Below are 144,179 nucleotides of genomic sequence, written 5' to 3'. Positions count from 1 at the left end.
TCACTACACCCTCACCCTATAGAAATGTAACTTTATTTGGAGGGTGGTGCCTGGTTTAAGAAAAGACACCCTTGGGAAAAATAAGTTTTTGGTTATCAGGAAGAAAGGATCATAAAATCCCTAAGACCTTTTTATGTGAACCACCTGATTTTGATAAAGGTCAGGACTGCTGACCCCTGCGTGACTCTGTATTCATCCCTATATGTAACAAAAGGTATATAAGCAAACCCCCCAAAAAAGAAATCAGATCAGTTTTAAAAAGACTGATTCCCTCATGTCGTGCTTTCTTGCTCCTCATTTTTCTGGCTGAATTCCCATCTGGAGCAAAGATGCTATTCCACGTAATCTAAGCCTCTTTTCTCCACTAATCTTCCTACTGCACTATCCATTTCTAATCTCTCTATATATCTGTGATTAAATATGTGTTTTTCTAAGGACGCTGACTCCGTCTCCACCTTCGAATCACCCTGGATCCACCGGGGCTGGACCCCAGCACTGCTGGGTATTCTGTTACCTCTTCTTTGATAGTTCTTCATAATCCTCTACCTGGTAGGTATCCTGTCTCATCTCCTGTGGATCTTTCGGATGCCCTATCAGCTGGATATCCTGCCACGTTTTTGTCTGTGTCATCTCAGGCCCCTCACCTCCTGGGTATTCTGCCACATCTTCTTCAGTGGAGCCTCGGACTCCTCTAACTGCTAGGTATCCTATTGTTCCTTCTTCTCTGGAGACTCAGTCTCTACTTCCCACTGTGTATATTGCTGACTCTTCTGTAGAGCCCCATCTTCCCCTACCCAGTATATAGCCTGTTGACTATACTTCTATGGAGCCTCAGACTCTTCTACCTGCTATGTATCTGCCCTTCCTCTTCAGCAAAGCCTCAGACTCCTGTAGCTGCTGAGAATCTCACTGCCTCTTCTGTGGAGCCTCAGCCTTTTCTACCTACTGGATATCATATCTCCTCTCCTTCTGTGAATCTGTAGGGTTTTCTACTTGCTGAGTATCCCACTACCTCTTCGATTTTCTGGCTCGTGGGTATACTTCCGGGTATGCTCTCCCCTCTTCTTCTGTTGAACCTCAGAGTAATCTGTCTGGTCAGTACCTTGCTGACCCTGCTTCTGTGATGCCTCAAGCTCGTCTACCTGCTGGGTATCCTGCTGTCTCTCTTCTGTGGCTCCTCAGGCTCCTCTACCCAATGGGTATTCTGCTGACTACTACAGAGCTTAAGGTTTTCTACTCATTGAGCCAACTGTTGACTCCACTTTCTCATGTGGAGCTTCAGGCTTCTCTCTAATAGTTGATATCCTGTCACCTCTTATTCTGTGTACATTCATACTTTTCTTTTATCCAGGTATCCTGCCCCCACTTCTTTTGTGTCACCTCAGTCTTCTCTTTGGATATCCTCTGGATAGTCCTCATTGGACAGTCCTCAGTGGATATCCTTTTCTTCTTTCTTTCTATGGAGATGCAGGCTTCTCTATTCAGTTCAGTCACTCAGACGTGTCTGACTTTTTGTGACCCCATGGACTGGAGCACTCCAGCCTTCCCTGTCTTAACTAACTCCTGGAGCTTACTCAAACTCATGTCCATTGAGTCAATGATGACATCCACCATCATATCCTTTATCATCCCCTTCTCATCCTGCCTTCAACCTTTCCCAGCATCAGGGGATTTTCCAACAACTCAGTTCTACTGATCAGGTGGCCAAAGTATTGGAACTTAACTTCAGCATCAGTTCTTCCAAAGAATATTCAGGAGAGATCTCCTTAGTATTGACTGCTTTGATCTCCCTGCAGTCCAAGGGAATCTCAAGAGTCTTCTCTAACACCACAGTTCAAAAGCACCTATTCTTTCGCACTCAGCTTTCTTTATAGTCAAAATCTCATCCATACATGACTACTGGAAAAACCATAGCTTTGACTATATGGACTTGTGTTGGCAAAGTAATGTCTCTGCTTTTTAACATGCTGTGTAAGTGGTGAAAGTGATGTACTCAATATGCCAGCAAATTTGGAAAACCCAGCAGTGGCCACACAGCTGGAAAAGATCAGTTTTCATTCCAATACCAAAGAAAGGCAATACCAAAGAATGCTCAAACTACCGCACAATTGCACTCATCTCACACTCTAGTAATATAATGCTCAAAATTCCCCAAGCCAGGCTTCAGCAATATGTAAACTGTGAACTTCCAGGTGTTCAAGCTGGTTTTAGAAAAGGCAGAGGAACCAGAGATCAAATTGCCATCATCCACTGGATCATCGAAAAAGCAAGAGAGTTCCAGAAAAACCTATTTCTGCTTTACTGACTATGCCAAAGCCTTTGACTGTGTGGATCACAATAAACTGTGGAAAATTCTGAAAGAAATGGGAATACCAGACCACCTGACCTGCCTCTTGAGAAATCTGTATGCAGATCAGGAAGCAACAGTTAGAACTGGATGTGGAACAACAGACTAGTTCCAAAAAGGAGAAGGAGTATGTCAAGGCTGTATATTGTCACCCTGCTTATTTAACTTATATGCAGAGTACATCATGAGAAATGCTGGGCTGGAGGAAGCACAAGCTGGAATCAAGATTGCTGGGAGAAATGTCAATAACCTTGGATATGTAGATGACACCACCATTATGGCAGAAAGTGATGAGGAACTAAAAAGCCTCTTGAGGAAAGTGAAAGAGAAGAGCGAAAAAGTTGGCTTAAAGCTCAACATTCTGAAAATGAAGAGCATGGCATCTGGTCCCATCACTTCATGGGAAATAGATGGGGAAACAGTGGAAACAGTGTCAGACTTTATTTTTTGGGCTCCAAAATCACTGCAGATGGTGACTGCAGCCATGAAATTAAAAGACGCTTACACCTTGGAAGGAAAGTTATGACCAAGCTGGACAGTGTATTAAAAAGCAGAGACATTACTTTGTCAGCAAAGGTCCATCTGGTCAAGGCTATGATTTTTCCAGTAGTCATGTATGGATGTGAGAGTTGGACTATAAAGAAAGCTGAGCACTGAAGAATTGATGCTTTTGGATTGTGGTGTTGGAGAAGACTCTTGAGAGTCCCTTGGACTGCAAGGAGATCCAACCAGTCCATCCTAAACGAGATCGGTCCTGGTTGTTCATTGGAAGGACTGACACCTAATGCAAAGAGGTGACTCATTTGAAAAGACCCTGACGCCGGGAAGATTGAGGGCAGGAGGAGAAGGAGACAATAGAAGATTATATTGTTGGATGGCATCACCAACTCATTGGACATGAGTTTGTATAGGCTCTGGCAGTTAGTGATGGACAGGGAAGCCTGATGTGCTGCAGTTCATGGGGTCACAAAGAGTTGGACATGACTGAGCAACTGAACTGAACTGAACTAGGTTGGTCATAGCTTTTCTTTTAAGGAACAAGCATCTTTTAGTATCATGGCTGCAATCACCATCTGCAGAGATTTTGGAGCCCCCAAAATAATGTCTCTCATTGTTTCTATTATTTTTCCATCTGTTTGCCATGGATTGATGGGACCAGATGCCATGATCTTTGTTTTCTGAATGTTGAGCTTTAAGCCAACTTTTTCACTGTCCTCTTTCACTTTCATCAAGAGGCTCCATAGTTCATCTTCACTTTCTGCCATAAGCGTGGTGCCATTTGAATATCTGAGGTTATTGATATTTCTCCCGGCAATCTTGATTCCAGCTTGTGCTTCCTCCAGCCAGCATTTCTCATGACATACTGTGCATAGAAGTTAAATAAACAGGGTGGCAATATACAAATTGATGAAGTTCTATTACTTCTTGACCTGCATATAGATTTCTCAGGAGGCAGGTAGCGTGCTGTGGTATTCCCCTCTCTTAAAGAATTTTCCAGTTTGTTTTGATCCACACAGTCAAATGTTTGGTATAGTCAATAAAGCAAAATATATGTTTTTCTGAAACACTCTTGCTATTTCAATGGTCCAAGGGTTTTTGGCAATATGATCTCAGGTTCCTCTGCCTTTTCTGAAACTGGGTTGAACATTTGGAAGTTCCTCATTCATAAACTTACTTAATGAAGCTTGGCTTGGATAATTTTGAGCACTACTTTGCTAGCTAGTGAGATGAGTGTAACTGTATGGTAGTTTCAACATTCATTGGCATTGCCTTTCTTTGGGATTGGAATAAAAATTGGACTTTTCCAGTCGTGTGGCCATTACTGAATTTTCCAAACTTGCTGGCCTATTGAGTGCAGCACTTTAACAGAATCATCTTTTAGGACTTGAAATAGTTCAGCTAGAATTCCATCACTTCCACTAGCTTTGTTTGCATGATGTTTCCTAAGGCCCACTCATTCTCATTCCAGGATGTCTGGCTCTGGATGAGTGATCACGCCATCATGGTTATCTGGGTCATGAAGATCTTTTCCATATAGTTCTTCTGTGTATTGTTTCCACGTGTTCTTAATATCTTCCTCTTCTGTTATGTCCATGCCATTTCTGCCCTTTATTGTGCCCATATTTGCATGAAACATTCCCTTGGTATCTCTAATTTTCTTGAAGAGATCTCTAGATCTCTTCTACTGTTTTCCTCTATTTCTTTGCATTGATCACTGAGGAAGGCTTTCTTATCACTCCTTGCTAGTTTCGTAACTCTGCATTCAAATTGGTATATCTTTCCTTTTCTTCTTTGCCTTTTGCTTCTCTTCTTTTCTCAGCCATTTGTAAGGCCTCTTCAGACAATCATTTTGCCTTTTTGCAATTCTTGTTCTTGGGTATGGTCTTGATCACTGACTCCTGTAAAATGTCACAAACCTCCGTCCATAATTCTTCAGGCACTGCCTATCAGATCTAATCCCTGAATCTGTTTATCACTTCCAGCGTATAATCGTAAGGATTTTACTTAGGAACCTGAATGGTGTAGTAGTTTCCCCTACTTTCTTCAAGTTAAGTCTGAATATGTCAACAAGAAGTTCATGATCAGCCATAGTCAGTTCCCAGTCTTGTTTTTTGCTGACTGTATAGAACTTCATCTTCGACTGCAAAGAATATAATCAATCTGATTTTGATATTGATCATCTGGTGATGTCCACGAGTAGAGTCATCTCTTGTGTTGTTGAAAGAGGGTGTTTGTTATGACCAGTTCATTGTCTTGGCAAAACAGTTTGCCTTTGCCCTGCTTCATTTTGTTCTCCAAGACAAAACTTGCCTGTTACTCCAGGCATCACTTGACTTCCTACTTTTGCACTCCAGTCCCCTATTTTGACTCCTCTACCTTCTAGGTATTTCATCACCTCTTCTTCTGTGAAGCCTCAGGATCCTCTATGCAGTTTATTCTGCCACCTCTTCCTTTTGGAACACCAGTCCCCTCTCTCTGGTGGGTATCGTGCTGGCTCATCTTCCATGGAACCTCAGGATCCTCCACCTTCTGGGTAGGATCCTCCATCCTATCATTACTTCTTATGTGGAGTATAAGAGTATCCTGGAGCTTCTTCTTCCATGGAGCCTCAGGCTCTGCTGTTTATCATGCAACCACTTTTTTCTTTGTTCCCTCAAACTCCTTTACTTGCTGGGTATCCTGCCACCCTCTTTGCCTGTGGAGCCCCAGATTCCTCCATCTGTTTTTTATCCTGCCCCCATTTTTCCTTTGTTGCCTCAGGCTTCTCTACCTGCTGTGTATCTTGCCCACCTACTATGCTATCTCAGACCCCTCTACATGCTGGATACCCTGCTGACCTTTCCTTTGTGCATTTTCAGGCTCCTCTGCCTTCTGGGTATCCTGTTGACTATTCTGGGGAGCCTAAGATTCCCCTCCCTGCTGAGTTTCCTTATGAATTGACTGCTGTGATGTGTCAGGCTCCTCGACCTTGGGGACACCATGTTGCCTCTGCTTCCAAAGAGTTTCAGACTCCTGTACCTGCTGAGTATCTTGTCAACTCTGCTTCTGTGGAGACTCAAACTTCTCTACCTGCTGGATATCCAGCTGCCTCTTATTCTGTGAAGTTTCAGACTCTTCTTTTCACTGGGTGTATTGTTGTCTCTACTTGTTTAATTCCTACTTCCCTCTCTGCTATATATCCTGTTGCCTCTTCTTCTGGGGGCTTCCATCATGGCTCATCTGGTGAAGAATCTGTCTGCAATGCAGGAGACCTCGGTTCAATCTCTGGGTTGGGAAGACACCCTGGAGAAGGGAAAGGCTACCCAATCTAGTATTCTGACTGGAAAATTCCATGTATTGTATAGTCCAAGGGATTGCAAAGAGTCGGACATGTCTGAGTGACTTTCACTCACTCACTCTTCTTTTGTTGCACTTCAGGATTTTCTACCCCCTGGATATCCTACTGCCTCTACTTATGTGGTTCTCAGAATCCTATACCTTCTAGGTATTCTGCAGCCTCTTCTATGTTGCTGTAGTGCTCTATCAGCTCAGCTCAGTTCAGTCTCTCAGTTGTGTCCAATTATTTGTGATCCTATGGACTGCGGCGTGCCAGACCTCCCTATCCATTACCAAATCCTGGAGCTTGCTCAAACTCAGGTCCATTGAGTCAATGATGCCATCCACCATCTCATCCTCTGTCATCCCTTTCTCCTCCTGCCTTCAATCTTTCCAAGCACTAGGGTTTTCCCCAGTGATTCAGTTCTTTGCATCAGGTGGCCAAAATATTAGACCTGCAGCTTTAGCATCAGTCCTCCAATGAATTGAGTTCCTTTAGAATTGGCTGGTTTGATCTTCTTGCAGTCCAGGGGATTCTCAAGAGTCTTCTCCAACTCAGTTCAAAAGCACCAGTTCTTCAGTACTCAGTTTTCTTTATGATCCCACTCTCACATCCATACATGACTACTGGAAAAACCGTAACTTTGATTAGACAGACTTTTGTTGGCAAAGAAGCACCTTTGCTTTTTAATATGCTGTCTAGGTTAGTCATAGCTTTTCTTCCAAAGAGCAAGTGACTTTTAATTCCATGGCTGAAGTTATCATCTGCAGTGATTTTGGAGCCCAGAAAATAAAGTCTGTCACTGTTTCCGTTGTTTTCTCACCTATTGGCCATGAAGTGATGGGACCAGATGCTGTGATCTTTGTTTTTTGAATGTTGAATCTCTTGATGAGAGTGAAAGAGGAGAGTGAAAAAGTTGGCTTAAAGCTCAACATTCACTTGACTAGCCGGACCTTTGTTGTTTCTCCTTAGTCTCCTATTTTGAGTAACCTTAGTCTATCTTTCTTGATAGACTATCTTTCTTTCTTTCTCCAGTCTATTCTCGTGAGTCTCCTGTCCAGGGTCTTTTCTGCAAAGATTCCAGGGTCTCCTGTCCTGGTTCTCCATGATTTAAATTCCAGATTCTTGTCTCCTAGTCCCCAAGGTTTCATCTCCAGGGTCTTATTTCCTGAGACTGCAGGGTCCAGTCTCCTGAGACTCTGGGGTCTCATATGACTGTTCTCCCAAGTTTTAGGCTCTCCTCTCCTGGGTAGGCTAAGTTTCATCTCCTTTCCTGTGAATCCTTTCCTGAGTCTCCTAAGTCACCTCCCCTGAGTCTCCTGTACAGATTATTGGTTCCTAAGACTCAAGGGACTTTTCTCCTGAGTTTGCAGGTTCTTGTTCCCTCAGTCTCTATGGTCTCATCTCCTGAGTCTTCAGGGTCTCATCTCCTGAGTTGCCAGGGTCTCATCTCAGAGTCTCGTCTCCTGATTCCCCATGTTCTCATCTCCTGAGTCCTCTGGGTCTTGTCTCCTTAGTCCCCAGGGCTTCTTCTCAAAGATACCATCTTCTCAGTCCCCAAGGTCTCATCTCCTTTGTCTTTCCTATTGAGAATCTGGGATCTGAGAAAGTGAGATCCCAGGGTTTCCTCTTCTTTGTCTCTGCTTTCTTGTCTCTTGAATCTCCAAAGTCTTCTCTCCTGAGTAGCCTAATCTCATTTGGTCTCCTGAATTCACTAAGTCTCCTTTCCTCAGTCTACTCTCCTGAGTCTTCAGAGTACCCTTTTCACAGTCTCACCTCCTGAGTCCAGAGTTTCATCTCCAAGGTCTCATCTACTGAGACGTTGTGATCTCCTCTCCTGAGTCTCAGGAGTCTCATCTCCTGAAACTCCCTGGTCTCATTTCCTGAGTAACCTAAGCCTCATATCCTCTTCTGAGTCTCCCTTCCTGAGACTACTATCTGGAGTCTCCAGAGTCTCCTGTACAGGATTTAATTCCCAGTCTCCAAACTCTCAATTCTTGAGATTCCAGAATCTCTTCTCCAAAGTCTCCTGGGTATTATCTCCTAAGCTCCAGATTCTTGTCTCCAGGATTTCATCTCCTGAGTCCAGGGTTTTGTCCCCTGATTCACCAGGGTCTCATCTCCAAGGTTTCAGTGACTGAAACCCTTGAGATTTTCTCCTGAGTCTTTGGAGTTTTGTCTTTAGAGACTCCAAAATCTCATTTCTTGAGTATCAGTGGTATTGTCTTGAGTCTCTGGGGTCTCGTCTCCTGAGACTCCAGTGTCTCTTATAGTCTCCATGATCTTATCCTTAGTGTTGCATCTCCTGAGATTCTGGGGTCTGGTTTCCTGAGACTCCTGGGCTTTGTCTCTTCAGATTCAGGGGTTTCATCTACTCAGATTATAAGGTGTGGTCTTCAGAGACCCCAGGGTCTCATGTGTTGAGACTCCTTAGACTTGTTTCCTGAACCTCCAGGGTCTTGTGTCACTGACATGTGTTTCTTTTCCGGAGTCTCTGTGGTCTCATATCTTGAATCTCAACTATATTGTCTCCTAAGTCTCCACCTAAGCTCCAAATTCTCATCTCCAGAGTCTCCAGGATTTCATCTGTCTCAGAGTCCCATGTCCTGATTATACAGAGCCTCATCTCTATGGTCTAGTTGCCTGAGACTATGGCCTAAGCTCCAGATTTTAATCTCCAGTGTCTCTAGGGTTTCATCTCCTGAGTATCTAGAGTCCTGTGTCCTGTGTCCTGATTCTTAAGGGTCTCATCTCTATGGTTTAATTGCCTGAGAACTTCCAGATGTTCGAGCTCATTTTAGAAAAGGCAGAGGAACCAGAGATCAAATCAAATCCAACATCTGCTGGATCATCAAAAAATCAAGAGAGTTCCAGAAAAACATCTATTTCTGCTTTATTGACTATGCCAAAGCCTTTGACTGTGAGGATCACAATAAACTGTGGAAAAGTCTGAAAGTGATGGGAATACCAGACCACTTGACCTGCCTCTTGAGAAACCTATATGCAAGTCAGGAAGCAACAGTTAGAACTGGACATGGAACAACATGCTGGTTCCAGACTGGTTCCAAATAGGAAAAGGAGTACGTCAAGGCTGTATATGGTCACCCTGCTTATTTAACTTCTATGCACAGTACATCATGAGAAACGCTGGATTGGAAGAAGCACACGCTGGAATCAACATTGCTGGGAGAAATATCAATAACCTCAGATATGCACATGACACCACACTTGCCGGAAGCCAGTGTGAGGAATCCCACCTGTGACAAGGTCATGAGGAAGGAAACTGACATACGCAAAGCGTGCTCAGACTTCAGGGGCCCCTCTGGAAATTCCTAAGCATGTACCCCAGCCAAAATCTGCTGGTTTTTGTGCTCTGCTTTTCCACTCTTCTGACATTCTCTGGAAAAAGTCAATTCAGGGCTTTAGTCTTCTGCATTTGAAAGAGTGTTTCAATCCAAAAACCCCTCCGATGGCTTTCTAGCCTGCCTGCAGGACTCGTACAGCTGCGCGTGTGATTGTTTGAGGCCTCCTGACCGCAGGAGGCACGGAAAGCTTAAAACATCCTAGGAATGTAGGGGCTTCCGAGGAGTCAAAATCATTAGAATAGGACTGATTAAAGGTTTCATTTATTGAGCCAATGCTTGCTGCCAAATTTTCATATCCTTTATTTTTAGATATAGTTGGTATATAGAAAAACAAGTAGTAGACCTGGTATTAACAATGTTAGATCTTTGAGTTAAGTACCTTCTTTGTTATAACCCACTGCACCTTTGTTCTATAGAGATGTAACTTTAATGTTTTAAGGAGATGCAGATTAAAGAAAAACACTTCAGGGGAAATGAAATTAACATTCATTAAGGAAGAGAGCCAAAAAGTGTTAACAAGCCTCTTGGCCAGAAGATAGTGTAAATCACCTGAGACAGTTTGTATACAAAAAGGTATACAGAAAGAGTCTGGGCTTCGAACACTACATAATTTTGTGTTACCCATTGATCTCCATGTTTTATCAAAAGTATAAAAGGCCTTCTGAACAATAAAGGATTGGACCCGTTTCTCGGACTAGTCTCTCGGCCTGGTTTCTTGGGAGTCTGGCTCCCCCCGTGTCTCTCTCTCTCTCCTTTTCCCTCCCTCTGCTCCTTACTTTAATTTCAGGCTGAATTTCCATCTGGGGCTTGGAGGCTCGCCAGATCTACTTACTTGCCCTGGCTGTTAAGACCTGCACGAAAGGGAGCCTAAGGCGAGGCACCCTTAGATATTCAAGCAAGCAGCGGTGGCCCAACGTAGATGGTGCGAATTCCTTGTCTGGAATTTTATTGGTCTTCCGTGTAATCTAAGCTATTCAGCCCTCTTCCTCCACTTAATTCTCCCACTACACTATTTCATCCTAATCTAATCTTATATCAATCAATAAATAAGTTTTTCTCACGCCAACACCATCCACACGTCGAATTCCCTGGATCCACCGGGGCTGGACCCCGGCACACCCTTATGGCAGAAAATGATGAGGAACTAAAAAGCCTCTTGATGAAAGTGAAAGTGGAGAGTGAAAAAGTTGGCTTAAAGCTCAACGTTCAGAAAACGAAGATCATGGCATCTGGTCCCATCACTTCATGGGAAATAGATGGGGAAACAGTGGAAACAGTGTCAGACTTTATTTTTGTGGGCTCCAAAATCACTGCAGCCATGAAATTAGAAGACACTTACTCCTTGGAAGAAAAGTTATGACCAACCTAGATAGCATATTGAAAAGCAGAGACATTGCTTTGCCAACAAAGGTCCGTCTAGTCAAGGCTTGGACTGCAAGGAGATCTAATCAGTCCATTGTGAAGGAGATCAGCTCTGGGATTTCTTTGGAAGGAATGATGCTAAAGCTGAAACTCCAGTACTCTGGCCACCTCATGCGAAGAGCTGACTCATTGGAAAAGACTCTGATGCTGGGAGGGGCTTGGCGGCAGGAGCAGAAAGGGACAACAGAGGATGAGATGGCTGGATGGCAACACCGACTCGATGGATGTGAGTGTGAGTGTTGGTGAACTCCGGGAGTTGGTGATGGATAGGGAGGCCTGGTGTGCTGCGATTCATGGGGTCACAAAGAGTCGGACACAACTGAGGGAGTGAACTGAACTGAACTGAACTGAAACACAGCAAACTACTTTTGGCATAAATATTTCCCTCACAAACAGGTCTCAGAAAACAATCCTTCCCAAGGCCTCAAGCTGTGGCCTATATGCTCATCCTGGGACATTCTTTGTAAAGATTCTTGAACAAATGTCAATGGTTACTTCATTTTTTTTTTTTAATTTTTATTTTTACTTTAGTTTACTTAACAAAATTGTATTGGTTTTGCCATATATTGACATGAATCCGCCACGGTTGTACCTGAGTTCCCAATCCTGAACCCCCTTTCCACCTTCCACCCCATATCATCTTCTCTGGATCATCCCCGTGCACCAGCCCCAAGCATCCTGTATCCTGTATCAAACATAGACTGGCGATTCGTTTCTTACATGATAGTATACATGTTTCAATGCCATTCTCCCAATTCATCCCACCCTCTCCCTCTCCATCAGAGTCCAAAAGTCCATTCTATGTATCTGTGTCTCTTTTGCTGTCTCGCATACAGGGTTATCCTTACCATTTTTCTAAATTTCATATATATGTGTTAGTATACTGTCTTGGTGTTTTTCTTTCTGGCTTACTTCACTCTTTATAATCGGCTCCAGTTTCATCCATCTCATTAGAACTGATTCAAACATATTCTTTTTAATGGCTGAGTAATACTCCATTGTGTAAATATACCACTGCTTTCTTATCCATTCATCTGCTGATGGACATCTAGGTTGTTTCCATGTCCTGGCTATTATAAACAGTGCTGCAAGGAGCATTGGGGTACATGTGTCTCTTTCAATTCTGTTTCCTCAGAGTGTATGCCCAGTAGTGGAATTGCTGGGTCATAAGGCAGTTCTATTTGCAATTTTTAAAGGAATCTCCACACTGTTCTCTATAGTGGCTGTACTAGTTTGCATTCCCACCAACAGTGTAAGAGGGTTCCCTTTTCTCCACACCCTCTCCAGCATTTATTGCTTGTAGACTTTTGGATCGCAGCCATTCTGACTGGTGTGAAATGGTACCTCTAATGGTTAGTTTTTAGATTATTTTCTGGGCACAGCTAAAGAAGGCTTTGTTCTTTCTCTCAAGCACCTTAATATTCTTTCCAGCCAACCTAACTGAAGAAAGGAAAGAACAAGTCAGAATCACAAGGCCTAACTCCTTCATCCTGGGCCGTGCCTGCAAGATGAGGAGAGGGGATTGGGGCCGTGCTTCCATTTTGTCAATAATGCCTAACGTACCTGTAGGAGATTTCTGGAGATTACGAGTGAAATGACATAAAACATACAAGACATACAAAAGACAGACAGGACACCACTCTGGCCAGAGGAACAACTGGGCAAACTAATTGCCATTTATTATCATAAAGCCCCCTAGGCAGAATTCCAAACTGTCTGAATTAAGCCTTTTCAGTACAATGCAGGCGCATACATGTTATCATACAGCAAAGGGGAGTGAAATCCCTGTCTACCGCAGTCAGTCCAGAGCCCTATCACAAGAAGAAAAGATTCCCTTGTTAGCAAGGAACCATTAATCTCAAGGCTATGTCCATCTCCTTAGCAGAACATCTTGTTTGTAAGCAGCACATCTCCACTTTCCCTATTGTGGCCGCATTAACCCTTCAGTACCTCCCGACAAGAAACAGCTAGAACTGGACATGGAACAACAGACCTGTTCCAAATAGGAAAAGGAGTATGTTGAGGCTGTATATTGTCACTCTGCTTATTTAACTTATATGCAGAGTACACCATGAGAAACTCTGGCCTGGAAGAAGCACAAGCTGGAATCAAGATTGCCTGAAGAAAATATCAATGACCAAGATATGCAGATGCCACCACCCTTATGGCAGAAGGTGAAGAAGATCTAAAGAGCCTCTTGATGAAAGTGAAATAGGAGAATGAAATGTTGGCTTAAAGCTCCATGTTCAGAAAACTGAGATCATGGCATCCAGTCTCATCATTCATGACAAATAGATGGGGAACAGTGGAAGCAGTGGCTAACTGTATTTTTGAGGGGTCCAAAATCACTTCAGACGGTGACTGCTGCCATGAAATGAAAAGACACTTACTCCTTCAAAGAAAACTTATGACCAACCTTGACAGCATATTAAAAAGCAGAGACATTACTTTATCAATTAAGGTCCTTCTAGTCAGGCTATGGTGTTTCCAGTAGTCATGTATGGATGTGACAGTTGGACTGTGAAGAAAGCTGAGCTCAAAAGTATCAATGCTTTAGAACTGTGGTGTTGGAGAAGACTTTTCAGAGTCCTTTGTACTGCAAGGAGATCCAGCCAGTCCATCCTAAAGGAGATCAGTCCTGAATATTCATTGGAAGGACCAATGTTGAAGCTGAAACTCCAATCCTTTGGCCACCTGATGCGAAGAGCTGACTCATTTGAAAAGGCTCTGATCCTGGGAAACATTGAAGGCAGGAGGAGAAGGGGCTATTAGAGGATAAGATGGTTGGATGGCACCACTGACTCAATGGATAAGAGTTTGAGTAAACTCCGAGGGTAGATGATGGACTAGGAAGCCTGGCATCTGTGGTTCATGGGGTTGCAAAGAGTTGGACATGACTGAGTGACTGAACTGAACTGAACTGAACTGATTGCTTCATGGTTACGTCCACATCTCTTTCACACACATTTGCACAAACAGACACACTGAGTTAGTAAAGAAAAAAAATCTGTTTATCAGGAGGAGAAAAATATCTAGAGCTCTGTGCATTGTTACCTTCTCCTGAAGAATGTGGGTGAGTCCCCAGGATAAAAGATTACAGCTGCCAGTATACAATGTTCAGAGTCATGGCCTCCAGGGGTAGAAACTTGATATGGGCTTGATTACTCTGAGCTTTTGTAGAGCGGAGTTTTATTAAACTATTAAAAGAGCCAAATAATGCTTCAGACATAGACATCAGAAGGGGACAGAAAAGAAAGAGTGCCCCTTGCTAGTTTTTAGTAAGGCTTTATATATCTATTTACAAACTGCTACTCATATTGAGGTCATGGGCGGCGGCCCAGAGCAGCAACCCCACTTCCAAGGAGCAGTGGCTGTGTGGGCACAGGAGGGCCGAGAGGAGCCACTCCACGTTCAAGGTCAGGAGGGGTGGCAATGAGCAGATACCCCTCGTCCAGGTAAGGAGCAGTGGCTGCCCTTTGCTGGAGCAGCTGTGAAGAGATACCCCACGTCCAAGGTAAAAGAAACCCAAATAAGACAGTAAGTGTTGCAAGAGGGCATCAGAGGGCAGACACACTGAAACCATACTCACAGAAAACTAGGGAATCTAATCACATGGACCACAGCCTGGTCTAACTCAATGAAACTAAGCCATGCCCTGTGGGGCCACCTAAGAAGGATGGGTCATGGTGGAGAGGTCTGACAGAATGTGGTCCACTGAAGAAGGGAATGGCAAACCACTTTAGTATTCTTACCTTGAGAACCCCATGAACAGTATGAAAAGGCAAAATGATAGGATACTAGAAGAGGAAGTCCACAGGTCAGCAGGGGCCCAATATGCTACTGGAGATCAGTGGAGAAATAACTCAGAAAGAATGAAGGGATGGAGCCAAAGCAAAAACAAAACCCAGTTGTGGTTGTGACTGGTGATAGAAGGAAGGTCTGATGCTGTAAAGAGCAATATTGCATAGGAACCTGGAATGTTAGGTCCACGAAACAAGGAAAATTGGAAGTGGTCAAACAGGAGATGGCAAGAGTGAACGTCAACATTCTAGGAATCAGCGAACTAATATGGACTGGAATTAGTGAATTTAACTCAGATGACCATTCCTACCGCGGGCAGGAATCCCTTAGAAGAAATGGAGTAGCCATCATAGTCAATAAAAGAGTCTGAAATGGAGTACTTGGATGCAACCTCAAAAATAACAGAATGATCTCTGTTCATCTCCAGGGCAAACATTCAATTTCACAGTTATCCAAGTCAATAATGCTGAAGAAACTGAAGCTGAACAGTTCTATGAAGGTCTACAAGACCTTTTAGAGCTAACACCCAAAAAAGATGTCCTTTTCATTATAGGGGACTGGAATGCAAAAGTAGGAAGTCAAGAAACACCTGGAGTAACAGGCAAATTTGGCCTTGGAATACAGAATGAAGCAGGGCAAAGGCTAATAGAGTTTTGACAAGAGAACGCACTGGTCATAGCAAACACCCTCTTCCAACAACACAAGAGAAGACTCTACACATGGACATCACCAGATGCTCAACACCGAAATCAGGTTGATTATATTCTTTGCAACCAAAGATGGAGAAACTCTGTACAGTCAGCAAAGACAAGACTGGGAGCTGACTGTGGCTCAGATCATGAACTCCTTATTACCAAATTCAGACTTATTGAAGGAAGTAGGGAAAACCACTAGACCATTCAGGTATGACTAAATCAAATCCCTTATGATTATACAGTGGAAGTGAGAAATAGATTTAAGGGACAGATCTGATAGAGTGCCTGATGAACTATGGACGGAGGTTCGTGACATTGTACAGAAGACAGGAATCAAGACCATCCCCATGGAAAAGAAATGCAAAAAAGCAAAATGGTTGTCTGGGGAGGCCTTACAAATAGCTGTGAAAAGAAGAGAAGTGAAAGCAAAGGAGAAAGGAAAGATATAAGCATCCTAATTCAGAGTTCCAAAACATAGCAAGAAGAGATAAGAAAGCCTTCCTCAGTGTTCAATGCAAAGCAATAGAGGAAAACAACAGAATGGGAAAGACTAGCGATCTCTTCAAGAGAATTAGAGATACCAAGGGAACATTTCATGAAAAGATGGGCTTGATAAAGGACTGAAATGGTATGGACCTAACAGAAACAGAAGATATTAAGAAGAGGTGGTAAGAATACATAGCAGAACTGTACAAAAAAGATCTTCATGACCCAGATAATCATGATGGTGTGATCACTCACCTAGAGCCAAACATCCTGGAATGTGAAGTCAAATGGGCCTTAGAAAGCATCACTATGAACAAAGCTAGTGGAGGTGATGGAATTCCAGTTGAGCTATTTCAAATCCTGAAAGATGATGCTGTGAAAAGTGCTGCACTCAATATGCCAGCAAATTTGGAAAACTCAGCAGTGGCCACAGGACTGGAAAAGGTCAGTTTTCATTCCAATTCCAAAGAAAGGCAATGCCAAAGAATGCTCAAACTACCACACAATTGCACTCATCTCACATGCTAGTAAAACAATGCTCAAAATGCTCCAAGCCAAGCTTCAGCAATACGTGAACCGTGAATTTCTTGATGTTCAAGCTAGTTTTAGAAAAGGCAGAGGAACCAGAGATCAACTTGCCAGTATCTGCTGGATCATGGAAAAAGCAAGAGAGTTCCAGAAAAACATCTATTTCTGCTTTATTGACTATGTTAAAGGCTTTGACTGCATGAATCACAATAAACTGTGGAAAATTCTGAAAATAGGAATACAAGACCACCTGACCTGCCTCTTCAGAAGTTTGCATGCAGATCAGGAAGCAACAGGTAGAACTGGATATGAAACAACAAACTGGTTCCAAATAGGAAAAGGACCAAGCCAAGGCTGTATATTGTCACCCTGCTTATTTAACTTATATGCAGAGTACATCATGAGAAATGCTGGGCTGGAAGAAGCACAACCTGGCATTAAGATTGCCAGGAGAAATATCAATAACCTCAGATATGCAGATAACACCACCCTTATGGCAGAAAGTGAAGAGGAACTAAAAAGCCTCTTGATGAAGCTGAAAGTGGAGAGTGAAAAAGTTGGCTTAAAGCTTAACATTCAGAAAACAAAGATCATGGCATCATTTCATGGGAAATAGATGGGGAAACAGTGGAAACAGTGTCAGACTTTATTTTGGGGGGCTCCAAAATCACTGCAGATGGTGATTGCAGCCATGAAATTAAAAGACACTCTTTGGAAGAAAAGTTATGACCAACCTAGATAGTATATTCAAAAGCAGAGACATTACTTTTCCAACTAAGGTCCATCTAGTCAAGGGTGTGGTTTTTCCATTGGTCACGTATGGATGTGAGAGTTGGACTGTGAAGAAGTCTGAGCGCCAAAGAATTGATGCTTTTGAACTGTGGTGTTGGAGAAGACTCTTGAGAGTCCCTTGGACTGCAAGGAGATCCGATCAGTCCATTCTGAAGGAGATCAGCCCTGGGATTTGTTTGGAAGGAATGGAGCTAAAGCTGAAGCTCCAGTACTTTGGCCACCTCATGTGAAGAGTTGACTCATTGGAAAAGACCCTGATGCTGAGAGGGATTGGGGGCAGGAGGAGAAAGGGATGACAGAGGATGAAATGGCTGGATGGCATCACTGACTCAATGGACGTGAGTTTGAGTGAACTCCGGGAGTTGCTGGTGGACAGGGAGGCCTGGTATGTTGCAATTCATGGGGTTGCAAAGAAGTGGACACGACTGAGCAACTGAACTGACCTGAACTCATATTGCAGTTAAAACAAATACCTCAAGACTGAGAGAGTTGCAATAGGCCCCTCTCCCACAATAAGAATTTTGAAAAAGCATTGACAGAAAGTGAGTTTTCCATGGCCATAAATCAACTGACATGAGTCTTGAAGAAAGGCACGTATTCAAGCAAAGCATAGTTTCATGAACATAGATTAAGAAAAACATTTCCATTAGAAAACTGCATTGGTTTGCTAAACCATTAGCAGGTTTAAGTTGGTGTCGGGAGGAGCTAAGTGTTGCCATGGTGATACAGCCTTAAAAGAAATCTCCTTTAATTTTGTGTAGAGAAAGAAAAAACAATCTGTCACTTGCAGTTTATTTCCTACTGCTACTTGGGAACATCTGGCCTCCCTATCAAGTCTGTTAACCTCTTCAGAGTCTCAGAAGATGAGACCATGGAGATGTGACCTAGACTCATGAGCCAAGACTCTGGAAAGTATACTCTGGTGGTAGTAGACTAAGGAGATGAGACATATGAGACTCAGAAGAAGAGGAGAGACAGGCTACTCAGGAGAAGAGACTTCAGAAACTTGGGAAACAAGACAGTGGAGACTCAAGGGATGGTACAGAGGCAGCAGAGAGCTCAAGAGATGAGATCCTGGAGTCTCAGTAGATGCAACCCTGTAATATGAGACTGGAGGCTCAGGTGAAGAGACTCTGGAAAGTTATAGTATGACACTCTGGAGACTCAGGAGACATGGTTCTGGAAATGAGTCCATGGACTCAAAAGAAAAGACTCTGGAGACTTGGGAGACAAGACTCTGGAGACTCATGAGATGACACAGTGGACATACAGGAGATTAGACCCTGAACTCTGTGGAGACAAGACTCTTCAGATTTATGAGACAAGACCAAAGTCTCAAGAGATGAGACCTTGTAGATGGGACCCTGGAGAAGTGGGAGATGAGATCCTGGGGACTCTGCAGATGAAATCCTGGACATGAGAACCTAGAGCTAAGGAGATGACAATATCCAGGACACTCTGGAGATGAGACCTAGGAACCTCAGGAGATGAGAGTCTGGAGACTCAGAAACTGGACAGGAGACTCTAGGACACCAGATACTAGATTCAGGAAAGGAGATTTAGGGGAACAGGGGAAGAGACAAGACTTAGGAGGCTACTCAGGAGATGAGAACTGGAAGTTTCATGAGATGAGACTCCTGAGATTCAGGAGATGAGACAACAGAGTCTCAGGAGACAAGATCCTGGAGACTCACGAAAAGAGATCCTAGAGACTCAGGATATGACATGCTGAAAATGAGACCCTGGAGACACAGGAGAAGAGAGCCCTAAGAATCAGGAGACTAGACCTCAGAGACTCAGGAGATGAGATTAAAGAATATTAGGAGATGAAACCCAGGAGTCTCGGGAGATGATATCTTGGAAATGAAACCCTGGAAACTCAGGAGTAGAGATCCTGGAGATGAGATCCTGGAGACTTGTAGATGAGACCCCAGAGAATCCGGAGATGAGACCCAGGAGTTTTAGGAGTCAAGCCCTAGGTGTCTTCAGGAGATAAGACTCCAGAATCTCAGGAAATGAGACCCAAAAGTCTCAGGAGGTGAGATCCAAGAGATTTAAGAGTCAAGACTCAGGAAATAAGACCGTGGAGACTCAGAAGAGACCATGCTGATGAGACCACGAAGAATTGGAGACAAGACTCCAGAGACTAGACAGATGAGACCCCAGAGTATAAAAGGATCAGTTCAGTTCAGTTCAGTCGCTCAGTCGTGTCCGACTCTTTGCGACCCCATGAATCGCAGCATGCCAAGCCTCCCTGTCCATCACCATCTCCTGGAGTTCACTCAGACTCACGTTCATTGAGTCCATGATGCCATCCAGCCATCTCATCCTTGGTCATCACCTTCTCCTCCTGCCCCCAATCCCTTCCAGCATGAGTCTTTTCCAATGTGTCAACTCTTCGCAGGAGGTGTCCAAAGTACTGGAGCTTCAGCTTTAGCATCATTCCTTCCAAAGATATCCCAGGGTTGATCTCCGTCAGAATGGACTGATTGGATCTCCTTGCAGTCCAAGGGACTCTCAAGAGTCTTCTCCAACACCACAGTTCAAAAGCATCAATTCTTCGGCGCTCAGCCTTCTTCACAGTCCAACTCTCACATCCGTGCATGACCACAGGAAAAACCACACCATTGACTAGATGGACCTTAGTTGGCAAAGTAATGTCTCTGCTTTTGAATATACCATCTATGTTGGTCATAACCTTTCTTCCAAGGAGTAAGTGTCTTTTAGTTTCATGGCAGCAGTCACCATCTGCAGTGATTTTGGAGCCCCCCCCCCAAATAATCTCTGACACTGTTTCTACTGTTTCCCCATCTATTTCCCATGAAGTGATGGGACCGGATGCCATGATCTTCATTTTCTGATTGTTGAGCTTTAAGCCAAATTTTTCGCTCTCCTCTTTGACTTTGATCAAGAGGCTTTTTAGTTCCTCTTCACTTTCTGTCATAAGGGTGGTGTCATCTGAATATCTGAAGTTATTGATATTTCTCCCAGGAATCTTGATTCCAGCTTGTGTTTCTTCCAGTCCAGCGTTTCTCATGATGTGCTCTGCATATAAGTTAAATAAGCAGGGTGACAATATACAGCTTTGATGTACTCCTTTTCCTATTTGGAACCAGTCTGTTCTTCCATGTCCAGTTCTAACTGTTGCTTTCTGGCCTGCATACAGATTTCTCAAGAGGCAGGTTAGGTGGTCTGGTATTCCCATCTCTTTCAGAATTTTCCACAGTTTACTGTGATCCACATGGTCCAAGGCTTTGGCATAGTCAATAAAGCAGAAATAGATGTTTTTCTGGAACTCTCTTGCTTTTTCCATGATCCAGCGACTGTTGGCAATTTGATCTCTTGTTCCTCTGCCTTTTCTAAAACCAGCTTGAACATCAGGGAGTTCACAGTTCACGTATTGCTGGATAAGACTCTGGAAATGAGACCCTAGAGGTTCAAGTGAAGGGACCCTGGAGACTCAGTAGATAAGAAACTGCAGATATGTCCGTGGAGACTCAGGAGATGAGACCTTGCAAAATCAGGGCATGAGATGATGGAGACTCAGGAGATGAGTACTTGGAGATGATCTCCTGGAGACTCAGGAGACTAGATCCTAAAGACACAGAAGACTATACTGTGGGGACTCAGGTGATGAGACCCAGGAAAGGATACTCTGGAGACCTGGGAAAGGGGACTTATGAGAGTAAACTTAGGGGACTTGGAAGAGAAAATGAGAGTTAGAATTCTCAGGAGAATAGAGTCCAGAGACTCAGAAGATGAAACAGTGGACACTCAAGATATGAGACCCCAGGGTCTTGGTGTTCTAGACCCAGGAAATAAGACTTAGTAGATAAGAACACGCTGATGTGTTCCTGGAAACTCAGGAGACTATATCTTGGAGAATCAGAGGGTGAGATGCTGGAGACTCAGAAAACAAGTAGCAGGAGATGAGATCCTGGACACTCAGGAGACTAGACTCTAAAGTTTCAGGAGATGAGTTCTCAGAGGGTCAGGGTACAAGAACTAAGAGTCTCATGAGTCAAAACCTTGGAGACGAGACTCTGCAGACCCATCAAACCTTCAGGAGATGAGAGCCTGAGACCACAGAGATGAGAACCTTGAGACTCAGGAGAAGAGACCCTGGATATGAGATTGTGGAGATTCAGGAGACAAGACCCTGAAGACTCAGAAAATGAGAACATGGAGGTTCATGGAACAAGAACCTGAAGACTCAGGAGACTAGTCTCTGCACAGGAAACTCAGGAGAGGAGACATAGGAGATTCAATAGATGAGACCACAGTGTCTCAGAGGACAAGACCCTGGAACTGAGAACATAAAGACTCGGGAGAAGAGACCTTAAAGACTCGGGAGAAGCGACCTTAAAGATTCAGGAGAGAGACCCTGTAGATGAGTCCCTGAAGACTCAGGAGATCAGACCCTGGAGAATCAGGAGATGAGATCATGGAAACTCAGGAAATGAGAACCTGGAAATTCAGAGGATGACTCCATGGAGATATAAGAGATGAGGCCCTGGATAGGAGACTCAGGAGAGGAGAGCCTGGAGACTGTGGACACTTGGGGAATGAGATCCCAAGGTCTCATGGGAACAGACATTGGTGTGTCATGAGACTAGACCCATGGATTCTCAGGGAACAAGACCCTGGAGATGAGATGCTGGAGACCCAGGATACGAGATCCTGGAGATGATATATTGGAGACTCGGGAGTGGAGACACGGGAATATTTGGAGTCTGATGAAAGTAAAAGAGGAGAGTGAAAAAGTTGGCTTAAAGCTTCACATTCAGAAAACGAAGATTATGGCATCTGGTCCCATCACTTCATGGGAAATAGATGGGGAAACAGTAGAAACAGTGTCAGAGATTATTTTGGGGGGCTCCAAAATCACTGCAGATGGTGACTGCTGCCATGAAACTAAAAGACACTTACTCCTTGGAAGAAAAGTTATGACCAACATAGATGGTATATTCAAAAGCAGAGATATTACTTTGCCAACAAAGGTCTGACTAGTCAAGGCTATGGTTTTTCCAGTAGTCATGTATGGATGTGAGAGTTGGACTGTGAAGAAGGCTGAGCGCTGAAGAATTGATGCTTTTGAACTGTGGTGTTGGAGAACACTCTTGAGAGTCCCCTGGACTGCAAGGAGATCCAACCAGTCCATTCTGAAGGAGATCAGCCCTGGGATTTCTTTGGAAGGAATGATGCTAAAGCTGAAGCTCCAGTACTTTGGACACCTCCTGTGAAGAGTTGACTCATTGGAAAAGACTGTGATGCTGGGAGGGATTGGGGGCAGGAGGAGAAGGCGATGACCAAGGATAAGATGGCTGGATGGCATCACTGGCTCGATGGACGCGAGTCTGAGTGAACTCCGGGAGTTGGTGATGGACAGGGAGGCTTGGTGTGCTGCGATTCATGGGGTCGCAAAGAGTTGGACATGACTGAGAGACTGAACTGAACTGAATTGACAGGAGACTCAGAAGAGATGAGATTAAGGTGAGTCAATATAAAAGACTCAGGATATGAGACCATGGAAACTCAAGAGAAGAGACAGTGGAGAATCAGGAGTTGAGATCCCGGAGACTCAGGAAACGGGACCCTGGTTTGAGGAAATGAATCCCTGGAGGTTAGAAGACACGACCTTGGAACATTTGGAAACCAAAACATGGAGTCTGAGGAAACAGGACTCCTGAGTCTGAATAGACGAGATTCTGGAGTTTCAGGCGACCAGACACCAGAGTGTCAGGAGATAAGACACTGGATTAAGATGAGATTCTGGAGGCTCAAGTTATGAGACCCCAGAGTCTCAAGAGATGCTTTGGTTACAGTTTTTAAGTTTGGTTTTGACATTCACTTAATTTTTCCATGCTAAATATGCAGTTGTATACTTACTCAAAATGAACACTGATTACATGTTCTGGCCTTTGGGGTAACTGTATTTGTCCACAGAGAAGATCTTTACATTCCAAAATAACTACACAGTGTGTTTCTGAACTTATGCCTTCATTTTTATTTTTTATTTATTTTAAAAACTAAATTATTTTAATTGGAGGCTAATTACTTTATAGTACTGTGGTGGTTTTTGCCATACATTGACATGAATCAGCCATAAGGGTACATGTGTACCACCATCCTGAGGCCCCCTACCACCTCCCTCCCCACCCCATCCTTTTGGGTTGTCAGAGCACCAGCTTTTGGTGCCCTGCTTCATGTACTGAATTTGCACTAGTCACATATGTTACATATGGTAATATACATGTTTCAATGCTATTCTCTCATATCATCCCACCCTCACCTTCTCCCGCTTAGCCCCAAAGTCTGTTCTTCACATCTGTTTCTCTTTTGCTGTCTTGCATATACAGTCGTTGTTAATATACTGTATTGGTATTTCTATTTCTGACTTACCTCACTCTTTATAATAGGCTCCAGTTTCATCCACCTTATTAGTACTGACTCAAATGCATTCATTTTTTAGACTTGACTGATATTCCATTGGGTATATGTACCAGAACTTCCTTATCCATTCGTCTGCTGATAGATATCTAGGTTGCTTTCCCAGGAAGCTACTTTCCAGGACATAGCTATCCCATGTTCTAGATATTGTAAACAGTGCTGCAATGAACATTGGGGGTACACATGTCTCTTTCAGTTCTGGTTTCTTCAGTGTGTATGCCCAGCAGTGGGACTGCTGGGTTGTACGGCACATGGACATCACCATATGGTCAACACCGAAATCAGATTGATTATATTCTTTGCGGTGAAAGATGGAGAAACACTATATGTTCAGCAAAAACAAGAGAGGGAGCTGACTGTAGCTCAGATCATGAACTCCTTACAGCCAAATTCATACTTAATTGAAGAAAGTAGGGAAAACCACTAGACCACTCAGGTATGACCTAAATAAAATCCCTTACAATTATACAGTGGAAGTGAGAAATAGATTTAAAGTACTAGATCTGATACACAGAGTACCTAATGAACTGTGGACGGAGGTTTGTGACAGTGTACAGGAGACAGGGATCAAAACCATCTCCAAGAAAAAGAAATGAAAAAAAAGCAAAACGGCTGTCTAAGGAGGCCTTACAAATAGCTCTGGAAAGAACAGAAGTGAAAAGCAGGGAGAAAAGGAAAGATATACCCATTTGAATGCAGAGTTCCAAAGAATAGCAAGAAGAGATAAGAAAGCCTTCCTCAGTGATCAGTGCAAGGAAATAGAGGAAAACAATAGAATGGGAAAGACTAGCAATCTCTTTAAGAAAATTAGAGGTACCAAGGGAATATTTCATGCAAAGATGGGTTCAATAATGGACAGAAATGGTATGGACCTAACAGAAGCAGAAGATATTAAGAAGAAGTGGCAAGATTATACAGAAGAACTGTACAAAAAGACCTTCATGACCCAGATAATCATGATGGTGTGATCACTCACCTAGAGTGAGACATCCTGGAATGTGAAGTCAAGTGGGCCTTAGGAAGCATCACTACGAACAAAACTAGTGGAGGTGATGGAATTCCAGTGAGCTATCTCAAATCCTAAAAGATGATGCTATGAAAGTGCTGCACTCAATATGTCAACAAATTTGGAAAACAGCAGTGGCCACAGAAAAGGAAAAAGGTCAGTTTTCATTCCAATACCGAAGAAAGGCAATGCCAAAGAATGCTCAAACTACCGGAAATTGCACTCATCTCACATGATAGCAAAGTAATGCTCAAAATTCTCCAGGCCAGGCTTCAACAATACGTGAACTGTGAAATTCCAGATGTTCAAGTTGGTTTTAGAAAAGGCAGAGGAACCAGAGATCACATTGCCAACATCTGCTGGATCATGGAAAAAGCAAGAGAGTTTCAGAAAAACTTCTATTTCTGTTTTATTGACTATGCCAAAGTCTTTGAATGTGTGGATCACAACAAACTGTAAAATTCTGAAAGAGATGGAATTCCAGATCACCTGACCTGCCTCTTGAGAAATCTGTAGGCAGGCTGGGAAGCAACAGCTAGAACTGGACATGGATCAACAGACCTGTTCCAAATAGGAAAGGGAGTATGTCAAGGCAGTATATTGTCACCCTGCTTATTTAACTTCTCTGCAGAGTACATTATGAGAAAAGCTGGGCTGGATGAAGCCCAAGTTTGAATCAAGACAGCCAGAAGAAATATCAATAACCTCAAATGTGCAGATGACACCACCCTTATGGCAGAAAATGAAGAACTAAAGTGCCTCTGGATGAAAGTGAAAGAGGAGAGTGAAGAAGTTGGCTTAAAGCTCAACATTCAGAGAACTAAGAATATGGCATCTGGTCTCATCACTTCATGGGAAATAGATGGGGAAACAGTGGAAGCAGTGGCTGACTTTATTTCTTCAGTGTCCAAAATCAATGCAGATGGTGACTGCTGCCATGAAATTAAAGGATGGTTACTCCTTGGAAGAAAAGTTATGACCAACCTAGACAGCATATTAAATAGCAGAGACATTACTTTGCCAACAAAGGTCTGTCTGGTCAACGCTCTTTCCATTAGGCTCTTTCCAACGCTTTTTCCATTAGGCTTGTATGGATGTGAGAGTTGGATTTCTAAGAAAGCTGAGGGCCAAGAATTGATGCTGTTGCACTGTGGAATTGGAGAAGACTTTTGAGAGTCCCTTGGACTGCAAGGAGATCCAATCAGTCCATCCTAAAGGAGAACAGTCCTGAGTGTTCATTGGAAGGACTGATGTTGAAGCTGAAACTCCAATACTCTGGCCACCTGATGCGAATAACTGACTCATTGGAAAAGAGCCCGATGCTGGGAAAGATTGAGGGCAGGAGAAGAAGGAGGCGACAGAGGATGAGTTGGTTGGATGGCACTACTGACTCAGTCAAGATGAGTTTGAGTAAACTCCAGGAGTTGGTGATGGACGAGGACTGGTGTGCTGCGGTCCATGGGGTTGCAAAGATTCAGAATAGACTGAGACTGAATTGAACTGACTGAACTGATGGCAGTTCTAGTTCCAGATTTTTAAGGAATTGTTACACTGTTCTCAATAGTGGCTGTGCTAGGTTGCATTCACACCAGTCGTAAAAGAGTGTTCCCTTTTCTCCACACTCTCTCCAGTATTTGTTTGTAGACTTTTTTTATGGCAGCTTTTCTGACCAGCATGAGATGGTATCTCATTATGATCTTGATTTTCATTTCTCTGATAATTAGTTACGTTGAACATCTTTTCATGTGTTTGTTACCTATCTGTATGTCTTCTTCATAATAATGTCTAGTTAGTTCTTTGGCCCACTTTTTGATTGGGTCATTTCATTTACCAGTATTGAACTGCATGAGTTGCTTATATATTGTGGAGATTAATTCTTTGGCAGTTTTTTTCATTTGCTCTTATTTTATCCCATTCTGAAGGCTCTCTTTTTGCCTTGCTTATAGTTTCCTTCATTGTGCAAAAGCTTTTAAATTTAACTAGATCCTTTTTATTTTTGTTTTTTATTTCCATTACTCTGAGAGGTGGATCATACAGGATCTTGCTGTGATTAATGTCATGGAGTGTTCTGCCTATGATTTCCTCTAAAAGTTTTATAGTTTCTGGTCATATTTTAGATCTTCAATCCATTTTGAGTTTATCTTTGTGTATGGTGTTAGAAAATGTTAGTTTCACTCTTTTATAGGTGGTTAATCCATTTTCCCAGCACCACCTGTTAAAGAGATTGTCTTTTCTCCATTGTATATTTTTGCCTTCTTAGTCAAAGATAAGGTGTCCATCAGTGTGTAGATTTATCTTTGTGCCTTCTATTTTGTTCCATTGGCCTATCTTTCTGTCTGTGTCATATCATACTATCTTGATGACTGTACTTTTGTAGCATAGTCTGAAGTTAGGCAGGTTGATTCCTCCAGTTTCATCATTCTTCTCAAGATTGCTTTGGCTATTTGAGTATTTTTGTGTTTCCATACAAATTGTGGAATTAATTGTTCTAGTTCCGTGAAAAATATCATTGGTGGCTTGACAGGGATTGCATTGTATCTATAGATTGCTTTGGGTAGTATACTCATTTTCACTATAGTGATTCTTCTGATCCATGAACATGGTGTATTTCTCCATTTATTTGTGTCATCTTTGATTTCTTTCAGCAGTGTTTTATAGTTTTCTATACATAGGTCTTTTGTTGCTTTAGAGATATTTATTCCTAAGTATTTTATTCTATTCACTGTAATTGTGAATTGGGATTGTTTCCTTAATTTCTCTTTCTTCTTGTTCATTGTTAGTGTATAGGATTACAGGGGATTTTCTGTGTGTTAATTTTATATCTGCAACTTTACCATATTCATTGATTAGCTCTAGTCATTTTCTGTGGTGTCTTTAGGGTTTTCTGTGTAGAGGATCATGTTATCTGCAAACAGAGTTTTACTTCTTTTCCAATCTGGATTCCTTTTATTTCATTTTCTTCTCTGATTGCTGTGGCTAGGACTTCCAAAACTATGCTGAATAGCAGCTGTGAGAGTTGGCACCCTTCTTGTTTCTGATTTTAGAGGAAATGCTTTCAATTTCTTGTCAGTGAGGATACTGTTTGCCTTTTTTGATTTCCCTTTTGATTTATTCATTAACCTTCTGTTTATTTAGAAATGTATTTTTTTAATCTACACGTTTTTGTGATTTTTACCCCCACCCCGACCTTTTAATCGATATCTAGTCTCATATTATTGTGGTCAGAAAGGTGCTTGATATGATTTCAATATTCCTAAGTTTACTGAGATTTAATTTGTGACCCAAGATGTGGTCTATCCTGGAGAATGTTCCATGGACACGTGAGAAGATGTATTCTTTTGCATTTGGATGGAATGTCCTGAACGTATCAGTGAGATCTATCTCCTCTAATGTATGTTTTAAGACTCGTGTTTCCTTATTAATTTTCTGTTTTGATGATCTGTCCTTTTAATGTGTGTAGGGGTGTTAAGGTCTCTAACTATTATTGAGTTATTGTCAATCTCTCCTTTTATGTCTGTTAGGTTTTGTATTATGTATTGAGGTACTCCTATGTTCAGTGCATAGATATTTACAACTGTTTTGTCTTCCTCTCAGACTGATCCCTTGATCATTATGTCATGTCCTTCCTTCTCTCTTGTAATATTCTTTAAGGGCTATTTTGTCTGATATGAGGATTGCTACTCTAGCTTTCTTTAGATTTATATTTACTGGAATATATTTTTCCATTCTCTCACTTTCAGCCTACCTGTGTCTTTAGGTCTGAAGTGGGTAGGGAGTATATGTATGGGTCTTGTTTTTTAAATCCATTCAGCCAATCTGTGTTTTTTGGTTGGAGTATTTAACCTGTTTACATTTAAAATTATTGATATATATGTTCCTATTGCTAATTTCTTAATTGTTTGGGGTTTGATTTTATAGATCCTTTACTTCTCTTGTATTTCTTGACTGTATAAGTCCCTTTGACATTTGTTATAAAGCTGGTTTGGTGGTACTGAATTCACTTCACTTTTGTTTGTCTGAAAAGCTTTTGATTTCTCCATCAATTTTGAATGAGATCCTTGTGCATGCAGTAATCTTGGTGATAGCTTTTTCTCTTTCAGTACTTTCAAAATATCCTGACATTCTCTTTTGGTCTGCAGAGTTTCTGTTGAAAGATCAGCTGTTAAGCATATGAGGTTTCCTTTGTATGTTACTTATTGCTTCTCCTTGCTGCTTTTAATATTCTTTAAAAAATCTTTGTTAGCTTGATTAGTATATGTCCTGGCATACTTCTCCTTGGGTTTATCCTGTATTGGACTCTCTGCACCTCTTGGAATTGACTATGTCCTTTTCCATGTTGAGGAAAATTTCGATTATAATCTCTTCAAAATTTTTCTCATACCCTTTCTTTTTCTCTTCTTCTGGGACCCCTATAAGGCAAATGTTGGTATGTTTAATATTGTCCCAGATGTCTCTGAGACTATCCTTGGTTTTTTCTGTTCTTTTTACTTTATTCTGCTCTTCAGAAGTTATTTCCATTTTATCTTCCAGCTTGCTGATTCTTTCTTCTGCTTCAGAAATTCTGCTATTGATTACTTTGCATGTTTTTAATTTAGTAATTGTTTGTTTCTCTCTATATGCTTACTCTTTAATTCTTCTAGGTCTTCATTAATTGATACTTACATTTTCTCCATTCTGTTTTCAAGGTTTTTGATCACCTTTCCTATCATTATCCTGAATTCTTTTTCAGGTAGTTTGCCTATTTCCTCTTCATTATTCAGACTTCTGTGTTTCTAGTTTGTTCCTTCATTTGTACAGCATTTCTCTGCCTCATTATTTTTTTTAAAACTTACTATGTTTGAGGTCTTTTCCATCTTCAAGGTTTCTTCTTCCTTTTGGTTTCTCACCAATGGTTTGTGTAAGCTTCATATAGGGTGAGATTTATGCTAAGATTTTTTTCCCCCTCATAGGAAAAGGAGTTCGTCAAGGCTGTATATTGTCACCCTGCTTATTTAACTTATATGCAGAGGACATCATGAGAAATGCTGGACTGGAAGAAGCACAAGCTGGAATCAAGATTGCTGGGAGAAATATCAATAACCTCAGATATGCAGATAACACCACCCTTATGGCAGAAAGTGAAGAGGAGCTAAAAAGCCTCTTGATGAAAGTAAAAGAGAAGAGTGAAAAAGTTGGCTTAAAGCTCAACATTCAGAAAACTAAGATCATGGCATCTGGTCCCATCACTTCATGGGAAATAGATGGGGAAACAGTAGAAACAGTGTCAGACTTTAATTTTGGGGGCTCCAAAATCACTGCAGATGGTGACTGCAGCCCTGAAATTAAAAGACGCTTACTCCTTGGAAGAAAAATTATGAGCAACCTAGATAGTATATTCAAAAGCAGAGACATTACTTTGCCAACTAAAGTCCGTCTAGTCAAGGCTATGGTTTTTCCAGTAGTCATGTATGGATGTGAGAGTTGGACTGTGAAGAAGGCTGAGCGCCAAAGAATTGATGCGTTTGAGCTGTGGTGTTGTAGAAGACTCTTGAGAGTCCCTTGGACTGCAAGGAGATCCAACCAGTCCATTCTGAAGGAGATTAACCCTGGGATTTGTTTGGAAGGAATGATGCTAAAGCTGAAGCTCCAGTACTTTGGCCACCTCACATGAAGAGTTGACTCATTGGAAAAGACGGTGATGCTGGGAGGGATTGGGGGCAGGAGGAGAAGGGGACGACAGAGGATGAGATGGCTGGATGGCATCACTGACTCAATGGACTTGTGTCTGAGTGAACTCCGGGAGATGGTGGTAGACAGGGAGGCCTGGCGTGCTGTGATTCATGGGGTCGCAACGAGTCAGACACGACTGAGTGACTGAACTGAACTGAAATGATGTGAAAGGTTGAGTGAGGTGGTAATCCTGTCTGTTGATGATTGGGTTTGTATTTTTGTTTATTGAGGTGCTACTGGTGGTTGCGTGATGCCAGCTTTGTATCCAAGTGGTTTCCTTTGTGGGAGTCTCACTATTTGATATTCCCTATGATTAATTCTCTAGTAGTCTACATCTTGGAGTCAATTCTTCCACTCCAAAGGCTCAGGGCTTCCCCTCTGGTCAGGAACGAAGATTCCACAAGTGGTTTGTTATGGCATTAAGTGAGATTAAAACACATATCCAAAAATAAGAAACCAAAGAGGAACCCCACACAAATGGCAGTTACAAAATTGGGCAAATAATAATTAAAATAATGGAATACACATATATACATATATATCCTTAAGCAAAATCAAATAAGCCCAACAAAAGTATAGTACAATATGTTGACCCAACAAACAAAGGAAACCAAAAATTACATCTACCAGCTAAAAACAAAACTGACTAAAGCACAAACTGGAAAGAAATACTAAAGCAAGGTATCAAGTGAAGAATAAAGCAATGAAAACAAAACTAGCAAATACGCTGAGAGGAAAGGAAGGAAAGAAATAAAGAATAGATATGCAAATGAAGATTTATATACAGTAAAGATGAACTGCAAGGGGAAAGGAGAGTAGGACACAAACAAAGGAATAAATGTAGATTACATGATAATAGGCTTAAAAGTTAAAAATTTTTTTTAAAAAGGAAAGCTACACAAAACTACAAATCTCAACATAGAGACAGGTTTATTCCAAAAACGACAAGTGTGATTGAAAAAAAAAAAAACAAACCTCAAAAACTTAATTAGATTTCATAATGCCAATGAAATTGACAGCTACAAAAGTGGGGAGTTTCTTGAGTCACTGCTGTCTGGGATCTTTCTCTTGCTCAGAGTCACAGTTCAACTCATCTCCCTCAGTTCAGTCGCTCAGTCGTGTCTGACTGTTTGTGACCCCACGAACCACAGCATGCCAGGTCTTGCTGTCCATCAGCAACACCCGGAATCTACCCAAATCCATGTTCATTGAGTTGATGATGCCATCCAACCATCTCATCCTCGGTCAGTCCCTTCTCCTCCTGCCTTCAATCTTTCCCAGCATCAGGGTCTTTTCCAATGAGTCAACCCTTCACATCAGGTGGCCAAAGTACTGGAGTTTCAGCTTCAACATCAATCCTTCCAATGAACACCCAGGACTGATCTCCTTTAGGATGGACTGATTGGATCTCCTTGCAGTCCAAGGAACTCTCAAGAATCTTCTCCAACACCACACTTCAAAAGCATCAATTCTTTGGTGCTCAGCTTTCTTTATAGTTCAATTTTCACATCCACACATGACTACTGGAAAAACCATAGCCTTGACTAGACTGAACTTTGTGGACAAAGTAATGTCTCTGCTTTTTAATATGCTGTCTAGGTTGGTCATAACTTTCCTTCCAAGGAGTAAGCATTCACCATCTGCAGTGACTTTGGACACCCCCCCCCCCCGCCCCCCGCCCCCCCCCCCCCCCACTCCCCCTCCCCGCCCCCCCCCCCCCCCCCCCCCCCCCCCGGCGCCCAAGTAGTCAGCCACTGTTTCTCCACCTATTTGCCATGACATGATGGGACCAGATGCCATGATCTTAGTTTTCTAAATGTTGAGCTTTAAGCCAACTTTTTCACTCTTCTCTTTCACTTTCAACAAGAGGCTCTTTAGTTCTTCAGTTTCTGCCATAAGCGTGCTATCACTGGCATATCTGAGGTTATTGATATTTCTCCTGGCAATCTTGATTCCAGCTTGTGCTTCCTCCAGTCCAGCATTTCTCATGATGTACTCTGCATATAAGTTAAATAAGCAGGGTGACAGTATACAGCCTTGATATAGTCCTTTTCCTATATGGAACCAGTTTGTTGTTCCATGTCCAGTTCTGTATTATCTTGTCCTAAATGGTGGCATTTTTTCTAGCCAGTACAGGGTTAATTTGTTCTTGGGAGTGTGAAAAATCAAAGATTTTACTAAGGTAATTTTTTCAAAATGACTATTAGTATGAACAAAACAACAGAAAGTTTTTAGGAAAAAAATATACAAAGAGAGGTCAGTCAGGTTTGGTACAGAACACTGTTTTTCTAAACTGTCCCTCCATCTTCCTGTGGTGCTGTCTATACTTATATACTTAGCCACCTGGGGAGGACTTGAACAGACTCCATTTGGGGGGTCTTTGGGAGGAAGGAGAAGGCAGCCTGCAGGGGAGCCTGTCACATTTCACAGACTGTATTCATATGCAGGGGAGATGATGTGATCACCTGACATACTGCACAAAGAGATGACTTACTGTTGTTTAAACAGACTCTAACCTCATCTGCAGTATTAAGAATACTATTTAGAACTTAAGTTGAGTGACAAGACCAAAAAAAAGAAAGAAAGAAGGAAAGAAATGAAGCTACCTAACTCCACACTAGAAAACTGAAAGAACAAATATTCAGACAAGGGCTTTAAAAACAGAGGGCTTCTCTGGTGGCTCTGCTGGTAAAGAATCCACCTGCAATGTGGGAGACCTGGGTTCAATCCCTGGGTTGGGAAGACCTCCTGGTGAAGGGAAAGCGTACCTACTCCAGTATCTTGGCCTGGAGAATTCCATCGACTCTATAGTCCATAGGGTTTCAAACAGTTGGACAGGTCTGAGCAACTTTCACTTTGAAAAATAGAATGGTAGGGGAAGAGTAATGCTACAGTGTATTAAAAGTTATCTGAGGGCTGAGGACTAAGAGAGTGACATAGCAGGCTCCTGAACCTCCCCTTCTGCCATGGACACACTGCAAAGACCAAAACACATCAAGGTTTTTTTTGTTTTTGTTTTTTTGAAAGAAAAGACTGAGATACTCTTACACATCTAGTGGACAAGAGAATATCCACATTGAAACAAGCAGAGAAGGCTCAGATTTCCTAAAACCCTAACTCTGGCATAACACCCCAAAATCCAGTGGGCATGCCCACCTCCAGAGTTCACTCTGAAGAGGAAGGTGTTCAGACCCTATACTAGCACCCCATTTTTTATGACATCCACTTCTGGAGCAGACTGGGTCCCAGACACCCAGTTTTAGGACTTGGGTCCAAGAAATCCACAAGACTGTGACAGCCAGTTCTTACCCAGCCCTAGAGGATTCACCAACTCCCAGTCTTTCCCTGAAAAGGGTCTATATATATGTTAAAAGGCTACCTACAGTTACTCTTCTAATTTAGGACAGAGGGAACTGTCATCTTCCCAGGGCCCAAGGATCCTCTACATCCTTGCTTGGCCTGTTTCACTTGCCATTGTTTCCAGGGAGAAGCCGGTACACACATTTGTGCTCTAGAATCAGCACCTGCCACCCAGGGGAAACATCCCCAGACTGTCTGGCTCTGACAGCCACCAGGGCTGGCATTCACAAGGGCCTACAGGATGTAACAGCAATTCTCACCAGGCAATGGAGCACCCCTGTAGCTATACACCCAGGCCAAATGCAGAGGGAGCAGGCAAAACTCCTTAGCTCCCAGTTTATTCAAGGAAAGGGCCTGACTGCCCACTTTTCCAGCTGCCATCTGAGGGTTCAGTTTCTCAGTCAGCCTGTATCTACGTGTTGACTGTGGTCTTTCCTACTGCCATACTTCCATACAGTCTTGACAACAAACTCAACTACTAAGAAGCACCAAGAAGAAAGAAGGTAGCTTGTACTACCATGAAGGTTTGAGAAGCAACGAAAAGCTTGGGCTGGGCTGACTGAAAAAGTTCTTCTGCAGTAGACCTTCTGCAGAAGACCACTCTGTTGAGACTGGGAGACGTGGCGGTTTTATCTAATGTACAGAAACTAACACAGACAAGGAAACTGAAGAAACAACACACTATGTTTCAAATGACTCAAATTCCAGAAGTAGATTTTAATGATATGGAAGTAAGTGACTCACCTGAGAGTTCAGGGTAACAGGCATACAGGGGCTCACTGAAATCAGAAAAGTGATGCATGAACAAAGTGAGAATTTCAAAGAAAATATCTAAAAGCACCAAACAAATCACATAGCTGAAGAATAACAAAAATTCGAAAGAATGATTCAATAACACACTAGATCAAGCAAGTGGATAAGTAAATTTGAAGACAGGCTCATTGGAATTTATACAGTTAGAGGAGCAGAAAAAGAATAAAGAAAATTTAAGGGACTTACAAGACACCATCAGGTAAAACATTTATACACATTATAAAGGTTGATGAAGGAGACTAGAAAGGGGCAGAACATTTATTGAACAAATAATGGCTGAAAACTTCCCTAACATGGAGAAGGAAACAATTATCCAGATTCAGAAACTCCATGTATTTCCCCCCCCAAAATGAATCCCAAGACAGAAACACTGAGACAAAATATATTTTGTTCATTTGACTGCAGTGAAGTGCATGCAGGATCTTATTTCATGGAACAGGGATTGAATCCGCACTCTCTGAAGTAGAAGCATGGAATCTTAACCTCTGGACTTCCAGGGAAGTCACCAGTAATTTTGTATTGTCAAAACTACAGACCAGAGAATCTGAAAAGCACCAAGAGAAAACTTGGTATAGACAATGGAATTCCTATAAGATGATAGCAGAAACTGTACAAGTCAGAGGATACTGAAATGACATATCAAACTGTTCATAGAGAAAAACTTCCAAATCATGTCCTTTGAGTCGGTGATGCCATCCAGCCATCTCATCCTCTGTCGTCCTCTTCTCCTCCTGCCCTCAGTCTTTCCCAGCATCAGGGTCTTTTCCAATGAGTCAGCTCTTTGCATCAGGTGGCCAAAGTACTGGGGTTTCAGCTTCAATGTCAGTCCTTCCAGTGAACACCCAGGACTGATCTCTTTTAGGATGGACTGGTTGGATTTCCTTGCAGTCCAAGGGACTCTCAAAAGTCTTCTCCAACACCATACTTCAAATGCATCAATTCTTCTACACTCAGCTTTCTTTATAGCCTAACTCTCACATCCATATTTGACTACTGGAAAAACCATAGCCTTGATGAGACGGACCTTTGTTGGCAAAGTAATGTCTCTGCTTTTCAATATGCTGTCTAGGTTGGTCATAACTTTTCTTCTAAAGAATAAGTGTCTTTTAATTTCATGGCTGCAGTCACCATCTGCAGTGATTTTGGGGTGACCCAAAAGAAAGTCAGTCACTGTTTTCCCATCTATTTGCCATGAACTGATGGGACCGGATGCCATGATCTTAGTTTTCTGAATGTTGAGCATTAAGCCAACTTCTTTCTTCTTTCACCTTCATCGAGAGGTTCTTTAGTTCTTCTTCACTCTCTCCCGTAAGGGTGTTGTCATCGGCGTATCTGAGGTTATTGATGTTTCTCCCGGCAATCTTGATTCCAGATTGTGCCTCCTCCAGTCCAGCGTTTCTCATGATGTACCCTGCATAGAAGTTAAATAAGCATGGTGACCATATACAGCCTTGATGCACTCCTTTTCCTATATGGAACTGGTCTGTTTTTCCATGTTTAGTTCTAACTGTTGCTTCCTGACCTGCATACAGATTTCTCAAGAGACAGGTCAGGTGGTCTGGTATTACTCTCTCTTTCAGAACTGTCCACAGTATATTGTGATTTACACAATCAAAGGCTCTGACATAGTCAATAAAGCAGAAATAGATGTTTTTCTGGAACTCTCTTGCTTTTTCCATGATCCAGCAGATGTTGGCAACTTGATCTCTGGTTCCTCTGCCTTTTCTAAAGCCAACCTGAACATATGGAAGTTCACAGTTTACATATTGCTGAAGCCTGGCTTGGAGAGTTTTGAGCATTACTTTGCTAGTGTGTCAGATGAGTACAATTTCCGGTAGTTTGAACGGTCTTTGGCATTTCCTTTCTTTGGGATAGGAATGAAAACTTACCTTTTCCAGTCCTGTGGCCACTGGTGAGTCTTCCAAATTTGCTGGCATATTGAGTGCAGCACTTTCACAGCATCATCTTTAAGGATCTGAAATAGCTCAACTGGAATTCCATCACCTCCACTAGCTTTGTTGATAGTGATGCTAAGGCCCACTTGACTTCACATTCCAGGATGTCTGGCTCTAGGTGAGTGATCACATCATCATGATTATCTGGGTCGTGAAGATCTTTTTTTGTACAGTTCTTCTGTGTATTCCTGCCACCTCTTCTTAATATCTTCTGCTTCTGTTAGGTCCATACCATTTCTGTCCTTTATCAAGCCCATCTTTGCATGAAATGTTCCCTTGCTATTTCTAATTTGAAGAAATATCTAGTCTTTCCCATTCTATTATTTTCCTCTGTTTCTTTGCACTGATCACTGAGAAAGACTTTCTTATTTCTCCCTGCTATTCTTTGGAAAGCCCCCTAAATAACAGAGAGCTCTAAATGTGCTACCAAAATATGAGATGATGCTTTCTACAGTGATAGAAGGATGAAGAACAGGGAATGAAGAGGAAAAGTTAAAATTTTATCTCCTTTTCCTTCTGCCTCTGAAACTCAGCTTGCTCCTTGCAAAGTCCAGATCACATAGGTCTCAGAAAGTGGGGACTCACAATACTAGCAACGGGAGCTTATCTCACTCATCCTTGTCCTGCCCTTTGCATTTGCCCTAGCCCCTGCTAACCTGCTTAATCATGCCTGTCCATGTATAAAACCTGTGTAACTCCTTTGTTCGGGGCTCAGAGCTTGGAGTGTTAACTGCTCTGGGATCACCAGTGTTAATAAATCTGAGTTCTCCAACTCTCTGGGTGTGGTACTTGGTTTCTCAGTAGTGGTTTCTGCAACCTTACCACCAGCACCATCTGGGAGGCCCTAAACCATTTTATGAGAATATGTGTGTGCTAAGTCAACTCAGAAAGAATAATTAACACCCTGGAATATCCTTCCTGCTTTAGTATGAAGCTTAGTGACAAAACACACTTCACCAGCAAAAAGAACTAGCCCAATCTGAATGTGTAAAGGGAAATGAAACCTCTAGGGTTTCACTGGAAAGACAGAGCAGACCAATCCTGCCTGTGTTATGCTCTGGGTGACTTTCAGTTAGCACTGAAAGTCTAAAATAGAAAAACATGTGTTTGTATTTTCAGGGACAAACCATGAGGAGAGTGTCAAGGAAGATGGCCTCTTGTTTGACAGGTGTGAGCCCAGTCCTGAAGAGGAAGGAACACAATGGAAAGTTTAAAAAGGCAGGCCTTGGACTTGAGCAACGAGAGAAGTTTTCAAGTAGATATACCTAAGACAATAATGGAGATTAAAAACACACACACACACACACACACACACACACACACACACACAGCAGCTCCTTTCATTGTAATGAAAGGCCTAAGAATGAGAAACACTGAAGAGGTGTCACTTGACTATTTTTCATTTATACACTATTGAAAGGTTGCTGCTATGAGCTGAATGTTACACATGTGACCCCCAGAGGAGACGATTTCAATCTGGGGTCAGAGACAAGGCTTGACTACTTGGAGCTTTTTGTATAGCAAAATTTTATTAAAGATTAACAGAGACAGGGAAAGCTTCTGAGACAGACATCAGAAGGGGACAGAAAGAGTGCCCCCTTGCTAGTTTTTAGCAGGTGTTTTATGTCTGTTGAGTGAGTGAGTGAAAGTCGCTCAGTGGTGTCTGACTCTTTGTGACCCCATGGACTGTCCATGGAATTCTCTAGGCCAGAGTACTGGAGTGGATAGCCTTTCTCTTCTCCAGGGGATCTTCCCAACCCAGGGGTTGAACCCAGGTTCACTGCACTGCAGGCAGATTGTTTACCAGCTGAGCCACAAGAGAATACCAAAGCTATTAATCAGATAAGAGAGACACCTCAAGGATGAGGCAGTTTCACCAGCACCTTCTCTCACAATATGCATTTTTGAGATTGGATGGCACAAACTGTGTCATTTCCCGGCCATAAAACAATTGACAGTAATACTGGTTTGTTGAGCCTTTATCAGCCCAAGGTTTGAGAAAAGAAAAAAAGTTAGTCTTGGGGAACCACTTTGAAGAAAGGCAGATTCCAAAGCAAATACATAGTTTCATTAACACAGTTTAAGAAAAATGTTTCCATAAGAAAAATGCATTGGTTAGCTCAAGGCAGAAAAAGATAGTGTCAACATAGAATTAAAAGAAGTCTGTGTGCAAAAAAGGAAAAAAAGGTCCACCACTTGCAGTTTATTTCTGCCTTCCACCTGGGGACCTTTGGCCTTCCTATCTGTTACCCTCCCACTGTAGTAGCAAGTAGAAGTAGGAATAAAAATCACACTGGATTACATATGAATTTTTATTGAGTAGGTTTTCTCACTACAGAGAATTCACAGGCCACTATTTACAATCTCAGAGTAAGAAGCTGGGCAGCAAATGTGGTTACCAAATGTCATCTGGTTCTTCATGAGAAAAGCCCACAAAACTAAATTAGGGAAAGAGAAAAATTTTTTTAATCTGCTACATTCTTATCAAGTTTATTCTGTGATTTCTATCATGTTCTCATTCCTTTTCTGTGGGGTTTCTACCCTGCTCATGATTTTTATCAGTAATTTTACAGGTTAATAAAATGTACTAGTTTTTTTTTTTTTAAGTCAGTCATTTTGACTGTTTGTTATAGGCAGGCTCAAATATCTGAATGTTTCCCTGTTTGAGAATGAACTAGCAATATGCTAAATGGTTTGCATAAGAACACAAAATGCTGGGGACACCACACCTTTTGTCTTTGTCACTAGATGGCAGTATGTCCACTTCTGAGCTCTCTCTGATCACCTTTTTGGAACAATGACACAACACGGAGGTAGAGATGAGAATTTTGCAATTAGATTTGTATTCATTTTATTAAACACTTTATGATTTCTCTAGGAACTATTTTTGAAGTATGTGTGTAACTGAAGATTCTATAAAGGCAGTGACTTTTAAACATGATATTCTGCAAGCAGACCAGAATAAATTGCATGGAAAGCATTCTCAACATAGTATATTAGACTCAGATAAAATATTAGTCTTAGGACTAACACAGCTGTCATTTCATCATAGAGCTTCCAATATATTTAGTTCTTGTTCTTAAGTTATTAAGACACATCTCAACTTCTACAAACATTGACAAATCATTTACTCAAACAAAAGCCATGATTTGTCAGGAGTTACAGATATTGAGAAGGCTGGAGCTCTATGTGACCTTCAGATTTTCTATACTTCTCCCTTTGTCTCTAACAGAGAAGGCAGATCGTTATCCCCAGGTTTCAAGTAAACCACAGAAGCCCTCAGTACTCCCCACCCACAGACGCCTGTCCACAGCATCCACACCTTATCTGTAGTGTCCTGGTCTTGATTCTGTCGTAGGATTTTCATGTATTTCTCTAGAGGATTTTCACCACTAACAGACATAGATTTGTCTTTCATTTCCTGAACACTCATTTTGAAGTTTTTTTCGTTTCCAACTTCAATTAGCCTCTGAAATGGGGACCAAAACAGGAAGTATACATATTTTAGAACTTTTAAGTTGAAAACACACAGTAATATAACCCTGATCTTTTACCTACAACCCACATGAAAAGAATTGTTTTTTAATCGAAGTCATTGGTATCATTAAAGTGGGGACAAAAATGTGACATCTCAATGAAGAAAGGGATTAATATGCCTCAATTGGGATTCTCTGGTGGCTCAGACGGTAAAGAATTCACATGCAGTGCAGGAAACCTGGGTTCAATCCCTGGGTCAGGAAGATCCCCTGGAGAAGGAAATGGCAACCCACTCTAATATTCTTGCCTGGAGAATCCCATGGACAGAGGAGCCTGGCAGGCTAAAGTCCCCTGGGTAGCGAAGAGTCAGACATGACTGAGCAAACACACAGAGAGTGAGAAAATCAACCACAACAGAACGTCCTGTTTCATGAGCCTGTTTCGAGGACCAGATGAGGATGCATGGGAGCAAGCTGGCCTTGCTATCCTGAACCAGGAGATATGAGGCCTGTGTGCTCTGCAGCTGTCCTTAGGTCATCCAAGGCTGGTTCACTTCCCCACTCCTCCTAGGACTTGGAGACACAGGGGACTCCCTCTCCCACCACCATGATTACCCTTTCCCGATCCAGCATTTCAGGTTCTCCCCACTCCCTCTGCAGAGTTTCCTGCTGTTTGGTCTGCCTCTGCTCTTCTTCCTGCCTTTGTTGCTTGGCCTGCTGTTCCCAAAGTTTATCTTCTTTCTTCCATTCTTCAGGTGGTTTCTGGATGACATCTAATGGGATAGAAAATGAAGAACCAATAGTTTTCAGAAGCCAAGTTTTCAAACAGGGGATAGGTGTGCAGGGTGGAGGATGGGGGAGGAGGATTGCCAAGCCCCAGGTAGATAGTGTGATTCTCAGCTGCCACTGTGCACTTGCTTCAAGGGGCTGCTCTATCCTTACTGTCCTCAGAGCCTCTAAACCCACCCTGAGCAGCGCACCCTGCCCACTTCTTAACTGTGCCCCCCAGTCCCACCCTGATTGCAGAGGTGAGCCCTGCATTTGCACCCCTGCATTTGATTTCAAGCCTGCCGCATTCTTAGGATTCTTTTTTTTTTCTGTAGCTTGCACATCCAGATGTGTTTTGTCTTTATTTTTTTTAAATTTATTTTAATTGGAGGCTAAGTACTTTACAATATTGTAGTGGTTTTTGCCATACATTGACATGAATCCACCATGGATGTACATGTGTTCCACATCCTGAACCCCCTCCCACCTCCCTCCCCATCCTCATCCCATCCCTCAGAGTCATCCAAGTGCACCAGCCCTGAGCACACTAGGATTCTGACCCAATTATTTGTTGCCATTTATTCCCACAGCACTTTGGTCATTCCCCTCACCCTACTCCCACGAGGGCATGAGAATCTCCTGCCCAAAGGAGGACAAAATCACCACCCTCCCCTTCCTACTCAAGCTACCTGGCGAACACTCCATTCCTTCCAGGCAGATCCCTCCCTGGGGTTTGGGACTGCCTCTGTCCCCATCATTCCCCCATAATTCCTCTTGCCCCTCTCTCTCCTCTCTGGCTTCATATCAATGCTTCTATGGGGCAGTTCCCTGCCATCTGCATATGGCAATCTAACAACGGTGGTTTCCCTCTGGTCCCTGTGACCAAGTTCACGCTATGCTTTGTCTACCAACTCCCAGGGCTTCGGGCTCCCTCCTCCTCATCCTGCTGCTACAGTGAGGGTCCTGATCACCCTTCACCGACAGCACCAACACCACAGTCTCTGTGCTCCCTGACACCAATCTCTCAGCCTTCAAGTCAGCTTGCTTCCTTAGCACCTGTCACCTCCTGAAGAGAAGGAAGCACTGCGTGCTGTCTCTGCTCTGGTAGAGTCCAGACCACCACAGCCAAGGCCCTGTCAACCAGCCTTTTTAATTCCTCCACTTTTGCACATCTAACCTCCACCAGCACATTCACTGTCACTTGACTCCAGCTGCTCTTCTCTGCCACCTTTGCTCCCACAGTCTCCCTAATTGATGAGTTCCTTCCCCACCTCTCCCCACAAAACCACCTAGCCTGTAAACCCCACCTGTGTATACACCCAGTACCCCCCATAGGGATGGGGAACCTCTCCAGTGCCTGTTGTGGCCACAATCATGTGTTATCTACTTTCTGTTCCTTCAGGATGAATCTCAGGCTTCCTTTGCCCACTCCAGAGAGCCCACAGCATCTCATGGGTTGAATTACATTCCAAATCCGCTGCTTATGCTTTTCCCTCCAGTTTTGACTGAGAAACCTCAGTACCCACCCCCCAACAGTGCTGAAAAACAGACAAATTCACTGCTTCAACACAGGACTGTGAACCTCTATGCCAGGACCTGTTTCATATCACCAATGGAACTGAGCTTGTTCTCCTCACAGGAAGAGAGGCAACACAGGCTTGTCTTACCCTTGATCCTGGCTGTTAACCTGACTACCAGGAGGCAGGCTCTATTTATTTCCATGGGCAGAAAGGCAACCTTCTGCCTCCTTGCTGGGGATGAGGGTCACCCCTGAAGGGTGCAGCCACAGTTCTGAACGCTCATTTTAGAAGACATTATTCAGTTCAGCTCATTCAGTAGTGCATGCCTCTTTGCAACTGCATGGACTACAGCACTCCAGGTCTCCCTGTCTATCACCAACTCTTGGAGCCTCCCAAATTCATGTCCATTGAGTCGGTGATGCCATCTAACCCTCTCATCCTCTGTCATCCCCTTCTCCTGCCCTCAATCTTTCCCAGCATTAGGGTCTTTTCTAATGAGTCAGTTCTTTGTATCAGGTGGCCAAAATACTGAATTTTAGCTTCAGCATCAGGCCTTTCAATGAATATTCAGGACTGATTTCCTTTAGGACTGACTGGTTTGATCTTGCAGTCCAAGGGACTCTCAAGAGTCTTCTCCAGCACCACAGTTCAAAAGTATCAGTTCTTCCATGCTCAGTTTTCTTTATGGTGCAACTCTCACATCCACATTTGGTTACTGGAAAAATCATAGCTTTGACTAGACAGACCTCTGTTGGCAAAGTAATGCTCTGCTTTTATATACACTGTCTAGGTTTGTCACAGGTTTTCTTCCAAGGAGCAAGCATCTTTTAATTTTATGGTTGCAATTGCAATCTGCAGTGATTTTGGAGCCCCCCAAAATAATGTCTGTCACTGTTTCCATTGTTTCCCCATCTATTTGGGATGAAGTGATGGGTACCATGATCTCAGTTTTCTGAGTGTTGAGCTTTAAGCCAACTTTTTCACTCTCCTCTTTCACTTTCATGAAGATGTTCTTTAGTTTCTTTTCATTTTTTGCCATATGGGTGGTGTCATCTGCATATTGGAGGTTACTGATAATTCTCTCAGCAATCTTGATTTCAGCTTGTGTTTCATTTCTCATGATATACTCTGCATATAAGTTAAATAAGCAGGGTAACAATATACAGTCTTGACATATTCCTTTCCCAGTTTGGAAACAGTCCATTATTTCATGCCTGGTTCTAACCATGCCTGGTTGCTTCTTGACCTGCATACAGATTTCTCAGGAGGCAGGTGAGGTGGTCTGTTATTCCCATCTCTTTAAGAATTTTCCACAGTTTGTGTGATTCACACAAAGGTTTTGCTGTAGTCAATAAAGCAGAAGTAGATGTTTTTCTGAAACTCTCTTGCTTTTTTGATGGTCCAGTGGATGGTGGCCATTTGATCTCTAGTTCCTTTGCCTTTTTAAGATCCAGCTTGAATATCTGGAAGTTCATGGTTCATATATTGTTGAAGCCTCACTTGGAGAATTTTGAGCATTACTTGGCTAGCATGTGAGATAAGTGCAATCATCAAGTAATTTGAACAATCTTTGGCATTGTCTTTCTTTGGGATTAGAACAAAAACTGACGTTTTCTAGTCCTGTGGCCTCTGATGAGTTTTCCAAATTTGCTGGCATATTGAGTGCAGCACTTTCACAGCCTTTTAGGATTTGAAATAGCTCATCTAGAGTTCCATCACTTCCATTAGCTTTGTTCACAGTGATGATTTCTAAGACCCACTTTGACTTTGCATTCCAGGATGAGTGATCACACGATCATGATTATCAGTGTCATTAAGATGTTTTTTGTATAGTTCTGTGTATTTTTGCCAACTCTTCTTAATATCTTTTGCTTCTCTTAGGTCCATACTATTTCTGTCCTTTATTTTGCATGAAATGTTCTCTTGATGTTATTACAATGAATTATATAATGATATAATAATTATAATGAACATAATAGAAGACATTATTATAAGAATTATTACCTCTCACAGGTGGAACACTAATGTCCTCAGTTGGTTTCTTTTATTTTATTTCTATTCCCATCTCTGTCAGATGGCTCCCACCATTGCTACTGAGTATCCATCTGAATGGGGCTCCCTGGTGATGGGTTTCTGATCATACCTCACCCCCAACCCAGAAAAGCTCCACAAAGCAGGGACTGCTTGACTGCAAAATGCCCAGCCCCCAGCAAAGTCCCCAGCATAGAAAAGGCTCTGATCAAGCCACCCTAAATGAATGCTTTCCACAATGATTTACACTGGAATCAGCAAAATCATCCCTCTCACAATCTTCCTTCTGACAGCAATTCTTCCTGTTCCTGAGTACGGTGACTTCATACTGTCTATAAGAGTCTTTGCACAGCTTTGGGGGAGGATGTTTCCCCAATGTTTGGAAAACACCAGTAGAGGGTTTTACTTGAGGAAGGGCACTTTGGTCAAGGAAAAAAGGACCTGTCTACTGGGCAATGCATGGACAGCCTCTACATGGTGGTGAAGGAAGGGGGAGCCTACAGAAGAGAGAGAGAAAGGGGGCCACAGGAGGGATTTAATGACCACTATTCCTTCAATACCATCACTGTTCTGAAGACTGAAATGAAACAGATTAACTGTCCTAATTTTTAAAGCATGAAGGAAGCAAAGCAATAGAAAGAAAAATAATACTGAGGTTTATTACTGACATATCTCGTTAGTTAATGAGAGAAAAACTCATCCAGGTACTGAAAGGAGATGGGCCTGGCAGGCACACAGGCTGTGGCACTGTCCATGAGAGGCATGTCACCGGCTTGATGGATACTGTGTTTCTTGAACAGCCTTGGCACACTCCATCCACCATAAGAGGTACAAGAGAGTCTCCCCTAGCCCTCAGCAGCAGCAAGAGAAGGTGGGGATAACCGCTTGCTAAGCACTGAAGTTTTAGAAAAAGCAGCTGGGCCATCCTTTTCCTTACAGGGTTCCAGGAACTCACTGGAGCCACTCGCCAATGTATCTGCTTCTCCAAGCATTCTTAGGCAATTCATTTACAAATATTATTTGCTACCCAGTAGGGAAACTGGTCCAGAGACAGCAGAATTCATCTGACATGGTGAAAGCATCTGAATTCTATTTCAATAGCAGTGATTTAACAGTTAATGAAGTTGGTTCAAAGATTTCATAAACTATTCTAAGCTCTTTATTTCACCTGTTCAAAGTACTAGACATTTAGACTTGAGGATGAAGTTCTCAAGGCAAAGTAATAGGTTAACACACAAACACAAAGACTTTCTGGGGGATGGGATCAAGATGGTGCAGGAGTAGGTCATGGAGCTCACCTTCTCCCACAAACACATCTCAAAACATCTGCACATGGAACAATTCTCACAAAACATTACAGAACACTGGAAGACCACATGAGAGTTAACAAGAGGGCAACACAAGTCTAGGTAAGTAGGTAGGATGAAAGAAAAAAGAAAAACCAAAAAGAGAAAGGAACTGAGAGGGTATCTGCAACCATGGGAGGGGCCTGTGAAAAAGGAAAGGTTTCTTCACCCTGGGAGCTGAGGCTCAGGCTTTAGAAGTCAGAACCAGGGAGACAGCCTGAGAGGTTACAGTGTGCAGGAGTGTGGTAATAAGCCTGGACCAGCCAGGTAGTTCATGGGGTTGCAAAGAGTTGCATGTGACTTAGTGACTGAACAACAGCTGACAGATACTTAGGTTATTTTAAGTTTCTGGCTATTATGAATAAAGCTTATATAAAGGATATACCATACATAAAGAAACTCAGAGCTGGTTGACACTACATCTCTATTGTTTAGTGAAGTAGGCTCTGAGGTCAAAAATCTAAGGCAAGGTCAAAGCCAAGACAACAATTTCTAGTCTCTTAAGCTAATACTCTTAAATCTCCATTCTGTAACTAAGGAAGTGTTTTCTAAATCTGAGGCAATAATCCAAGAGTCACTTAACATTTTCACATTCTACAAAAGTGGGGGAAAAAAGCAAATTTTAAGAAGTCACTTATTTTAAATCTGAGGCAATCCTAACCTTCATAAATTAAAGATTCATTTTGGGGCTTAGCTCTGACTTTGCAGTTATTGTTGTTCAACAGTCACTAAGTAGTGTTCAATTCTTTGGGCCCCATGGACTATAGCACACCAGGCTTCTCTTTCCTTCACTATCTCCTTAAGTTTGCTCAAACTCATGTCCATTGAGTGGCAAGGTCATTCAACCATCTCATCCTCTGCTTCCCTCTTCTCTTCTGGCCTGGATCATTTCCTAAGTTTGAAACTAGTTATCCTGAAATTAAAAAAAAAAAAAGGAACTCAGAACTTGAAAAAATCTTTGTGAAAAAAAAAAAAAAATACAACCTGGCACTATATCTGTATCAGTGGCTTTATAAGAGAGCAAAACTGTGTTAATTTGTAGCTGCATCACTTTTTATAACAACTGGTATGTTTTGTCAAAACTGAATGTTCTATATTTTGAAACAAGTTCTACATATAAAAATAAGAATTAATATTTAAACTTACATTCAAAAGATGGTTTAAATTCCTCATTATCCTTAAAAGTTAGCTTGTGCGGATTTGAAAATTCACTTTTGTCTTGAAGCTCTGGTTGTCTCTGCTGAAGACTGGATGGGAAGAATAAAATACAAAAATGTGAAGCTTTAATAAAGTAAGAAAACAAGAGCAAAGGGTGATAAAGCCTTTTGTGACTCGAGAAAATGCTTTAGAAAATTAATTTTTTGTGGATTCACAGTGATTAGGAGCCGCCCTGCACTGGTTGCTTTCCATGCACCAGACATCATTTCAAACTGTTACTGCATATTAACTCAGTCACTCTTTCACGTTGCCTCATTCCATGAGGTGGGTATTAATAAAGAATATGCTGGCACTCTCAAAACTGTTCCGAGGAGGAATTTTTTAAAAAATTCTTTTATTTTAAAATTTATGTATTTAAATTGGAGGCTAATTACTTTACAATATTGTGGTGGTTTTTGCCATACACCAACATGAAGCAGCCATGGGTGCACATGTGTCTCCTATCCTGAAGCCCAACCCCACATCATTCCACACTCCATCCCTCTAGGTTTTCCCAGTGCATCAGCTTTGAGGGCCTTCCTTCATGCATTGAACTTGCACTGGTCATCTATTCTATATATGGTAATATATATATATCAAGATTGCCAGGAGAAATATCAATAACCTCAGATATGCAGATGACACCACCCTTAGGGCAGAAAGTGAAGAGGAACTAAAAAGCCTCTTGAGGAAAGTGAAAGTGGACAGTGGAAAGTTGGCTTAAAGCTCAACATTCAGAAAACAAACATCATGTCATCTGGTCCCATCACTTCATGGGAAATAGATGGGGAAACAGTGGAAACAGTGTCAGACTTTATTTTGGGGGGCTCCAAGATCACTGCAGATGGTGATTGCAGCCATGAAAAGACATTTACTCCTTGGAAGGAAAGTTATGACCAACCTAGACAGCATATTCAAAAGCAGAGACATTACTTTGCCAACTAAGGTCCGTCTAGTCAAGGCTACGGTTTTTCCAGTGGTCATGTATGGATGTGAGAATTGGACTATAAAGAAAGCTAAGCACCAAAGAATTGATGCTTTTGAATTGTGGTGTTGGAGAAGACTCTTGAGAGTCCCCTGGACTGCAAGGAGATCCAACCAGTCCATTCTGAAGGAGATGAGCCCTGGGATTTCTTTGGAAGGAACGATGCTAAAGCTGAAACTCCTGTACTACGGCCACCTCATGCAAAGAGTTGACTCATTGGAAAAGACTCTGATGTTGGAAGGAATTGGGGGCAGGAGGAGAAGGGGACAACAGAGGATGAGATGGCTGGATGGCATCACCGACTCAATGGATGTCAGCCTTGAGTGAACTCCAGGAGTTGGTGATGGACAGGGAGGCCTGGCATACTGCTATTCATGGGGTCACAAAGAGTCGGACACGACTGAGTGACTGAACTGAACTGAACTGAATATATGTTTCAGCTATTTTCTCAAATCATCCCACCTTGTCTTCTTCCACATAGTCCAAAAGTCCCTTCTTTACATCTGTGTCTCTTTGTGGTCTTGCATATAGGGTCATCATTATCATCTTTCTAATTCCATATATATGCATTAGTATACTGTATTGGCATTTCTCTTTATGACTTACTATGTATAACAGGCTCCAGTTTTATCCACCTCATTAGAACTGACTCAAACGCATTCTTTTTTATATTGATGAGTAATATTCCATTGTGTACATGTGCCACAACTTCCTTATCCATTTGTCTGCCAATGCACATCTAGGCTGCTTCCATGTCCTAGCTATTGTAAACACTGCTGTCATGAACACTGGGGCACATGTGTCTCTTTCAATTCTGGTTTCCTTGGTGTGTAGGCCCAGCAGTGGGATTGCTGGGTCATATGGCAGTTCTATTTCCAGTTTTTAAAGGAATCTCCACAGTTTTCCATAGTGGCTTAGGGTTTATTGTCTGTAGACTTTTTGATGGCAGTATCTCACTGTTGGATTTCTAAAATTAATTTATTTTTAATTGAAGAATAATTGAAGAATATTGTTGTTTCTGTCAAACCTCAACATGAATCAACCATCAGTTCAGTTCAGTTCAGTTGCTCAGTCGTGTCTGACTCTGCGATACCATGAATCATAGCATGCCAGGCCTCCCTGTCCATCACTGCCGGGGTCCAGCCCCGGTGGATCCAGGGAATTTGAAGGGGAGATGGAGTTGGCGAGGAGAGGTTTATTTATTTAGAAATATAAAGAGAGATTAGGAAAGAATAGTATAGTAGGAAAATTAGTGGAGAAAAGAGGCTGAATAACTTGGTTTACGCGGAGAACCAATAAAACTCCGAGACAAGGAGTTTGTACCGTCTACGTAGGCCATTGATGCCCGCTTGAATAGTGGAGTGTGCCCTGCCTTGGGCTCCCTCTTGCATGGGTCTTAAAAGCCAGGGCAAATAAGTAGACACGGTGAGCCTCCACACTCCAGATAGGAATTCAGCCAGAAAAGGGAGAAAAGAATGACATGGGGGAGCCAAGCATCGGTGCCAGACCCACAACTTTATTTTCAAAAGCAGCTTATATACCCTAAGTTGTACATAAAGAAATAATGGAATGTGCAGAGTTATGCAGGGGCAGCAGTCCTGACCCTTATTGAGATCAGGCTTTTTTGCATACCTTCCCATATGCATACCTTCCCATATGCAAAAGGTCTTAGGTTGTTTTACATCATCTTCTGGCCAGGGGGCCTGTTAACATTTTTATGGCTCTTTTCCTAGACAAATGTCTATCAAGCAAAAAACTCTTTTTCCCTTGAAGTGTTTTTACTTAATCTGCATCACCCTCAAAGTACTAAATAAAGTTACGTTCCTGCAGAACAAAGGTGCAGTGGGTTATAACAAAGAAAGTACTTAACTCAAAGATCTAATGTTGCTAATGCCAGGGCTACTACCTGTTTTTTCTACACACCAAGTATATCTAAAATAAAAGATATGAAAATTTGGCAGCAAGTATTGGCTCAACAAATGAAACTCTTAATCAGTCCTATTTTAATGATTTTGACTCCTCAGAAGCCCCTACATTCCTAGGATGTTTTAAGCTTCCTGTGCCTCTCGCGGTCGGGAGGCCTCAAACAATCACATGCGCAGGTGTACGAGTCCTGCAGGCAGGCTAGAAAGCAATCAGAGGGGTTTTTGGATTGAAACACTCTTATTATGCCCAGGAGATTTATTATCTAAAAGCTCTAAATTAACTTTTTCCAGAAAAAGGTGGTTGGGGGACAGCCCCCTGTTAATGTCAGAAGAGTTGGTGAAAGCATAATGCAGTAAGGTAGGCAGACTCTGGCTTTGGGGGTAGATGCTCGAGAATTTCCAGGGGGACCTGAGGCTCAATCCTGCCTTTGCATATGCCAAGGCTCCTTCCTCATGACCTTTGCCATGGGTGGGGTTCCTCACGCTGGCTCCCGGCACATCACCAACTCCCAGAGTTTACTCAAACTTGTGTCCATTGAATCAGTGATTCCATCCAGCCATCTCATCCTCTGTCGTCCCCTTCTTCTCCTGCCCCCAATCCTTCTCAGCATCAGGGTCTTTTCCAATGAGTCAGCTCTTCACATCAGGTGGCCAAAGTACTGGAGTTTCACCTTTAGCATCAGTTTTTCCAATGAACACTCAGAATTGATCTCCTTTAGGATGGACTGGTTGGACCTCCTGCAGTCCAAGGGACTCTCAAGAGTCTTCCCAAAACCACACTTCAAAAGCATCAATTCTTTGGTGTTTAGCTTTCTTCACAGTCCAACTCTCATATCCATACATGACCAGTGGAAAAACCAGAGCTTGACTAGATGTCTAGGTTGGCTATAACTTTCCTTCCAAGGAGTAAGTGTTAATTTCATGGCTGCAATCACCATCTGCAGTGATTCTGGAGCCCAAAAACATAAAGTCTGACACTGTTTCCACTGTTTCCCCATCTATTTCCCATGAAGTGATGGGACTGGATGCCATGATCTTCATTTTCTGAATGCTGAGCTTTAAGCCAACTTTTTCACTCTCCTCTTTCACTTTCATCAAGAGGCTTTTTAGTTCCTCTTCACTTTCTGCCCTAAGGGTGGTGTCATCTGCATATCTGAGGTTATTGATATTTATCCCGGCAATCTTAATTCCAGCTGGTGCTTCTTCCAGCCCAGCATTTCTCATGATGTACTCTGCATATAAGTTAAATAAGGAGGGTGACAATATGCAGCCTTTATGTACTCCTTTTCCTATTTGGAACCAATCTGTTGTTCCATGTCCACTTTAAATATTGCTTCCTGACGTGCATACATGTTTCTCAAGAAGCAGGTCAGGTGGTCTGGCATTCCCATCTCTTTCAGAATTAGGTATACACATATCCCCTCCCTCTTGAACCTCCCTCCCATTTCCCTCTCATCCCACCCCTCTAGCTGGATATAGAACTCCTGTTTGAGTTTACTGACACATACAGCAAATTACTGTTGTCTATCTATTTTACATATGACAATGTAAGTTTCCATGTTACTTTCTACACATATCTCAATCTCTCCTCTGCTCTTTTCATGTCCGTAAGTATGTTCTCTATGTCTGTTTCTCCATTCTGCTGCCCTACAAGCAAATTCTTCAGTACCATCTTTCTAGATTCTGCATATGTGCTTTAGTATATGATATCTATCCTTCTCTTTCTGAGTTACTACACTTATAATTGGCTCTAGGTTCATCTACCTCATTAGAACTGTCTCACATTATTTATGTGAGTAATTGCTGTTTACGGCTGAGTAATATTCCATTGTGTATATGTACTACAACTTCTTTATCCTTTCATCTGTCAGTGGACATCTAGGTTGCTTAAATGTTCTAACTATTGTAAACAGTGCTGCAATGAACAGTGGGATACATTTGTCTTTTTCAGTTTTGGTTTCCTCAGGGTATATGCCTAGAAGTGGGATTGCTAGGTCATTTAGTGGTTTTATTCCTAGTTTTTTAAAGAATCTCCATACTGTCTTACATGGTGGCTGTATGAATTTACATTCTCACCTTAACTGCAAGAGTGTTCCCTTCGCTCCACACTGCCTTCAGCATTTATTTGTAGACTTTTTGATGATGCCCATTATGACCAGTGTGAGGTGATAACTCATTGTAGTTTTGATTTGGTGTTTCTTTAATAATAAGTGGTGTTGAGCATCTTTTCAACCATAGTCGTCTGTATGTCATCTTTGGAAAAATGTCTGTTTAGGTCTTTTTCCCACTTTTTGATTGACTTCTTTGTTTTTCTGGCATTGGGTTATATGAGCTGTTTGTATATTTTGGAACTTAATTCTTTGTCAGTTGTTTCATTTGCTATTATTTTCTCCCATTCTGAGAACTGTCTCACCTTGGTTATAGTTTCCTTTGCCGTGCAAAAGCTTTTAAGTTTAAAAAACATGGAGTGATTCATGAATTTGCATGACATCCTTGTGTAGGGGCAATTAATCTTCTCTGTACCATTTCAATTTTAGCATATGTGCTGCTGAAGTGAGCACTGCATTTGCAAATTTAGTACAGCTGCTTTATCTTTAATACTAAGTCTATTCATGAAACTATGAAGATGCTTATTAATACCTGAGTACATACACTATACATCATGTTTAGCAAACAAAAAGGAATTATTCATTCACTAAAAGCAGTCTTTTTTTTCCTCCAGCCAATAATTCAGATGATTCTCAGAGATTACACATCCTATAATCTGACTGCATATTCTATCCTGCCAGGTGGTTATTAACATCATTTAAAAATGTGGAGCCAGCCATGGCTGAGAACAGAGGAAGCTAATCAGCTTTGGCAGAGGCTGGGCAGAGAATGAGGTACTTACCAGGCCTTCTGCTCTGGAGGGCTGGAGAGTGAGTGCACGGAAAGGCTGCACTTGGACTCAGCAAGTGATGGCTGTGACTTTCTGTCAGGACAGGGAGCAGCGACTGCGGACCGGCTCAGACCTATGGGGCAGAAGGATCCACGACAAGCATGTTACAGATTGCGTGGAGAAGATGGCAGTGCAACTTCTAAGGATTTCTACCACTTTGAAAGTGCATTCTATCATCCTTGCAAGAAGTGCAGTAAGTGAAAATCATCCACAGATGATTTTACAGGAAATTAGAACAATTCGGGCATGAAAATGGAAGTGCAGTGATAATAAGAGAACACATGAAACTAACCAACAGCCCAGAAAAAGCCACAGTCACTCTCTGAAAACCTCCATGTGCCAAGCAAAATGCCAGCACTTGACTCTCCATCCCACAGCCTCCACACCTCCTGTGACCTGGGGGAGATGACCTGCTCCCCAGTAGCCTGCAGTTCGGAGGCTCCCATGACTCCTCATACTTCCAGCTGCACTCTTATGCAGAGAGGGGGGACAAGGAGCAAAGTGACCCCTGTCCAGAGTATCCACAGGCCTGTGTCCATAGCTCACCTTCCAGGTACATTTCACTATCATGGCTTCTTGCACTGGGGAGTGGCGTGGAGGAGAGCCATCTGGAGACTGCACTCTTGCATGACCTTGAGGCAATACTGCTGGGCACCTCGGACACCACACTTTTGTCCCCTTCACATGTGCTTACCGGAGGCTGCTGAGAGGTGACTCTGTTGTCCACAAAAACACACCTCTCGGGAGCAGCTGCAGTGATGTTCTTGAGAGTCCCTGGCAGGTACAGGGTAGGTGGGCTTCTGACTGCCAACAGGCTCTTGGCAGGGCACCAACAGACCCTTTGATGGTAGTTCTGGAAAGCTTTTTCCAGGTTCTCTGCCTCCTGCTCCAGCTTTCTCACCCTATCCTTGGCACTGGCTACAAACTCAAGGTCAGAATCAGGGGAACTGACCTCTCTGCTGGCATTTGGGTAACTGGGGATCTGTGATGTAACTGGACCTGCTGTTGCCTCCTCTTTTTCCAGAGGGTTTTTCAAGAAATCTCCGTTGATGTTACTCTCATGAGCCCTGGTGCTCAGTAATGTGCTGATGGAGCAATTTTGAAGAGAGTGCTTCGGGTTGTAGCATACTTCATTCTCTAGTGCTGTGGATTACAAACAAATAGTGTGAGACAGGAGGGGGAAAAGTAGGGAACCAAACTGAAAGGTTTGGGAAATATTTTCATTGAAAAATCAATTAGCATGTTAAATAGTTTGTAGGAAGTGATCAAGATGGTGGAGTCATAAGACATGAACCCACTTCCACCCACAAATACATCAACAATACATCTCTGTGTGGAATGATTCTCACAGAATATCTACTGAACACTGGCAGAAGATCTCAGATCTCCAAAAGGGCAAAATAATCTCCATGAAACCAGGTTGGTTCCAAAATTGTACAACAAAAGAAAATGAAGAAGAATCTGGGACAGGATCTGTACCCTCAGGAAGGAGCTGTGAAAGAGGCAAGGTTCCTGCACTGCAGGAGATCAGTCAAGATGGGGGTGAGCTCCAGAGCCTTGGAGGAGAATGCAGACTCTGATGTGCAGCAGCTGGGAGAGAGACAGACCTGCACAAAAGGTCTGCCCTGTATTCCCCACCCAGAGACATGTGTCCACCCATGCAGACAGGAGCTGGGTGTTGAAGTTTACACTTTGGATATCAGACTCAGGGAGAGGGCTAGGGTGGGCTGTGTGGAAACAGCCTGAAGGGGCTGGAGTCTGGAGCAGTCACTTCTGAGGGTGTACATGGAGGAAGCTTGGGCCGCCTTAGAGGCTAGGTGCTATTGATGGTTGGGGTATGTGAGGGGAGTGGTGGGACACACCACTGCAGCCTTTTCTGCTGTGCATGCTGTCAGGCAGTATGACACAGCCTACAGAACCTCCAGGAGGGATCATGGGCATGGCAACCGCCATCTGCATGCCACAGGCTTCAGGTCGGTTCTGAGCCTCTGCTGCTCTCCACCCCAAGTTACAGAAGCAATCTCGACCTGCTGCCATTGCCACTCTCCCAGGCTCCAGGAGTGGTCTCAAGCTGCCTGTGATTCCATCACATGCTCTAGGGGGTGTGTATGAGATCCTCCACCAATGCCGAGAACCTCAAGACTGGGCACCAGCCACCACATCTGCATACCTGGATTATAAGGGTATAATGATCATGGCCAGCACACATTGAGCAAAGAGGCCACAGGCATTCAAACCAAAAACAGCCCTCATGACAAACAAACATTAAACCCACAGAAGCTACACAGGGACGCTTCCCCATATAAACAGTCCCCTGGGACCACAGTAGATATACTTCTTTGCTGTAAATTCAGGAGAGAAAATTAAGTAAAATGAAGCAGAGGAAGTACCCCTAGTTAAGGGTGATTAAACCAAGAAAACTCCTCTGAAAGAACAAACAATGAAACAGACCTCTTCAGTTTAACAGCACAGATTTCAAAAAAGGATGGAAATACTAAAGAAATTAAGAACAAGTTATCAGTATAAGTTCAAAGTACTATAAAAATGGACTAGAAACTATAAAGAGGAAGCAAGAAAATCACAAAACTCATTTGCTGAGATGAAAACCAAACTAAAGGCAATGAACAGGAATGAATAATGCAGAAAAACAGGCAATTCCCCAGTAGTGCAGTGGTTAGGACCCCATGCTTTCACTGACAAAGGTGTGGATTCAATCCCTGGTCAGGAAACGAAGATCTTGCAATTCATGTGGCGTGGCCAAAACAAAACAAATAATTCAGAAGAATCAGTAAGTGCCCCAGAAGATAGAATAATGAAGATCACTCATTCAAGACAATAAACAGAAAGCCAAATTAAAAAAAAAAAAAGAACTCTATATACAAGACCTATGGAACAATAAAAAGCATGCCAATCTATACATAATATGGATTCCAGGTGGGGAAGACAGAGAAAAGGTAAAAAAAGTATTTGAATAAATTATGGCTGAAAACTTCCCAAACCTGAAGATGTAAACAGATATCCAAGTGCAGGAAACAGAGGGTTCCACACAAGGCAAACCCAAAGAGACCTACATCAAGACATACTATAGAAATGGCAAAAGTTAAAGAGGGTGTGCTAACAGCAACAAGAGAAAGACAGAATTAATTATAAGAGAACCCCCATAAAGCAATCAGCTGATTTCCCTACAGAAATGTTGCAGCCCCAAACGGCTTGGCAAGAGATATTCAAAGCACTAAAAAGGAAAAATCTGCAACCCAGGATACTTGGCATGCATGCATGCTCAGTTGCTCAGTCAAATCTAATTCTTAGCCCTCATGGGTTGTAGCCTATGATCATTATACTAGACTCCTCTGTCCATGGAGTTTTCCAGGCAAGAATACTGGAGTGGGTTGTCATTTCCTCCTCCTGGGGATCTTCCCAAACCAGGGACTGAACCTATATCTCCTGCACTTCAGGCAGATTTTTTTTTTATTACTGAACCATCTGGGAAGCCCCAAATTAGCCAGTATAGATATTTTTTAAAAAATCTAAGAAAGTGATGATAATCACAATGAATGTCAGACAAATGAACATGAAGATATAAAAGAGGACATAAAAATCATAAAATTTGAGGGAAGAGAGTAAGAAAATGTAGATTGCCCCTACTTCCTAGAATTGTTTGAGTCTATATGGCTACCAGTCTAAGGCAAGTAGATAAAGGATGAAAACAGGGTAACTATAAAACAAAAAAACATACAACAGATTCACAAAAAACAAAAAGAAGACAATGTAACTATAATAAAAAAATTCATCAAGTCACACAAAGTAAAACAAAAAGAAATGGACAAAGAAATATAAAATCAATGGGAAAATATTTCTTAAAATGGCAATAAACTATTTCTTTTCAGTCTCCCAACTCTGTCCAACATTCTGTGACCCCCATGGACTGCAGCGCATCAAGCTTCCCTGCTGATCACCAACTCCTGGAGGTTGCTCAAATTCATGTCCATTGAGTCAGTGATGCCATCCAACTGACACTGTCTCTCGTCCTCTGTTGTTCCCTTCTCCTCCTGCCTTCAATTTTTCAAGCATCAGGCCTTTTCTAGGAAGTCAGCCATTCGCATTCAGTGACCAAAGTACTGAGCTTCAGCTTCAGTATCAGTCTTCCAATACATATGCAGGTTGATTTACTTTAGGAATGACTGCTTTGCTTTTCTTGCAAGGGACTCTCAAAAATCTTCTCCAACACCACAGTACAAAAGTCAATTCTTCAGCCTTCTTGATGGTTCAACTCTCACATTCATACATGACTAGTGGAAAAAACATAGCTTTGACTAGACAAATAGACCTTTGGTGGCAAAGTGCTGTCTCTGCTTTTATAAATGTTGTCTAGGTTTGTCATAGCTTTTCTTCCAAGGAGCAAGTGTTTTTTAATTTCATGGCTGTAGTCAAATCTACAGTGATTCTGGAGCCCAAGAAAATAAAGTGTCACTGTTTCCATTGTTTCCCCAACTATTTGCAATGAAGGATGGCACTGGATACCATGATCTTTGTTTTTTCAATGTTGAGCTTTAAGCCAGCTTTTTCATTCTCCTCTTTCACTTTCGACAAGAGATTCTTTAGCTCCTCTTTGCTTTCCACCATATGGGTCGTGTCATCTGTGTATCTGAGGTTACTGATATTTCTTCTAGCAATCTTGATTCCAGCTTGTGTTTCTTCCAGTCCAGCATTTCTCATGATATACTCTGCATACAAGTTAAATAAGCAGGGTAACAATATATAGTCTTGACATACTCCTTTCCAATTTGGAAACAGCTCATTGTTACATGCCTGGTTCTAACTGTTGCCCCTTGACCTGCATACAAATTTCTTGGGAGGCAGGTAGGGTGGTCTGTATTCCCATTTCTTTGAGAATTTTCCACAGTGTGTTCTGCTCCACAAAGTCAAAGGCTTTAGCACAGTCAGTCAGTTCAGTCGCTCAGCTGTGTCTGACTCTGCAACCCCATGAACCGCAGCACGCCAGGCCTTCCTGTCCATCACCAACTCCCGGAGTTCACTCAAACCCATGTCCGTTGAGTCGGCGATGCCATCCAACTATTTCATCCTCTGTGGTCCCCTTCTCCTTCTGCCCTCAATCTTTCCCAGAATCAGGTTCTTTTCAAATGAGTCAGCTGTTCACATCAGGTGGCCAAAGTATTGGAGTTTCAGCTTCAACATCAGTCCTTCCAATGAACACTCAGGACTGATCTCCTTTAGGATGGACTGGTTGGATCTCCTTGCCGTCCAAGGGACTCTCAAGAGTCTTCTCCAAGACCAACTTCAAAAGCATCAATTCTTCGGTGCTCAGCTTTCTTTACAGTCCAACTCTCACATCCATACATGGTGTAGTCAGTGAAGCAGAAATAGATGTTTTTCTGGAACTCTCTTGCTTTTTCAGTCATCTAGTGGATGCTGGCAATTTGATCTCTGGTTCCTCTGCCTTTTCTAAAACCAGCTTGAATATCTGGAAGTTCACAGTTCATGTATTACTGAAGGCTGGCTTGGAGAATTTTGAGCATTACTTTACTAGCGTGTGAGATGAGTGCAACTGTGTTTGAGCATTCTTTGGCATTGCCTTTCTTAGCGATTCAAATGAAAAATGACCTTTCCCAGTCCCATGGCCACTGCTGAGTTTTACAAATTTCCTGGCATATGAGTGCAACACTTTCACAGCATTATCTTTTAGGATGTGAAACAGCTTATCTGGAATTCCATCACCTCCACTAGCTTTGTTTGTAGTGATGTGTCCTAAGATGCACTTGACCTCTCATGCCAAGATATCTGGTTCAAATTAAGTCTGAATTTTGCAAAAAGGAGTTCACAATCTGAGCCACACTCAGCCGCAGGTCTTTTTTATGCTGATTATATAGAGCTTCTCCATCTTCGGCTGCGAAGAATATAATAATAGGATTTCAGTAATGACCATCTGCTTATGTCCACGTGTAGAGTCATCTCTTGTGTTGTTGGAACATGGTGTTTGCTATGACCAGTGCATTCTCTTGGCAGAACTCTGTTAGTCTTTCCTTTTCCTCATTTTGTACTCCAAGACCAACTTGCCTATTACTCCAAGTACCTCTTGACTTCCTATTTTTGCATTCTAGTCCCCTATGAGGAAAAGGACTTTTTTTTTTTGGTGTTAGTTCTAGAAAATCTTGTAGGTCTTCACAGAACTGTTCAACTTCAGCTTCTTTGGCATTAGTGATTGGGGCATAGATGGATTACTGTGGATTACAGTTGGATTACTGTGATATTGAACGGTTTGCCTTGGAAACGAGATGACATCACTTGGTCATTTTTGAGATTGTACCTATGTACTGCATTTCAGGCTCTTTCTGTTCACTATGAGAGCCATTCCATTTCTTCTAAGGGATTCTGGCCCACAGTAGTACATATAAAATGGACATCTGAATTAAATTTGCCCATTCCAATCCATTTTAGTTCACTGATTCATAAAATTTCGACGTTCACACTTGCCATCTTCTGTTCGACCACTTCCAATTACCTTGATTCATGGAGCTATCATTCCAAGTTCCTATGCAATACTGCTCTTTACAGCATTAGGCTTCACTTTAACCACTAGGCACATCCACAACTGGGCACTGTTTCCAAATTGGCTCAGACTCTTCATTCCTTTTGGAGCTATTACTCAGCTCTTCTCCAGTATCATACTGGGCACCAACCAAGCTGGGGGACTTTATTTTTCAGTATCATATCTTTTTGCATTTTCATACTGTTCATGGGTTCTAAGGCAAGACTGCTGAGTTTGTTTGCCATTCCCTTCTCCAGTGGACCCAGGACTCTCCACCATGACTCCTCCATCTTAGCCCTACATGGGATGGCTCATAGTGTCACTGAGTTAAACAACATTGTGATCCATGTCATCACGTTGGATTTGTTTTTGTGATTGTGGTTTCCATTCTGATAAAATCTAAACAACCAGTTCAATGCAGTTCAGTCACTCAGACTTCTGTCTGACTCTTTGCACCCCATGGATTACAGGATGCCATGCCTCCTTGTCCATCACCAACTCTGGGAGTTAACTCAAACTAATGCCCATTGAGTCAGTGATGCCATCCAACCGTCTCATCCTCGGTCAGGCCCTTCTCCTTTCACCTGCAACCTTTCCCAGCATCAGGGTCTTTACAAATGAGTCAGCCATTCACATCAAGTGACCAAAGTATTAGAATTTCAGTTTCAGCATCAGTCCTTCCAATAATATTCAGGACTTATTTCCTTTAGGATGGACTGGTTGGATCTCCTTGCTATCCAAGGGACTCTCATGAGTTTTCTCCAATACCACAGTTCAAAAGAATCATTTCTTTGGCACTCAGCTTTCTTTACAGTCCAACTCTCACATCCATACATGACTACTGGAAGAACCATACTCTTTTTTTAAATATAAATTTATTTTAATTGGAGGTTAATTACTTTACAGTGAGACAGACCTTTGTTGGCAAAGTAATGTCTCTGCTTTTTAATATGCTGTCTAGTTTAGTATTAACTTTTTATTCCAAGAAGTAAATGTCTTTTAATTTCATAGTTGCAGTCATCATACACAGTGTTTTGGAGCCCCCCAAAATAAAGTCTGCCACTGTTTCTACTATTTCTGCATCTATTTGCCATGAAGTGATGGGACTAGGTGCCATGATCTTTGCTTTCTGAATGTTGAGCTTTAAGCCAACATTTTCACTCTTCTCTTTCACTTTCATCCAGAGGGCTCTTTAGTTCTTCACTTTCTGCCATAAGAGTGGTGTCATCTGCATATCTGAGGTTATTGATATTTCTCCTGGCAATCTTGATTCCAGCTTGTGTTTCTTCCACTCCAGCGTTTCTCATGATGTACTCTGCATAGAAGTTAAATAAGCAGGGTGACCATATACAGCCTTGACGTACTCCTTTTCCTATTTGGAACTAGTCTGTTGTTCCATGTCCAGTTCTAACTGTTGCTTCCTGACCTGCATACAGGGTTCTCAAGAGGCAGGTCAGGTGGTCTGGTATTCCCATCTCTTTCAGAATTTTCCACAGTTTATTGTGATTCACACAGTCAAGGCTTTGGCATAGTCAATAAAGCAGAAATAGCTGTTTTTTCTGGAACTCTCTTGCTTTTTCCATGAGCCAGCAGATGTTGACAATTTGATCTCAGGTTCCTCTGCCTTTTCTAAACCCAGCTTGAACATCTGGAAGTTAACAGTTCATGTATTGGTGAAGCCTGACTTGGAGAATTTTGAGCATTACTTTACTAGCATGTGAGATGAGTGCAATTGTGCAGTAGTCTGAGCATTCTCTGGCATTGCCTTTCTTTGGGATTGGAATGAAAACCGACCTTTTCCAGTCCCGTGGCCACTGCTGAGTTTTCCAAATTTGCTGGCATATTGAGTGCAGCACTTTCACAGCATCATCTTTTAGGAAATGAAACAGCTCAACTAGAATTCCATCACCCTCACTGGCTTTGTTCATAGTGATGCTTCCTAAGGCCCACCTGACTTCAAATTCAAGGATGTCTGGCTCTAGGTGAGTGGTCATACCACCATCGTGATTATCTGGGTTGTGAAGATCTTTTTTGTACAACTTTTTCTCAATATCTTCTGCTTCTGTTAGGCCCATAGCATTTCTGTCCTTTATTGAGCCCATCTTTGCATGAAATATTCCCTTGGTATCTCTATTTTTTTGAAGAGATCTCAAGTTTTCCCATTCTATTGTTTTTCTCTATTTCTTTGCACTGATCACTGGGGAAGGCTTTATCTATCCTTGCTATTCTTTGGAACTCTGCATTTGAATGGGTATATCCTTCCTTTTCTCCTCCCTTTTTGCTTTTTCTTTTCATAGCTATTCGTAAGTCCTCCTCAGACAGCCCTTTTGCTTTTTTGCCTTTCTTTTTCTTGGGGATGGTCTTGCTCTCTGTTTCCTGTACACTGTAGAATCTAACAATAAAGACCTTTAATGTAAAAGGAATGAATGGTCCAAACAACAGACAGACAGTAGTAGATTGGATAAAAAAGAAAAAAAGAGCTTACAATATGCTGCTATTAGAGACCCACTTTAGGGCAAGGAACACAGACTGAAAATGGGGAGATACAAAAAAGCTATTTCATTCAAACAGAAATGACAAGAAAGTAGGGGGTCACAATACTTACATCAAACAACACATGCTTTAAAACAAATGTCAAAAAGAAAGGTCATGAATGACACTTTATAATGATAAAAGGATCAATACAAGCAGTGTATTTCACATCAGTTAAAATATATACACCTAATATACGAGCACCTAAGTATGTAAAACAAACACTAACAGATATAAAGAGAGAAAATCACAAGAATACAATAATGATAGGAGAGTTTAACACCCTAGTCCTATCAATTGACTGAACTTCTAGGCAAGAGAACAGTAAGGCAACAGATCTTAAATAGTACAATAGAACAGTTAGATCTAATTGGTATTTTCAGCACACTGTATCCAACCAACCAACCAACAACAAAAAACCAATAGACGTTTCTTTTAGCTGCAAATGGCACAGTCTCTACAACTGACCACATATTGGAGCACAAAACAAGCCTGAACAATGTAAGGATACAGAAATTATTTCACATATCTTTTCTGACTACAAAGGCAGGAAAAAAAGAAAACAACCACAGAAAAAGAAATGGGAAAAAAATGACCACATGCAGACTAAACAATATACTAATGGAAAACCAATGGATCCAGGAAACCAAAGAGGAAATTTAAAAATACCTTTAGACAAATGACAATGAAAACAGAACCATACAAAAAATTTATGGGATGTAGCAAAAGCAGTTCTTGGAGATTCACAATAATATACACTTTCATCAAAAAACAAGAAAAACCTTAATAAAAATGTAATATACCACTTAAAATAACCAGAAAAAGAACAAACAAAACCTAAAGTTAGCAGAAAGAAGGAATTAATAAAGATAATAGAAAATAAAGTAGAAATATAAAAAAAATAAGTCAATAAAACCAAGAGCTGAGTCTTTGAAAGAGTAACAAAATTGATAACCTCTGGTCAGGCTCACCAAGAAAAGAAACAGATTCAAATAAACAAAATAAGAAATGAAAAGGAGATATAAAAGCCAATTACAAATAAATAAAAAAAATCCTAAGAAAATACTATGAACAATTATACACCAACAAATTCAAAACCCAGAACAAATGGACAATTTTCTAAAAACACATAGCTCACCAAAACTGAATAAAAAAAGAAAAACAACTAAGTAATTTGAACAGACTGATCATTAGAAATGAAAAAGAATATGTAATAATAATCATAATGGGGGGCAGTCCTAAGATGGTAGAGAAATAGGATGGGGAGACCACTTTCTCCCCCAAAAATTCATTGAAAGATCATTTGAACTCTGAGCAAATTCCAAGAAACAACTTATGAACACTGGCAGAGGACACCAGGCACCCAAAGAGGCAGCCCATTGTCTTCAAAAGGAGGTAGGACAAAATATAAAAGATAAAAAGAAAGACAAATGAGTTAGAGACAGAGACCTGTCCCAGAGAGGGAGTAGTGAAAGAGGAGAAGTTTCCAAACACCAGGAAACCCTCTCACCAGCGGGTTTGTGGGGGAGTGTTGGAATCTCAGAGGGCAACATAACCAGCAGGAGAAAAAGTTAATAATAATAAACCCCACATATTATGTGCCTAACCGCAACTCCGAGTGGAGAAATAGCCCAGAAGCTTGCTTCTGCCACTACCAAGTGGAGGCAGAACAGGGAGGCGTGGGCTGCATTGCTTCGGGTAAGGACCAGGCCTGAATGCCCTGAAGACAATTTAAGGGAGCTAACCCAAGATAGCAACCCAAACTGTGGTATAGCCAGAGAGAGAGAGAGAGAGAGGACAAAAAAAAAAAAAAAAAAAAATAGAGAAAGAAAGAAAGAAAGAGAACTTTCCTATGAAAAGCTCTAACCTAGTCAGAGCCTGGCCTGCTCACAAAAGGAAGGACTGAGCAAATACCAGAGGAGAGCTAGCTAGTTGCAGACCAGCCCCTCCCCATGCCAGAGGCGATAGCCAGAGCCAGAAGCCAAGGAGAAAACTCGTCCCCAGAGACTGTATCCTCTACCAAACTGCGAGCAGGCTCCCAGTAGCTAACCAAAGGTTTCCTGAGATCCTGGACAGTTGACATCTGCCAGGAAGGTCATAGCCAGAGATCAGTTCCCCAGAGGATACATACAGCACACCTGAGATGGCATTCCCGCTGTGCATTCAGGAGACTGAGAGCCTGGGATGGGGGAGGTGATAAGATGCATCACCTGAGAAGAGTGTGCTCACCAAGCACCTGTTCGCCTGAGCTGCTTGGACCTGTGAAGGATACAAAACGCAGTCCCAACCAAGTCTGTGAAATAGATATTTTTCTGGAACTCTCTTGCTTTATCAATGATGTAGCAGATGGTGGCAATTCAATCTCTGGTTTCTCTGCCTTTTCTAAATCCAGCTTGAACATCTGGAAGTTCACGGTTCATGTACTGCTGAAGCCTGGCTTGGTGAATTTTGAGCATTACTTTATTAGTGTGTGAGATGAGTGCAATTGTGCAGTAGTCTGATCATTGTTTGGCATTGCCTCTGGGATTGGATGAAAACGCACTCTGTGATTGGGGACAACCCAGTTTGACCCAGACACTGCGAGCACTCCCCACACATGCCAGTGATATTTGTTTGCAGTGTTCCTCTCTCACCACAGCACAGCAACCCTAAATAAGTGACCACCTTCGCCCCCTTGTGTCAGCATGGAAATTAAGACACTGAAGAAGAGACTTGCAAACAGGAAGCTAAAATAAAGAGGGAACGGCTTTGGAAGTGACAGGTGCAACTGATTAAAACCCTGCGGTTAGCAACGACTACATTGGAAAAGGCCTATATACTGTCACCCTGCTTATTTAACTTATATGCAGAGTACATCATGAGAAATGCTGGACTAGAAGAAACACAAGCTGGAATCAAGATTGCTGCGAGAAATATCAATAATCTCAGATATGCAGATGACACCACCCTTATGGCAGAAAGTGAAGAGGAACGAAAAAGCCTCTTTATCAAAGTGAAAGAGGAGAGTGAAAAAGTTGGCTTAAAGCTCAACATTCAGAAAACGAAGATCATGGCTTCTGGTCCAATCACTTCATGGGAAATAGATGGGGAAACAGTGGAAACAGTGTCAGAATTTATATTTTTGGGCTCCAAAATCACTGGAGATGGTGACTGCAGCCATGAAATTAAGACACTTACTCCTTGGAAGGAAAGTTATGACGAACCTAGACAGCATATTAAAAAAAGCAGAGACATTACTTTATCCACAAGGGTCTGTCTAGTCAAAGCTATTAGTCATGTATGGATGTGAGAGTTGGACTATAAAGAAAGCTGAGTGCAGAATAATTGACGCTTTTGAACTGTGGTGTTGGAGAAGACTCTTGAGAGTCCCCTGGACTGCAAAGAGCTCCAACCAGTCCATCCTAAGGGAGATCAGTCCTGGATGTTCACTGGAAGGACTGATGCTGAAGCTGAAATTTTCAATACTTTGGCTACCTCATGAAAAGAGTTGACTCACTGGAAAAGACCCTGATGTTGGGAGGAATTGAGGGCAGGAGGAGAAGGGGATGACACTGGATGAGATGGCTGGATGGCATCACCAACTTGATGGACACGAGTCTGGGTAAACTCTGGGAGTTAGTGATGAACAAGGAGGCCTGGTGTGCTGCGATTCATGGGGTCGCAAAGAGTTGGACTCGACTGAGCAACTGAACTGATAGACCTAGAGAAGAAGTATAAGCTGGAACAGGAACTATCTGAAACTGAACTGACCACACGCTGTCCACAACAGCTCCAGAGAAATTCCTAGATATATTTTATATCATTTAAAAAATTTTTATTTTTTATTTTTAAGTCCTTTATTATTCCTTAATTTTCATTTTTATAACCTAGATTGCCTTGCAAAAAAAAAAGACCCTATATTTAACACAAATTTCACATATATTTTTAATGATTTTTGTTCTTTTTTTTGGCTTTTTAAAAAATATTCTATTTTTGAGAGTCTAACCTCTACTCTAGATTTTCAACCTTTGCTTTTTGGTATTTGTTATCAATTTTGTACCTTTAAGAATATAATCTTCAGTACCCATTTTTAATTAGGAGTGTCATGACTGGCTTGATTGCCTTCTTCCCCTTTTAACTCTCCTTTTCCTCCCCCAGTAACCTCTAACTCATCTCTCCCACTTCTCTTCTCTACCCAGCTCTGTGAATCTCTTTGGGTATTGTGGTGAACACATAGGGAACTGATTACTGGCTAGATCTGTCTCTCTCCTTTTGATTCCCCCTCTTCTCCTCCTGGTCACCTCTAGCTCCTGCCTCCCTCTTCTCTTGTGTAACTCTGTGACCTCTGTGGGTGTTTCAGGCTGTGGAGAGCGCACAGGGATTTGATTACTGGCTAGACTGCTCTCTCTCCTTTTGATTCCCTTTCTTTTCCTCCTAGTCACCTTTATCTCTCTCCTCCCTCTTCTCTTGTCCATGTAACTCAGCGAACCTCTCTGGGTGTCCCTTACTGTGGAGAATCTTTTCTCCAATAACCTAGATGTTTTATCATCAGTGCAGTACAGATGAAGTCTTGAGGCTACTGTAAGAATATGACTGAAAACCAGAGGCAGGAGGCTTAAATCCAAAACTTGAGAACAGAGAACTCCTGACTAGAAGGACATTAATCGACAAAAGCTCAACCAAAAGCCTCCATACCTACACTGAAGCCAAGCTCCACCCAAGAGCCAACAAGTTCCAGAGCAAGACACACCATGCAAATTCTCCAGAACTCAGGAACACAGCCCTGAGCATTAATATACAGGCTGCCCAAAGTCACACCAAAGTCACAGACACCTCAAAACTCACTACTAGACACTTCATTGCACTCCAGAGAGAAAAGATCCAGCTTTACCCCCAGAACACAGACATAAGCTTCCCTAACCAGGAAACCTTGACAAGCCACTCATCCAATCCCACCCTTGGGGAGGAACCTCCACAATAAAGAGAAACCAAAAACTTCCAGCATACAGAAATGTCACCCCAACCATAACAATCTAAACAAGATGAAAAGGCAGAGAAATATTCAACAGGAAAAGAAACATGATAAATGCTGACCAAACCAAACAAAAGAGGAGGAGATAGGGAGTATACCTGAAGAAGAATTCAGAATAATAATAGTAAAAATGATCCAAAATCTTGAAACCAAAATGAAGTTACAGATAAATAGTCTGGAGACAAGGATTGAGAAGATGCAAGAAATATTTAAAGAGGACCTAGAAGAAAGTCAGTTCAGTTCAGTTCAGTTGCTTAGTCGTATCCAACTTTTTGCGACCCCATGAATCGCAGCATGCCAGGCCTTCCTGTCCATCACCAACTCCCAGAGTTCACTCAAACTCACGTCCATCAAGTTGGTGATGCCATCCAGCCATCTCATTCTCTGTTGTCCCCTTCTCCTCCTGCCCCCAATCCCTTCCAGCATCAGAGTCTTTTCCAATGAGTCAACTCTTCGCATGAGGTGGCCAGAGTACTGGAGTTTCAGCTTTAGCATCATTCCTTCCAAAGAACACCCAGGACCGATCTCCTTTAGAATGGACTGGTTGGATCTCCTTGCAGTCCAAGGGATTCCCAAGAATCTTTTGCAATACCACAGTTCAAAAGCATCAGTTCTTCAGTGCTCAGCTTTCCTCACAGTCCAACTCTCAATGAGATCAAAACCACTCTGGAGTGAACCATAGTAGATTGAGGCAGAAGTTAGGATAAGTGAGGTGGAAGATAGAATGGTGTAAATAAATGAAGCAGAGAGGAAAAAGGAAAAAAGAATTAAAAGAAATGAGGACAATCTCAGAGACTTCTGGGAAAATATTAAACGCCCCAACATTGGAATCATAGGAGTCCCAGAAGAATAATATGAAAAGAAAGACTATGAGAAAATACTTGAGGAGAAAAAAAAGCCTCCATACCTACACTGAAGCGAGTATAGTTGAAAACGTCCCTAAAATGGGTTAGAGAATTCCAATACCAATTCCAAGATACTCAGAGAGTCCCAAACAGGACAAACCCAAGGAGAAACACCCCGAGACACATTAATCAAATTAACAAAGATCAAACATAAAGAACAAATATCAAAAGCAGCAAGGGAAAAACAACAAATAACACACAATGGGACTCCCATAAGGATAACAGCTGATCTTTCAATAGAAATTCTTTAGGCCAGAAAGGAATGGCAGGACATAAAAGTGATGAAAGTGAAAAACCTACAGCCCAGATTACGGTATCCAGCAAGGATCTCATTCAAATATGAAGGAGAAATCAAAAGCTTTACAGACAAGCAAAAGCTGAGAGAATTCAACACCACCAAACCAGCTCTCCAGCAAATGCTAAAGGATCTTCTCTAGACAGGAAACACAGAAAGGGTATATAAACTTGAACCCAAAACAACAATGGAAATGGGATCATACTTATAATTAATTACCTTAAATGTAAATGTGTTGAATGCCCCAAGCAGAAGACGAAGACTGACTGAATGGATACAAAACCAAGACCCTTATATATATATATACTGTCTATAAGAGACCCACTTCATATAAGAGACACATACAGACTGAAAAGATATTTCACACAAATGGAGACCAAAAGAAAGCAGGACTAGCAATACTCATGTCAGATAAAACAGACTTTGAAATAAATGCTATGAAAACAGACAAAGGAGGACACTAGATAATCATCACAGGATTAATCCATGAAGAAGATATAACAGTTATAAATATATATGCACCCAACATAGGAGCACTGCAATATATAAGGCAAATGTTAACAAGTATGAAAGGGCAAATTAACAGTAACACTATAATAGTGGGAGCCTTTAATACCCTACTCACACCTAGGGATAGATCAACTAAACAGAAAATTAGCAAGGAAACACAAACTTTAATGATACAATGGACTAGTTAGACCTAACTGATATCTACAGGACATTTCACCCCAAACAATGAATTTCACCCCAAAACAATGAATTTTACCTTTTCCTCAAGTGCACATGGAAACTTCTCCAGGATAGATCACATCCTGGGCCATAAATGTAGCCTTGGTAAATTCAAAAAAACTGAAATCATTCCAAGCATCTTTTCTGATTACAATGTGGTTAAGATTGGATGTCAATACAGGGACAAAACTATTAAGAGGCCCCGACATGCACTTTGTATCAGCGTCCCAGCTCCTCTGCACCGCCCCTCCCTGCCGGTCTTCCACAGTGTTGGTCCCTCACTGTCTTCCTGCCTCCCTCTCTGCTTCCTCCTGCAGCCCCCCTTGGGTTTTCTTTTGATACCAATTTGTAGCCTTTTTTATAAAAGTGTTTGATTTTTGTAACGGGCAGAGCCCAGCCCCACCCCACATCTCCCTCTGCCCTGCCAGGGGCCCCACAGAAACCAATAACGTTTTGCCACTTGAAACAATAACATTTTTTGGAAGAAAAAAATACAAACATATGGAGGCTAAACAACATGTTTAGCCTGTATAACAAATGAATCTCAAATGAAATAAAAAAAGAAATCAAAATATGCATAGAAATGAATGAAAGTGAAAACACAACCCCAAACCTATGGCACTCAGTAAAAGCAGTCCTAAGGGGAAGGTTCACAGCAATACAAACTTACCTCAAGAGTCAAGAGAAAAATCAAATAAATAACCTAACTGTACATCTAAAGCAATGAGGAAAGGAAGAAATGAAGAACCCCAGGGTGAGGAGAAGGAAAGAAATAATAAAAATTAGGGCACAAATAAATGAAAAAGTAACAAAGCAAAAGTAACCACAGCAAAAATCAACAAAGTTAAAAGCTGGTTCTTTGAAGAGATAAATAAAATAGACAAACCATTAACCAGACTCACCAAGAAAAGAGAGAAGAATCAAATCAAGAAAATTAGAAATGGAAATGGAGAGATCACAACAGAAAACACAGAAATACAACAGATCCTAACAGACTACTATCAGCAACTATATACCAATAAAACGGACAACTTGGAAGAAATGGACAAATTCCTAGAAGAGTATAACTTTCCAAACCTGAACCAGGAAGAAATAGAAAATCTTAACAGACCCATCACAAGCACAGAAATCCAAACTGTAATCAGAAATCTTCCAGCAAACGAAAGCCCAGGTCCAGACAGCTTCACAGATGAATTCTATCAAAAATTTAGAGAAGAGCTAACACCTATCCTACTCAAACTCTTCCAGAAAATTTCAGGGGAAGGTAAACTTCCAAACTCATTCCGTGAGGCTACAATCATCCTAATACCAAAACCAGACAAAGATGCCACAAAAAAGGAAAACTATAGGCCAATATCACTGATGAACATAGATGAAAAAATTCTTAACAAAATTCTAGCAAACAGAATCCAACAACTTATTAAAAAGATAAAACATCATGACCAACTAGGCTTTACTCCAGGGATGCAAGGATTCCTTAATGTCCAAAAGTCAATCAATGTGATAAACTACATTAACAAATTGAAAGATAAAAACCACATGAATATTTCAAAAGATGCAGAGAAAGCCTTTGACAAAATCCAACATCCATTTGTAATAACCTCCAGAAAGCAGGAATAGAGGAACATACTTCAACATAATAAAAGCCATATATGATAAATCCATAGAAACATTCTCCTCAATGGTGAAAAATTGAAAGCATTTCCCCTCAAGTCAGGAACAAGACAAGGGTGCCCACTCTCACCACTACTAATCAACATAGTTTTGGAAGTTTTAGCCCCAGCAATCAGAGAAGAAAAAGAAATAAAAGGAATCCAGATTGGAAAAGAACTAAAACTTTCATTGTTTGCTAATGACACGATCCTCTACATAAAAACCCTAAAGACTCCACCAGAAAATTGCTAGAGCTAATCAATGAATACAGTAAAGTTGTAGGATATAAAATTAACACACAGAAATCCCTTGCCTTTGTACACTAACAATGAGAAAACAGAAAGAGAAATTAAGGAAACAATTCCATTTACCACTGTAACAAATAAAATACCCAGGAATATATCTACCTAAAGAAACAAAAGACCTATACATAGAAAAGTATAAAACACTGATGAAAGAAATCAAAGAGGATACACATAGATGGAGAAATATACCATGTTTATGCATTGGAAGAAGCAACATAGTGAAAATGAGTATACTACCCAAAGCAGTCTATAGATTCAATGCATTCCCTATCAAGCTACCAATGGTATTTTTCAGAGAAGTAGAACAAATAATTTCACAATTTGTACAGAAATACAAAAAACCTAGAATAGCCAAAGCAATCTTGAGAAAGAAGAAGGAAACAGGAGTAATAAATCCTGCCTGATTTTAGACTATACTACAAAGCTGTAGTCAAGAGAGTATGGTACTGGCACAAAGACAAATATAGATCAATGGAACAAAACAGAAAGCCCAGAGATAACTTGATGCACCTATGGATACTTTATCTTTGCCACCTCCTTTGATAAAGGAGGTATGGATATACAATGGAGAAAAGACAATCTCTTTAACAAGTGGTGCTGGGAAAACTGGTCAGCCACTTATAAAAGAATGAAACTACAACACTTTCTAACACCGTACAGAAAAATAAATTCAAAGTAGATTAAAGATCTAAACATAAGACCAGAAACTAGAGGAAAACATAAGTAAAACATTCTCTGACATAAATCACAGCATGATCCTCTATGACCCATCTCCCAGAGTAATGGAAATAAAAGCGAAAATAAGCAAATGGGACCTAATTAAACTTAAAAGCTTTTGCACAACGAAGAAAACTATAAGCAAGGTGAAAAGATGGCCTTCTGATTGGGAGAAAGTAATAGCAAATGAAGCATCTGACAAAGAATTAATCTCAAAAATATATAACCAGCTCCTGCAGCTCAATTTCAGAAAATAAGTGATCCCATCAAAACATGGGCCAAATATCTAAACAGATAGTTCTCCAAAGAAGGCATACAGATGGCTAACAAACACTTGAAAAGATGCTCAACAACACTCATCGTCAGAGAAATGAAAATCAAAACCATCATGAGGTACCTCTCATGCCAGTCAGAATGGTTACTATCAAAAAGTCTACAGACAGTAAGTGGTGGAAAGGGTATGGAGAAAAGGGAACTCTCTTACACTGCTGGTGGGAAAGCAAACTAGTAGAGCCACTATGGAGAACAGAGTCAGATTCCTTAAAAAACTGGAAATACAACTGCCTTGTGACCCAGCAATCCCACTGTGGGGCATACATACCGAGAAACCAGAATTGAAAGAGACACGTGTACCCCAATGTTCATTGCAGCAATGTTTATAATAGCGAGAACACAGAAGCAACCTAGATGTCCATCAGCAGACGAATGGATAAAAAAGCTGTAGTACATATACACAATGGAATATTCCTAAGCCATGAAAAAGAATGCATTTGAATCAACTCTAATGAGGTGGGTGAAACTGGACCCTATTATACAGAGTGAAGTAAATCAGAGAGAAAAACATCAATATAGAATACTAAAAATGAAATGCAGAAAAGCAAACAGCTGTCTGTGAGGCCTTACAAATAGCTGTGACAAGAAGAGAGGTGAAAAACAAAGGAGAAAAGGAAAGATACAAGCATTTGAATGCAAGGTTCCAAAGAATAGCAAGAAGAGATAAGAAAGCCTTCTTCAGTGATCAATGCAAAGAAATAGAGGAAAACAACAGAACGGGAAAGACTAGAGATTTCTTCAAGAAAATTAGAGATAACAAGGGAACATTTCATGCAAAGATGGGCTTGATAAAGGACAGAAATGGTATGGATCTAACAGAAGCAGGAGATATTAAGAAGTGGCAGGAATACACAGAAGAACTGTACAAAAAAGATCTTCACGACCTGGATAATCATGATGGTGTGATTACTCACCTACAGCCAGACATCCTGAAATGTGAAGTCAAGTGGGCCTTAGAAAGCATCACTACGAAAAAAGCTAGTGGAGGTGATGGAATTCCAGTTGAGCTATTTCAAATCCTTCAAGATCATGCTGTGAAAGTGCTGCACTCAATATGCCAGCAAATTTGGAAGACTCAGCAGTGGCCACAGGACTGGAAAACGTCAGTTTTCACTGCAATCCCAAAGAAAGGCAATGCCAAAGAATCCTCAAACTACTGCACAATTGTACTCATCTCACATGCTAGTAAAGTAATGCTCAAAATTCTCCAAGCTAGGCTTCAGCAATACATGAACCATGAACTTCCTGATGTTCAAGCTGGTTTTAGAAAAGGCAGAGGAACCAGAGATCAAATTGCCAACATCTGCTGGATCATGGAAAAAGCAAGAGAGTTCCAGAAAAACATCTACTTCTGCTTTATTGACTAAGCTAAAGCCTTTGACTGTGTGGATCACAATAAACTGTGGAAAATTCTGAAAGAGATGGGGATACCAGACCACCTGACCTGCCTCTTGAGAAACCTGTATGCAGGTCAGGAAGCAACAGTTAGAACTGGACATGGAACAACAGACTGGTTCCAAATAGGAAAAGGAGTACGTCAAGGCTGTATATGGTCACCCTGCTTATTTAACTTCTATGCAGAGTACATCATGAGAAACGCTGGACTAGAAGAAACACAAGCTGGAATTAAGATTTCCTGGAGAAATCTCAATAACTTCAGATATGCAGATGACACCACCCTTATGGCAGAAAGTGATGAGGAACTAAACAGCTTCTTGATGAAAGTGAAAGAGGAGAGTGAAAAAGTTGGCTTGAAGCTCAATATTCAGAAAACGAAGATCATGGCATCCGGTTCCATCACTTCATGGGAAATGGAGAAACAGTGGAAACCGTGTCAGACTTTATTTTTTTGGGCTCCAAAATAGCTGCAGATGGTGACTGCAGCCCTGAAATTAAAAGATGCTTACTCCTTGGAAGAAAAGTTATGACCAACCTAGATAGCATATTCAAAAGCAGAGACATTATTTTGCCGACTAAGGTCCATCTAGTCAATCGTGTGGTTTTTCCAGTGGTCATGTATGGATGGGAGAGTTGGACTGTGAAGAAGGCTGAGTGCTGAAGAATTGATGCTTTTGAACTGTGGTGTTGGAAAAGGCTCTTGAGAGTCCCTTGGACTGCAAGGAGATCCAACCAGTCCATTCTGAGGAGATCAGCCCTGGGATTTCTTTGGAAGGAATGATGCTAAAGCTGAAGCTCCAGTATTTTGGCCACCTCATGCGAAGAGTTGACTCATTGGAAACGACTGTGATGCTGGGAGGGATTGGGGGCAGGAGGAGAAGGGGATGACAGAGGATGAGATGGCTGGATGGCACCACTGACTCGATGGACATGAATATGAGTGAACTCCGGGAGTTGGTGATGGACAGGGAGGCCTGGCATGCTGCAATTCATGGGGTCGCAAAGAGTCGCACATGACTGAGCGACTGAACTGAACTGGATGTATATATATGGAATTTAGAAAGATGGTAACGATGACCCTATGTGTGAGTCAGCGAAAGAGACACAGATGTAAAGAACAGACTTTTGGACTCCGGGAGAAGGCGAGGGTGGGATGATTTGAGAGAATAGCACTGAGATATGTATATTATCGTAAGTGAAACAGATAGCCAGTGCAGGTTGGATTCATGAGATAGGATGCTCAGGGCTAGTGCAATGGGATGACCTTGAGGGATGGGATGGGGAGGAACAGGGATTTGGGAGGGAGGTTTAGCATGGGGAACACATGTACAACCAAGGTTGATTCATGTCAATGTATGGCAAAAATCACTACAATACTGTAAAATTGTTAGCCTCCAATTAAAATAAATTAATTAAGAAAATCATAATAAAAAAAGCTCTGTACAAAAGTAAAGGACCAGATAGCTTCAGAGGTGAATTCTACGAAACATGAAAAGAAGAATTTATACAGATCCTTCTCAAACTTTTCCAAAAAACTGAGGAGGAGGAAACACTCTCAGATATCTTCATGAATCCACTATCACTGTGATGATACCAAACCAGAGAAATACACCTACATAAACAAAAAAATTACAGGTCAATAGCTTTAATGAATATAGATGAAAAAATTCCTCAGCAAACTGTTATCAAACTTAATTCAATAAGACATACAATAGATCATATACTACAACCATGTGAGATTCATCCCAAGTTCATAAAAAAGGTTCTACGTGTGCAAATCAACATGAAACACCACAAGAAGAAAAGAAAAAAACCACATCATCATCTCAATAGATGTAGAAAAAGCATCTAAGAAAACTCAACATCCAGTCAAGGCCAACTCTTACTAACCTGGGAATTGGGGGGAAACATCTCAACATAATAATAACCATTTATTAAAAACCCACAGTGAATCTAATACTCAATGGTGAAACCTGAAAGCCTTTCTGGTAAAATCTAGAACAAGATAAGGAAGTCCACCCTCACTTCTTCTATTCAATACAGTAATGAATGCTCTAGCTACAACAATCAGACAAGAAAAAGAAACAACAGGTATTCAGATTGGAAGGGAAGAGGTATAATTGTCACTATATGCAAGTGACATGAAACTACATACATAGAAAACTCTAAGGGCTCTATACAAAAATTGACTATATCTAAGAAGTGAATTCAGCAAAGTAGAAGGATATAAGATTAACAGAGCCTACCTGCATTTCTTTACAATAATAATGAAATATTAGAAAAGAATGTTAAAAAAAAAACCCCAAAACAGTTCAGTTCAGTCACTCAGTTATGTCTAACTCTTTGTGACCCCAGGGACCACAGCATGCCAGGCATTACTACCCATCACCAACTCCTGGAGTTTACTTAAACTCATGGCCATTGAATTGGTTACGCCCTCCAACCATTACATCCTCTGTCCTCCCCTTCTCCTTCAGCCTTCAATCTTTCTCAGCATTAGGGTCTTTTCAGATGAATAAGTTCTTTGCATCAGGTGGCCAAAGTACTGGAATTTCAGCTTCAGCATCAGTCCTTCCAATGAATATTCAGAACTGATCTCCTTTAGGATGGACTGACTGGATCTCCTTGCAGTCCAAGGGACTCTCAAGAGTCTTCTCCAACACCACAGTTCAAAAGCATCAATTCTTTGGCACTCAGCTTTCTTTATGGTCCAACTCTCACATCCACACACGACTACTGGTAAGACCATAGTCCTGATGATACAGATCTTTGCTGGCAAAGTTAAGTCTCTGCTTTTTTCATATGCTGTCTAGTTTGGTCATAATGTTTCTTCTAAGGAGGAAGTGTCTTTTAATTTTATAGCTGCAGTCACCATGTGCAGTGATTCTGGAGGCCCCCAAAATAAAGTCTCTCACTGTTTCCATTGTTTCCCCTTTCATTTGCCATGAAGTGATGGGGCGAGATGCCATGATCTTCGTGTTTTTTTTAAAAATATAAATTTATTTATTTTAATTGGAGGCTAATTACTTTACAATAATGTATTGGTTTTGCCATACATCAAGATGAATCCGCCATGAGTGTACACGTGTTCCCCATCCTGAACCCCCCTCCCACCTCCCTCCCTTGATCTTAGTTTTCTGAATGTTGAGTCTTAAGCCAACTTTTTCACTCTCTTCTCTCACTTTCAACAAGAGGCTCTTTAGTTCTTCTTCGAACTCTGCCATAAGGGTAGTGCCACCTGCATATCTGAGGTTATTTCTATTTCTCCTGGCAATCTTGAGTCCAGCTTATGCTTCATTCAGCCCAGCGTTTCTCATGATGTACTGTGCACAGAAGTTAAATAAGCTGGGTGACAGTATACAACCTTGATGTGCTCCTTTCCTTATTTGGAACCAGTCTGTTGTTCCATGTCCAGTTCTAACTGTTGCTTCCTTACTTGCATACAGATTGCTCAGGAGGCAGGTCTGGGGTCTGGAATTCCCATCTCTTTCAGAATTTTCAACAGTTTGTTGTGATCCACACAAAAGCTTTGGCATAGTCAATAAAGCAGTAGATGTTTTTCTGGAACTCTCTTGCATTTTCAATGATCCAGTGGATGTTTGCAATCTGATCTCTGGTTCCCCTGCCTTTTCTAAATCCAGCTTGAATGTCTCGAAGTTCATGGTTCATGCACTGTTGAAGCCTGGCTTGGAGAATTTTGGGCATAGATTTGCTTGAGTGTGAGATGAGTGCAACTGTGTGGTACTTTGAGCATTCTTTGGCATTGCTGTCGTTGGGACTGGAATGAAAACTGACCTTTTCCAGGATCTTTAAAAATTACTTCCCCCATCCCAAAACATAAAAAATACCCATGAATGAAGAGATGAAAGATTTATATATTGAGAACTATAAAATATTAATAAAGGAAATTAAAGAGGATTCAAAGAAATGAAAAGATATCCCATGCTCTTAGACTATAAGTATACTGTTAAAATGGCAGTATACCTAAAGAAATCTATAGATTTAATGTGATTTCTATTAAATTACCCATGATACTTCCTCACAAAACTAGAATAATCAATCTTAAAATTTATATGTATAAAAGACCCAGAATTGCCAGAGAAATCCTGAGGGCAAAAAACACAAGGCAGGAGCCATAACCCTTTCAGACTTCAGAAAATACTAGAAAGGTATAGTCATCAAAACATCATGGTACTGGCACAAAAACAGATAAATGAATCAATGAAATAGAACAGAGAGCCCACAAATAAACCCCCATAACCAAAGTCAATTAATCTTGGACAACGAAGGCAATGATGTACAATGGGAAAAACACAATTTGCTCAACAAGTGGTGTTGGGAAAGCTGAATATATAAAAAAAAAATATATAAAAAAGCTGCATATAAAGCAGTGAAGTGAGAACACACTCTGTCATACACAAACTCAAAATAGCTTAAAGACTCAAACAGAAGACATGATTCCACAAAACTCTGAGAAGAGATCATAGGATAACATTCTATGACATAAATCATACCAGTGTTTTCTTAGGTCAGTCTCCCAAGATAATAGAAATAAAAACAAAAATAAACATTTATCTCGTAAATCTAAGAAAACCTGTATAAGCTTTTGTAGAGCAAAAGAAACCATAAACAAAAAACAAAGAGACAGCTTATGCATGGGACAAAATATTTGGTAACAACACTTAATTTGTTAGCTTAATTTCCAAAATATACACAATCAAGAGCAAAAAATTAAACAACCCAAAATGGGCAGAAGACCTAAGTAGACGTTTCTCTGAAGAAGAAATACAAGTGGCCAATAGGCACATGATAAGATACTTAGTATCACTAGTTATCAGAGAAACACAAGTCAAAACTATAATGAGGGATTACCTCACACTGGATCAGAATGGTCATCATTAAAGACTCTACAAATGTTGGACAGAGTGTGTAGAAAATGGAACCCTCCTACACTGTTGGTGAATATGGTTGATACAGCCACCATGGAACAGAGGTTCCTCAGAAAAGCAAAAAAAGGAATTACCATACGATCTACCAATCCTATTCCTGGGCATATATATGGACAAAACTCTATAATCTAAAAAGATACATGCACTTGTATGTTAATAGCAGCACTATTCACAATAGCCAAGACATAAAAACAACCTACACATGCATCAGTATATGAATGGATAAAGATGTGGTGTGTATATACATACATACACACACAGACACAATGGAACCAGCCAAAAAAAAGAACAACAAAAATAATGCCATTTGCAGCAACATGCATGTAAGTAGAGATTACCATACTAGGTGAAGTAAGTCTGAAAGAAAAACAAATACCATGTGATATTACTTATATGTGAAATCTAAAATATGACACAAATGAGTATGTCTATGAAACAGAAACACTCATGGATGGTGAGAAGAGACTTGGGGTGGCTAAGTGGGAAGGATTTGTGTAGGGATGGAGTGGGATGGGAGGCTGGATTTGACAGATGAAAGCTATTACATATGTAATGGATAAACAACAAAGTTATGTAATATCCTCTGATAAAGAAAAGAAAGTGAAGTCACTCAGTCGTGTCTGACTCTTCGCGATCCCATGGACTGTATGTAGCCTACCAGGTTCCTCTGTCCGTGGGATTTTTCAGGTAAGAGTACCCGGGTGGGTTGCCATTTCCTTCTCCAGGGGATCTTCCCAACCCAGGGACTGAACCCAGGTCTCCCACATTGTAGGCAGACGCTTTACTGTCTAAGCCACCAGGGAAGTTCATCTTGTGATAAACTGTAATGGATAAGAATATCAGAAGCAATCTATATATGTGTACTGCTGTACAGCAGAAATCAATACAATAGAGTAAATCTACTAAACTTCATTTAAATAATAGCTTGTAAAACCACAATCATAACAGTAATTAACATTTGAGAGTTTATGTGTACCAACTTTTGCTTCATATGCTTTCTTCTGTAATGCATGTTACAATTTCACAATCGATCATGCACAACCGTGAAATCCAACAAGCTTGGAGAACTGAAAATGCATTCACAATGTGTTCGGAGACAAAGCCTAACCAGACTTGAACACAGATGGTTGAAAAATCTGACCTGAGCTAATATAAATCCATTTATAATCTTTGTTTATTTCACCCGGCAGGAACATTCACACACTTGACTTTAAAATAATGAATGTGTCTCATTACAGAATGCGACCCCAAACTCCCAGGGCTGCAGCAAAATCTATTGCATACAGCTTGAGTCTCAGCGAAGGGAAGAAGGCTGTGTGGTCAGGGCACCACTGTTGGCCCCAAACTCTCACTGCTCCCACGTCATGGAGGGGAGACTGCAGCTGAATCACCAGCAGCAAGGCACCAAGTCACTGGGCTGGCCTAATGCAAAGCAACCACATGTGACCACTCCCCTCCTGCAAGGCCACCTTGATGATGCCAGGGACAGATGCATGTGAGGCCCATGCTCATGAAGCTTCCATCCTCACTGAACTATTTCTAATGATTTGAGTTTGGGACAGTTTGAGCAGTGGGCAGTTTGGCAAATGCAGAGCTGTGGAGAGAAAATGAGGAACAGGCAAGAGTAGAGATGAGCAAAGAGATGGAAATAAAAGTGGTGTGGGGAGAAGGGGCCAAGGGAGAAGAAGTGCAAATAGGAACTGAAGAAGGCTCAGAATCACAGTCTCGTGAACTTCCATTGGGCTTGAAAGCAGCTCAACCAAGCGTCTAAGCCTCAGCACTTGTTAGGAAGGAGGAAGGGCAGATGTCATGCATCCACAGGAAGACACAGTAGTAAAATGATAGCACTGGCCATTTCTCCAATGTTTTATATGCCCCACGCACTGCACTGGAGCTGCTCACATTTCCCCTTTGTCTTCCAGAGAATGGAAGGTATTATCCTCATCACAAAGGGGGAAACTGAGGCCCAAGGAAGTTAAAAGAATGTACCCAAGGCTAAAAAACTAGCTTCAAACTGGTGTTCATGCCCAATTTTCCGATTTCAGTGGCAGTACTCTTTCTGCCAAGCTATGCTGCCTCTCTCACTGACGTACTCCTCAGTCAGGGAGTATATAAAACTATTCAAGAGTTCACTGGTCTTATTATCAGGATGTGTGTTAGTCACTCAGTCATGTCTGACTCTTTGAGACTCCATGGACTATAGATTACCAGGCTCCTCTGTCCATGGAAATCTCCAGGGAAGAACACTGAAGTGGGTTACCATTCCTTTCTTCAGCAAATCTTCCTGACCCAGGGGTCGAATCTGGGTCTCCTTCATTGCAGGTGGAGTTTTCACTATTTGAGTCACTAGATAGCAAATAAAAAGGGAAAGGCTAGGTCCAGGATGAATTTGGGGGCATCTATGTCACTATCACCAGAGATCATTGCCAACATTCGCTGGATTAATGAAAAGGCAAGAGAGTTCAATAAAAAACATCTATGTCTGCTTTATTGACTATGCCAAAGTCTTTGACTGTGTGGATCACAATAAATTGTGGGAAATTCTGAAAGAGATGGGAATACCAGACCACCTGACCTGCCTCTTGAGAAACCCATATGCAGGTCAGGAAGCAATAGTTAGCACTGGACATGGAACAACAGACTGGTTCCAAATAGGAAAAGGAGTCCATCAAAACTGTATATTGTCACCCAGCTTATTTAACTTCTGTGCAGAGGACATCATGAGAAACGCTGGGCTGGAGGAAACACAGCTGGAATCAAGATTACTGGGAGAAATATCAATAACCTCAGATATGGAGATGACACCAACCTTATGGCAGAAAATGAAGAACTAAAGAGCCACTTGATGAAAGTGAAAGAGGAGCATGAAAAAGTTGTCCTAAAGCTCAACATTCAGAAAACTAAGATCATGGCATCTGGTCCCATCACTTCACGGCAAATAGATGGGGAAACAGTGGAAAGAGTGGCTGACTTTCTTTTTCTGGGCTCCAAAATCACTGCATATGGTGACTGCAGCCCTGAAATTAAAAGACACTTACTCCTTGAAAGAAAAGTTATGACCAACCTAGACAGCATATTAAAAAGTAGAGATATTACTTTGTCCACAAAGGTCTCTCTAGTTAAGGCTGTCGTTTTTTCAGTAGTCATGTATGGATGTGAGAGTTGGACTATAAAGAAAGCTGAGCGCCAAAGAATTGATGCTTTTGAACTGTGGTGTTGGAGAAGACATTTGATGGCAAGAAGTCCCTTGGACTGCAAGAAGATCCAACCAGTCCATCCTAAAGGAGATCAGTCCTGGGTGTTCATTGATTGGAAGGACTGACTTGGAAGCTGAAACTCCAATATTTTGGCCACCTGATGTGAAGAGCTGACTCATTTGAAAAGACCCTGATGTTGGGAAAGATTGAGGGCAGGGGGAGAAGGGGACGACAGAGGATAAGATGGTTAGATAGCATCACTGACTCAATGGACATGAGTTTGGGTAAATTATAGGAGTTGGTGATGGACACGGAGGCCTGGAGTGCTACAGTTTACGGGGTTGCAAAGAGCTGGACATGACTGAGCAACTGAACTGAACTGAACTGATGTCACCTATCTGTGGTATGAGGTTCCCCCAATCCCGGGGCACCTGTGAAAACAAGTCCTGTTAGCTGACCACCTGGATGGTTCCCCTGAAATGGACATGGAGTTTGACTTCTGAGATGGCACATCTCTATGACTTTTCCCTATGATCTGCTGTGAGCTCAGTCATGTCTGATTATCTGTGATCCTACAGACTAGCCCCCTAGGCTCTTCTGTCCTTTGGATTCTCCAGCAAGAATACTGGAGTGGGTTGCCATTTTCTCCTCCAGGGATCCTTCTGACCCAAGGCTCAAACCTGTGTCTCCTGCACTGACAGGAGGTTTATTTACCACTGAGCCATGTGGGGAGCTTTCCCCTACTATGAGAATTAGTAAAAATTCAATGAGTAACAGTCATTAAATGTCCATAAATGTCAGACGTTTTACACACACACACACACACACACACACACGTTAAAATGTCTCTAACCTATTTGAGTTTGTTTCAGTTGTGATTTTAAATCGGTAACCTGCACAGTCAACCTCTTGAAAGAAGCATCATATTCTAATATCTGGGCCTTCAGCTGGGTGGAGTGCTCAATCTGCAGAGAATCAGAGAAGAAAAGAAATCAATGCAGAGGAAATCACAGCTCACTCCAAAGGGAGCAATACTCTCATTGGGCTTATTCTCTTTTTCCGTTTTGCCAATTCTGAGCAGCGATCTACCCTTTATCCTTAAGGCACATGGTCCCTACAAAATGACAAGAAATAAAACAAATTTTCACCTCTTGTTACATGCATGTTAAAGCAGCTACTCCAGGGCATGGGTAGACACCAGAGAGATGGCAGCAGTACTTCCAAGGCCTGGCCACTGTGGGCACCACCAGGATTTGTAGAATTGTGTGTTTCAGTGAGTTTGCTTGCCTCTGGATTTGTGACTATTATGAATGTAAAGTCACATGATCACTGGAGAGTTCTCTCAGATGAGAAAGCACACCCTTTAGTACCTTAGGGGAGCTCTAATTTTACAGTAAACCCCATTTACACCAATGTGGCATGGGCCAAGTTCGCACATTTATGCAGCAGACTGGCCCAATCCCTGGCTGCACAAGAAGCAATACTCACTTCGTTTTGAAGCTGTTTTTGCAGAGCTTGTTTGTGGGTTTCGAACTCCTTATGCTCAGATGCAATAGCTTGTGTTGCTTTCTTTAATTCTTTCTGAAAAATTAGTAGCTCTGGAGATGGCTGAGCTAGGCCTAGGAAGGTAGAAAGAGCCTGGTTATCAACCTGAAATTTTCTAATTGTACTCTACTTTTAAAAGCAGCTTAAGAAGTTTCAAATTGTTATTCCTTTTTGTGCATGCACACTATTTTTATCAGCTCTATCGCATGGACAACGAGCAGTTCTGCCACAGAAATTTCAAAACAAAATAATTTAACATACATAAGAGCAAATTTTACTATTTGTTGAGTCCTTCTCCATGTAACAGAGTTCTTTCAAATTCTTAAATTAACTTGAACATCTGTCTCTCCCCTATACCAAGCACAGAGATAGAGAAGGAACACTATCAAAACCTATCCATGAATGCTCTGAGGTCCAATCAATCTGTGTATCTCTCAGCAGCTCTTAGGGTCCAGGCAGAAAGCAGATGGCATTCCCAATTTGGATCATCAGAGAGGCCTTCAACGTAGACTGACTTAGGCTGGTCCCTAGCCACAAAGGATGATGTAGTTCCCTAGACTGCTAATGGGGCCAGGCTGTTTGCTACCAGCCCTTGGGCCTGGAAAGTCAGGGAGGCAGGAACTCCCACAATTGAGAAGAGAGAGCTTTAAGTCCTAGCCATGGCAATCATTGAAGAAAAAGAGATGAAAAGAATTCAAACTGGAAAAGAAGAAGTAAAACTCTGTTTGCACATGCTATTATACTATACATAGAAAATCCTAAAGATGCCACCAGAAAAGTAATCAGTTTGCCACCAGAAAAGCAATCAGTTCAGTTCAGTCACTCAGTCATGTCCGACTCTTTGCGACCCCACGAACCACAGCACGCCAGGCCTTCCTGTCACCAACTCCTGGAGTCCACCCAAACCTATGTCCATCAAGTCAGTGATGCCATCCAACCATCTCATCCTCTGTCATCCTCTTCTCCTCTTGCCCTCAATCCTTCCCAACATCAGGGTCTTTTCAAATGAGTCAGCTCTCTGTATCAGGTGGCCAAAGTATTGGAGTTTCAGCTTCAACGTCATTCCCTCCAATGAACACCCAGGACTGATAGAGCTCATCAATAAATTTGGCAAACTTACATGATATAAAATTAATAGATAAATCATTTATATTTCTATACACTAACAATGAAAGATGAGAAAGAGGAATTAAGGAAATAATCATATCTACCACTGCAATAAAAAGAATAAATACCTAGCCACAGTAGTTCCCTAGACTGCTAATGGGGCCAGGCTGTTTGCTACCAGCCCTTGGGCCTGGAAGGTCAGGGAAGCAGGAACTCCTAGAACTCCCAGTAGGAATAAACCTACCAATGGAGCAAAAGATCTGTATGCAGGTAAGCTGATAATGAATGACAAGACAAATGGAGAGGTTTACTATATTCTTGGATTGGAAGATTCAATACTGTGAAAATGACTATACTACCCAAGGCAATTAGCAGGCGGTGGTGGCGGCCGGCACACTAAGAGCAGGTGGTGGCGGCGGCCGGCACACTAAGCATGGCAGAGAGCTACCCTGCGTCCGAGGCCAGGGACGGCGGCCAGGAGGAACTACCACGCGTCCGAGGTCAAGGGCGACGGCCGGGAGGAGCAACCCCACACCCGAGGCCAGGGAGGCGACCGGGAGGAGCAACCCCACACCCAAGGAGTGGTGGCTGTGTGGGCGCAGGAGGGCCTAGAGGAGCCATCCCACGTTGAAGGTCAGGAAGGGCGGCGGTGAGGAGATACCCCTCATCCAAGGTTAAGGAGTAGCGGCTGTGCTTTACTGGAGCAGCTGTAAAGAGATACCCCACGCCCAAGGTAAGAGAAACCCAAGTAAGACGGTAGGTGTTGCAAGAGGGCATCAGAGGGCAGACACACTGAAACCATACTCACAGAAAAGCTACTCATTCTAATCACACTAGGACCACAGCATTGTCTAACTCAGTGAAACTAAGCCATGCCCATGGGGCAACCCAAGATGGGCGGGTCATGATGGAGAGGTCTGACAGAATGTGGTCCACTGGAGAAGGGAATGGCAAACCACTTCAGTATTCTTGCCTTGAGAACCCCATGAACAGTATGAAAAGGCAAAATGATAGGATACTGAAAGATGTACTCCCAAGGTCAGTAGGTGCCCAATATGCTACTGGAGGTCAGTGGAGAAATAACTCCAGAAAGAATGAAGGGATGGAGCCAAAGCAAAAACAATACCCAGTTGTGGATGTGACTGGTGATAGAAGCAAGGTCCGATGCTGTAAAGAGCAATATTGCAAAGGAACCTGGAATGTCAGGTCCATGAATCAAGGCAAATTGGAAGTGGTCAAACAGGAGATGGCAAGAGTGAACGTTGACATTCTAGGAATCAGTGAACTAAAATGGACTGGAATGGGTGAATTTAACTGAGATGACCATTATACCTACTACTGCGGGCAGGAATCCCTCAGAAGAAATGGAGTAGCCATCATGGTCAACAAAAGAGTCTGAAATGCAGTACTTGGATGCAATCTCAAAAACGACAGAATGATCTCTGTTCGTTTCCAAGGCAAGCCATTCAATACAGTAATCCAAGTCTATGCCCCAACCAGTAATGCTGAAGAAGCTGAAGTTGAACGGTTCTATGAAGACCTAAAAGACCTTTTAGACTAACACCCAAAAAAAGATATCCTTTTCATTATAGGGGACTGGAATGCAAAAGTAGTAAGTCAAGAAACACCTGGAGTAACAGGCAAATTTGGCCTTGGAATGTGGATTGAAGCAGGGCAAAGACTAATAGAGTTTTGCCAAGAAAATGCACTGGTCATAGCAAGCTACACATGGACATCACCAGATGGTCAACACCGAAATCAGATTGATTATATTCTCTGCAGCAAAAGATGGAGAAGCTCGATACAGTCCACAAAAACAAGACCAGGAGGTGACTGTGGCTCGGATCATCAACTCCTTATTACCAAATTCAGACTTAGACGAAAGCAGGGAAAACCGCTAGACCATTCAGGTATGACTAAATCAAATCCCTTATGATTATACAGTGGAAGTGAGAAATAGATTTAATGGCCTAGATCTGATAGATAGAGTGCCTGATGAACTACGGACGAAGGTTCGTGACATTGTACAGGAGACAGGGATCAAGACCATCCCTAAGAAAAAGAAATGCAAAAAAGCAAAAGGGGTGTCTGGGGAAGCCTTACAAATAGCTCTGAAAAGAAGAGAAGCAAAAAGCCAAGGAGAAAAGGAAAGATAAAAGCATCTGAATTCAGAGTTCCAAAGAATAGCAAGGAGAGATAAGAAAGCCTTCTTCAGCGATCAATGCAAAGAAATAGAGGAAAACAACAGAACAGGAAAGACTAGCGATACCTTCAAGAAAATCAGAGATACTAAGGGAACATTTCATGCAAAGATGGGCTCAATAAACGACAGAAATGGTATGGACCTAACAGAAGCAGAAGATATTAAGAAGAGATAGCAAGAATACACAGAACTGTACAAAAAAGATCTTCACGACCTGGATAATCACGACGGTGTGATTACTCATCTAGAGCCAGACATCTGGAATGTGAAGTCAAGTGGGCCTTAGAAAGCATCACTACGAACAAAGCTAGTGGAGGTGATGGAATTCCAGTTGAGCTATTTCAAATCCTTCAAGATCATGCTGTGAAAGTGCTGCACTCAATATGCCAGCAAATTTGGAAGACTCAGCAGTGGCCACAGAACCGGAAAAGGTCAGTTTTCATTGCAATCCCAAAGGAAGGCAATGCCAAAGAATCCTCAAACTACTACACAATTGCACTCATCTCACACGCTAGTAAAGTAATGCTCAAAATTCTCCAAGCTAGGCTTCAGCAATACGTGAACTGTGAACTTCCTGATGTTCAAGCTGGTTTTAGAAAAGGCAGAGGAACCAGAGATCAAATTGCCAACATCTGCTGGATCATGGAAAAAGCAAGAGAGTTCCAGAAAAACATCTATTTCTGCTTTATTGACTATGCCAAAGCCTTTGACTATGTGGATCACAATAAACTGTGGAAAATTCTTCAAGAGATGGAAATATTGGACCACCTGACCTGCCTTTTGAAAAATCTGTATGCAGGTCAGGAAGCAACAGTTAGAACTGGACATGGAACAACAGACTGGTTCCAAATAGGAAAAGGAGTACGTCAAGGCTGTATATTGTCACCCTGCTTATTTAACTTCTATGCAGAGTACATCATGAGAAACGCTGGACTGGATGAAACACAAGCTGGAATCAAGATTGCCAGGAGAAATATCAATAACCTCAGATATGCAGATGACACCACCTTTATGGCAGAAAGTGAAGAGAAGCTAAAAAGCCTCTTGATGAAAGTGAAAGAGGAGAGCAAAAGAGTTGGCTTAAAACTCAACATTCAGAAAATGAAGATCGTGGCATCTGGTCCCATCACTTCATGGGAAATAGATGGGGAAACAGTGGAAATAGTGTCAGAGTTTATTTTCTTGGGCTCCAAAATCACTGCAGATGGTGACTGCAGCCATGAAATTAAAAGATGCTTACTCCTTGGAAGAAAAGTTATGACCAACCTAGATAGCATATTCAAAAGCAGAGACATTACTTTGCCAAAAAAGGTCCATCTAGTCAAGGCTATGGTTTTTCCAGTGGTCATGTATGGATGTGAGAGTTGGACTGTGAAGAAGGCTTAGCGCCGAAGAATTGATGCTTTTGAACTGTGGTGTTGGAGAAGACTCTTGAGAGTCCCTTTGAATGCAAGGAGATCTGACCAGTCCATTCTGAAGGAGATCAACCCTGGGATTTCTTTGGAAGGAAAGATGCTGAAGCTGAAACTCCAGTACTCTGGCCACTTCATGCGAAGAGTTGACTCATTGGAAAAGACTCTGATTCTGGGAGGGATTGGGGGCAGGGGGAGATGGGCACGACAGAGGATGAGACGGCTGGATGGCATCACGGACTCGGGCGTGAGTCTGAGTGAACTCCAGGAGTTGGTGATGGACAGGGAGGCCTGGCGTGCTGTGATTCATGGGGTCACAAAGAGTTGGACACGACTAAGCGAGTGAACTGACTGACTGACCCAAAGCAATTTAGATGCAGTGTAAACCCTATGAAATTACCAACCACATTTTTCACAGAACTAGAACAATTAGCAATTTCTTGTTAAAGACCCAGAGTAGCCAAGATAATGTTGAGAAAGAAGAATGCAGATGGAGGAATCAGCCTCCCTGACTTCAGACTGTATAAAGCTACAGTCATCAAGACAGTATGGTAGTGGCACAAAGACAGAAATATAGATCAATGGAACAAAACAGAAGTCCAGAGATAAACCTATGTCCCTATGGTCAATTAATTCATGACAAGAGGCAAGAATATACAACAGAGAAAAGACAGTCTCTTCAAGTGGTACTGGGAAAACTACACAACAACATGTAAAAGAATGAAATCAGAACATTTTTGAACATGATACACCAAATAAACCACAAATGGATTAAAAGGCCTAGATGTACATTAATCCCAGATATTACAAAAACACTTGGAAGAAAACATAGGCAAACACACAATACTGATATCAACTGTAGAATTATCTTTGTGGATCCACCTCCGACAGCAATGAAAATAAAAATAAAAAGAAACAGATGGGACTGAATTAAACTTCAAAGCTTTTGCACAGTAAAGGAAACCATAATAGAATGAAAAGACCACTCCAGAGAATGGGAGAAAACATTTTCAAATAAAGTGACTGACAAGGGATTAAGCTCCAAAATATACAAACAGCTCATGCAGTTCAAATAACCCAATTGAAAAATGGGCAAAAGATTTAGACATTTCTCCAAAAAGCCATCCAGAAAGCCAAAAAGCACATGAAAAGATGTTCAATATCATGAATATTAAAAAATGAAAATGAAAACTACAATAAGATATAACCTCACACCAATCAGAATGGCTATCATCAAAAAGTCTACAAAATATAAATGCTGGAGAGGGCATGGAAAAAGGGGAACTATCCTACACTGATGGTAGGGATGTAAACTGGTACAACCATTAAAGAGTACAGCATGGAGGTTCATTACAAAACTAAACACAGAAGTATCATATGATCTAGCAATCCCACTGCTAGGCATATATCTGGTGAAAACCATAATCTGAAAAGATACATGCACTCCAATGTTCACTGCAGCACTATTTACAATAGCCAGGACATGGAAGCAACCAAATGTCCACTGACAAATGAATGGATAAAGAAGATGTGGTACATATATACAATAGAATATTATGCAGCTACAAAAAAGGAATAATGCCATTTGTAGCAACATGGATGTAACTAGAGAATACCATACTAAGTGAAGCAATTCAGACAGAAAAAGACAAACATCTTATGATATCACTTATATGTGGAATCTAAAAAAGTAATACAATTGAACTTATTTACAAAATACAGCAGGCATATAGCCTTCAAAAAAAAGTTATGATTAGCACAGGGGAAAGGCAGGGCGAAGGATAAAATGAGGAGTTTGGAATTAACAGACACACAGTATCATATATGAAATAGATAACTAATAAGGGAACTTGACTCAATAATCTAATGATCTATATGAGAAAAGAATCTGAGAAGAAAGGATATGTGCATATGTATAACAGAATCTCTTTGCTCTAGTCTTGATACCGATAACAATACTGTAAATCAACTATATTGTAATATAAAGATTAGATTTTAAAAACATTCTTCTTAGAACACTATGAATTACGGAATAGCAAGCAAAAAAGATGGAATTTCAATCTGAGAATTTTAATTTTATAAAATCTTCCCAATTGAAGCCTCCCGTAGAGCAGTTTCCTGGGACTTTCCTGGTGGTTCAGTGGTTAGCACTTTCACATGGGACATGGGTTTAATTTTTGGTTGGGGATCTAAGATCCTATATTCTCATGGTGTAGCCAAGAAAGCAGTTTCCTAATATGAATCTAACATGAATTACAAATCATATATTAAAAAAAAAGACTTACGGTTTAGGAGATGCAAGTTTTCACTTTTCATGTCTTCCACTTGTTGTTTAAGTAGTTTATTTTGCGCCTGAAGCTCCAGTATTCCTTCTTTCAGTAGTGAATAGTTGCTCATCTCTTTAACCTTCTCACTTAGCATGTGGTTTTGCTTTGTTACTGCCAAACAGTGAGCTCTAACAGACTCCATCTCAAGCTGGAATTGGAAAAGGAAAACTTATATTGGAACAGCGACTCTATAGGACTGAGTAGGTAAACACTCACAGTCTGCTCTCAGGTCTGTGGCATAATTTAATCATGGTCAGTGTGCTGGTCTGGTTCTCTGTAACAAGATGATCCTGACTATAACAACTTCTGTTCTGGAACTGAGGCAAGTTCATACAACTCGATTTATGCAGAACCCTGTCCTACATAGCAGATCCTTCAGATTATCATCCCATTTTCCAAATGCAACTAAGGACCCAAAAGCCATCACAGATTTAATAACATGTCTGTGTTTCAACACTAAAAGGTGAGACAGATACCACTAAGGTGATGGGAGGTTCTCTCCTTCCCTCAGTCTGATATATCTCTTGTTTGAAGACAAGAAACTATAAAGTGCTCAAATAAAACATTTCAGTTGCAGAAACAAATTTTATATACAGAACCTATTTTTATCATCTGAAGTTTCAGTTTTGTCCTTTACATAGCAAGTACAGAAAAAAACAGAAAAAAATAACTGTGTGAAAAATGCCTCTCAGTTTGATTTAGTCTGTGAGATCGTGATGTAGGGATAGAAATTTTTACCTTGTGCTGAGAAGAGAGAAGAAACTGAATAGAATGCAAACACCTGCTATGGGAAAGGCACAGAAATCAGCTGAAGTCCCTCCCATGAGATGTGAACAATATCCCAGAGTTTATGGATAAAGGATCTGAGGTCACAAATCTTGCCCAAAGGTACACAAACAGTGAAGGAGATTCAAGGATGACTCTGTGCCCTAAAGGACATGCTTTTTCTATGCTTCTCTAGGAGACAAAGATTTAAATAAAGAACTACTGAATTAAGTTCAGTCATCACCCTCTTGAGTCATATAATAAACAGTCCAAACATACCAAGATCACTGGAGATAAATTATGTGTGACTGAAGATAAAATTTCCTGTGTTGTCCAACATCTATTTCAAAAAATCAATATGGTTAACAATTACCTCAAGTTCTTTTACACAGTTTACAGAATGATTGAGTTCTTCCTTTTTACAATTAAGAGCTGCAAGTTCCTCTTGCAAATGTATAGCTTCTTCTGAAAGACAGAACCAAGCAACTAAACATCACAAAGTTTTACCAGTGAATACAAAAGTCATTTAATCATTTATAGCCAGTATGCCAGAGCTAATGAGCATTATGTCTCATCATCTAAAATAGCAGCAGGAATTCCCTGGTGGTCCACTCATTAATACTCCATGCATTCACTGCCGGGAGTGGAGGTTCAGTCATTGATGAAGGAATAAAATCTCACAAGACAAGTGGCACAGCCCAAACGCACCCCCCCCCCACACCCCCCCCCCCCCACCAAAAAAAGATATAAAGTAGCAGATACTGGGCCAAAAAAACATTAGTGAGCAAGTAAGTCCTATTACTCAATGGGTGATTGGAAGTTAGCATACATGTGGTGCACTTCCTGCTACACACAAGTCACCAGAGTTATACCACCTGTGTGGAATGTGGGGTCCTCATGCCAACAGCTATGAATTTCCTTAAAGACAGACTGTTTTGGTAAGATTTTGCAGTTATTATTTTGTCATTTTCACTTCATCTAACATAAGCATATATACAATGCATCATCAAAAAGTCACAAGCTAACTACCTGGCAAAACCAAATTGCTAAAGAAGTATTACTATTAGTCTGAGTGACCTTCTGGTAAGGACCAACTACTCAGCCCTGGTTTACCCTCTGAAATCCATTTGAAATATCAACCCAAAACTCTTGTCTTAGGCTAGTTCCTAGAAAGTCACTGCAATGTAAAATACTTGAAAGATCAAAAAATTACCCAACTTTCCTGGTCTTGGAGTAATGTACACAATAGTTTAGGAGGTTGTATGTGAAAATAAAATATCTTAAGCATCAATATTATGTTAGAAGCTAAGAAAAATAAGTAACAAGGTCACTAGGGACAAATAAAATAAAATTTCTCCTAGGTTAAAAAAAAATAAAATCTCATGGTTCAGAGTAGTATTAAGTAACGGCAGCAAGTTGCTGCCACTTTCTTGACATCACAGATCTAGTCATCAAAATATACTGAAATAAAGTTGAATAAAATTCTACCAATAAAGCTCTGATCTTTATGAATATACAAAAATTAAACAAGGTTTAAAGCATAGGGAAAGACTGATTTTTTTTCCTTGTGTAAAAGTAAAAGGACAAAAACTGTGTCAGTTTATAGTAATGATGTAGAAGGGGTACCCAACTTAGGAAGCTAATAACCTATGTTAAAAATGAAAAATACAGAATTGTGCCCCAGCCAGAGAATCACCTTTATTCTTCCTTTCACCTTCCATCAGTCTGTTAGTTCTAGTGATGTAGTCCTCCTTCAGTTCAAGCTGATACCTGAGAATCAGAAGGATGAAAATGAGTTCCTGATCACTTCCCTGGGCAGACTGCTGTCAATGATGAGCTTATCTATGGTACCAGGGCACAGAAGAACACTGAACAGGACAATGAATGAACTTCAAGAGCACTCAGTACTAAGGCCAGGGGTCTAAATTCTGGCTATAAAAAGTCCAGGAAAATCTGCTGCAGTCCTGTAAACTGGGTCTGAAAACTCAAGCACAAAATGATGGGTTGTTATTGAGCTTATAGAGGGCACTGTTTCTCAGCTGGAGTCCAGTGACACACACACACACACAAAAAAACACCAAAGACAACAACTAAAAAAACAAACCAAATTTACTTACTTTACACTGTATATTGCAGACTCTAAACCTCAAATGATAATAAGTCAGTCACTTCCAATCCATCTGTCCTACCTTCCCACTCTCAAGCAGAAGACCTTTTGCCCTAAGGGACTGAAAACAGTACTGAGAACCACTGTCAATAGCATTATATTAAGACTGGTGATACCAAAGTCATATTTTCATGGAATTTTACCATCTCCAACAGCTGCTAGCAGCTAACTTTCTGGTTCAGAGATTAGAAAAAGGAAAGAAGTACTACAGTGGTGAATATCCTTAGAACCTCAACAACTGCCAAAGTCATATGAGGACACCCACAGCAAGACAAAGATACCTAACAGTTCCCTACTCCCCAGCTATATCAAGCTAACATATGCACTTATTTTCTTATTCCTAAAATTTAACAACTATAGATTCTTCAGAGTTTATCTCTAAAGTATGTGAAAAAATCCATAAAATATTTGGATGTCATGTCAAAAGTGATCCACAGAAAAGGACTGTATTTTATTAAAATTATATTAAAGCATAACCTAAAAGACATTTGAAGGTATTGTATCATGGACTATAATGACAAATTATGGACAAGTGAGGCCAATGATTAAGAAACACCCAGAGCTACTATGCTGAGTCATCACTTCACTATGAATTCATGGTGCCAATAAATATTAAGTGAACACTTACTTTGTGCCAGACATTACACTGAGCACTGGAGAGAAAAGTTACTACCTATACACTTAATGCCTCTGCACTAAGATACTAACCATAAAAACACAATGAAACTCAGAGTAGAGGAAAGCCAACCGTCTAAAAGCAGAGACACTGCTTTGTTAACAAGGGTCTGTCATAGTTAAGACTACGGTTTTTCCAGTGGTCATGTATGGATGTGAGAGTTCAACTGTAAAAAATGCTGAGCACCAAAGAATTGACACTTTTGAACTATGGTGTTGGAGATGAGCCTTGAGAGTCCTTTGGACTGCAAGGAGATCCAACCAGTCTATCCTAAAGGAGATCAGTTCTGGGTGTTCATTGGAAGGAGTGATGTAAGAACTGAAACTCCAATACTTTGGCCACCTGATGCAAAGAGCTGACTCATTTAAAAAGACCTTGATGCTCAGAAAGATTGAGGGCAGGAGAAGGGGACAACAGAGGATGAGAGGGCTGGATGGCATCACTGACTCAAGGAACATGAGTTTGGGTGGACTCTGGGAGCTGGTGGTGGATAAGGAGGCCTGGCATGATGCAGTCTCTGGGGTCACAAAGAGTCAGACATGATTGAGCGACTGAACTGAACTGAGCTGAACTGAGAGGAAAGCCACTGTATCATAGTGATTCATATTTTCTTTTCTTTCTATCATTTTTTGTTTTACATAGTTAATTCCATTTGTTTCTTTGATTCTGGCTTTGCAGAATCTTGAAAGAATACAGATTAACAAATACTATAACAAATAAGCAGCATAATTTACACATCATTAGATATTCCATTTCAATGGCAGTATGAGTGGGGTAGAGGAAAAGATAAAAATAACCATAATTCCCATTTTATAGCTTCTCAGGAAGTTACAAGGTGCCCTAATAAATTCAAGCAAAATCACAGGCCTTCAATAAACACTTGAGAAGTGACAAAAGTGAGCAGAGGATGCTATTCCTTGTACTGTATCTTTTTAAAACCATCTTAACTCAAATATTCATGGGAAAAACTTGACTGTCAATGAAAACATGTATTTTTTTTTAAGAAACACTGGATTTTGCTCTAAAATACTAGTTTTATCTACTTCATTAATGTTGCTATGTTTCCATCAACTTAATTCAAACACAATACTTTTTTATCTTTTTTAAGATGCCCAACAATTACTTAAGAAGTTTGTTCTTCAGCTTCCGGTCATAGGTCTCCTCAAGGCTCTTTATATTCATCTCTTGCCTCGTCAGTCCATCAGTCAGGCATTTGTTTTTTTCTGGTAGCTTCTGGGCCCTGAAATAAGCAAAAATATATAAGTCAAATTAGAAAAATATTAATATTGGGGAAAAGATACCATGTGTTTTTAGTTCCACAGACTAAAAACTGTTCTGTGAATGTCTTGGCTGGTGAGTTAAAAACAAAGAACTAGAAGTCACCCATTATTTTAGGGGCTGACGAGTGATGATGGATCTGAAGTACAGGCTGAACTCCATAGTTCTCTGACTGGGGAGTGTGGAAAAAATGCCATCACCAAAGTGGTTCCTCAAAGGAGATGGTTTACATTAAAAAAAATGATCACAAGTGACAAGTAATTGTAATTAAAGGGTAAAAGATTGTTTTAAGTTACAAAACGACAAGCCAAACTTTAGTTACAACATTCAAGTGCTTGTTTCTTTTATAATATTGTTTCTAACTGTGAGGTTTAACTTACTAGTCCATAGCTATTAAAGACAGAAGATTTAATTTTGGTGTTTGATAATCTACTAAATCAATACTAGTTCAGTACCAGTGAACTTATTCAATACTAAAAGTAAATACTGAAAAGAGAGCAAAAGATAGATGGATCAATCAAAACGTAGCAACACTGAAGAAACGAATAGCTGTGATGGTGAAACCTCAAGTCAAGCACAAAATCAGTTCCAGAGCCAGGGAACTGGGTTCACAAGAACTCAGATCAAGTGAAGAAACAGAAATGCTAGGGAACAGAGACTGCCAAGCAAAGGATAAAAGGTCTCTGTGTTAGCTCCCTCTGCTGGTTAATCTGTACACTGGTATAGTTGTTTAGTTTGTATGATATGCTTCTGTGATGGCTCAGAGGGTAAACAATCTGCCTGTGATGCAGGAGACCTGGGTTTGATCCCTGGTTGGGAAGATCCCTTGGAGAAAGAAATAACAACTCACTCCAGTATCCTTGCCTCGGGAATTTCATGGACAGAAGAGGCTGGTGGGCTACAGTCCATGGGGTCGCAAAGAGTCAGACATGACTGACGACTAACCCTTTCCGTTTCAGTATACTTAGAAAGGAGGAGGAGGGGAAGTGGAGGTAAATAAGTGATTACATAACCACCAACTATCAATGCCCAAATTGATTTCCTTTTCTCACTTATGGTCAATTTATCTCTTCAGTATTGCCAAAAAGAGTAAGGTTGGCATAGAGAAGAAATCAAATGAACTGAGCCTATGTAAATGAGAAAACAACATTCATGAAAATGAAGGCAAATCTTTTAAGGAAAGAAGATTTCTGGTGTGTCTATGAGTGCCGATTAATGGCAGATACCAAACTGGAAAGAAGGCTTATTACATAACCTATACAACTGCTGAGGCTGTTATTAATCCCTGGTAAGATATGAAGAACGAAACACTAGTAAGCACTTAAAAAAGCAACCCACACATTACATGAAACAGTTTCTCCCAGTACAAGTGAACTCAGAGCCATTGTGTTGCCCTTTTTTGCCAGCAGAGTATGTCAATATGACAGGTTTTGCTGTCTGGAATTCAGATACCATACACACATGAAACTGTGAGATCTGAATGTTTGACACTAATGGGAAACATATGATCTGTTAAAGTGTTATTCGCTTCTCCAAATTATCTGTCAGGTCCCACTCTAACCTGATGATGGTATCTCCTTCTGCTTTCATCCCAGTGACTAACATTTCAAAAACAAAATGCTCATCTACATTTAACCTGAAGTGTGCCTTGAAGCTAGGTGATAACACCTTTACAATCAAGAACTCTACTCTGTAGTTATTATTAGAATATGCAGACATATTTTGGAGAAGGCAATGGAAACCCACTTCAGTACTCTTGCCTGGAAAATCTCATGGATGGAGGAGCCTGGTGGGCTGCGGTCCATGGGGTCACTACGAGTCAGGCACGACTGGGCAACTTCACTTTCACTTTTCATTTTCCTGCATTGGGGAAGGAAATGGTAATCCACTCCAGTGTTCTTGCCTGGAGAATCCCAGGGACGGAGGACCCTGGTGGGCTTCCGTCTATGGGGTCGCACAGAGTCAGACATGACTGAAGTGACTTAGCACCAACAGCAGAAGCAGACATATTTAGGTTTTTTTAGTCTCATTCATTTTGAAAGTCCAAAATGGACACACATTACTTACAATTCAAAGGCTTCAATTCTTTGCTTCAGCTCAGCTTCTCTGCCTCTCAGCAAATCTATGTCTTTTAGTAGAAGCTGCCTTTGGGCATAGATTTCTTTTGTTTCATTCTGCAGAGCAAAGCATTAACTTTTACCAAGCAAGCTAAAGAAAACAAAGGAGATGAACAAATACATTGCTTCCTAAATTCTAGAAAACAAAGGATGGACATTTAGGGGAACAATTTTCAAGAGGTTCCAATACAAGGTGTATGTTTTGCCTTTTTATCCCCACAAAACTGTACTTCCTCATCTCCCAAGGACTGTTAAGCTACATTACCCTGTATTTCTAGCATCCTTTGTCTATAGTTATTTTATTACTTCATTAACATCTCTCAGATACTGAAGAAAATTCATTAAGTTCTTCAGCCAGAAAAAAAAATGAAACTAAATGTTCATTCAGTAATAAAATGAAACTTAAAAGATGATGCCCCAAACAAATAACCACACTTCCATGTATGTGTTCCCTGAATACCTATCACATATTCAAGGCCACACTGGGTGTTGCATACATAAAGATGTATAGATACAGGTCAGTCTTCACCTTAAAAACAACAACAACAACAACCCAGTTTATTCACAACTCAGTTTATTCAGGGAGAGAAAGACAAACCAAACATGATGATTTCACAACTAAAGTAAATCGAGACTCCACAGGATGAATGATGCCTGGAGGAGTACATCAGTGAGGGCTCAGGAGAGGAATCATGAAGACCTGACATTCCAGCTGGATTTTGAAGACTAGACAATTTTATCAGGTCAAGAAGGGAAGGGGCATTCCAGGTGGCGGAATAAAGGGATGGTGCTCTTCATAAACGGCAATCTTCTCAGGAGTCTTCGTAGATCAGTTGACTAAACCAGAGTTCAAGTCTGTGAACTGACTGATCTGATCTAAATCAGTCATCGATCTTCTTTTTTTGAACAGTATTGAAATTTAGATGATTTACCATGCTATGTTAATTTCTGCTGTAGAGCAGCAACTCAGTTATACAAATGTATTTTTAAATATATTTTTTCCATGATGGTTTATCACAGGATACCGAATATAGTTCCATGCCCTATACAGGAGCCCCTTGTTGTATATCCATCCTATATATTATAGTTTGAATTTGCTAATCCCAAGCTTCCAGTCCATTCCCACCCTCTACAACCTTGGAAACAAATCTGTTCTCTTGTGTCCATGAATATGTCTCACCGACATGTCCATTTGTGTAGACTGGTGACAGAAGCAAGGTCCGATGCTGTAAAGAGCAGTATTGCATAGGAACCTGGAATGTTAGGTCCATGAATCAAGGCAAATTGGAAGTGGTCAAACAAGAGATGGCAAGAGTGAACATTGACATTCTAGGAATCAGCGAACTAAAATGGACTGGAATGGGTGAATTTAACTCAGATGACCATTATATCTAATATTGTGGGCAGGAATCCCTTATAAAAAAATGGAATAGCCATCATAGTCAAAAGAGAGTCCGAAATACAGTACTTGGATGCAATCTCTGAAAGGACAGAATGATCTCTGTTCGTTTCCAAGGCAAACCATTCAATATCATGGTAATCCAAGGCTATGCCTGAACCAGTAATGCTGAAGAAGCTGAAGTTGAATGGTTCTATGGAGACCTACAAGACCTTTTAGACTAACATCCCCAAAATATGTCCTTTTCATTACAGGGAACTGGGATGCAAAAAGTAGGAAGTCAAGAAACACCTGGAGTGACAGGCAAATTTGGCCTTGGAGTATTGAATGAAGCAGAACAAAGGCTAAGAGAGTTCTGCCAAGAGAACGCAGTAGTCACAGCAAACACCCTCTTCCAACAACACAAGAGAAGACTCTATACATGGACATTACCAGATGGTCAAAACCAAAATAAGGTTGATCATATTCTTTGCAGCCAAAGATGAAGAAGTTCTACACAGTCACCAAAAACAAGACCAGGAGCTGACTGTGGCTTAGATCATGAACTCCTTATTGCCAAATCCAGATCTGAATTGAAGAAAGGAGGGAAAACCACGAGACCATTCAGGCATGACTTAAATCAAATCCCTTATGATTACACAGTGAAAGTAAGAACTAGATCTGATAGACAGAGTGCCTGATGCACTGTGTATGGAGGTTCATGACACTGTATAAGAGACAGGGATCAGGACCATCCCTAACAAAAAGAAATGCAAAAAAGCAAAAGGGCTGTCTGAGGAGGCCTTACAAATAGCTCTGCAAAGAACAGAAGTGAAAAGCAAAGGAGAAAAGGAAAGATATACCCATTTGAATGCAGAGTTCCAAAGAACAGCAAGAAGAGATAAGAAAGCCTTCCTCAGTGATCAGTGCAAAGAAACAGAGGAAAACAATAGAATGGGAAAGACTAGTGATCTCTTCAAGAAAATTAGAGATACCAAGGGAACATTTCATGCAAAGATGGGCTCAATAAAGGACAGAAATGCTATGGACCTAACAGAAGCAGAAGATATTAAGAAGAGGGGGTAAGAATACACAGAAGAACTGTACAAAAAAGATTTCACGACCCATATAATCAGGATAGTGTGATCACTCACCTAGAGGCAGACATCCTGGAATGTGAAGTCAAGTGGGCCTTAGAAAGCATCACTACAAACAAAGCTATGGAGGTGATGGAATTCCAGTTGGGCTATTTCATATCCTAAAATGTGATGCTGTGAAGGCACTGCACTCAGTATATCAGCAAATTTGGAAAACTCAGCAGTGGCCACGGGACTGGAAAAGGTCAGTATTCATTCCAATCCCAAAGAAAGGCAATGTCAAAAAATGATCAAACTACTGCACAATTGCACTTATCTCACATGCTAGTAAATTACTGCTCAAAATTCTCCAAGCCAGGCTTTAGCAATACGTGAACCGTGAACTTCCTGATGTTCAAGCTGGTTTTAGAAAAGGCAGAGGAACCAGAGATCAAATTGCCAAAATATGCTGGATCATAAAGAAACAAGGGAGTTCCAGAAAAACATCTATTTCTGCTTTATTGACTATGCCAAAGCCTTTGATTGTGTGGGTCACAATAAACTATGGAAAATTCTGAAAGAGATGGGAATACCAGACCACCTGACCTGCCTTTTGAGTGACCTGTATACAGGTTAGGAAACAACAGTTAGAACTGGACATGAAATGATGGACTGGTTCCAAATGGGAAAAGGAGCACATCAAGGCTGTATATTGTCACCCTGCTTATTTAACTTGCATGCAGAGTATATCATGAGAAACGCTGGGCTGGATGAAGCACAAGCTGGGATTAAGTTTGCTGGGAGAAATATCAACAACCTCAGATATGCAGATGATACCACCATTATGGCAGAAAGTGAAGAACTAAAGAGCCACTTGATGATAGTGAAACAGGAGAGTGAAACAGGAGAGTGAAACAGTTAGCTTAAAAATCAACATTCAGAAAACTAAGATCATGGCATCCAGTCCCGTCACTTTCCGGCAAATAGATGGGGAAACAGTGGCTGACTTTATTTTGGGGGGCTCCAGAATCACTGCAGATGGTGACTGCACCCATGGAAATTACAAGACGCTTACTCCTTGGAAGGAAAGTTATGACCAACCTAGATAGCATATTAAAAAAGCAGAGACATTACTTTGCCAACAAAGGTCCATGTAGTCAGGGCTATGGTTTTTCCAGTGGTCATGTATGGATGTCAGAGTTGGACTATAAACAAGGCTTAGCGCCGAAGAATTGATGCTTTCGAACTGTGTTTTTGGAGAAGAGTCTTGAGAGTCCCTTGGACTGCAAGGAGATCCAACCAGTCCATCCTAAAACAGATCAATCCTAGGTGTTCATTGGAAAGGCTGATGTTGAAGCTGAAACTCCAATATTTTGGCTACCTGATGTGAAGAGCTGACTCATTTGAAAAGACTCTGATGCTGGGAAAGATTAAGGGCAGGAGAAGGGGATGACAGAGGATGAGATGGCTGGATGGCATCACTGACTCAACAGACATGAGTTTGGGTAAACTCTGTAAGTTAGTGATGAACAGGGAGGCCTGGCATGCTGAGAGGTTTATGGGGTTGCAAAGAGTCAGACACGACTGAGCAACTGAACTGAACTACAATTCTCATTTAAATGATATCATGTGGTATATTTCTCTTCCTGACTTCATCACATATCTTAAAGATGACATTGTCAGTACTCATTTTAACAGCATATATACAAAAGTAGAATGACACAGAGAAGATTAGCATGGCCCCTGCAAAAGGATGACTCACAAATTAGTGAAACATTTCATATTTTTCCTAGTTTAGACAGCAGTTCAGTCGCTTTGTTCATAGTGATGCTTCTAAAGTCCAATTGACTTCGTATTCCAGAATGTCTGGCTCTAGGTGAGTGATCACACTATTGTGGTTATCAGGATTATTGAGACATTTTCTGTACAGATCTTCTGTGTATTGTTGCCACCTCTTCTTAATATGTTTTGCTTCTGTAAGGTGTTTGCCATTGCTGTCTTTATTGTGACCATCTTCGCATGAAATGTTCCCTGGTATCTCATTTTCTTGAAGAAATGTCTTCAAGATGTCTATTCTTTCCATGTAAGTGAGGCCAATTCCCAGAACTGCTTATACAAAACTTGCAGAGGGGTTGTAATTACCCTTCAATAACCAGGTCTTCTTTGAAGAAATGTCTGTTTAGTTATACACATGGCTAACAAACACATGAAAAGATGTTCCACATCACTCATAATCAGAGAAATGTAAATCAAAACCACAATGAGGTACCATCTCAGGACCACCAGTCAGAATGGCTGCTATTCAAAAGTCTACAAGCAATAAATGCTGGAGAGGGTGTGGAGAAAAGGGAACCCTCTTACACTATTGGTGGGAATGCAAACTAGGACAGCCACTATGGAGAACAGTGTGGTGATTCCTTAAAAAACTGGAAATAGAACTGTCATATGACCCAGCAATCCCACTGCTGGGCATACACACTGAGGAAACCAGAATTGAAAGAGACACATGTACCCCAATGTTCATCGCAGCACTGTTTATAATAGCCAGGACATGGAAGCAACCTAGATGTTCATCAGCAGACGAATGGATAAGAAAGCTGTGGTACATATACACAATGGAGTATTACTCAGCCATTAAAAAGAATACATTTGAATCAGTTCTAATTAGGTGGGTGAAACTGGAGCCAATTAAACAGAGTGAAGTAAGCCAGAAAGAAAAACACCAATATAGTATACTAGCACATATATATGGAATTTAGAAAGATGGCAATGATGACCCTGTATGCAAGACAGCAAAAGAGACACAGATGTGTGGAAGACTCTTTTGGAGTCTGTGGGAGAGGGAGAGGGTGGGATGATTTTTGGAGAATGGCACTGAAACATGTATAATATCATATGTGAAACGAATCGCTAGACCAGGTTCAATGCATGATACAGGATGCTCAGGGCTGGTGCACTGGGATGACCCAGACGGATAGTATGGGGAGGGAGGTGGGAGGGGGGTTCAGGATGGGGAACACGTGTACACCCGTGGCAGATTCATCTGATGTATGGCAAAGCCAATACAATACTGTAATGTGATTAGCCTCCAATTAAAATAAATAAATTTATATTAAAAAATAAAATGGATAACCAACAACAGACAAAACAAAACAACAACAACAAAAAAAGGGTCTTTTTGAGAAGCTCTAAGCAAGGGTGGACACTGGGAGTAAGCCTCTTACTTTCAAGAGAATTTCCTGACGGAAGCATCCCCCTGTCCACAGTAAGCAGGGTCCCAGATCTAGTCTGGTGTAAGACAGGCCCTTAACAAAGAAAACTGTTTTTTCTAAGGCAATGGGTCAAATCCCTCTCCACACACCCTCCTGCTACTGGGCAACCTCTGTATCTCCTGTCTAGCCACCAGCCTGGAAGACAGGATCAAATGGCCACTGGCAACCTTGGATGCCTCCATGCTAGAGACCTCATCTCTGCTCCCATGGCAGCACATTGTGTTTTGTTCCCATTCATGACCTCAAATCTCCATTTGCAACTCTGTTGTCTTGGCCCATCTTCTTCTGGTCATCAGAATCCCCAGAGTTGCTTCTCAGTGTCTTTTAGGCAGCCACTAACCAATCCCATTGCCCTAGATTAGCAGCCACCTGCCATCTTGAGCTCCCTTCCACACTCTACTCAACCCAAGTCATCCATGAAATGGGCTGCCTTTCTGAAGCCAAGGAGTTTCAACTCTCTCAAGTTCCTCTACCTGAGTACCTCCATCTCTCCAGCTCTGCCAACACTACACATCCTCCTGAGAGCTGCACAAGGGCCCTCACCTGGAAGCCCTGAACTTGGTGTACTGTCAGTCCACACAGCCCACCTCAGCTGAGTCCTTGACACAGCTCAGTAGGCCTATCAGTTTTCCAGGGCTTTGTTTCCTTTAGTGACAGCAGCCATTTCACATCTCTGATCCTCTCCTTCCTGCTGTTTATGAAGCCTCAAAGCTGCTGCTTCTTTGGTGTGAGTTTCTTCCATTCCCAGCATTCCCAGACCATACCATCTGCAGTCCCTTCCCTCCAGCCATCTCACAGAAAGGGTGTCTGCATATCCTTTTCAAGTTCCCTGCTTCCATCTGCATTCTTGACCCCAAGAACTACTGGAGAGGTAGCCCAGAGATGGCCAACCAGTAAATGATTTTAGAATATTACCTCCTGGTGCTTTTGAATTCTCTCAAGGGTCATCTTTTCACGAGATAAAAGGGTCTCAGATTTTGCTCGATAAGCTCTTTCCAATTCATTCCGGAACTCAGCTAATTCCTTCTCACACTTACTTTTCTCTTCTGTTTTAATTTTCTTTATTTCATTATCTTTAAAGTACTTCAACTGTGAGTTGATGAGAAAAAATTGTAAATATCAATAACTGTAGTAGAGAAACAACAAATGTTCTCTATTAACACTGTCTAAATATATTTAGCTTATTTCATCTTCATGTTCCATCTCATTCATTACAATTCTAGCGTGTGCTTGGAAGTCATAAAGAAATGATGTTATCTGGAAAGATAAATAATATCCACAACAGTATAGTACCACATTCATTAGTAAAGATTTTTGCTATTACTCCATATACCAAAGGTGAAGACATTAAAATTTGAGGAAAAATACCACTCTTGATGATATCAAGATGAATCTTACCTCCTGATTCATTTCTGCCCGTAGCTGCTGTTCTATTTTCCTCTTACATTCATTCAACTTGATTTCTAAGGATTCTAACTTTGGATGTTGAGGGCAAGCACCAGCAAACTCATTGTCAATAAGCTGAAGCTTCTCCACTACCAAAAAATAACATAGTATATGGGGTCAGAGACAGATGTGCAGGTGAGCAAACAGAGCCAGAGCTCTGTTCAAACACAGAGTATACTTAGGGAAAAGTGTAAGGATGTCTGCCACTTTACTTATTAATAGAAATGCATCCAAAAAAGTGAGAGTCCTTAATGGATAGACAGATAAGTGATGAAGCAAGTATAACAAACTTCATGGCAGACTCAAGATGTACAAGTGTTTGCTGTAAAGCTTTCAACTTTTCTGAATATTTGAGAATCCTCATCATAAAATATCAGGGGAAAAGAAAACAAAAAATATACTTTAAGTCAGAGAACAATGGCTTTTCTTTCTTATGTCAAAGGGCCATGGGAGAAGGCTCTTTCACTGCACTTTGGTTAGAGCCTATTCACACTTTCAAAACTTTGACCCTAAGAGGAATCAAAGATGTTGTGTTTCACTTCCTCTACTTCACAGAGCAGGAAACTGATGCTCATCCAGGTGAAGGGGCTTCCAGGAGGCTATGCAGCTACATAATGGCACCAATGGGGCTAAGGCCAGGTCTATGGTTGTCTCACATTCCAGCAGTCTTTTCAGGAGACCCCCAGCCCTCAAAACAACTGTGGATTTGAAATCAACCACACCACACATTGCAAACCTGGTCCTCTCATACAGTCTTAATCAGTGTAACACCAATATTGCCAAAAAGCAGGCAGAGAAAAAAAATAGCTGGCACAAGCAGATTAAAATATGTGCTCAGTTATGTCCGACTCTTTGCAACCCATGGACTATAGCCTGCCAGGCTCCTCTGTCCATGGGATTCTGTAGGCAAGCATACTGGAGTGGGCTGCCATTTCTTCCTCCGGAGAATCTTCCACACCCAGGGAACGAACCCATATCTCCTCTGTTTCCTGCACTTCAGGCAGATTCTTTACCACCGGAGTCATCAGAAATCAAACTATTGACAGGTATGTCTCTGACTGGCAAAATGTTACACATAGTTTCCATCTACTTTTTTGTATTCTACAGAAGGCGTATAACTCAGAAAAGGCTCTGGCTCACAGACCAGAAAATGTGGACTCTAATATCACCTCTGATCCAGACAGGGCATTGCCAAGTTGTCCTTCCTCAAATGATCTTAGGTTTTTAAACTATAAAATGAAAGGATGGCCCACTGACTTTTCTAGTTCCCTGCAAAATAAGTAGTCTAAGATCTTCCCACTTTAGTGGCTATAAAATAAAGTAAGATGAGACACAGGGAAGAACTTCCCAGTCAAGAGAGATTCAACTGAACAAACAACAAGTGGGCCTCTGGATCCACATGTGGAAAGCGTAGCCCTGGTGGTCATGAACGGAGAAGCAGCCCTGGAGAGCAGCTTCTAGTCCCTCTGAGAGAAAATGAGCAATGATTCCAGAAAACATGTCACCAGCAGCCTGTATCCCTCTCAGTGAAGTAACAAATACATAATACAGTACATCAGGTCATCACCTTCACTGAAAATAGAAAATGGAAGAAGTGTCATTACGGAAGAAGATCACAATTACCAAGAGAGTCTTCGATGGGAAATGTTGAACTTGTCTGAGTTTCCATATTGCAACTCTCTTTATTTTGATGAAATTCTGCCAATTCTTTCAGAAACATAATGAGAAAACCTGAAAAGCACAAAGCATGTATTTTTGTTTTACAACTTTCTTTCATTCAACCATTCATTGTTCAATCACTGTTTATGCAATCTTGAACTTAACATCATCATGTATCCTTTAAGAATAATTTCTGAGAAAAGTCCTTTCCAGACATGGAACAACAGACTGGTCCCAAATAGGAAAAGGAGTACGTCAAGGCTGTATATTGTCACCCAGCTTATTTAACTTGCATGCAGAGTACATCATGAGAAACGCAGGGCTGGAAGAAGCACAAGCTGGAATCAAGGTTGCTGGGAAAAATATCAATAACCTCAGATATGCAGATGACACCACCCTTATGGCAGAAAGTGAAGAACTAAAAAGCCTCTTGATGAAAGTGAAAGAGGAGAGTGAACAGGTTGGTTTAAAGCTCAACATTCAGAAAACGAAGATCATGGCATCCGGTCCCATCACTTCATGACAAATAGATGGGGAAACAGTGGAAACAGTGGCTGACTTTCTTTTTGGGGGATCCAAAATCACTGCAGATGGTGACTGCAGCCATGAAATTAAAAGATGCTTATTCCCTGGAAGGAAAGTTATGACTAACCTAGATAGCACATTCAAAAGCAGAGACATTATTTTGCTAACAACGGTCCATCTAGTTAAGACTATGGTTTGTCCACTGATCATGTATGGATGTGAGAGTTGGACTGTGAAGAAAGCTGAGTGCCGAAGAATTGATGTTTTTGAACTGTGGTGTTGGAAAAGACTCTTTTTGAGAGTCTCTTGGACTGCAAGGAGATCCAATCAGTCCATTCTAAAGGAGATCAGTCCTAGGTGTTCATTGGAAGGACTGATGCTAAAGCTGAAACTCCAGTACTTTGGCCATGTCATGAGAAGAGCTGACTCATTGGAAAAGACTTTGATGCTGGGAGGGATTGGAGGCAGGAGGAAAAGGGGACAACAGAGGATGAGATGGTTGGATGGCATCACTGACTCAATGGACATGAGTCTGAGTTAACTCTGGGAGTTGGTTATGGATAGGGAGGCCTGGCATGCTGTGATTCATGGGGCTGCAAAGAGTCAGACACGACCGAGTGACTGAACTGAACTGAAGCATGATATCAGACATGAAAATAAGAACTTATATATGGCATGAAAGAACAAAGTCAAAAGACAAGTGACATATTGGAAACAAGTATTTACCATAATATGAACACAGAGGATTAATTTTCATAGTATCAAAAAGCTTTTACAGATCAGTACAAAAATATAAAAATAGGACAAGGACAAACTTTACAGGAAACAATTTTAATGTCAAATGCTGCTGCTGCTGCTAAGTCGCTTCAGTCATGTCCGACTCTGTGCCACCCCATAGATAGCACCCCACCAGGCTCCCCCGTCCCTGGGATTCTCCAGGCAAGAACACTGGAGTGGGTTGCCATGTCCTGACATGAACAAAATCATAAATAAATGTGAATTAATACTATGACAGAAAGGTATTTTTTCCTCAACAGATATATTATCAAAGTTTTAATCTTACCACTAAAAGTGTTGGCAAGAGAGCAGGAAAGCAGGCATGCTCTTTCACTCAGGAGGGGAATGGTCAGTGTTTATGGATATTCCAAATGCAAGTGCCTTTAACCCAGTCATTCCACCTCTCTGAATTTATAGAATTAGACTTTCTTAAAACTGTGTACCACTGTACACCACACACTTCTAATGGCAAACCCCTATCAACAAGGGTTAATTAAATACCTTAAAAAATATAATTAGTCTAAGTACATAGCTAGATGAAGATATACTGGCGGATAAAGGAAGCAAATTGCACTACAGTACCATGATTTCATTCATGAACATATGTGCTTTAATTACATATAGACTTTGATCCCCATAAAATAATGCTGGTAGGATACACAAGACATTCTTCATTCTAGTTATCAGCAGAAAACAAAATTAGACTGTTGAGACTATTTTTCTTTGACTTTATACCTTTCTGAATAGTTCGAAGATTTCTTTTTTTAAGCCATGCCATGTGGCTTGTGAGTTCTTAGGCACCTAACCAGGGGTTGAACCCAGGTCCCCAGCAATGGAGTCCTAACCAGTGGACCACCAAGGAATTCCCTGAAACTTGTTTTTTTCCTAAAGTTCTGAGCATAAATCTTGTAAGTTTTCAGTTTCTTAGAACAGGTGAATGGATTTCTGTATCAATCAAGGGCCTTTTTTTCTCTTGTCTTGACAATATTACAGTATACTTGTTCTTTTTACCTGAAGAATAGTAGATTGATAATGCTAACTTCTGCTGCATAGCAAAGTGATTCAATTATACATATACACTTTAAAAAATATTCTTTTCCATTGTGATTTATCATAGGCTACCAAATTTCTGGCAATTGTAAATAAAGTTGCTATAAACATTTGCGTGCAGTTTAAGTCATTTGGGTAATTATTGGTGGGTCACCTGGTAAGTCTATGTTTAGTTATACCACCAAACTACGCCCTGCCCCCAAGCAACTATACCATTTGTCCCACCAGCAATGAGTAATAGCCCCTGTTGCTTCACATCCTTCCAGCATTTAATATTGTAGGTGAGTTGGACATTAGCCATTCCAATAGGTACAGAATATTACCTCATTTCTGTTTTAATTTCCATTTTATTTGTCTAACAACAAACAATACGGAGCATCTTTTGATATGCTTACTTGCTGTTTGCATTTTCTTTGGAGAGTTATTTATTCAGACCTTTGCTAATTTTTTAACTGATTTGTCTTTGTTGAGTTTTCAGAGTTCTTTGTATATTTTTGACACAAGTCCTTTATTGGATGTCTTTTGGCAATACCCTCCCCCATCATAATTTGTCTTTTCACTCTCACAGACATGCAATTTTAAATTTTTAACAAAATCTAACTGGTCTATTTTTTTCTTTCATTTAATTACACTTTTGATGTCATATCTCATCACCAAAACCAAGGTCACAAAGATCTTCCCCTAATGTTTTCTTCAAGAAATTGTATCATTTTGTATTTTACGTTTAGAAATATAATTCATTTTCATCTAATTTTGTATAAGGTGTAAGGTCTAAGTTCATTTTGGTGCATATGAATGTCCAATTGCTCCAATACCACTTGTTGAAAAGACTAATTTTCTTCCACTAAATTGCTTTTCCTTTTATCAAAAACTAGTTGACTGTATTGAGATCAGTTTAGTCACTCAGTTGTGTCTGACTCTTTCAGACCCCACAAACTGCAGCATGCCAGGCCTCCCTGTCCATCAGCAACTCCCAGAGTTTACCCAAACCTATGTCCATTGAGTTGGTGAAGCCATTCAACCATCTCATCCTCTGTCATCCTCTTCTCCTCCTGCCCTCAATTGTTCCCAGCATCAGGGTCCTTTCAAATGAGTCAGCTGTTCGCATCAGATGCCCAAAGTACTGGAGTTTCAGTTCCAACATCAGTTCTTCCAATGAACACCTAGGACTGATCTCCTTTAAGATGGACTGGCTGGATCTCCTTGCAGTCCAAGGGACTCTCAAGAGTCTTCTCCAGCACCACAGTTCAAAAGCAACAATTCTTTGGTGCTCAGCTTTCTTTATAGTCCAACTCTCACATCCATACATGACTACTGGAAAAACCATAGCCTTGACTAGATGGACCACTGTTAGCAAAGTAATGTCTCTGCTTTTTAATATGCTGTCTAGGTTGGTCATAACTTTCCTTCCAAGGAGTCTTTTAATTTCATGGTTGCAATCACCATCTGCAGTGATTCTGGAGCCCCCCTCCCCCCAAATAAAGTCTGACACTGTTTCCACTGTTTCCCCATCTGTTTGCCATGAAGTGATGGGACCAGATGCCATGATCTTAGTTTTCTGAATGTTGAGCTTTAAGCCAACTTTTTCACTCTCCTGTTTCACTTTTATTTGGTTCTCTATTCTATCCCACTGATCTATCTATCCTTTTGTCAATCACAGGTATGGACTTTAACTTCCAGAAAGAAAAGAGCCAGTGTCCAAATTCTCCATCCAGCTATTTTCTCTATACTATTTATCTCTGAAAGGAATAACTAGGGGTGGAAAGGATGTGCGAATGGCATCTAGGGGAAAGTACCAACAGATACAGTACCAACATCCAACAGATCAGCATCCCTGAAGTATAGATACAGTTAGATAAGACCAAAGATCTCTGTCAGGAAATATATAGCAGTCAGGTACAAAACATCTTCCTACATGTTTTCTGATGGTCTCAATTTCTTGAGACTGAAGAAGCTCTAGTGCTTTGTCCATCTGATGCAAAGAGCTGATTCAGTGAAAAGACCCTGATGCTGGGAAAAACTGCAGGCAAAAGGAGAAGAGAGGGGCAAAGGAAGAGATGATTGGATGGCATCACTGATTCAATGGACATGAATTTGAGCTAACTTCAGAAGACAGAAGACACAGGAGACTTGTGTGCTGTAGTCCATGGGGTCGTGGGTTGCCATTTCCTTCTCCAATTCACACATGCTAGTGGCATAATTTTCATAAAACTCTTGGCTACCAGTAAAATTGGAGAAGGAAATGGCAACCTACTCCAGTGTTCTTGCCTGGAGAATCCCAGGGACAGGGGAGCCTGGTGGGCTGCCGTCTATGGCGTCGCACAGATTCAGACATGACTGAAGCGACGCAGCAGCAGCATGTGTGATGTGTCTGCAACTCAGTTTTTCTGACTTTCAGGGATTTTACTAGGATGCTGGGTGAAGCTGACCAGACGTCTTTCTGAACTAGAAAGAGTCAGAGAGCATGTTTAAAAGTCAAAAGCTATTTTTAATAATACAAATACCTAGAAATAAATGGATTATTTAAACCCCTTAAAGCATCTAATTTCTTTCTAAGATAGTTACACTATAGATAGCAGCTAATTATTTTGATGTGTGCTGTCCAAAGTGATAGCCAGTAGCCACATGTAGTTATTTAAATTATAATTTCAGTTCCTTACACTAACCACATTTGCTCAATAACCCCACGTAGCTAGTGGCTACCATATCAGAAAACACAGATTCAAACATTCCCATCATCAGAGTTATACTAGATATCACTGCCTTAGAATCTACAACCTTGGATCAACTACCATCCTCAACTTCAGTAAGGGTGAGCTACTTTGCAGGTTATCTAGAGTGCCTTGTGATCCAAATATAATATACAGGATGGATAAGCAACAAGATCCTACTGTACAGCACAGGGAACAATATTCAATATCCTATAATACTGGGTATGTGGGAAAGAATATCAAAAATAATGTAAATGGCACCCTACTCCAGTATTCTTGACTGGAAAATCCCATGTATGGAGAAGCCTGGTGGGCTGTGGTCCATGGGGTCACTACGAGTCGGGCACGACTGAGTGATTTCACTTTCACTTTTTACTTTCCTGAATTGGAGAAGGAAATGGCAACCTACTCCAGTGTTCTTGCCTGGAGAATCCCAGGGACGGAGGAGCCTGGTGGGCTTCCGTCTGTGAGGCTGCACAGAGTTGGACACGACTGAAGCAACTTAGCAGCAGCAGCATGTATAACTGAATCACTTTTCTGTATAGCTGAAATCAATGGAATATTGTAAGTCACCTATCCTCCAATAATACAATAAAATAAAATGGAAACAGAATGTCTTGTAATTCAATTTACTTATCCTCAGCTAACATTACTTCCAGGAGACCAAGAAGTTAAGTTACAGACTAATGACTGGCAGAAAGTACTCAAGTGTCTGCCAAACAGTGATGAATCAGTTTTAATGAGCATGGTAGCAATGCTGGCAAAATCCAGGAGCACACCAACATGAAAGGGCCACTACATAATATGTTACAGATTTTTCGAAAAGCTCTAAATAACAGTTATGCAACACAGGCCGGTTACCAGCTTATGTTCATACTACCAAGTCCATCAAGTGTAGGCCATGGCCTGGCAACCCACAGAAGTTGTAAAGGGAAAAAGAACCTCAGCTTTCCTCCTTATGTGTAGGCAAAAATCCACCTCTTTCACCTCTCCACTCCCTGTCAGCCTCCTTGGCTTTTACACAGAACAAGGCACCACACTTCACTCCCGGCAGCCTTCCTCACCTGGAGTCTGGGGGTTTCTCCCCACATCAAGCCATATTCTTATGAGGCCAGCTGGGTGTCCTACAATTTAACTTAATTCTGACACTGTCTACCTGGAGCTAGGACCTGATGCCATGGGTGAGGGGCCTTACTCCCCCACCCCTCATAGATACACCAATATTCCTGCAGATGCCAGCCCCAAGGCCAGGTTGCCACCTGTGTTTCTGAGCAATGGCTACTGTTAGGAGATGCCACCCTCCTCCATGGGCTTGCTGAATGTGTTAGAGCAGCTCACAAAACTCACTGAAGCTCTTAGACTTGGTAGTTTATTAAAGGACATAATAAATGAAACAGCTGAACAGCTGAATGGAAGTACTGCACAGGAGCCAAGCAGGAGCCTGGAGTTCCATACCTTTTCCAGGCATGCCACTCTTCCAGCACCTCTACCTGTTCACTGACCTGTAAGCTCTCTGAACTCTATACTTTTGGGATTTATGAAGACTTCATCACAATGCATGATTCATTATTAACATCATTTTTAGTCCTTCTCCCTTCAACAGAATGGGGGGTAGGCAGGGCTGAAAATCCCAGGCTTCTAATCATGGCTTGGTCTTTTTGGTGACCAGTCCCCATCCAGGGGCACACCCAGGGCTGGCTCATTCAAACAAAAGATACCCCTATCCCCCTAGGAAACTGCAAGGGTTTCAGGAGCCCTGTGACAAGAACTGAGGTCAAAGACCAACATGAGAACAAGAGCTGCTCCATGTATTCCTAGGAGATTACATGGCTTTGGGGAGCTGTGTGCAGGGGTAGAGATCAGTATATATATATTTTCTATTATCTCAGAGTAGTTGGACTTCCCAGATGGTGCTAGAGGTAAAGAACCTACCTGCCAATTCAGCAGACTTCCCTGGGTCAGGAAGATTGCCTGGAGGAGGAAATGGCAACCTACTCTATTATTCTTTCCCAGGAAATCCCAAAAACAGATGAGTCTGGCGGGCTATGGTCCATAGGGTCACAAAGAGTGATATATGACTAAAGCGACTTAGCATCAGATTTACATAAACATTTGATTACAAAAATAATGTAAAACATACAGGTCATTCTTTAAGCAAATATGAATACAAAACTCAATACACTGCACTTGTGCGATGTCTAGGATACAAAGACACCTAAACATCGTTGTCTTTTTTTGGAAATGTTCCATACAGTGGATATCTTTCAAAAAACTAGCTTTCAAGCTGTTTGTAGGGCTTTTGATGCTATCTCTAGTTTTCTTATTTGAGTGAGAGCTATCTTAAAAGGTTGAAAACCAGGGGAAAAGATCCACATTTGTCAAAACAGATGAATGATTCTATTTAAAAACGGACTGCTAGCAAGGAAAATCAAATGATTCAATGTAAATTCCCTATTTTTTTCACCTAAAAATTATTAGCTTCATACAAAAAACCACATAACAAAAATGTTCCTAGTCTCCACAAAGATGAAGGCTCCTACCTTTTTGGTTTTCTTTATCAAATGCTGAAATCTGTTAAAAGAAAACAGTTCATTTTCATTCAACTATTCAGTTCTTATTAACAAACCAAAGCAGGTTATTAAAAACTAAACAATCCTACCAGTGACTTGTAGAGACTGGATTCAGGACTGATTTTAAAAAGATGTAATAGATTCTGCATAGTAAATACCTTTAAAAAAAGCACACATATTTTAACATCAATGATTAAGTGATGACCTGAGATGTTTCTGAATTTTAAACTAAAAATCATAGTTCAAGTTAAATAAGATTGTAACTACGCTAGTAACATAAAACGTAAGCTTCCTCCTACTGTTAAATAAATTACACTAAACACTGAGGTCAAAAGGATAAAATTTCTGTTCATCATGTAATTAACCTCCAAATAATTCACATAAAGCATAATATGCCTAGAACTTGTCTGGTGGCTCAGTGGTGAAGAATCCACCTGCCAATGCAGGAGATACAAGTTCATCTCTGAACTGCTAAGATCCCACATGCCATGGAGCAGATAAGCCTGGAGCACCACAACTACTAAGCCGGTGCTCTACAACTCACATGCCACAATCACTGAAGCCCACAGGCCATAAAGCCCATGCTCCACTAAAATTTTTTTTTTTGAAGCCACTGCAATGAGAAGCCTTATGCCAAAACAAAGTAGATCCCGCTTGCCACAACTAGAGAAAAGCCAGTGCAGCAATGAAAACACAGCATGGCCAAAAACTAACTTAAAATTATATATATACATATATATATTTAAAAAATGATATGCCTGACAGAAATATCAGAAATGGTTAATGTCTTACAGCTTACACCCAAATATCGGAGGCACCATGAACATATGAGTGTACTCCAGGGTCTCTCAATTGCAATGAAGTTTTAAAATTACTATTGCTTAAAAATGTAAATAAACTAAGTTTTTACTGTCTTTGAAACTATGAATGTTTAGAACTATTTTAGATATACATATGCTCAAACATTTTGAGTAAATTTTAAAAATATATTTATTTTGGTTGTACTGGGTCTTCACTGCTGTATACGGGCTTTCTCTAGCGGTGGCCAGCGGGGGCTATTCTTCACTGCAGTGCACAGGCTTCTCATTGCAGTGGCTTCTCTTATTACAAAGCATAAGCTATAGGGCTTGGGGGCTTAGTTGCTCTGCATGTGGGATCTTCCCCAACCAAAGAAACGATTATGTGTCCTCTGTACTGGCAGATGGAGTCTTAGTCACTGCACCACCAGGGTAGTTCCTTGAGTAAATATTTTTCACATGTATTTCTATTACCATATGTATTGCTTAGTATACCTACCCTGAGGACACTGACATAATCTTCAGGTGGTTTCCTTTAAAGAAAATATTTTATGGTATAGATACCTTTAAGTGTATGAACTAGATCAATGTTATAGCTATGTGATTATTATTCATTCAAGCAGCAAAATTGTGAAATATGAGAAATTTAGATGGAAGGATCAAAAAAGAATTCCTAATGCTGCTAAAATTTGGTTGTTAAATGTACTGTATTTATTCATTATTAATTTAGTACTTATTTATTTGGTGGTGCTAGTGTTAGCTGTGGTATGTGGGATCTAGTTCTTTGATCAAAGATTGAACCTAGGTCCCCTGCACTGGGAGCATGCAGGGGAACCACCAGGAAAGTGCCTATACAAGATATTTAAATTTTCAGTTTTTCCAATATTAACACTGCTGTTTTCTTACAACTTCTGAGTATCATACTTTTGGGCAATTATGGCCCAGATAAACAGCAAAAACACAGGGACAACCCCAAGACTGAACCCTAATGAAAACTATAGACTTCAGATGATAATGATGTGTAGGTTCACTCAATGTAAAAATGTAGATAGTAGAAAATGCTGGGGTTGAGGGGGAGGCTGTGCTTGTATGGGGTCAGGAAGCAGATGCACTGCTTTTTTGTTGTAAACATAGACTGCTCTAAAAAATTTAAGTATATTTAAAAAAAAAACAGAGGAAATTTCCTACATCTGCCTTTAAAAAAAACAAAGTGTAACTACTACGTTCAATGGTTGGTAGACAGCAGTTAAAATCATTAGCAAAAAGCTGTTTTACTATTGAAGAACTCCACAGGCTTTTAAAAGTTATTCTTCTCTTACTTAATCACAAAGAGGACAAGCATCTGACAAGACTGTAGCAGAGTCAAGAAAGCACATTGTAGACCTAAATTAATGCCCTGTTGCCACTTACTAATCATATGAACTTGAGTAAATCATCTCACTTCTCCAGAGGCTGGATCCCACTTAAACCATCTACCATCTGCAAAATGACCAGCAGTGCCAGTCTCATGACAGATGTTCAACATAAATGGCAGTTTGGGGGTCTCAGACTACATGGAATGTCAGGTCAATTCTAGCTTCAAAATATCACAATTTTATAAAGACAAAACAAGATACCAAGGAATCGGTAACAATGTTAGATTTCATACTCCTTTGTCACCTTATATTAAATACATGATGTAGTTTCAAAGATAAAAAAGAAACAGACCCAGCTATCCAGAGAGCACTTAGCAATTTTCTGAGGAAAGTTCAGAAAAGCAAAAGGCGTTACCTTTTCTTTTGCCAAACCACTTTCAGGAAGGAAGACAGAAAGCGAATACTCATAGCCACATCTCTGTAAGTGACTGGCTACTAGAAAGTTGGAGGCTTCTATTAAGAGGCAGCTCTCTTCCACTGAAGTGGATGGGGACTGCACCTTGCCATTCAGCACAGGGTGCATTAGTTCATGAATCAGCTGGTTTCTGACTTGCGTCTAGAACAAATACAAAAATGAAACAAGAGGGAAAACAATTTCAGCACGATTTTTTCCACTGGAGGTTCATAGATTTGTCACATAAATTAGAATCTTTCCTTTTATTTCCAGAATGGTTCAAGATCCATGGCCAAAATTTAGGAATCTTTTCCTGCACTCTGTCTTACACTGTGAGACAAACAGCCCAGTGGGTTCTGGAAAGAGTAGTTTCAACTGGTGGTGAGCCACAACGTGGTGAAACTCACTTCACTTTTCAGTTCGGGAACTTTTCATTGTAGTTTCAAACACAGGAGAAAACTTGGCTACTCCCTCACCTCTCTGTGGATTATTGGAAGATATGAAATTAATATGTTAAAACATTAAATATTAATGTGATTAAATATGTTAAAGTATGTTGATGAAAGTAAAATTAGGTTCCCAAAAGAAATAACACATGCAAGAGAGAAATCAGTAAAACCAAAAATACTTATTAAGATTCTTCACATGAACTATTTATAATTCAAGGCACTGTGAAACATAATTTCCCTCTATTTTACAATAAGAAAATTTTAGGCTAAAGGTGGTTAATTTTCTCAAGGTTATAATATGAGTATCATTGTTTATCTGGATTTTAAGAAAAATCCCCTAAGTTATTCAAACTAGTGGGTTTTGCTTTAATTATTTTGCACATAATGTGAAAACATACAACTGGGCCAAGCTTAAGAGTACACACACTGCCTAGATTCATGGGGTTTAACAGTAAACAACACCTAAGAAATTGTTATTAATAGAATAAAAAGAATAAACCAATGGAGTTCTTGTTACATCTCTTTCTTCTCTTCTTTAGTTAAAGAGTAGAAAGTATATGGTGAGTGTAAAACAAAATCTAATATATGTACATTTAAAATCCCATAGTAAACAACACTTTCACACAAAACAGAATATACACATTTTGCCTCATCTAATACTAAGTTACAGCCTTTACCACCAATAAAATTTAATGGTCTAATTCAATTTGTAACATGGCAAGAAGAAATATATTTAGATCCAGCTTAAGTAAAAGGATTTAAGGTGTCTTGCAAACAAGTACTGAAATGGTAAGAATTAAATGAAGGACATACACAGGGTAAAGGAAAAGAAGAGGTGCAAACAGTGGAATGACATTACAGATGAATTTCCATCTAGACAAACACAAAAGCACACCATATAGCACTTGATAGAAGGAATCCAAAAAGTGGCGGGGAGGCTTTCCAGAAGGGAAATCTATGTGCAGAGGGAAATCTATTCAGAATTCAACTGTGAAATGTCCCCAGAGCAGAAATAATGACAGGGTACTCACTAAAGATTTTGCCTATTAAAAACTTCTCCCCCCAAACCATTGGGGAATTTGGGGTTTTTGAGCATGTGTCACCTTTTCTTCTAACATGGCCCTGCAATCAATCTTTCTCTGCTTTAAGAAAAAAGAAAAAAAAACCCAAAAACCAACCATAACTATTTCCAACTATTGTGGGAAAGAGGGGAAGTGGGAGAAACAAGACTTATAGACCCTAAGCACATCTCTCATGAGTTGACAGAGTACACAACCAAGATTACTCTACCCAGAAACGATCTCATTCAGATTCAAGAGACAAATAAGAAGCTTTTCAGATGAGCAAAAGCTGCGAGAATTCAGAACCACCAAACCAGCTTTACAGCAAATGTTAAAGGAACTTCTCCAGGCAGGAAGCACAGGAGAAGAAAAAGACACACAAAAACAAACCCAAAACAATTAAGAAAATGGTAATAAGATTACACATATGAATAATTACTCTGAATGGAAATGAACTAAATGCTCCAATCAAAAGACACAGACAGGGCAAATGGATACAAAAAAAAGAGCTGACTCATTTGAAAAGACTCTGATGCTGGGAAAGACTGAGGGCAGGAGGAGAAGGGGACAACAGAGGATAAGATGGTTAGATGGCATCACTGACTCAATGGACATGATTTTGGGTAAACTCTGGGAGTTGGTGATAGACAGGGAGGCCTGGCATGCTGCAGTTCATGAGGTCACAAAGAGTCAGACATGACCGAAGAACTGAACTGAAATGAACTGAGAAACAAATAACAACAGAAACACAATGACCCAAAACTTACAGCACACAACAAAAAGCAGTTAAAAGAGGGAAGTTTATAGCAATTCAAATCACTTCAAGAAAGAAAAATCTCAATGATCTAAACTTACAACTAAAGCAACTAGAGAAAGAACAAAAAAATTCTAATGCTAGTAGAATAAATCATAAAATATCAGAGCAGAAATCCCTGAAGTAGCACCAAAATGACAATAGCAAAGATCAATTAAATAATAGCTAGTTTCTTGAGAAGACAAATAAAATTGATAAACCTTTACCCAGACTCATTGAGAAAAAGAAACAGGATTCAAATCAAAATACGAAATGAAAAGAAGTTACAACTGACTCTACAGAAATACAAAGGATGAGAATATTACAAGCAATGACAACCTGGAAAAAAAAGACCCAACTCTTAGAGAAGTACAAACTTCTAAGACTGAACCAGGAAGAAATAAATAGATCAATGACAAGTAATAAAACTGAAACTGTAAAATCTTCCAACAAACGAAAGTCTAGGATCAGACAGCTTCACATACGAATACTATCAAACATTTAGAGAAGAGTTAACACCTATCCTTCTCAAACTCATTCACAAAGTTTCAGAGGGAGGAACAGTCCCAAACTCATTCTACAAGGCCACTATCACTCTGATACTACAACCAAAGATATCACAAGAAAATTACAGACCACTATAATGGATGAACACAGATTCAACAATTCTCAACGAAACACTAGGAAAAAGAATCCAGCAACACATTAAAACAATCATACACTATGATCAAGTGGGATTTATCCTAGGGAGGCAAGAATTCTTCAACATACACAAATCACTGTGCTACACAATATTAACAAGCTGAAGAATAAAAAAGCATATGCTCATCTCCATAGATGCTGGAAAAGTTTGACAAATTTCAATACCGATTTATACTAAGAAAAATACTCTCCAGAAAGTGGGCATAAAGGGATCCTACGTCAACATAATAAAAGCCATATACAACAAATCCACAGTAAACATCATTCTCAGTGATGAAAACATGCAAGCATTTCCTCTAAGATAAGGACAAGAAAGGGTGTGCACTCTTACCACTCTTATGCAACATAGTTTTGGAAGTCCTTGCCAAGTTGCAAATAGAGAAGAAGAAATACAAGGAATCCAAATTTAAAAAGAAGTTAAACTCTCCCTGTTTGTAAATGTACTATACCTGAAAAATCTTAAAGATGCCACCATAAAACTTATTGATTATGAGAACTAATCAAAATTTGGTAAAGTCATAAACACAAAATTAATATACAGAAATCTCTTGCATCTCTATACATTAACAATGAAAGATCAAAAAGAGAAATAAAGGAAACAATCCCATTTACCAATGCAACAAAAAGAATAAAACACTTCGGAATAAATCTTTCTAAGGAGGCAAAAGGCCTGTACTCAGAAAACAGTGATGAAAGAAATCAAAGATGGCATAAGATCAGTTGGAAGAATCAATATTGTGAAAATGACTATAATACCCAAATAATTAGAGCAATCTTGAGAAAGAAAAAAAGAGTTGGAGGAATCAGCACCCCCAGCTTCAGATAACACCACAAAACTACAGTAATTGAGACAGTACAAAACTGGCAGAAATACAGAATACAGATCAATGGCACAGGATAAAAAGTCCAGAGATAAACCCACACACCTATCACCACATAATCTGTAAAAAAAGAGACAAGAAAACACAGAGGAGAAAAGACAGTTTCTTCAAAAAGTGGTGCTGGGAAAACTGGACAGTTATATGTTTTTATACACAAAATTATAACATTCTATAACATGGTACAGAAAAATAAACTCAAAATGGGTCAAAGACATAGCTGTTAATTAACACTATGTTAGTAAAACTCTTAGAGGAAACGTAAGCAGAACACTCTGACATAAATCACAGCAGGATCTTTTTTGACCCACCACCTACAGTAATATTTTTAAATTAACAAATGGGGCCTAATTAAGTATAAAAACTTTTGCAAAGCAAAGGAAACCATAAACAAGATGAAAAGATAAATCTGGGAATGAGAGAAAATATTTGCAAATGGATGGGTTGTGCAGCTCAATATCAAAACAACAAACAACCCAAACAAAAAATGGACGAAGATCTACATAAACATTTCTCCAAAGAAGACACATAGATAGTTAAGAGGCACATGAAAAGATACTCAACATGACTAATTATTAGAGAAATGCAAATCAAAACTTCAGTGAGGAACAAGCTAACACCAGTCAGAATGACCATCTATGTAGGTCTTCATAGAACCATTCAGCTTCAGCTTCTGTTTTAGTGGCCGTGAAACAGACCTGGATTACTATGATGTTGAATGGTTTGCCCAGGAAATGAACAGAGATCATTTTGTTGTTTCTGAGATTGCACCCAAGTACTGCATTTCTTATACTTTTGTTGACTAAGAGGGTTACTCCACTTCTTCTAAGGGATTCTTGTCCTCATTATAAACAGATCCTGATGCTGGGAAAGAGAAGGCAGGAGGAGAGGGGGACATACAGAATGATGGTTGGATGGCATTACCAACCTGATGGACATGAGTTTGAGTAAACTTCGGGACTTGGTGATGGACAGGGAAGCCTGGTGTGCTCCAGCTCATGGGGCTGCAAAGAGCTGGGCACAACCAAATGACTGAATTGAACTGACTGATGATGATATCAGTTTGCATCAGCCCTGGGATTATAAGTGGGAATCCCAAACTGCAGTCTTTGAAGTCTCACCTATGGAGCAGACTCACTGCCTGGGACCTCTTCCCAAATGGGACTCCAGAAGGGCTATGACACGGGACTTCCAAGCGCTGTTTAAGTCTGGATGTTGGTCAAAACCCAATTTGATGATGTATTCCCTGATCTTTCTATTTTGATTTTCTTTTAATGTTAGTATATTAAATGAAAGCTAAATAACTTTCTAATAAATATTTGTATTATTCACTTGTATATAACAAGTGTCTTATTTTGTTAACAAATGCTTTGAACCTGCGATGAAAGTGAAAACTTTCAGCAAAAGATATGTTCTTAAAAACAAAAAACACACACAGGAAAATGATCACTATTAAATAAGATATACAAATATTAAAGATACACAAATAGACACAACATCATGCCAATTAGTGCTTGTGTTAGAGATGACTTGTCTCCTGTATGCTTTTCAAACGAGCCTGAATTATTTCTAAGATACAAAAACAACAGAGGAGGCAGAACAAAAGATTTTTCCTTGAGGTTTACACTTAAAGAGGGAACTCAAGGAAAAAACTTTTGTTCTGCCTCCTGCACTGTTTTTGTATCTTAGAAATACTTCAGGTAGAAAACACATTTGAACTAATCCTACTCCCTGCTGTTAATCTATACATGAAATTTATTAAGAAATATTTGCTGTGCAAGCGTTCATACCTTTCAATATCTTTTAAAGAAATTTCTCATTACTCAAACTTTTCTACAGTAATTAGTCCCTTAATGTTTTCTACATGCTGTCAATATCCTCCATTCAAATGTAACTATTACAAAACCATTTGACTCAGGAACCACTATGACTGATTTTTAAAACAAACCTAACCTTACTAAAAGGAGAAGGCAGTGGCACCCCGACTCTAGGACTCTAGCCTGGAAAATTCTTGGGGGGAGGAGCCTGGTAGGCTGCAGTCCATTGCGCCACTAACAGTCGGACACTTCACTTTCACTTTTTACTTTCATGCATTGGAGAAGGAAATGGCAACCCACTCCAGTGTTCTTGCCTGTAGAATCACAGGGACAGGGAACCCTGGTGGGCTGCCGTCTATGGGGTCGCACAGAATCGTACACGACTGAAGCGCCTTAGCAGCAGCAGCAGCAACCTTACTAAAATGTATTTACTGTTTCACGATTAAAGAGTGAACAGAGCAATAAAAGTCACCAACACAACCTGTGTATCATGCTATTTTTAAACCCCGAGACATGGTGTATTTATATGTGTACTATCTGTTACAGGTTACACTTGTAAAACTTACATAACAGGACTGTAACTGATACCTTGAGTGTGTCCAGTATACCTCGATCTGTAAACGTCTGGTACAGCTTTTTGCGAAGTTCATCTTGACTCAACACATCAGATTTAAGGGGCATGATGGACTAGAAAAGAAATGGTTATGGGTTACCCAGAGGGCAGAGGAGATGTTAACTTCTGCAAACAGACCAGTGGTCTCCAAGGAAGCCTTCAGATGTCCAAGAGGAAAAGTGCTTTAACGGAAACAAGTTGGAGAAGGAAATGGCAACCCACTCCAGTATTCTTGCCTGGAGAATTCCATGGAGAGCGGGGCATGGCTACAGTTCACAGGGTGATAAAAGTCGGACACGACTAAGGAACTAACACACACAACAGAAACAAAGGCTTCACTTCCACCGAGGAAGCTGCCGCTGTATCTACCTGAACTGTCAGGCGTCGGCTTCCTCCGGTTCCCTCCCCACCGTGCCCTGAGGTACCCCGTTAGCGTCCGAATGTGGCTCTGGCTTAGGGCACCTGCCTTCAGATCCCTGGCTCTGTCCCAGAGGATGGGGAGGAACAAGGTAAAGCCTCTGCCTTGCACTCCCAACTAGGAACTCAGACAGAAACGCGAACTTCTTGGCGGTTCTGGCCGGTGGGCTACCTATGGCCCACGCGCCCCTCTAGCGGATAGAAACCGGAAGACAGAACAATAGACAAAGGTCAGCAGCGGCCGGGGTTCGCGCTGCTCAGAACTGGTTCCATCTTCCCCGGAAGTACCGCGAGCATAGCCACCACAGTCTGGGGCTCTAATGCGCAGGCGCCAGGTTACCTAGCTTTGCTGCCGGAAGTTCCGCCCACTGGCGAAGGCGGTATCACGGAGTCTGGCGTGCTGTGCTTCCGGAGTCCACAGGGAAGCCGAGGAGTATGGGTTGATACCTGGGTAACTGACAGGTCATTTTAGTTGCCAGTGTCTTTAGGGGGATTGGAGAAGGCAATGGCAACCCACTCCAGAACTCTTGCCTGGCAAATCCCATGGACGAAGGAGCCTGGTAGGCTGCAGTCCATGGGGTCGCTGGGAGTTGGACACGACTGAGCGACTTCACTTTTCACTTTCATGCATTGGAGAAGGAAATGGCAACCCACTCCAGTGTTCTTGCCTGAAGAATGCCAGGGACCGGGGAGCCTGGTGGGCTGCCGTCTATGGGGTCGCACAGAGTCGGACAAGACTGAAGCGACTTAGCACCAGCCACTAGGGGGATGGAGCTAGTAGGCGATTGGTGCTCTGGGACTCAGGGGAAGTGCTTTGTACTGCTTGTCAGCCTTTTCTCCCACTTCTGTCCCACCCATCCATTCCTCGTGGACATTCAGTCTGCAAACGTGCGACTGCTTAGGTGCTTTGCTTATAATACCTTTGACTGGGTCACGCAGCCCAGGTTTAATTTGTTTTTAATTGAAGAATAATTGCTTTGTAGAATTTTGTTGTTTTCTGTAAAACGTCAACATGAATCACCCATAGATATATATGTTCTTCCATCTGGAACCTCCCTCCCATCCCCTTCACCATTCTACCCCTCTAGGTTGATACAGAGCCCCTGTTTGAGTTCCCTAAGGTATACAGCACGTTTCTGTTGGATATTTTAAATACGGTAATGTAAGTTTCTGTGTTACCTTTTCCATCTCCTAGCCTATCCTATATGTCACTCCACCCTCTCCTCCACTCTCCTGCCACCCATAGGTCTTCTCTATGTCTGTTCTTTATGTCTGAGCTTCTTTTCATGTGTTTGTTAGACATCTGTATGTCATCTTTGATGAAATGTCTGTTTAGGTCGTTTCCCCACTTTTTGATTGGGTTGTTTGTTTTCTGGTATTGAGCTGTATGACCTAAAAGTAAATCCATCAGTACCATATTATTAGATTCCACATATAGGCATTAGTATACAATATTTATCTTTCTCTTGCTGACTTATATAACTGTATAATAAGCACTAGGTTCATGCACCTCTTCCTATTTGTGGCTGAGTAATATTCCTTCCTGGGTATGTACTGCAACTTTCTTATTCATGTGTTTGTTGATGGATATCTAGGTCTCTTCCATGATCTAGCTATTGTAAATAGTGGTGGAATGAACAATGGGATACATGTGTCTCTTTCAATTTTGGCTTCCTAGGGCCTATCCTAGGAGTGGGATTGCTGGGTCATATGGAGGTTTTATTTCTAGATTTTAAAGGAATCTCCATACTATCTTCTATAGTGGCTGTATCAATTTACATTCCCACCAACAGTGCAAGAGAGTTCCCTTTTCTCCACACCCTCTGTAGCATTTGTTGTTTGTAGACTTTTTGATGAGGGCCCTTCTGGCCATGTGAGGTGATATCTGATTGTAGATTTGATTTGCATTTCTCTAATAATGAGCAGTGCTGGGCATCTTTTCATGTATTTGTTAGCCATCTGTATGTCATCTTTGGTGAAATGTCTGTTTAGGTCTTTTCCCCACTTTTTGATTTGGTTGTTTGTTTTTCTGGAATTGAGTTATATGATCTGCTTGTATATTTTGGAAATTGATGTCTTTGGGGGGGGGGGCTATTATTTTCTCCCATTCTGAGAGTTGTCTTTTCACTGTCTTTATAGTACCCACTTCATTATTCTTGCTGGAGAATCCCCATGGAAAGAGGAGCCTGGTGGCTACAGTCCATGGAGTCACAAAGAATTGGACACAACTAAGCAAGTAAGTACATAGTTTCCTTTGTTATCTTGCATCCTTTGTAAAAAATAAGGTACCCAAAAATTCTTGGGCTTATTTCTTAACTTTCCATCTTGTTTTATTGGTCTATCTTTTGGTTTTTGTGCAAGTACTATACTGTTGTCAAACAATACAAGAGAACTCTACAAATGGACATTACCATATGGTCAATGCCAAAATCAGATTGATTATATTCTTTGCAGGAAAAGATGGAGAAACTGTATACAGTCAGCAAAAAAGGAGACTGGGAGGTGATTGTGGCTAGGATCATGAAATCCTTATTGCAAAATTCAAACTTAAATTCAAGTTCATTTCAGTTCAGTTCCTCAGTCATCTCTGACTTTTTGCAACCCCATGAACCACAGCATGCCTGGCCTCTCTGTTCATCACCAGCTCCTGGAGTCCACCCAAACCCATGTTCATCGAGTCGATGATGCCATCCAACCATCTCATTCTTTGTCATCCCCTTCTCCTGCCCTCAATCTTTCCCAGCATCAGGGTCCTTTTAAATGAGTCCGCTCTTCATATCAGGTGGCCAAAATACTGGAGTTTCAGCTTCAACATCAGTCCTACCAATGAACACCCAGGACTGATCTCCTTTACGATGGACTGGTTGGATCTCCTTGCAGTCCAAGGGACTCTTAAGAGTCTTCTCCAATACAACAGCTCAAAAGCATCAATTCTTCATCACTCAGCTTTTTTTATAGTCCAACTCTCACATCCATACATGACTACGGGAAAAACCATACCCTTGACTAGACAGACCTTTGCTGACAAAGTAATGCCTCTGCTTTTCAATATGCTGTCTAAGTTGGTTATAACTTTCCTTCCAAGGAGTAAGCATCTTTTCATTTCATGGTTGCAGTCACCATCTACAGTGATTTTGGAGCCCCCCCAAAATAAAGTTAGACACTGTTTCCCCATCTACTTTCCATTAAGTGATGGGACCAGGTGCCATGATCTTAGTTTTCTGAATGTTGAGCTTTAAGCCAACTTTTCCACCCTCTTCCACTTTTATCAAGAAGCTCTTTAAAGAGTTCTCCTTCACTTTCTGCCATAAGGGTGGTGTCATAAATTGAAGAAAGTAAGGGAAATCACCAGGCTATTCAGTTATGACCTAAATCAAATCCCTTATCATGGAATTGACAAATAGATTCAAGGGATTAGATCTGATAGAGTACTTGAAAAATATGGGTGGAAGTTCATGGCATTGTATAGGAGGCACTAATGAAGATCACCCCAAAGAACAAGAAATGCAAGAAGGCAAAATGTTTGTTGCTTGAGGAGGTGTTACAAATAGCTGAGAAAAGAAGTGAAGCTTAAGCCAAAGAAGAAAAGGAAAGACATCCTTCTGAATGCAGATTTACAAAGAACAGCAAGGAGAGACAAGAAAGCCTTCCTCAGTGATCAGTGCAAAGAAACAGAGGAAAACAATAGAATGGGAAAGACTAGAGATCTCTTCAAGAAAATTGGAGATACCAAGACAATATTTCATGCATTGATGTGCTCAATAAACGACTGAAATGGTATGGACCTAACAGAAGCAGGAGTTTTTACGAAGAGGTGGCAATAATACATAGGATAACTGTGCAAAAAAGATCTTCGTGACCACATAACCATGATGGTGTGATCACTCACCTAGAGCCAGACATCCTGGAATGCAAAGTCAAGTGGGTCTTAGGAAGCATCACTATGAACAAAGCTAGTGGAGGCGATGGAATTCCAGCTGAGCTAGTTCAAGGCCTAAAAGATGATGTTGTTAAAGTGCTACACCCAGTTGCCAGAAAATTTGGAGAACTCAGCAGTGGCCACAGGACTGGGAAAGTCAGTATTCATTCCAATCCCAAAGAGAAGTGATGCCAAACAATGTTCAAACTACTGCATAGTTGCACTCATCTCACACTCTAGCAAAGTAATGCTCAAAATTCTCCAAATGGGGCTTCAGCAGTATGTGAACAGGAAACTTCCATATGTTCAAGCTGGATTTAGAAAAGTCAGAGAACACAGAAACCAAATGGCCAGCATCCAGGGAGAACAACATAGCAGAGGAGTAGGTGGAGGTGGAGTACATCTGTCTCCATGGGTACATCAGGAATACACCTTCAGACACAGACTTGGATGCAGAACCCCAGCTGAGGGTGGACAGAAGTACCTGACCAGTGGAAAAGAATATATAGAATGATGTAAAACTTGGTAGGATGAAGGAACTAGGGGGAGAAACAAGAGTGTCAGTGGGACTGGACTTGCCTTTGGTGGGCAGGGAAACTGAGGCAGGGGTCCGATCCCCACTGTGGGGCAGTTGTCTGAGTCAGAGGAGAAATATTTAAGGCTGAGAGTGAAACAGATGATTCGTGACAGCCTAAATGGAATGAGAATCAGACAGTCCTTGCCACAGCCATACATACTCCAGACAGAAAAGCTGATCTCTGGGAAAGCCCAACAGCTGGAAGCTGGAGTTTAGGGATTGTGGAGCAATCCCAGGGTGAGGGCTGTTGTTGGCTACAGAGAGACGGATAGGATGTGAGGGAGGAGATCATGATGGGAAATACCATGGAGGAAAGCCAGGCAGCCGTAGAAGTAAGGCAGTACTGCTGAGTTATGCATAGGTGATGGAGCCATCACTACAGTCTCTTTCCTCACAGCTGAACAATAGAGAGGCAGCTCATCAAACATCTGAAATACTGATCTACAGAGTAAGACCCCATCTAGAGTGCTCCTTTCAGTGACTTATGTGCCAAACTACAGAGTAGGACCCCAGCCAGTGTGCCCCTTCAAGTGCCTGATGCACCAGTCTACAGGGTAGGACTCCAGGCAGGGTGTCCCTTTAAGTGCCTGACGCACTGAACAACAGAGAAGAACCACAGGCAAGGGAGCCCTTTAAGTGCCTGAATGGGCAGAGCTATGGAGAAAGACTTGCCAAAGAACTATTCCGATCACCAGCTACAAGAGGCTAAAAAAAAAAAAAAAAACCTCTGATAGGGCTTTAACTTCTGCAGCAGAGGCAGTCTGTGTCCTTGCACACTTGGCACACTTTGAAAGAAACCAAAGATGACATAAACAGATGGAGAGATATTCCATGTTCCTGCATAGGAAGGATCAATATTGTGAAAATGACTGTACTACCAAATGCAATCTACAGATTTAGTGCAATCCCTATCAAATTACCCATCTGTAATTTTCCACAGAACTACAATAAAAAGTTTCACAATTCATATGGAAACACAAGACACTCCAAATAGTAAAAGCAGTGTTGAGAAAGAAGAATTGGAGCTAAAAGAATCAACTTTCATTGACTTCTTGTTGGACTTTGCAAACAAAGGTCCATCTAGTCAAGGCTATGGTGTTTCCAGTGGTCATGTATGGATGTGAGAGTTGGACTGTGAAGAAGGCTGAGCACCAAAGAATTGATGCTTTTGAACTGTGGTGTTGGAGAAGACTCTTGAGAGTCCTTTGGACTGCAAGGAGATCCAACCAGTCCATTCTAGAGGAGATCAGCCCTCGGTGTTCTTTGGAAGGAATGATGCTGAAGCTGAAACTCCAGTACTTTGGCCACCTCATGTGAAGAGTTGACTCATTGGAAAAGACTCTGATGCTGGGAGGGATTGAGGGCAGGAGGAAAAGGGGACGACAGAGGATGAGATGGCAGGATGGCTTCACCAACTGAATGGTCGTTAGTTTGAGTGAACTCCGGGAGATGGTGATGGACAGGGAGGCCTGGAGTGCTGTGATTCATGGGGTCGCAGAGAGTCGGACAGGACTGAGTGACTGAACTGAACTGATGACCCAGCAATCCCAGGGCATATGCCCTAGGAAACCAAAAGTGAAAGAGACACATGTATCCCATTGTTCATTGCAGCACTATTTACAGTAGCTATAGCATGGAAGCAACCTAGATGTCCATAGACAGATGAATGGATAAAGTTGTGGTACATATCATATTCACAATGAAATATTACTCAGTCATAAAAAGGAACACATTTGGGTGTATTCTAATTAGGTGGAAGAATGTAGAATGTATTACACAGAGTGAAGTAAGTCAGAAAGAGAAAGATAAACATTGTGTTCTAACAAATATATATAGAATCTAGAAAAATAGTACTTAAGAATTTAATTACAGGGCAACAGTAGAGAAACAGGCATAGAGAATAGACTTATGGACATGGGGAGAGGTGAGGAGAGGGTGAGATGTTTGGAAAGAGTAACACGGAAACTTGCATTACCATATGTAAAATAGATAGCCAACAGGAATTTGCTGTGTTGCTCAGGAAACTCAAAACAAGGGCTCTTTATCAACCTAGGGGAGTGGGATGGGGAAGGACTTGGAAGGGAGTTTTAAAAGGGAGGGGGTGTATGTATACGTATGGCTGATTTATGTTGAGGTTTGACAGAAAACAGCAAGATTCTGTAAAGCAATTATCCTTCAATAAAAAATCAAACATAAGCATCCTTTGGGTCATTGAAAAGCAAGAGATTTTCTGAAAAACGTCTATTTATGCTTTATTGACTATGACAAAGCCTTTGGCTGTATGGATCACAAATTGTGGAAAATTCTTAAAGAGATGAGAACACTAAACCACTTTACCTGCCTCCTGAGAAATCTGTATGCAGGTCAAGTAACAACAGTTAGAACTGGACCTGGAACAACAGACTGGTTCCAAATTGGGGAAGTAGTACATCAAGGCTATATATTGTCACTTTCTTATGTAACTTATAGGCAGAGTACATCATGTGAAATGCCAGGCTGTATGAATCTCAAGCTGGAATCAAGATTCCCAGAGGAATATCAATAACCTCAGATGTGCAGATGTCACAACACTTATGACAGAAAATAAAGAGGATCTAAAGAGCCTCTTGATGAAAGCGAAAGAGGATAGTGAAAAAGCTGGCTTAACCCAACATTCAAAAACTGAAGATCATGGCATCTGGTTCCATCACTTCATGGCCAATAGTTGGGGAAACATTGGAAACATTGACAGACTTTATTTTCTTGGGCTCCAAAGTCACTGCAGATGGTAACTGCAGTCACGAAATTAAAAGACTTTCGCTCCTTGGAAGAAAATCCACAATTAACCTAGACAGCATATTAAAAAGCAGAGACATTACTTTGCTGACAAAGGTCCATATTGTCGGAGCTCTCGTTTTTCCTGTAGGAATGTATGGATGTGAGTGTTGGACTATAAAGAAAGCTGAGCACAAAAGAAATGATGCTTTTGAACTATGGTGCTTTAGAAGACCCTTGAGATTCCCTTAAGCTGCGGGAAATCAAATCAATCAATCCTAAAGGAAATCAGTCCTGAATATTCATTGCAAGGACTGATGCTGAAGCTTAAGCTCCAGTACTCTGACCACTTGACAGGAAGAGCTGACACATTGGAATAGACCCTGATTATGGGCCAGATTGAAGGCAAGAAGGGAAGGGGCCGACAGAGGGCAAGATGGTTGGTGATGTCACTGACTCCATGGACATGAGTTTGAGCAAGTTCCTGAAGTTGATGGACAGGGAAGCCTGGCGTGCTGCAGTCCTTAGAGTCTCAAAGAGTTGCACATGAGTGATCAGCTGAACTGAACTGAATTGTACTGTCTTGATGACTGTAGCATTGTAGTATAATCTGAAGTCAGGAAGGTTGATTCCTCTAGCTCCATCCTTCTTTCTCAAGAATTCTTTGGCTCTTTGGGGTCTTTTCTGTTTACATATGAATTGCTGTAGTTCTGTGAAAAATGCCATTGTTAATTTGATAGGGATCAGCATCTGTAGATTGCATTTTGTCGTATAGACATTTTCACAATATTTGTTCTTCCTATCCAGGAACATGGGATGTCTCTCTGCATGTTTATGTCATCTTTGATTTCTTTCATCAGTATCTTATAATTTCTGTATACTGTTCTTTTGTGTCCTTAAGTAAGTTTGTTCCTAGATATTTTATTTATGTTGCAATGGTGAATGGGATTGATTCTTTAATTTTTCTCTCTGATTTTTCATTTTTAGTATATAGGAATTCAAGCGATATCTGTGTATTGATTTTGTATCCTGCAACTCTGCTAAATTCACTGATGAGCTCTAGTTTTCAGATTTTCTACATCATCTGCAAACAGAGATTTATTTCTCTTTTTCCAATCTGGATTCCTTTAATTTCTTTTTCTTCTCTGATTGCTGTAGTTAGTACTCCCAAAGCTATGTTGAATTTTCATGGTGAGAGTGAACACCTTTTTCTTGTTCCTGATCTTAGGAGAAATGCTTTCAATTTTTCACGATTGAGAATAAAGTTTGCTGTGGGCTTATCATATGGTTATATGGCATCACCGACTCAATGGACATGATTTTGGGTAAACTCTGGGAGTTGGTGGTGGACAGGGAGGCCTAGCATGCTGCAGTTCATGGGGTTGCAAAGAGTTGGACATGACTAAGCGACTGAACTGAACTGAACTATCATATATGACTTTTACTATATTTAGGTAGGTTCCTTTTATGCCCATTTTAAAAAGGGTTTCAACTATAAATGTGCTGAATTATGTCAAAACCTTTTATGTGGAGGTGGTCCTAAGATGGTGGAGGAATAGGATGGGAAGACCACTTTCTCCCCCACAAATTCATCAAAAGAATATTTGAACGCTGAGTAAATTCCACAAAACAGCTTCTGAATGCTGGCAGAGGACATTAGGCACCCAGGAAAGTAGCCCATTGTCTTTGAAAGGAGGTAGGAAAAAATATGAAAGATAAAAAGAGAGACAAAAGAGGTTAAGGATGGAGATCCATCCCTGGATGCGAGTCTTAAAAAAGAGAGAAATTTCCAAACACCAGGAAACACTCTCACTGGTGAGTCTGTGGAGAGCCTTGGAATCTCAGAGGCAGCATAACCGGGAGGAAAAATAAATAAATAATTAAAACCCATAGATTATGTGCCCAGTGGTAACTCCCAGTGGAGAAGCAGCTCAGACACCCACATCTGCCACTAGCAAACGGGGGCTTGGCAGGAAGGCGTGGGCTACATTGCTTAGAGTAAGGACCAGGCCTGAATGCCCCAAGGACAATCTGAGGGAACTAACTTGAGATAGCAAACCAGACTGTGGGATAGCTGTCCTGCAAAAAACCCTAACCTAAGACACTGCCAAAAGAACTGTACAAAAAGGATCTTCACAACCCGGAAAATCACCATGGTGTGATCAGTCATCTAGAGCCAGACATCCTGGAATGTGAAGTCAAGTGGGCCTTAGAAAGCATCACTACAAACAAAGCTAGTGGAGGTGGTGGAATTCCAGTAGAGCTATTTCAAATCCTAAAAGATGATGCTGTGAAAGTGCTATACTCAATATGCCAGCAAATTTGGAAAACTCAGCAGTGGCCACAGGACTGGAAAAGGTCAGTTTTCCTTCCAATCGCAAAGAAAGGCAGTGCCAAAGAATGCTCAAACTGCCGCACAATTGCTCTCATCTCACATGCTAGTAAAGTAATGCTCAAAATTTTCCCAAGCCAGGCTTCAGCAATACGTGAACTGTGAACTTCCTGATGTTCAAGCTGGTTTTGGAAAAGGCAGAGGAACCAGAGATCAAATTGCCACCATCCTCTGGATCATGGAAAAAGCAAGAGAGTTCCAGAAAAACATCTATTTCTGCTTTATTGACTATGCCAAAGCCTTTGACTATGTGGATCACAATAAACTGTGGAAAATTCTTCAAGAGATGGGAATACCCTGACCTGCCCCTTGAGAAATCTGTATGGAGGCCAGGAAGCAACAGTTAGAACTGGACATGGAACAACAGACTGGTTCCAAATAGGAAAAGGAGTACGTCAAGGCTGTATATTGTCACCCTGCTTATTTAACTTCTATGCAGAGTACATCATGAGAAACGCTGGGCTGAAAGAAACACAAGCTGGAATCAAGACTGCCGGGAGAAATCTCAATAACTTCAGATATGCAGATGACACCGCCCTTATGGCAGAAAGTGAAGAGGGACTAAAAAGCCTCTTGATGAAAGTAAAAGAGGAGAGTGAAAAAGTTGGCTTAAAGCTCAAGATTCAGAAAACGAAGATCATGGCATCTGGTCCCATCACTTCACCGGAAATAGACGGAGAAACAGTGGAAACAGCGTCAGAGTTTATTTTGGGGGGCTCCAAAATCGCTGCAGATGGTGCTTGCAGCCATGAAATTAAAAGACGCTTACTCCTTGGAAGAAAAGTTATGACTAACCTAGATAGTATATTCAAAAGCAGAGACATTACTTTACCGACTAAGGTCCATCTAGTCAAGGCTGTGGTTTTTCCAGTAGTCATGTATGGATGTTAGAGTTGGACTGTGGAGAAGGCTGAGCGCCGAAGAATTGATGCTTTTGAACTGTGGTGTTGGAGAAGACTCTTGAGAGTCTCTTGGACTGCAAGGAGATCCAACCATTCCATTTTGAAGGAGATCAACCCTGGGATTTCTTTGCAAAGAATGATGCTGAAACTGAAACTCCAGTACTTTGGCCACATCATGCGTAGAGTTGACTCATTGGTAAAGACTTTGATGCTGGGAGGGATTGGGGGCAGGAGGAGAAGGGGACAACAGAGGATGAGATGGCTGGATGGCATCACTGACTCGATGGACGCGACTCTGAGTGAACTCTGGGAGTTGGTGATGGACAGGGAGGCCTGGCGTGCTGTGATTCATGGGGGTCGCAAAGAGTCAGACACGACTGAGTGACTGAACTGAACTGAAGACACCGCCAGGCGTGCTCACAGAACAGAGAACTGACTGAGCAGAGTTAGCCGGCTGTGGACTGGCCCATACCCCACCTGAGACAGGCAAGCAAGGGCAGCCAGAGAGGGAAGGAGAAAACTGTGGCCCCAGAGAGGCATCATCTACCAAACTGCAAGCAGGCTTTGTTGCTAACCAAGACTTCTTGAGGTTGTGGGTAGTCGACATCCGCTGAGAGGGTCGCAGCCAAATATCAGCTCCCCAGAAGAGACACATGGCATAACTGAGAAGGTGTGCCAGTTGTACACCCAGGAAACCGAGGGGCAGAGACCAGGGAGGCGATAAGTCGCAGAGCCTGCCCTCCTCAAACAACTGGTCACCTGAGCTGCTGGGACCTGGAAAGTTCACAAAACACAGGCCCAACTGAGTCTGTGCCCTTGTGGAGTACCCTAGTACCTGAACCTGAGTGGCTTAGACCTGGGAAGTGCATACAACCCAGGGCCAGCCTCAGATAGTTCCCAGCACAGCAACCTAGAGCCTAAGCAGTGTAGACAGGGAAAGCACACACACCATGAGTGGGGGCAAACCCAGTGTGGCCGAGACACTGCGAGCACAAGCCAGTGTTATTTGTTTCCAGTTTCCCTCCCTCCCCACAGCATGACTGAACAAGTGAGCCTAAAAAAGTGTCTACCACTGCCTCCTTGTGCCAGGGCGGAAATTAGACACTGAAAAGACCAGCAACAGAAAAAAGGTAAAACAGAGGGAACTGCCTTGGAAGTGACAGGTGCAATAGATTAAAACCGTGTAGTTAGCACCAAATACATAGGAAGGGGCCAGTAGATCTTGAGAAGTATAAGCCGGATCAAGGAACTATCTGAAAATGAACTGACACCACACTGTCCACAACACCAGAGAAAGTCCTAGAAATAGTTTTACTATTATCATATTTTAAATTAAAAATTTTTTGTTTTAAGTCCTCTATTACTCCTTTAGTTTTCATTTTTATAACCTACTATTACTTTGCAAAAAAACCTCTTTATTAAAGCAAACTTCATCTATATATTTTTTTTATAATTTTTGTGACTTTGTTTTTTTCTTTAATCTTTGCTTTTTGGTATTTGTTATCAATTTTGTACCTTTAAGAACCCAATCTTCAGTACCTACTTTTACTTCAGAGTGAGATTACTGGCTTCTCAGGAGAGTCTGGATGATTTGGTACAGCAAGGAATACTCATTGACTTTAGGGGAATATTTCTGTTTTAAGTTGATACGTTAGTTTGCTAGGACTGCAATACTAAATAATCCAGAATAACTAGGCTAAACAGCAGAAATATAGTTTTCACATTACTGAAGCCTAGAAGTTCAAGATCAAGATGTTTTCAGGCTTGGATACATCTGAGGCTTCTGTCTGTGGCTTGCAGTAACCATCTTTTCCTTTTGTCCTCACAGGATCTTTCTTCTCTTCACACATGTACCTGGCCTCTCTGTGTCCAGTGAAAAGTTAAAGTGTTAGTTTCTCAGTGATGTCCAACTCTTTGAGACCCCATGGGCTGTAGCCTGCCAGGCTTCTCTGTCTTTGGGATTCTCTAGGCAAGAACACTGGAGTGAGTTGCCATGCCCTTGTCCCAGGGATCTTCCCAACTCAGGGATGGAACCAACAACATCTTCTGCATTGGCTGGTGGACTCTTTAACACTGAGCTATCAGGGAGGTCCAAATTCTGTCTTTTTATAACACTGAGCTATCAGGGAGGCCCTAATTCTGTCTTTTTACAAGGACAGCAGTCTGATTGGATTAGAGCCCAGCCTGATTGTCAGATTTTAACATAATTATGTCTTTAAAACACTATCTCCCTATCTACATTCTTAGGTATTAGGGTTATGGCTTCATCATACAAATTTGGGGAAGAGGGGATACAATTCTGCCTGTTACAGTCAATGCCACTCTGGCTAAGTTAGGTTGCCAAATTATATTTGTTTGTTTACTAAAAGACCCAGTGTTCTTTAAAATATCACTGTAATTATATGATAAAGACATAAGTTCCTAACCTTAAAATTGTATTGCTGCATCATATCTCTTAATTGTTCCCTCTTTGTGTCTATTGCTTACTTTTACTTGTTTCAGTAATCTGGTAAAACTGAAGATCAAAGACATATTTGACCTACTAATTAGTTGCCAGTTGCTGAAGCTGAAGCTCCAGGGAACACCTGATGCAAAGAACTGACTCATGGGAAATTCAGCTGGGAAAGACTGAAGGCAAGAGGAGAAGAGAGAGACAAAGGGTGAGATGGTTAAATGATATCGCCAACTAAATGAATGTAAGTTTTAGCAAACTCTGGGAGATAGTTAAGGACCAGGAAACAGCATGTTGCAGTTCATGGGGTTGCCAAGAGGAGATGACTTAGCAACTGAAAAACAATGGCATTAGTTAGAGTTGAATTCTTTTTTTTTTTTTCTCTTCCTTTCATACTGTTTTTGTGTTGTTTTTTTTTAATTTTTTAATTTTTACTTTATTTTACTTTACAATACTGTATTGGTTTTGCCATACATTGACATGAATCCATGACGGGTGTACATGCTTTCCCAAACATGAACCCCCCTCCCACCTCCCTCCCTGTAACATCTCTCTGGGTCATCACCGTGCACCAGCCCCAAGCATGCTGCATCCTGCGTCGGACATAGACTGGCGATTCGATTCTTACATGATAGTATACATGTTACACTGCCATTCTCCCAAATCATCCCACCCTCTCCCTCTGAGTCCAAAAGTCCATTATACACATCTGTGTCTTTTTTGCTGTCTTGCATACAGGGTCGTCATTGCCATCTTTCTAAATTCCACATATATGTGTTGGTATACTGTATTGGTGTTTTTCTTTCTGGCTTACTTCACTCTGTATAATCGGCTCCAGTTTCATCCATCTCATTAGAACTGATTCAAATGTGTTCTTTTTAACGGCTGAGTAACACTCCATTGTGTATATGTACCACAGCTTTCTTATCCATTCGTCTGCTGATGGACATCTAGGTTGTTTCCATGTCCTGGCTATTATAAACAGTGCTGCGACGAACATTGGGGTACATGTGTGTCTTTCAATTCTGGTTTCCTCGGTGTGTATGCCCAGCAGTGGGATTGCTGGGTCATAAGGTAGTTCTATTTGCAATTTTTTAAGGAATCTCCACACTGTTCTCCATAGTGGCTGTACTAGTTTGCATTCCCACCAACAGTGTAGGAGGGTTCCCTTTTCTCCACACCCTCTCCAGCATTTATTGCTTGCAGATTTTTGGATCGCAGACATTCTGACTGGTGTGAAGTGGTACCTCATTGTGGTTTTGATTTGCATTTCTCTAATAATGAGTGATGTTGAGCATCTTTTCATGTGTTTGTTAGCCATCCATATGTCTTCTTTGGAGAAATGTCTATTTAGTTCTTTGGCCTATTTTTTGATTGGGTCATTTATTTTTCTGGAATTGAGCTGCATAAGTTGCTTGTATATTTTTGAGATTAGTTGTTTGTCAGTTGCTTCATTTGCTGTTATTTTCTCCCATTCAGAAGGCTGTCTTCTTTAATCAATAAACCTTCACTTATTAGCTATAAAATGTATATTATGAAGTCCAGATTACAGTAGATTTAAGATGCCATGTAGATACTCAGTAAAGAGTGGTTACTAATCTTATTATAGTCACAGCACTTTTAAATAAGCAAATAGATGTCAGTAGATGAGGAAGGAAATACACTATCAGATAACATGATTATAAAAGGACATGGGAATTCTTTGTCTGCCCTTCACATTAAGGGGAGAGCAAAGGTGGAGTTGAAGAGGAAGATACAGTTATAAAGGTTTGGAATCATTGGCTTTTATGGTTCAAGATGACATGGTTTAGAAAAGATAAGGACTTCAACTGGAAAAATATCTACACTAAGGGAGGTGGAAGGGGGGTTCAGAATTGGGAACACATGTACACCCATGGCAGATTCATGTTGATGTATGGCAAAACCAATACAATATTGTAAAGTAAAATAAAGTAAAAAAAAAAAAAACTTTTTATAAAAGTGAAATAAGTAGATTGAAGAATGTTAAAGCCTCATAAAACTGTTGTCAAGGTAGAATTTTTTTTTTCTCCCAAGGGCACTGACAGACAATATAGACCTGATAGAGGCAGTAATAAATGTGTTGGTTAGTAAATCCTGGCTAAAAATAAAAAGTTACCTTATGTCTGTAGTGAAATTTATAATACTATGCCAAGAAACTTCCCCAGTGGGCCTATTTCTTCTTCTTCTTCTTTTTTTTTTTTTAAAGATTTGAGTACTTGTTATTCCAACAGCAATTTTCTTGTTCTCCCAGTATCAGTTAGATGTCTACACTGATACTAACTAACCAGAGTTAGCAGTTTTGAGTACCTCAGGCCTATAAAAGTATATTCATTTCTGTCACTGTACAGAAGTTTCAGGCTACACACATTTCTGTCCAACTTGATTATAAATCAGAGGTTCCCACATGCTCCCCAACCCACATTCGCTAATTTGCTAGAATCACTCAGTAAAGGTTTGTACTTAAAGTTTTATAAAGATACAACTCAAGAACAGTTATACTCACTTAGCACATCATTATGGTAAACAATCTAGAAGCTCTGTGGCCTCCTTGTTTCAGAATTTTTATCAAAGTTTCATTAACATACACATGATTGACTCCATCTGAGTCGATGACTGAGTTTAATCTTCAGCCCTTCTGTCCTGAGATGAGGTGGAAAAACTAGTTTTTCCAACACTCTATTCATTCATGTGGTGGTTTTTTCTAATGTTACAAAATCAGTGTTTGCCCACTGAACAGCAAGCCAAATGCTCAGATGTTAAGGTTACCAACAGACTAAGAACTTTATTCTTAAAGCAACCAACCAAGGAAATGGGAGAACAAATCTCAGATCTGCCTCCATAAGGGCAAGGGGCTTGTGATATTTATGAAATAAACAGGGTGATCTTAGGTGTGGGGAAAGGTGATTAGAGGAAGGGGGAAAAGTTCTCCATAAGCACACTTGAGTTACATACTTCTTCATGGTATGCATGTTCAGAAAATGGCAATATTGGCATGATCTGAGGGTGGAGTTTTGGCCTTCTGATATCAAAAGGGCAAGCAAGTCTGTTCTGCACAGGCTCCATACGTCCATGTTAGTTTTCTCCAGTTTCAGCCCATTTTCTTGTATTAACAAGCAGAATAGTTATTAACAGCTGTTCCCTTATCTGCTGTTGTTTAAGGCAGCCTCAAGAAATTTCTGTTAGTAACCAGTTTCTGTTAAACCTGTGGGGCCTGGTTTCATATTCCCTGGAAAAGGAAATGACAACCCACTCTGGTATTCTCCTGTGGATAATCCCATGGACAGAGAAGCCTGATGGGATGCAGTCCCTAGAGTCACAAAGAGTCAGACATGACTGAGCAACTAAATGGTTTCAGGTGGGCTTTTTAACCCCATAGGTCATCAAGTCTCATTAAAAGAAGTTCAGGAGTGTACAAAGTTGTTCCTTATGAGTTATAGAAAAACTCCTTTTACTAAGAAAATTCCATGGGTTTTTAGAAGCTGTCTGCCATGAAACTGGGGCAAAAAATAAAGTTATTTTATTGTAGTATCTTGAGATTTTATGTAGTTCCATGCAACAGGCTGTACCTGAGAAAACTCACTGGATGGGGATATTCTCAGGGTGAAAAAATGGTCAACCATAAGGGTCTGATTCTAGAATAATGCACACTTTAGGGCTCCATGTGCCTTACAACATTTAGTTCAGGAATGAAGAGAAGCCCTTGAATTGGCCATTAGGAGGTCTCCCGTGACTTCTGACACTCAGGGGGATAGAGTGGTTGAGACGCTGCATTCAGTGAGTAGGGTGCAGAGTGGGTCTGGCACAGAACTGAAATGTACAATGATGATGGAGTAAGTCTGGACTTTGGAAGCTTTTTGTAAGCTGAGTCAGCTTCAACTTGGTAGGGACAAACTGCAGCATCACCAATGAAGACATGCAATGGAATGAACTTTCTGGAAAGCTACCTATAGCTCTCTTAACATTTCTTCTCACTTTGACCTGGTGACGGTTTTCCTGCACAGGGAAACCTTTAGTTTTCTTTAACTGTATGTCAGGCATAGGTATTCACTTTAAATCTGTCTTGTTGAGAAATTCCCATTGCCTGTTTTTCACTTAATGGTGAAATAGCATAAATAGAGAAATAGATCTTGATAAGAAGTACTATGCTATAATTTCATGCCTTTTGGACACTGCACTTTGTTTCCAACCTCTTTTCTAATATGCTTTATGTAAAGCCATATGTTTAGCTCCTTTATTTAGAGATGTAACAACTCAGTTTTTCCTGGAGTTAACAATAGTACATTACATTGTTACATGTGCTGACAAAGGTCTGTCTAGTCAGAGCTATGGTTTTTCCAATAGTCATGTATGGATGTGAGAGTTGGACTATAAAGAAAGCTGATCACCAAAGAATTGATGCTGTTGAATTATGGTGTTGGAAAAGACTCTTCAGAGTCATTTGGACTGCAAGGAGATCAAACCAGTCAATCCTAAAGAAAGTCAGCCCTGAATATTCATTGTAAGGACTGATATTTGTAAGGCAAGTGCAGAGAAAAAGAGAGTGAGCTGGGCACTCAGTCAGAGAAAGATTTTAATATAGGAGGAAAGAAAAAAAGTGACCGGCTTTAGAGAAAAAACGATGCTCTCTTTTTTTTATAGCCAACACTTCGTATACACTGTTGATGGGAAATTGTGCCCCAGAGGAAGGGAGTCTTATTTTATCTTTAGCTTGCAGCTGGGGTCTTATGGTCGCATAGTCGAAGGGGTCTCATGGTCAGGTGGTCACATAGTCAAAGGGGTCTTATGGTTGGGTGGTCACATAATCTTGAGAAACTGGCACCAGCAGGGAAAAGCAGGATGCCCACCAGGGCAATATGTTCACTGTGACTTCATCCGTTATTTGTCAGGTCACCACAGTCTGCCATATTTTAACTGTAGATTATGAGCCCCTTGTGAACCATAGCATTACAGCCTTTTTGGTATAGGATAAAGGGCAGAAGGTCAGTCTTCTCTATCTGCTTCACACTGGATAGTGGCATTATCGTGGGGTAAGAAAAGAAAAGGCTGAAACATGGGTTAAGGGAAGTCTGAGTGGGCTAAGTTAGAAGTAGCTCATGAACAGTCTGGTTGGTAAAGGCTCATAGTCAGTCCTGGAAAACCTTTGAAAAAGTACAGATTAGATGCACCAAAAGTCAGAAGGGTTAATATGAGAAGGGGGCCCAGTAAAGGTAGGGTCCATGGCATCCAGTCCCAACTGCTTAACCAGTTTTCCATGCATTACTGAGATGTTGACATATTCTTGAGGCCGTATCTTGTCACATTCCTTGCTGCCTCCTGTATAAAGCCCAATTTACTGGTGTAGAAACAGCAGGCTTCATCTAGAAAAACACATAGGCCTCCTTTTTCTGCTGTGAGAAGGTCTAATTCTCTTCTGTTTTGAAGAACGATAGCTTCCAGGGAATGTAGTTGGCCCTGAAGAGTGACAAAACTGGCGGCTACTTCTTCTAGGCTTTCGCTAAGATCCTTAGTGAGGCTCTGATGGTAATTTAAAGATGTTGTGATCCATGCAGTCCCTGTTCCAATCCCCACTGTTACGCCTAAGCTTATCAATAAGGGAATGAATCAACTTGCTTGTGTGGGTTGGTTGTGGATTAGTGGGATAGGGAGAGTTTGCTTGTTAGGAGCAATAGAGGTATCTGGGGCTAGATATACCTGAGTGCATGTCCCTGTCCAGTTAGTGGGAAGACTTAAGTATGTCGTGGTTCCACATAAGAAAAATATTCCAGGAATAAGGGTGCAGCAATTGAAATCAATAGCAAATAAGAGTCTTTCTGGGTATTTGTTAGCTGACTCCCAAACCAACAAGGAGCCAGATAGTGTGGCTTCTACGGGGGGTCTGGTGTCTTCATAGGCTGAAGGAAACCTTCCTGTGAAAGCAATAGACATGTAGTTCCTGAGACATGGTAAATAGCATGACCCAAAGGAAATTTGAGATGTGGGTGTGAGTTGTTTGTAGAATTGTGTCTAGAAAAACAGAAGGGAGCTTTTTGATGTAAACCAACATCAGAGATAGTAGGCTGTCCTACAGCTGGTTTGATAAAAATAGAAGTGAGCTTAACAAGAAGTGTGTACAACATTTTATCAGGATTGTTGCTTTGATCTAGTGAGTAAAAATAGTGTGAAAGTGAAGTCGCTCAGTCATGTCCAACTCTGAGACCTCATGGACTGTAGCCTACCAGGTTCCTTTGTCCATGGGATTTTCCAGGCAAGAATCCTGGAGTGTGCTGCCATTTCCTTCTCCAGGAGATCTTCCCAAACCAGAGACTGAACCCAGGTCTCCCACATTGTAGGCAGATGCTTTAACGAATAGCAAATATATGCCCCAAAGAGAGGTTCTCCCCTGTAGGTGTCATAGAGGGAAGTGTTTTTCTGTTTTCATTGATCTGTGGAGATAGGTAGTGCTGATCCATAAGGCAAGGAGATGGACAAAGAGATCCAACAATCACTAGCCAGGGTTGAATTTGAGGTATTGAGTAAAGGGTAGGTTAATTTTAAAGTTTTTTAAAGGTAAGTTAAATTTGGTGTAGTATGATAATTAGGTATAAGGCATGATGGCTGTATAGAGGAAATGAGAATGAAATCAGTACCATGATGTGGTGGCTCATATTTAAAGGGAGTAAACGATGAGGATAAGGACCCAGGTGTAAGTAAATTTCGACAGCTGTAAACTCTATTAAGTCTCCCTATAACCTTAGATCAGTAATAAAATGAAGATGTGTGGAAAGATCAGTGATTATGAGATATTATGGGAAAGTGAGGTTTTGTGATATTATATATAGAAAAGTAGGCAATGCGTTAATTTAAATTTACAGTAAAAGAAGGCCTCAAAGAATAAAAACCATAAGGAAATAAAAGAGGAGTTTCTTAACAAGAGTCCACTCAAGGGGTGATACAGAATAAAGTTCTATTTCAAACAAGGTAAGTAAACAGGGTCCCAGACCAACCAGTAACCAACACATCTGATTGTCTGTTTTACTAATTGATATTGATTATTTTTAGCTGTTTCACTTCTTCAGGGATTCAGTCCACTTGAAGCCTGGTGGGAACCAGGATGGTGCTGGAGTAACATGGGATGTCCGAGTGGAGAGTAATTTTGGTGGCAATGGAGTCTCCTGGGGCCCAAACTGACATGGAGATAGAAGACCATGAAAGAAGACCATGAAAGACCTGCCAATTTAGGGGCTGTCAGTGTGATTAAGATGACCTCAAAGGAGCCGGTCCACGAAGGCTGTAAATCTTTATGGTGAATGTCAAGTCAGTAGGATTTGTTTGATGAGGCTTCAGGAGAGAGCAATGTGCATGTTATCTCATCAGGTGTCTCATAAGGCTAAGAGAGGGGAGATAATCTCCCATGAAGGAACTCATATAATAGGAAATTAACCTAAGAGTAAAGGGCATGAGTACATGAACTCAAAAGGACTAAGAAAAGATGGAGCCCAAGGAGTGACCCTAATGCAAGTCTAAGCCATGGGAAGGAGTTCAGTCCAGGGCTTTTGTAGTTCAAGAGAAAGTTTAGTTAAGTTGTGTTTTGAGAATTGAATTTGCCTTTTCTATTTTTCTTGAGGAATGAAGTCTATAAGAAACATGCAGCCTCCTGGTTATGCCAAGAGATTGGGCTACTTGTTGAGTGATTTGTGAGACAAAAGCCAGTCCATTATCAGACTGGAGAGAAAGTGAGAGGCCAAAGTGAGGGATGATTTCTTGAATAATAACTTGTGTTGCCCCTGACGCAGTTTCTGACCTTGTTGGAAAAACTTCAACCCACCACGAAAATGTATCCACTAAAGTGAGTACGAGTTTTATTTTATGTGTAGGAGTTGTATGAGTGAAGTTGATTTGCCAGTCTTCTACTGATATGTGACCTCGTGCCTGATGTGTGCGGAACAAAGAAATTGGCTTTAGAGCTCCCTGCGGTGAGATGAAGAAACAAATAGTACAGGAGTGAGTGATTTGAGGTGGGGTGAAAGGAGGTTAAAATAAAGTGGTGGTGCTGCTGCTGCTGCTGCTGCTAAGTCGCTTCAGTCATGTCTGACTATGTGCGACCCCATAGACTGCAGGCCACCAGGCTCCGCCGTCCCTGGGATTCCCCAGGCAAGAACACTGGAGTGGGTTGCCAGTCTTAAAAGGTGGTAGAGAGGTTTAGTGCCTATATGTAAAACTTGATGAATGTCTGTAAGATTTCATATAGCTTGGGATTGGGGAAGGATATAGTGGTCTTGCTTTTGTAACAGGTCTCCTTGAAGTTGGCCTCCCTTTTGTACTAACCATGTTTTTTCCTCAGGGTGATAAAGGGGTTTTATGTTAGGGATTACTATGAGCTTATGAGTACGTGTTCGGAGTGAGGCTTGCTTTGCTTCCCTGTTCTCAGCATTGTTAACCTGTGAGATGAGGTATGGTGCCACTTGATGATCTTGACGATGTAT

At 41.1% G+C, this 144,179-nt stretch overlaps 1 protein-coding gene and 2 non-coding genes across 3 annotated transcripts; 1 reads left to right on the top strand and 2 right to left on the bottom strand.

Moving 5' to 3' along the window:
* Positions 1-38,941: 38,941 nt before the first annotated feature.
* On the bottom strand, positions 38,942-122,351 carry LOC128071019 (centriole and centriolar satellite protein OFD1-like). Its single transcript, XM_052664015.1, has 21 exons — positions 122,259-122,351; positions 115,932-116,132; positions 113,454-113,522; positions 113,335-113,365; positions 105,696-105,803; positions 104,025-104,161; positions 103,542-103,715; positions 96,851-96,957; positions 94,629-94,745; positions 92,359-92,432; positions 91,036-91,127; positions 89,856-90,045; positions 82,792-82,922; positions 82,157-82,268; positions 53,279-53,875; positions 52,685-52,805; positions 46,834-46,934; positions 40,638-40,795; positions 39,868-40,015; positions 39,276-39,342; positions 38,942-38,984 (listed from the first exon to the last, which is right to left on the bottom strand). The coding sequence occupies exons 1-21, from the start codon at positions 122,349-122,351 to the stop codon at positions 38,942-38,944; spliced, it is 2,871 nt and encodes a 956-aa protein (XP_052519975.1).
* On the bottom strand, positions 52,251-52,355 carry LOC128071091 (U6 spliceosomal RNA). Its single transcript, XR_008201709.1, has one exon. It is a non-coding gene; the product is annotated as a U6 spliceosomal RNA (small nuclear RNA).
* On the top strand, positions 101,037-101,142 carry LOC128071090 (U6 spliceosomal RNA). Its single transcript, XR_008201708.1, has one exon. It is a non-coding gene; the product is annotated as a U6 spliceosomal RNA (small nuclear RNA).
* Positions 122,352-144,179: the final 21,828 nt, after the last annotated feature.

Source organism: Budorcas taxicolor, chromosome Y (genome assembly GCF_023091745.1).
Source record: "Budorcas taxicolor isolate Tak-1 chromosome Y, Takin1.1, whole genome shotgun sequence".
Classification (NCBI taxonomy): Eukaryota; Metazoa; Chordata; class Mammalia; order Artiodactyla; family Bovidae; genus Budorcas; species Budorcas taxicolor.
The sequence above is the reverse complement of the archived record's forward strand: the minus strand, read 5'-3'. Positions and strand labels throughout refer to the sequence as shown.

Bases quoted from the DNA above. Each gene is read 5' to 3' on its own strand.
- LOC128071019 (XM_052664015.1), bottom strand. From the start codon at position 122,351: ATGCCCCTTAAATCTGATGTGTTGAGTCAAGATGAACTTCGCAAAAAG. The intron at 82,923-89,855 runs GTAAGTCTTTTT...CTACCTTCCTAG, and splicing joins AAACTTGCATCTCCTAAACC to GCCTAGCTCAGCCATCTCCA. The intron at 40,796-46,833 runs GTAAGTTTAAAT...CTATCCCATTAG, and splicing joins ATTTAAACCATCTTTTGAAT to ATGTCATCCAGAAACCACCT.